The 121,896-nt window shown below is 46.4% G+C and overlaps 2 protein-coding genes, 1 long non-coding RNA gene and 1 pseudogene across 12 annotated transcripts; 2 read left to right on the top strand and 2 right to left on the bottom strand.

Annotated features, from left to right (window-relative positions):
* Nucleotides 1-2,940: 2,940 nt before the first annotated feature.
* PANK2 (pantothenate kinase 2) lies at nt 2,941-18,874 on the top strand. 4 transcript variants are annotated; one of them, XM_053402072.1, is made up of 7 exons: nt 2,941-3,048; nt 10,563-10,915; nt 12,745-12,998; nt 13,702-13,878; nt 14,790-14,913; nt 17,403-17,528; nt 18,241-18,874. In XM_053402072.1, exons 2-7 carry the CDS (start codon nt 10,637-10,639, stop codon nt 18,289-18,291), a joined length of 1,011 nt encoding a protein of 336 aa, XP_053258047.1. In that variant the 5' UTR covers nt 2,941-3,048; nt 10,563-10,636; the 3' UTR covers nt 18,292-18,874. The 4 variants fall into 4 exon arrangements, with proteins under 4 accessions (XP_053258047.1, XP_053258044.1, XP_053258046.1 ...); XM_053402069.1 differs by lacking the exon at nt 2,941-3,048 and adding an exon at nt 3,095-3,422; XM_053402071.1 differs by lacking the exon at nt 2,941-3,048 and having other exon boundaries at nt 10,660-10,766.
* Nucleotides 14,934-17,312, top strand: LOC128420509 (uncharacterized). Its single transcript, XR_008332058.1, has 2 exons — nt 14,934-16,196; nt 16,562-17,312. It is a non-coding gene; the product is annotated as an uncharacterized LOC128420509 (long non-coding RNA).
* An 8,680-nt stretch (nt 18,875-27,554) lies between the features above and the next one.
* Nucleotides 27,555-30,638, bottom strand: LOC128421098 (60S ribosomal protein L18-like; annotated as a pseudogene).
* Nucleotides 30,639-34,166: 3,528 nt separating this feature from the next.
* On the bottom strand, nt 34,167-115,476 carry RNF24 (ring finger protein 24). Of its 7 annotated transcripts, none has more exons than XM_053402063.1 (7): nt 115,333-115,476; nt 104,990-105,085; nt 49,521-49,670; nt 42,568-42,610; nt 40,088-40,129; nt 36,561-36,640; nt 34,167-35,108 (listed from the first exon to the last, which is right to left on the bottom strand). In XM_053402063.1, the coding sequence occupies exons 2-7, from the start codon at nt 105,064-105,066 to the stop codon at nt 34,967-34,969; spliced, it is 534 nt and encodes a 177-aa protein (XP_053258038.1). In that variant the 5' UTR covers nt 105,067-105,085; nt 115,333-115,476; the 3' UTR covers nt 34,167-34,966. The 7 variants fall into 7 exon arrangements, with proteins under 7 accessions (XP_053258038.1, XP_053258037.1, XP_053258042.1 ...); XM_053402062.1 differs by lacking the exon at nt 104,990-105,085 and adding an exon at nt 68,082-68,210; XM_053402067.1 differs by lacking the exon at nt 104,990-105,085 and having other exon boundaries at nt 115,333-115,475.
* Nucleotides 115,477-121,896: the final 6,420 nt, after the last annotated feature.

Here is a 121,896-nt window from a genome sequence, read left to right as displayed (position 1 = left end):
TCTTAATTCATGAAAAGATATTTAGTTCATAGGGTTGCCATATTCCCCAAAGTGAAAATCTGGACAAATCTGGAACACCCCCCCCCAAAAAATATTGTTTTTTGGGCTTTTCTTGGATTTTTAAAACATAAAAAACCCATAAAAAAACCACCCTACTTGCCACACACCCAGGTTTTCTCGGATATTTTGCCCATTCAGCAAAAATCCGCCCTGATGCCATTTTGCAGCCCAATTCGCGGATGCGTCTGGGAAGACTCAGACATATGGCAGCCCTAACTTAGGAAAGCTCTTTTCATGTCTATTTTCTCCTATTTCCCAATATAATATAATTAATATATAATCCCCAATATGAATCAATGGGATGTACTGCCATCTAAGCACGTGTAGGATTGCAGCATTAGGAGCACAGCAGTGAAAAAGCCCTGCTTAAACTCTGTGGGATTTCCTTCTGAGCAAACATGCATCGTCAGGCAATAAAAATGGCTGTGGTAAAGAAAACCAATGAAATAAATGAATGTTCTGCACCAATATAAGCTGAATAATGGAGACATATGTGTATAACAGTGCAGGTTGACATGCAGAAATTTAAGCCGCTAAAGGTTTTCCTTGAATGAAGACGAGCAGTGGGGAAAGATATAGGTCCCAGTTGCCTGTGGGTTGGACTACTATTAAGAGTGCAGGAGCAGAGCTAGTAATTAAAAAAATAAATGTGATAATCATATTACTATTTTCAGCTGGACGTTGCAAATTTACACAAGGTATTGCTTCCACCTTATCTTATTTTTAAATAGTTTTGTAAATCATTTTTCTAAAAGCTATATTACACAATTCTGCAAAGCGCACCCACAATTCATTTCCCCCTTCCATTGCACAATCCTTCAAGTCCTTTGGAGCGATTTATCCAAAAGCTAGCAGACCGGAAATGTTTGGGGAAATGGTTTCTTGCAAAATATTTGTACCAATCCCCTGAACAGAAGAATGCCACAAGGCCCTTCTTTCATGACCAACACACGTGGGAAGAAGCAAGTTGCAGGTCTGGGTAAGGGAAGCAGTCAGCCTTCACATTTTTATTTCTCCCTCTAAATAAGGAAAGAGGATTCGGATAAGCAAGAACATTCCTATAAGGGAATGGGATCACTCCTTTTAAATTTTGCTCAAAGGTCTGGTAACACAGGAACCTGCCCCACAAGTGCCCGTTTAGCTTCTTTGATCTGCATGTTGTTGTTTAGTTGTTTAGTCATGTCCAACTCTTTGTGACCCCATGGACCAGAGCATGCCAGGCACTTCTGTCTTCCACTGCCTCCCGCAGTTTGGTCAGACTCATGCTGGTAGCTTCGAGAACACTGTCCAACCATCTCGTCCTCTGCCGTCCCCTTCTCTTTGTGCCCTCCATCTTTCCCAACATCAGGGTCTTTTCCAGGGAGTCTTCTCTTCTCATGAGGTGGCCAAAGTCTTGGAGCCTCAGCTTCAGGATCTGTCCTTCCAATGAGCACTCAGGGCTGATTTCCTTCAGAATGGATAGGTTTGATCTTCTTGCAGTCCATGGGACTCTCAAGAGTCTCCTCCAGCACCAGAATTCAAAAGCATCAATTCTTCAGCAATCACCCATGGTCCAGCTCTCACTTCCATACATCACTACTGGGAAAACCATACCTTTTACTATACGGACCTTTGTTGGCAAGGTGATGTCTCTACTTTTTAAGATGCTGTCTAGGTTTGTCATTGCTTTTCTCCCAAGAAGCAGGCGTCTCTTAATTTCGTGGCTGCTGTCACCATCTGCCGTGATCATGGAGCCCAAGAAAGTAAAATCTCTCACTGCCTCCATTTCTTCCCCTTCTATTTGCCAGGAGGTGATGGGACCAGTGGCCATGATCTTCGTTTTTTTGATTTTGAGTTTCAGACCATATTTTGCGCTCTCCTCTTTCACCCTCATTAAAAGGTTCTTTAATTCCTCCTCACTTTCTGCCATCAAGGTTGTGACATCTGCATATCTGAGGTTGTTGATATTTCTTCCGGCAATCTTAATTCCGGCTTGGGATTCATCCAGCCCAGCCTTTCGCATGATGAATTTTGCATATAAGTTGAATAAGCAGGGAGACAATATACAGCCTTGTCCTACTCCTTTCCCAATTTTGAACCAATCAGTTGCTTCATATCCAGTTCTAACTATAGCTTCTTGTCCCACATAGAGATTTCTCAGGAGACAGATGAGGTGATCAGGCACTCCCATTTCTTTAAGAACTTGCCATAGTGTGTGCTTTTACAAGTGCTGCATAATGCACTCCCAGTGTAGCTGCACCTGCCCTTTGGAACTTGCTGCCTCTTGACATTAGGGCAGGTCCCCTAGAGGTACATATGGGTGGGGGGAAGTGTTTCATTAGGTACTGAGGTGGCAAGATAGCCTACCTCACAGGGCTGGTGTGAGGATGAAGTGGGAAGGAGGCAATGCTGCATGCCGCCCTTGAGCTCATTGGTGATGAAAGGCGCGATATAAATGTAACCATAATACACGTGAAACCACCACCTCATGTGCACGTCTGAATGCGCTAATTAGCGTTGCTGCGTGTTTTACTGGGATAACGTCGTCAAGTGCTTTTTCCTCACACTCTTTGATGTTTATTTTCTTTTTCATCAATTTCCTCACTTGAAATCTGAACATACCAACCCCCACCCCGCGCGCCCCAAATCTCTCCTTGCTGGGTAGCCATGGCTACCCGATGTGCCATTCGTCCGCTAGCTCCGCCCTTTTGTCGACAATCCTTCTTTCTCAGTGGAGGATAGGCCCGTCGCTCTCCCTTCCGGAGGAGCCGGTTGGCTACGACGATTCCGTTACACGTCCCGCCTCTTGAGGCCCTGTTGTACCTGTATTTGCGTGCGTGTGGGTTGGCTCCTTGAATCGGCGGCTTTTCATTGGCGTGATTCGTTCTCCCTTGCCATTCATTGGAGGGATTTGGATCTCTCTTTTTTTTGCGCCCACCCCTTGGAAGACTTCGCAAAGCCGCATTGGACATTTTCGCCCGTCGCTCCGCGCAAGGAAAGCTCTGATTGGTAGGCGGTTTGCTTCTTCCCCCACCCCTCAAGGTTTCGCGGAGGGGAGGAGGCGGCGGCGAAGGCGTTCGGCGCAAGCGCAGTGCCCGCCGTTTCCGCGGCGAATGGGGCCGCGTTGCGGATGGAGCCGCTGCAGAATGGAAGCGGCGAGGAGGGAGAGGAGGCGAGGCCGCCGCCCCCGGGCGCCATGGCGTCGGGGCGCGAGGCCGGACCCCCCGCGGAGCAACGGCTGAGGCGAAGCCCCGCCCCTGCGGCCCTGGCCGGGCGGCGGCGCAACGGCGCCTCTGGAAAGGCGGAGGCCGCGGAGCGTCGCGAGGAGCGCGCTGGCCCCGCCCCCCGGCCGCGCCTCGACTCCCTCCGCAAGAACCGCCCTCGTGAGTGGCTGCTAGGGGGCGCCGGAGGGGCGGGGCTTGTCCGGGAGGGCGGGGCCTGGAGAGGGGGAGGGGCCTCGCGGGGTTAGGGCGGGGCTCCCTATCAAATAACTAGGCATGGCTTGTCTTGAGCTTTCATTTATTATTATTAAAATTATATTAATGTTTGTTGATTAAATTTGCATTCGATTTAATTATTTCATGAAATTTATACACCGCTAGATTGTGTAAAAAACCCCAAAACCCTCAAAAAGATAAAATGAGGAACCATATTTTGCTCTTTTCAGGGTAGGATCGGATTTCACATTGTTACCTTATTGTTCTGACTTCCTTCCACCTCCATTTTATCTCTCTTACTGCATTTGCAGCCCACCTTTTTTCTCTCCCTCCCTCCCTTCCTCAGGTCCATTTTAGTGTCAGGACAACCCCATGAAATTGAAGCAAAATAAAAAAATTCCTTCCTGTAGCACCTTAGAGACCAACTAAGTTTGTTATTGGTATTTAAGGTGCTACTGGAAGGATTTTTTTTATTTTGTTCCAACTATGGCAGTCCAACCTGGCTACCTACCTGTAACTAGAACCCGATGAAGCTTAAACAATTTGAAAATGCAGAAAGCAAAAATAAAGTACAGTGTAGTAATTTAAAGTAGTATACTGGCTATGTACTGCTCCTGCTGCGGATTACATCTACAGTGGTACCTCGGGTTACATACGCTTCAGGTTACATACGCTTCAGGCTACAGACTCCGCTAACCCAGAAATATTACCTCGGGTTAAGAACTTTGCTTCAGGATGAGAACAGAAATCGTGCAGCGGCAGTGCGGCAGCAGCAGGAGGCCCCATTAGTTAAAGTGGTGCTTCAGGTTAAGAACAGTTTCAGGTTAAGAACAGACCTCCAAAACGAATTAAGTTCTTAACCCGAGGTACTACTGTAAACCTAACAAACCCAGTGCAGATAAACCAAATGGAATGGCATTAAAAGGCAGAGGGGAGGCCTTTTACAGTTGCAGGGGAGCCACTATTTAGAGAACTCTGTTGCTGGTAGCCACTTGTACCTCAGATGGTTGAGGAACCCAGAGATGAAAGCTTAGTGTAATGCAGAGGCAGGGAATCAGCTAAAATACTGTGAAACAGTGCTATGAGATTCTGTGTGAAGAATGCCCTGCGTATTTATATACTACACATTCATGGACTTTCATAAGTCTAACAGAGGAAATCTTGTTTCTAGATGAGATTTTTTAAAATACATAAACAATGGACTCATGTATGGCATCACCAACTTTAGTACGTGTGCATTTTTTAAAAATCTCATTTTGAAGACCAATTCTGTATCTGACATTACACCACTGCCATCTTGTTCATTCTGTGCATATAATGGATGCCACATGGCTTACGCCATAAGAAACTCATTTATCTTAAATGATGCCATGAGATCGTTTGCTGAAACAGGTTTATGTGGCTATTTTTCCTGAATGTACAAGATGTCAGCAAGCTGAAAAACTCTGGAATTCATTGTCTGAATAAACATGAGGCTTCTATCAGGATGGCAGGCATGAAAAAGCTGACTCTGAATCTTGAGCCTGTCCATAATTATTACAGAAGAATCTTGTGTTTGTAGCTCGAGAACTAGGGCTAGATGCTCTTCTGGTTTAATCAGTCTAGAGTTGAAAAGAGTGTGGCTTTTTTCAAAAAAGAATATGTTTATGAGCTAGCCCTGCCTTCTGCAACTTGGTGCCCTCAAAATGTTTTGGATTGCAAGTCCCATCAGCCCCAGTTGCCACATTCTGATTTAGAGGAAGTGGTGGTGTTCAGTGGGAAATGCCTAGATAAGGTTGGCAGATGTTTGCTGGAGGTCTTGAGTAGGGCAAAATCTCAGTGAAGGTGCAAAAGGAGAAAGTAAAAGGGGGAAGGAGCTGACGGGGTGTCATTGTTGCAAATGGGGTTCAAGAAACGATGCCATAAGACTGCCTTTCTTGTGCAGTTGCATGTTGCAATTAATTCGAGCTGAAAGGGATGTTGACACTTAGCTGCAGAAATCGTGCCTGGTTTGCTGTGTTCAAAGGGTTGCTTTGCATATTTTCAGCGGCTCCCTATATCCCCCTTCACCAACTATCTGAATGTTAGGTTGATGAAATAATTACATAATTGCAAATCCTCCTGCTGCAGCTGATAAACTGCAAAGAAAATGGAGGCCCTGGCACAGGGGCTGGGAAAATTTGTTTCTTTGGTTTAGCTGCAGTTTTCTGCATCTCAGGACTGTTGCTTGTTTGAATGCTGTTAGTCATGCAAAAAATTATGCCAGACACACAAATCTGCCTGAATTGTGCTTGATCATTATCCTTGCTGGGATACAGCTGTTAATCATGTTGCACATCTGTAAATACTATTCAGGCAGTTTCTGGGGTGATACTAGATGATGCAGTTCAATATGTTCTGAAGGTTTAGGTTTTTTAAAGTGTGATTTGAAGCCATTTTGGTAAATCTAGCCTTTTCCTCACTTGCACCTGAGCATTTGGTATATAAGGTTCTCGGGCATCTTTCCTACCTGAGAAGTAAAACATTTTGTTGGTAGGAATCATGTCTACATAAAGCTACATATGCATGGCAGTTGTGATGGTGTGGAAATGGCTTTTTGTGCATGCTTGATGACAGTCTAGGTACTCAGCACAGGTAGAAGCAAAACAAATGACTCCTTCCTTGGAGGTTTTTAAGCAGAGGTTGGATGGCCATCTGTCATGTATTAGTTGAGATTCCTTCATTGCAGGGGGTTGGACTAGATGACCCTTGGATACCTTCCAACGCTACAATTCTATGTTAATGCCTGATATGAGACACACATATGTATAAAATATATTTTAAAAAGATATGAGACACATGTTGTTCATATGGTCATGCTTTTCAGATTATTGTCTTCCAATGAACTACTCTATTCCCAACTTTTGAATGAAAAGTGTAATGTCGGTGGACAACAAAAGAGGTTTAAAGACACTCTCAAGGCAAATCTTTAAAAATGTAGTATAAACAACGACAATTGGGAAACTCTGGCCTGCGAGCGCTCCAGTTGGAGAACAGCCTTTACCAAAGGTGTCGTGGGCTTTGAAGACGCTCAAACTCAGGACGCAAGGGAGAAACGTGCTAAGAGGAAGGCACACTAGGCAAATCCACACCATGATCAACTCCCACCTGGAAACCTATGTCCCCACTGTGGAAGGATGTGTGGATCCAGAATTGGCCTCCATAGTCACATACGAATACACCGTTAAAACTGTATTCATGGAAGACAATCTTACTCGGCTACGAGTGATCGCCAAAGAAGAAGAATGAGACACAGTTCCTATAAAAATGCAGCTCCTATAAAAGAATTGGAGCCCCCTTCATAAAAGTCCCTCTCTCAAAGAAATGCAATGCAGCTGGGTCTGTTTTTCCTGCTATTAAAAAAAAAGAAAAAAGGTCTAGCCAATGGAATGTCACAAAGCAGATATATTGCAGGCCTTCAGTGGAGGCCAGCTTGTGGGATGAATTCATTTTATACGTGAGGCAGGATTGGAGTAACTGAGCCTGAAAGTACAATGGCTGCAAGTCATTATCCTTACCTTCTGCCAAGAAAATGTCTTGGTTGGAGATAGTATCCCTTTCCACCCCACCATCCTCATGCAGAATTGATTTGTGCGCCAGCACTGGCTAGGGGGAGATCACACGTCCTAAAACAGAGAGGCTGGAGGATCGTGGGGATCCTGACAGTGGAAGTTGCTAGTTCTTGCCAGTCGTCCCCCACCGCCAGACTTCAAAGGCACATGCAGCAGTAGTGTTCTTTGTGTGTAAAAGAATCAGGAAGACAAGTTGTTTTAAAAACAAGAGTATTTTGTATAAGTGTAAGTTGTGCAAGACCAAAATTGTGGTCTTTGGGAAACATAGCCCCAGATTCAAATGGAAAGTGGACCAGCAGGAATTTGGAGTAAGAGTGTTCCTTTAGGCACAGTCGTGGAAGGGACATTTGATTTGTAAGTCCCGTTGCCTCTCAGTGATGTCCTCCTCTGTCTCCCATGTTACTACAACTTGGAGTCGACCAACGAAGTTGACTGCTGGGGGACTCAAGGCAAACACAGTGAGGAACTTCTTTACACAGCACATAGTGAAACGATGGAATTGACTTCTGCAAAATGTGACGATGGCTGCCAGTTTGTGCGTGGCTTTAAAAAGGGGGTTAGATCAATCCATGGAGTCTAAAGCTATCAATGACTGCTAGTCATGATGGCTGTGTTCCTGTTTCCAGTCTCAGAGGCCTCGTGCAGGGGTCAGCAAACTTTTTCAGCAGGGGGCCAGTCCACCGTCCCTCAGACCTTGTGGGGGGCCGGACTAAATTTTTTTTGGGGGGGGGGAAATGAAGAAGAAGAGTTTGGATTTGATACCCCGCCTTTCACTCCCCTTCAGGAGTCTCCAAGCGGCTAACATTCTCCTTTCCCTTCCTCCCCCACAACAAACACTCTGTGAGGTGAGTGGGGCTGAGAGACTTCAGAGAAGTGTGACTGGCCCAAGGTCACCCAGCAGCTGCATGTGGAGGAGCGGGGACGCGAACCTGGTTCCCCAGATTACGAATCCACCGCTCTTAACCACTACACCACACTGGCTCTTCCTATGCCCCACCAATAACCCAGGGATGCATTTTAAACACTCTACTCATGTAAAAACACAATGATTCCTGGACTGTCTGCAGGATTTAGAAGGTGATTGGGCCGCATCCGGCTCCCGGGCCTTAGTTTGCCTACCCGTGTCTCATGCCTCTGAATGCCAGGTGCTGGGAATGACAGTGTGAGAGGGCTGCTGGTGTCTAGCCCTGCTTCAGCTAGACAGCTCAGTTGGTTAGAGCATGGTGCTGATAATGCCAAGGTTTCAGGTTCGATCCCCATAAGGGACAGCTGCATAGTCTTGCATTGCAGGGGGTTGAACTAGATTGGGGTTTCCCTGGTACATGACCCCAGTCAAGCTTGCAAAAATCTACCATTTGCCCGACAATAAATGTTGGAAATGTAAGGAAAATGAAGGTACATTCTTTCACCTTTGGTGGACGTGTCCCAGGATTAAGGCTTTCTGGGAAATGATATATAATGAATTGAAAAAGGTATTTAAATATACCTTCTTGAAGAAACCAGAGGCCTTTCTCTTGGGCATGGCCGGCCAAGTGGTGCCAAAGAAGGACAGAACTTTTTTCATGTATGCTACAACAGCAGCAAGAATACTTATTGCAAAGTATTGGAAGACGCAAGATCTACCCACTCTGGAAGAATGGCAGATGAAACTGATCGACTGTATGGGATTGGCAGAAATGACGAGCAGAATCCGTGACCAGGGAGAAGAGTCGGCAGAAGAAGACTGGAAAAAAATTAAGGACTATTTACAGAAATATTGTAAAATTAAGGAATGCTGAATGGTGTTGGATTGAAATTGAGTGGTTTCTAGCTGTAATGATATAAAGGAACATGGATGGGAAAAAAGGGTTTGGAAAATAAGGTAATATTATAAGCTGTAATGCTTTAAGTTAAGGATTTGCTGAACAAATAATCTTAAATGGAATACAAGAAGGGGAGGTATGAGGAGGTCAGAGAAATTTGTTATTGAAAAGTATGCTTTATGAACTATATGTGGTTTTTTAAAATCTCTTTGTTTGTTTGTTTTTGTTTGTATAAAAGGTTGGAAAATTTAATAAATATCTTTTAAAAAAAATAGATTGGGGTTTCCCAAACTTGGGTCTCCAGCTGTTTTCAGACTACAGTTCCCATCATCCCTGACCACTGGTCCTGCTAGCTAGGGATGATAGGAGTTGTAGTCCAGAAACAGCTGTGGCCCTGCCAACCACTGGTACGTGGCTCCACCAAGAAAATTACCGCAAGGCAACGTTGCCCTTGAAATGTTCTTCTCCCGTTTTAAACATTGGCTTCTTTTAGGAATCCTTGTGAATCTAGGAAGCAGCATTTAATACCTCTTCTGTACGTGGCCGCAGAGGAAGCGAGGGAGAATGCATTTCTCACTCTGGCAAATGTACTTAATGCTTCTAATTTCCGCTCTTCTTATGCTAGAACAGCAACAAATAGTTCTTAACACGGCCATTAATATGTGCTTGGGGTAGTTTCCTGAACTGTTGTTTTAGCTTTGATTTTGAGAAACAGGTGACCTGGTAACATCACTTGCAACCACCTTCATTCTGGTTTACTGACTGTCTCATTAATAGCATGGTTTTGGGGGGGGGGTAATCTGGAGCGGTAATTGTAGTTTACAGTCACTATCTGTAGTGCTATTTATTTCAATGGGTTAGTCAGGAACAGCTGGTTGGCATATATGGATTTATACACCATGTACGTTTAGCTAATGGGCAGGCCTTGCCAGGTCAGAAGTTTGGGTATAAATGTAAAAACAAAGAACTGTTCAAATTAGTTACTTATAGCAGGCATTTCCAGCCTTGAACATTGGAATGATCAGATCTTCCACACCTGGCTTTGGTAATAAAACTAGTCGTTTTGTCTGCAGAGGGTGTTAATAAATTCTGTTGATTTTGTACTTGATGTGTGTTTTGTGCACTTTTTCCTTTAGACTCTCTTTCCACTCAGCTTCCCAACGCTCAGCCTTCTTGCCCACCCCCAACTTCCTTTCTCTTATGCATTTGCAGTTCTTTTCCTAATGTGGCAGAAACCATGTAGCTTTGCCAAGTTTCTAATTCATGTGTTGATGCTAGAATGTATGTGAACATTCTGCGGTGTCATGACAGTTCAGCAAGTGGTTGGGGTGAGCCCTTGTCAACTGGGGGGCGGCAACTGGGTTTTATTTTTATTTATTAAATTTGTATACCGCCCTTCATCCGTAGATCTCGGGGCAGTTCGCAGCATAAAATTGCAAGATCAGTTTAGTCTCTTTAGAAATGTACAGTGGATGCTCGGGTTGCGAATGTGATCCGTGCGGGATGCACGTTCGCAATCTGCACATGCACGGGTTGTGATTCGGTGCTTCTGCGCATGCGCAAAGTGTGATTTAGTGACTGCTGAAACCCAGAAGTAACCCATTACACAACCTGAAGCGGCTGTAACCCGAGGTATGATTGTATAATAAAACACCACTCTTGTAATGATCCCTTTTCTCCCTTATTCCTTTCAGTCTTTCCTTGGTTTGGCTTGGATATTGGAGGGACCCTGGTGAAGCTAGTGTATTTTGAACCAAAAGACATCACCATGGAGGAGGAAGAAGAGGAAGTGGAGAATCTGAAGAGCATTCGGAAATACCTGACCTCCCACACTGCCTATGGCTCTACAGGCATTCGGGATGTTCACCTTGAGCTAAAGGACCTTATGCTGTGTGGACGTAAAGGCAATCTGCACTTTATACGCTTCCCTACTCATGACATGCCTGCTTTTATTCAAATGGGCAGCGAAAAGCACTTCTCAAGCCTCCACACTACCTTATGTGCCACAGGAGGTGGAGCATATAAATTTGAGCAGGACTTTCGCACAGTATGCAATTTTTGGCTTATATATTTTTAAGCTGCTATAGCACATGGTTAAAGCTTGCAAAACAGAGGTGCTGCATGTCTTCATAACCTCTGCAGCAGCTCTCTTTTGTAATGCTGTTCCCTGATTTGAGTGTAAGGGCAGTGTGAAGTTGGTCTCTGCCAGGTGTGAGAAGCTTTTGGCCCGATAAATGTTGCTGAACTACAACTCCCATCATTCCTGGCCATTGGCCATGCTGGTTGGGGCTGATGGGAGTTGTAGTTCAGCAGCATTTGAAGGGCTGGGCTTTATCTACACTGATATGAAAAATGCTATAAAAATGCTTTAAAATTTAGCTCTCAATGCAATTGGCCATTGGTGATGGATTGCTGCTCTACAGCGTCCTCTGGTATCACATTTCTGTAACGCCCTTATAATGTTATAATTAACCAGTGTAGCCGAGTCCCTGGTTTGCTAGATGCAAACTTTAACATTGTTCTTGCATTCCATGAAACAAAACTTCCATGAGAAAAACTCTGTGAGCAAGATGATTCTGCCAGCTATTGCTGCTCCATCATTGCCATCTCTTCAGGATCTTAACACTGCCTTCGTCAGCCTCTGTTACTCTCTAGGTATTTTGGACTACAACTCACATTGGCTCGTGCGGATAGCAGTTGTAGTCCAAAATATCTGGAGAGCACCAGGTTGGTGAAGGCTGGCTTAATGTAGGACAGCTGACTAAAGAGTTTGTATTGCACTGATTGTAGTGGTGACTGCGTTGGCTTCACCGTTGGGTTGCAGGTTTGGTGTGCGCACAGAATGCTGCTGATCAGAACCATGTTAGAAATGCTTTCTTAGGTAACCAAAGACAAGTGAGGGGGAAAGCAGTGAAAGGAGTTCCTTTGCATCCTCTCCATGTCTGCTTCAGCAGCTGTTCTTCATTCATTAGGCAGCGGTGCTGGTTTACGGCATGCCTATGATTTCACTGTGAATCATAGAATTTGGTGTATTCAACAGACCTTTGCTTCTCAGCTGCTTCCTCCCTCGTTCTAAACAAAAAAGAAAAAGAAAAAAAAGAGAGAATTGTATCTCATATTTGCTGGGAAGGATGAATGTTGATAGTTAAATGTGGGCTAATTTAACAATCAACTCTCATTCTTTCCAGCATCTTTGAACTATGTTTCTCTGTCTCTTTTGTTTTTGTTTACATCATTAGATGTTTCCTGTTTTGTGTGTGTGTTTCTTCTACTGTCCTGCCCATCCTGTTTTTCAGTTTCCAGAGATTAAACCTTCATGAAATCAGACTTCAGCGCTGTGGCTAAGCTACTGGTGTTTGGTTTCAGAGAGCCTAAATCATAATCCTCCGTGAGGGCTGCCGTTCCTTTGCCTCATGGCTGTTTGCCCCATTTCTCCATTTGCCTCAACTCCTCTGTTAGTTTGCAGTTACTGGACTCGGTTTATTTTATTAAGCTATTTTTACCCAGCAGTTGCCAGGGCCCTCAGAGATGCTTTAAAACACATACAGTTCATAAAAGCAATAGAATCAGCTTATAATAAGCATGCCCCCCCAATAACCCACCTTTCATCAAAGCAAATAATTGTTTGCCGGTTTAGCAAACTGGCATAGGTTTGAATAAGCCCATTTTGCTAGCATTGATGGTGGTGAACTTTCAGGCTTTGCCATTTCTAATACTGAAACTCAAAGGGTCCTCATTTGTGGTTGGCCAGTGTTCCTAGGTGCTGAGAGAGAATGGAAGGGGGGTGGGACCTGTAAGCTGCTTGATGAAACTCTCCAGGACTTCCTTGGAGTGTTTCAATATCTAGTTTTCTTCAAAGCTTGTTTCTCCAAACAGGTGAGTGACCTCCAGCTTCGCAAAATGGATGAACTGGACTGCCTTATTAGAGGAGTGCTGTACATTGATTCGGTTGGGTTCAACGGACACTCGGAGTGCTACTATTTTGAGAACCCAACCGATCCCGAGAAGTGCCAGAAGCTCCCCTTCAACTTGGAGAACCCCTACCCTCTTCTGCTGGTGAACATTGGCTCCGGGGTCAGCATCCTGGCCGTCTATTCTAAAGACGATTACAAGCGGGTGACTGGGACCAGGTGAGCTTTGAAAGCGTAATGCTTTCCCTTTCAGATCTGCTAAGCGAGTCGGGTCCACGAATCAAGAGACTTGCAGTCCACGTGCATGGCTAAGTGATACCTCTGGCGTCAGATGGGCACAGTGCAGCTGCGTCATGTACAGTGGTACCTTGGGTTAAGAACTTAATTCGTTCTGGAGGTCCGTTCTTAACCTGAAACTGTTCTTAACCTGAGGTACCACTTTAGCTAATGGGGCCTGCCGCTGCGCCGCCGCCACACGATTTCTGTTCTTATCCTGAAGCAAAGTTCTTAACCCGAGGTACTACTTCCATGTTAGCAGAGTCTGTAACCTGAAGCATCTGAACCCGAGGTACCACTGTAGCTGCTGAGGCTGCAGTTCTGTTCATCTGGCAGCAAGGCCTATTTACCACAATGGGACTTATTTTGGAGAAAACATGCCTCGGGTTGAGCTGCAAGAGTGTCATCTGCTCCCTTTTCTCTGTGAGGATGCAAAAAAATAAAGGATTTTGCCACATCCTCACATCCCTCATGAGGCTAGCATGGAGGCCTGTGCCGTGACGTTGTCTATTAACTAGTTAACTTCATTTTTGCTGGGTTAAATCACAGGCGTCTTGTCCTGCAAGTTGTTGGTCTTCTCCTCCCGCTCCACCCAGCGCTTTCACAGGATGGTAGAAGTGATTTGTGCGTCTTGTTTGTTTGCTAGCCTTGGAGGAGGAACCTTCTTTGGTCTCTGCTGCCTGCTGACTGGCTGCTCCACCTTTGAAGAGGCCCTCGAAATGGCAGCCAACGGGGACAGCACCAAAGTGGACAAACTAGTGCGGGACATTTACGGAGGAGACTATGAGAGATTTGGGCTGCCCGGTTGGACGGTAGCATCCAGGTAAGGCCGCACCTGGTGTTTCAGTAGGGGGCATGAGGCAGCTTGAATAACTTTTCCCCATCTCTTTGTTTTTGGCAACCTGGGAAAAGGTGGATTCTGAATGAGCCTCTGAATGTCAGTTTTGGGAATTGCAAATTGGGAGAGCACTGTTGAGCTCATGTCCTTGCAGGCTTCCAGTTGGCTACTGCAGACTAGATGGGTCTCTGGTCTGATTCTGCCGTGAGCCTTCCTTAAGTTTTTATGTTTTTAGCTATTGTAGTGCACTGCATTTAATTGTTTTGCTCGCCCAGATCCTTTTGACATGGGGTAAGCTAAGAATCAGACAAACGAAAACTTGTGTCAACCCTGAAACAGAGCAGCGGTTGTCTTTATTTTGCTTCAGATGAATGAGCATAGGAAGTACCAATAGGACCCAAGAGAAGAATTGTGTCTCTAAGGTTCTTATGCCCATATTCCCCAGTTTATAGACTGCTGGCTTCCTCAGGCTTGATGAGCCTGTCTTGTAGCCTGTGGAAGTGTGGGCTTGGAAGAGGGAAGTGAATCAGGCATGGGACTAGCCCAACTTTCACTCCAGTGCCACTTTTAACTGGCAAGGGGCTTCAGCTCAGCACCTGAATGCATGGAAATTCACACTTAATCCTGAGGGTGTTGGGTAGCAACTCTTGGAAAAGCTTCTGTGGACCCAGTAGAATAGACTCGCTCCCACGAAAGGTGGTGGACTATCCTTCCTTAGAGGTTTTTAAGCTGAGGCAAGATGGCCGTCTGTCAAGGATGATTCAGTGGGTTGGAGTAGATGATGCTTGGGTCCCTTCCAACTCTGATTCTAGGAACTGAAAGTTGGCAATCCCGTATGTTTCTCATGTAAATGGATTTTTAGGTGGGGGAAAAATTGTGCACAATTTTCTGTCCAGCTTTGGAAACATGATGAGCAAGGAGAAGCGAGAGGCAGCTAGCAAGGAAGACTTGGCAAGAGCGGCTTTGATCACCATCACGAATAACATCGGCTCCATAGCACGGATGTGTGCGCTTAATGAGGTATGGAAAGAGAGGAGCCGGGGAGCCAGTCGAGGGAAGTGTGTGCTTTTCAGTTCCTCACGGTCCTGTTGGTGGTAGCTGGGAATGCCTTCTGAAAGCACTATCTGTCTTGTTGTGGTCTGTCGTGAATGAGCAGCCAACTGTTTTGTGCTTCCCACTTTGCTCCTCTCCTGCCATGAGCTGGATAAATAAACCAGGAATCTTTGGTTTCCCATTACATCTGAACGAAAGATGGTGGTTGGCTGCTCATTTACAAACCACAGTCAGCAAACTGCCCCTTAAGCTGTGGTTTGTGGTTGGCTTGCTGGCTGTGGCTTCTTAGGGAGTAGCAAAAGCCAGGATCCCTGCTTTGAATGTTTCCCGCCTTCCTTTCACACGGGGGGGGGCATGTTTAGGGTTGGGGGGAGCAAAGTGAGAATGATCAGGCAGCATGCACAATAAACACTGATAAACCAGAGAGTCTGGCTTAGCGTTGTGTGTGAATGTGAACAATGAGTAAAGAGCTGTCTTTTTGCTCCGATGAGCAGTGAGAATTGCTGATTCTGAGGCCCTGCACTGCACAATGGTCCAGCAATGCCTCTGAGCCACTTCCTGTTGCTGTCGAGATGTGCTGGGCAGCATTGACTAGGGATATTGTAAACCTGTTCCAAGCCAAGCTAAATAATGTTTTCAGGTTTCCGATGAACCCCACTGTTAGATTGTAAACAGTACAGAGAGCTTCCTTTTCTGAGGGTAGTCAGGAGAGACAGACAGGAGGATCTTTGGAGTCACTGCTGCTTCTAAAAGGGATAAAACTCCCTCTCGAGGCTGAGGACTTCAGCCGAGGAAGAGGGAGCAGGCCAGGAAGTAAGCTGTCTTGCAGCAAGAGTTACTCCTCCTATCCCAGCTTCTTGCATGGCATTACCCGAGCTTGGTGCTTTCAGCTTCTTTACAGTGCTGCCTTGTTGCAATCATGTCAAGCAGCATTGTACAGGGCTATGAAAGAGCCAGGCCCTCTCATCTTTTGCCTTGGGGCATCCGTGGCGCAGCAAGGAAGGCTAGCATCCCTGCCGCTGTAACCCATCGCCTGATATAACAGCAGCTCCAAAGAGAAGCCTTTGGGGGACACTCAGAGGAGGTGTGAAGGATAATTGGAAAACCAGAGGCAAAGGTGACACTGTGGTAGGAAAGGGATAGAGGAGGAAAGTGGTAACAGCCAGGACTTCAGCTTTACCTGATCTCAATTGCCTGCCTTCACCCCAGGTCTTAAGGTGAGTCGCTGATGCAGAAGTTATTTCTGCAAGGTAAAGGTAAAGGGACCCCTGACCATTAGGTCCAGTCGTGGCCGACTCTGGGGTTGCGGCACTCATCTCGCTTTACTGGCCGAGGGAGCCGGCATACATCTTCCGGGTCATGTGGCCAGCATGACTAAGCCGCTTCTGGCAAACCAGAGCAGCGCACGGAAACGCCGTTTACCTTCCCGCCAGAGCGGTACCTATTTATCTACTTGCACTTTGACGTGCTTTTGAAATGCTAGGTTGGCAGGAGCAGGGACCGAGCAACGGGAGCTCACCCCATCGCGGGCATTCGAACCACCGACCTTCTGATCGGCAAGTCCTAAGCTCTGTGGTTTAAACCACAGCGCCACCCGCGTCCTACCTTCTGCAAGGTAGCTTGCACAATAGATATTGTGCTGACTTATTTCTCCTCTAGGATGTGAACTTCACAGCACCCTACCCACCGTTGACCACTCCAGTCCCCCTCTCTTACTGGGCACAGCTTCTCCTGTCCCTAGATCCCAGTTCTCTCTCCACTGATCCCTACTTGCCAAAGCAAACATGCCACCACCTTCACAGCAGGCGCCCTGACAGTTAATATTCTGTGACTGACACTTGCCCATCAGCAGTAGCTCAGCCAGGGAATAAGACAGGACCTTGAAGGCCACCAATCTTAAAACGTTTTCTGTCCACAGGATGAAAACCAGCAGAAACCCCCAGGAATCATCTGTTCAGTTATTTTGCTCAAACGTCTCTTCTGTGATGCCTGACCCCCACTTCATTATCTCGTTCTCTATCCTAGCTTGTCCCATTTTGCTGCAACTAATTTCCACACCGCAATCTGTTCTCTCCCATCTGGACCAGGCTTGCACCCTCTAATAATTGCTTAGCTCCTGAGCTTGGTGCTAACTTGGAAATGCAAAGCAGTGCAAAGTGGGGCTCGGGGGATATGATGCTCTTAACTAACTTAAACTACTGGGAAATGTTGGTCGTTGAGTGAGACACAAAGGCAAGAACTAAATCGGCCTTCGGCAGCCTGGTGCTCTCCATAGAATGGACTACAGCTCCAGCCAGCTGGGACTGATGGGAGTTGTAGCCCAACGACATTGGGGGCTGCACTAGGTTGGCAAAGGCTAAACTAAATCAAGGAAATGGCAGGGTGCATGTTTTAAGCGTGTTTGTTACTGTGAACAGAGATGTCAAGAGTCTTAACACTCCTTCCCCCTCTTGCAGAACATTAATCGGGTGGTTTTCGTGGGGAACTTCTTGCGTATCAACACAATCTCGATGAAGTTTCTGGCGTATGCTTTGGATTATTGGTCAAAGGGGCAGTTGAAGGCCCTGTTTCTGGAACACGAGGTAGAGTCACACTGAAATGCAAGCGCTCTTCCTCCCTCTCTCCCTCCCCCCCAACTATAGCCAAGGCGGGGTAGGGTGGGTGGTAACCACCCTGCAAATAGATTATCCACTGTTTCCATCTTTTGAATAAATGAAAGGGGGGGACCTGTTACCATCTTTTATTTCAGTGCTGTGGCTCTCATAATCTGACAGTTCAGTAATCCTGAAACTCTCTCTTTGTAATTATTATAATAATTAACTGGATTTAGAGCTTAACTATCCTGAGGATGCAGGGCGGTGAATAGCAATTTAGTAGGTCATATAAAAGGAGCAAAGAGGGGAGGAAGTGGGGTAATACTCAGATATGTGTGTGTGTGTGTGTGTGTGTGAGTGAGAGAGAGAGAGAGAGAGAGAGAGATGAACTTAATAAAAAGAAGCCCCCCCCCACACACACACTGAAAGCAAGGAGTTCATCTGAATATGAGGGGCTTGTGAGGAGGAACTCGGCCAATCTCAGAGGAAGTGTGTGACAGGGTCCTTGTTTGCCTTTCTGGCTTGGTGTGGTCACACATAGTGGTGTTTTTTTTCTTTTTTCTTTTAAAGGATATCTAAGCAAACTACCATCACTTTAAAATCAAAGTAATAAATAGGCCAATCTTGATCTTTGGGGCAAGTGTATTTTGACAAGCAATCTGATCCTTTGCGTTTGTGCTGGTTCCTTTTTTTTAAACAGGGCTACTTTGGAGCGGTTGGAGCTCTTTTGGAGCTTTTGAATACATCCTGATTCGAGGTGGAGCCTGGGCCCGGGTTTTGCTGCTGGCAACGTCTACACCAAAGGGAACATCTCTGTTCATTTAGCTTTATTTGTAAGTGGGGGGGGGGGGTCTTGTCTGTTTGACAAATAACAGGAAGAAATAGTGAGTGACCTCCGCGATCAGTGCCGAAAAGGACAAAGGTGTGTGTGCTTTTTAAATAGCATAATCTGAATATAAACTAGTTTGTAAGAAGCCTATATCTGTTTATGCGAACTGTATTTGTCTTGCCTCTGGTAAAATACACGTTCAATCAGTCTTGCTTTGAGCAGCTCGTGCCGTGAGGTGGCTGAGAGGGGGTCAGGGGCATGGGTGGTACAGGTTGTACTGTTCTGAAAACCAGCCTTTGCCAGCCTGGTGCCCCTGTAAGTTTTGGACAGCAGCTGCTGTTTTTGGAGGACACCAGGTTGGCGGAGGCGGCTCAAAACCTATTTTTAAGTTCTGTTTTTTTTAACTTTCTAATCTTGTATGGACTCTTATTAATTTTCATCATAGCGCTGAACTGTGTAGAATATGAAAACACACTTGAGATATTAAATCTATTTTTAAAAAGAACAGTGTGCAGCCTTATTGCTTTGAAGAAAATTGCTTTCCTGCTTGCGTTCATGTAAAGAAATTGGGGAGAAGGAAGGGGATCTGGGGAAGAGAAGGATTTAAGCCTGCATTCCCAGTTACGGCGACACAATCTGTCAATTTCCTTCTTCTGAAGAAGGGGAGGGTGGGGATCAGAAGCAATCTTTTCGGGCTGCAAGTGGGCATCAAGCTGAGCCCATCATGTAGCATAGAGTCACTCTGGTTCCCAGAATGTTAATGGACTACAACTCCCATCACCCTGACCATTGGCTAAGATGGGTGGGGCAGATGGAAGTTGTAGTCCAACAACATCTGGGGACCCAAGGTCAAAGAAGATGGCTCTAGATCAGGGTTTCTCAGACTTAGGTCTCCAGCTATTTTTGGACTACAGTTTCCATAATTCCTGACCACTGGTCCTGCTAGCTAGGAATGATGGGAATTGTAGTCCAAAAATAGCTGGAGATCCAAGTTTGGGGAACCTTGCTCCAGATTACACTTCAGAAGATATGCTTTCCCCTGTGCCTTAGAAGTACTCCCCCCCCCCCAGCAAGGCAGCAATGTGCCCAGCAGAAACAGACATGGGTGCATCTCTGATCCCATGCTGCAGCCTAGACTGCAGACCCTCCTCCTTGTACCATCACATACCAAACATCCATACTGCCACTGCTACCTGAGGCCCGCGAGCTGTAGATGGACCACCTGTGGGTTGCGTGACCCAGTTATTGGGCATCTGTTGTAGTTGTTACGAGTAGAATTTACATGCCAAGGCAGTTCACAAATAAATAAAAGCCGACAGCATCATAACAAGGATGAAACAAAAAATACAGCTGCCTGTAATTAAAACACATAGTAAAACAAGTACATAAAACACCTGTAATTAACATCTTTTGAAGCAGCAAGGCAAGAGATGAAGGAAACGTTTGTCTAAATAGGTGAGTCTTCAAGAGCCCGCGGAATGCCAATACTGATGGGGCCTTTTGACATTTCCATTGCAATTCTAGGTTGGGTGCATGTGCAGGCTGACTCACAGTTCTCAAATTCCCTACCAGTTGTAACTATTAAAAAGGCACAGAAAAGGATTGTGGGTTTTTGGTTTAACGGGCTGGAGATCTTTTTTTGAGCGAGATGGTAGGAGTTTTTAAGCACTGAATGCTTCCTCCAAGCATTGATTATAAAAATAATCTCCCGAATTGCTAGTTTTGTTGATGAACCATCTAGATGCTAACAGTAGGCAATTGAAACTCTTGGCTCCCACTGCAAGAACACTGAGTGATTCTTCCCTCTTGTGCTACCTTGATGAACATGGGGGCCACACACAATTTAACAGAGGGATGGACAACCTTTGAGCGACTGAGGGCCTCACTGACACATGGTAAACCCTCTTGAGTGTCCACATAGCTTGGTTTAGGTGAAGTGGAAAATCAATACTTCTTTATCTGTATACCTGAAGAAGTGTCTCCACCCCCATCATTCTGCATGGACTCTGAGGTCCTCCTCTGAGGGCCTTCTGGTGGTTCCCTCACTGGGAGAAGTGAGGTTACAGGGAACCAGGCAGAGGGCCTTCTCAGTAGTGGCGCCCGCCCTGTGGAACGCCCTCCCAGCAGATGTCAAGGAAATAAACAACTATCTGACTTTTAGAAGACATCTGAAGGCAGCCCTGTTCAGGAAACTTTTTAATGTTGGGCAGGGTATAAAATCATTATCATCATCATCATCATCATCATCATCATCATCTCAATCTGAAGTGGTTCTTTCCGTAAAGGTAAAGGTAAAGGTACCCCTGCCCGTACGGGCCAGTCTTGACAGACTCTAGGGTTGTGCGCTCATCTCACTTAAGAGGCCGGGAGCCAGCGCTGTCCACAGACACTTCCGGGTCACGTGGCCAGCGTGACGAAGCTGCTCCGGCGAACCGGCACCAGAGCAGCACACGGAAACGCCGTTTACCTTCCCGCTAGTAAGCGGTCCCTATTTATCTACTTGCACCCGGGGGTGCTTTCGAACTGCTAGGTTGGCAGACGCTGGGACCGAGCAACCGGAGTGCACCCCGCCGCGGGGATTCGAACTGCCGACCATGCGATCGGCAAGTCCTAGGCGCTGAGGTTTTACCCTCAGCACCACCTGCGTCCAGGTTCTTTCCTTAATCCCCTCTAAACACATTCTATTTCTATTTGACATTGCAATAAAATTTGATTCATTTGTACCTGATGATTTTCCCTCTCCTTGCTCCCAAATCCCTGCAAATCCATATACTTGTTCTCACCAATGTGATCGATAGGTTAATAGGTGAGGCTGACTTCATTACCTCTACTGCTTCTCTTCACTGCTGGCTACTGAAGGCATCCAGCGGGAGAAACAATGCAGCAGTGAATCAAAGTAAATAGGCCACCAACTGGAAGAAGGAACAGGAAAGAACTGTGGAATTGTAGAGTTGGAAGGGACCCAAGGGTCATCTAGTCCAACACTCTGCAATGCAGGAACCTCAACTAAAGCTTCCATGGCAGATGGCCATCCAACCTCTGCTTAAAAACTTACAATGATGGAGAGCCTGCCACCTTCCAAAGGGAGTCTGTTCCACTGTCAAACAGCTCTTACTGTCAGGAAGTTCTTCCTGATATTTAGTAGGAATTTCCTTCCTTGTAACTTGAAGCCATGGGTTCGAGTCCTGCCCTCCGGAGCAGAAGAAAACAAGCTTGCTCCATCTTCCATGTGGCAGCCCTTGAGATATTTGAAGATGGCTATCATAGCTTCTCTCAGCTACAAATCCACATTTTACCAGCTTCTCTTTTTATTATTATACATTTTTATTTATTTTTTAACATATCAGTTCCAACAGTCAAACAACATATCACCTTACACAGTGTTTTAGACTTCCATCAACACCTCTGATGATTTTCCGTTCTTTATCACTTCTTCTGCATTTCTTAATTTCTATATTGCATTTAATTGTCCTTAACTAATAATTCTTTTCATAGTCTTTCTTGTAATATTTCAGATAATCCACCTTACAAAACTTCTTGCAGTCCTACTAGCGCAATCTGTTCATCACATTTTACCAGCTTCTCAAGAATATCATGGAGGTACTTTGGCAGTATCGTACTGCTTTACAGACACAGCGTTCCCACATTAGAATCCTGGGAACTGCAAGGGTGCCCTGTTATGCTCATGGAGCTAAAATTCCCAGAGTTCCCTGGGTAGAGGGATTAATGATTAAACTGCTCTGAGAGAGGTGCAGGGGTCTCTTAACAACTCTCAGCAGTTTTCCTTTTTGTTTTGTTTTTTACATAATTTTGTGAATCTAGATTTTCAAGACAGCCTACAAAAGAGAACCATAAAACAAACATAAAACAGATCAGAAACAAAAGCAACAGTAAAAATACAAAAAGCAGTAGATATAAAATTGGTTAAAATCCTGGACAATCTTACTCTTTTTGAGAATGTCTTAAGACGTGGCTCTCCAGGCAACCCAGTCAGGTTGCAGCATATAAATAATAGTAATTATCATTAAGAAAATCTAGAGAGTGGCTGGGATATTTAGAGAAGGACATCTGGTGCCAGACTTAAGAAACAGGTAGGTTCTTTTTTTAAAAGAAAAGAAAATAATATTTTCAATGAATATATATCCCTTCCGCAGATACCTCTGTGATGGCATTAAAATATCCTGTTCTTCAATAAAAGCGAAACCAGATTGTATCATTTTGGGAGATGTCCTTGGTTAGTCTCCAATGGTACGTCAGAACTGTTAACAAACTATAGTTCCCAGGATTCTTCAGAGGGAAGCCATAACTGATAATAAAATGGTATAGATGAATAATAATAATAATAATAATTTATTATTTATACCCCACCCATCTGGTTGAGTTTCCCCAGCCACTCTGGGCGGCTCCCAATCAAGTATTAAAAACAATACAGCGTTAAATATTAAAAACTTCCCTGAACAGGGCTGCCTTCAGATGTCTTTAAAAGATAAGATAGCTGCTTATTTCCTTAACATCTGAAGGGAAGGCGTTCCACAGGGCGGGTGCCACTACCGAGAAGGCCCTCTGTCTGGTTCCCTGTAACCTCACTTCTCGCAATGAGGGAACCGCCAGAAGGCCCTCGGCGCTGGATCTCAGTGTCCGGGCTGAACGATGGGGGTGGAGACGCTCCTTCAGGTATACAGGACCGAGGCCGTTTAGGGCTTTCAAGGTCAGCACCAACACTTTGAATTGGCTCGGAAACGTACTGGGAGCCAATGCAGATCTCTCAGAACCGGTGTTATGTGGTCCCGGCGGCCACTCCCAGTCACTAGTCTAGCTGCCGCATTCTGGATTAATTGCAGTTTCTGGGCCACCTTCAAAGGTAGCCCCACGTAGAGCGCGTTGCAGTAGTCCAAGCAGAAGATAACCAGAGCATGCACCACTCTGGCCAGACAGTCCGCGGGCAGGTAGGGTCTTAGCCTGCGTACCAGGTGGAGCTGGTAGACAGCTGCCCTGGACACAGAAGTATTCCATTTCCCCAGGACAAAAAACACTAGAGCAGCTGGGCCTGAGGTGGTGACAGTCCTGGCAAATGCCCAGCTCAGTTCTCTTCCCCAATTCATTTGGCAAATGAAATAAAAATGAATTATCTCCGTACGGATGGTTAAAAACACCCTTTTTGAAAGAGCCGGGGTCTTGAGAGAAGTCAGCCGTCCTACCGCAGTGATATATTTCTGGCAAATGCGAAGTAGGTCAAGGGGAGCTTAAGCGCTTAAATGACTTTGTTCCCCATGTTTTGTCATTAGTAAATAGTGCATCCCATTTGAAGAGAGCAATTATTGAAGAAATACGGCAGTTGATTGGTGGGGGAGGGCTGGGTAGAGCATTAGAAAAATGTGGGAATGGGGGAAGAAAGAGTGTTGCATTTTGGCTGGAAACTCCCGGAAGGTTGGGGATATGGGGAGGGAAGTGATCTGGAACAAAGAAATGGTGGAATCATAGAACTGTAGAGCTGGAAGGGACGGGTCATCTAGTCCAGCCCCCTGCAAATCACAGCAAAATCTTTTATACTGAAGGACTGAAATACAGTGGTACCTTGGGTTAAGAACTTAATTCGTTCCGGAGGTCCGTTCTTAACCTGAAACTGTTCTTAACCTGAGGTACCACTTTAGCTAATGGGGCCTCCTGCTGCTGCCACGCCACTGGAACACGATTTCTGTTCTCATCCTGAAACAAAGTTCTTAACCTGAAGCACTATTTCTGGGTTAGTTGAGTCTGTAACCTGAAGTGTCTGTAACCTGAAGTGTATGTAACCCGAGGTACCACTGTATACTTGGAGTCGAGAGTGGATTTCATTATCTTTGTCCAGCTCATAGTTGTGAGGAGGAATGGAAGTTCCCCCAGAATGTCTGCTTTATATACCGGTACATTATTTACACATTGGGCCCCCACGTGATTGGCTAATTCTGGGAGTCTCCAGTAGGCCAATCTGGTTGCGGATTCACTTCCACCTGGAGCTGGATTGGGTGGCTCCTGTGGACCAATCAGACTGCTGCATTCTGAATCCTATTGTTCTAGGGTCAATTAGACTGCTGCATTCTGGATCCTATTGTTCTAGCACCAATCAGACCGCTGCATTCTGAATCCTATTGTTCTAGGGTCAATCAGACTGCTGCATTCTGGATCCTATTGTTCTAGGACCAATCAGACTGCTGCATTCTGAATCCTATTGTTCTAGGGTCAATCAGACTGCTGCATTCTGAATCCTATTGTTCTAGGGTCAATCAGACTGCTGCATTCTGGATCCTATTGTTCTAGGACCAATCAGACCGCTGCATTCTGGATCCTATTGTTCTAGGACCAATCAGACCGCTGCATTCTGGATCCTATTGTTCTAGGACCAATCAGACTGCTGCCTTTTGGATCCTATTCAACTCAGTATATAACAAGGACAATGGTGACTTTTTAAATATTTAACACACCAGCCCCATTGTAGCACCCTGCTTGTGGTTAACGCTTAGCTGGAATGAAATATTCAACACAGCAATAGAGAAATTAAAATAATAATTTGTCAGACAAATAAATGAGAGGCACAGTGGTATATGGTTACCAAGCTCTGGCCTCCCTCCTGCCATTATGGCCAGCACTTATATTTCCTCAATCCAGCCCCCTTTCTCCTCCCTTTGGCTGCCTCTGTCCAATCAGCCTGGTTGAAATTCCTATTGGCTGTTTGCTAGAACCAATCATAAAAGATACACCCATTTCCTATTACCTTTTATGGGAGACAGAGAGCTATATTTTCTTCTATTTATAAATGCCAAATAAGTAGTCATATATCTTACATTTACCTCGACCAGGCACCTTAATTACCAGATAACCTTTGGCCCCTCTTGCCCTATTCCCTGAAAAACAGATGGCTAATGGTTCTAATTTTATCTTAAACAGAGATCTTGGGTTCATCTCCTCACACACCATCTATGAAAGATCTCCTTCTTTGGAGGTCTTTAAGCAGAGACTGACAACCATATGTCAGGAGTGCTCTGATGGTGTTTCCTGCTCGGCAGGGGTTTGGACTCGATGGCCCTTGTGGTCTCTTCCAACTTTATGATTCTATGATTCTATGAAATAAGAATCTAACATTTCTTACTTTCTAAATCCTTTGCATAATTACATTTAAGCCAATATATTTCATAACATATATAGTTTTTTAGAAGAAGGGGAACTTAGTAAAAGCTAAGCTAAATTCTAAGTTCTCTAAAGATTCAAAGCAGTTTCAGAGAGCTGCTTTGCCTAGTCCAGCTGCTGCTTCTATTTGCCCTTTTAACCTTATGAAAATGTGGCTCAAGTCTCTAATGGGAGGCACAATAATTCTTACTATTTACCAACTCTTAATTGTGTTTTGCAACTTGATTATTCTGTAATTTGTCTGGTCAGTGTGACCTTTTGCTCCTAGCCTGTAATTTCCTTTTACAACCCTGAAACACTGCTATAGATCAGGGGGGCCCTTGATCAAGAAGATAAACAGCTGCCAGAGTATGGTTTCTGCCTGGCATGAGAGATACAAACATTTACAAATATATATTTTTTAAGCTCATTTTAAAATACAAATCTTGATCAGATGCCTCACCATACCTCATAATCTCTTAAGGTAGACCAGAGCTGAAAAGGCAGCATTCAGAAGCAGCCTACTGTGTCCAGTTCTGGGCATGCCAATTTAAGAAGGAAGTTGACAAGCTGGAAGGTGTGCTGAGGAGGGCAACCAAGATGATCAGGGGTCTGGAAACTAAGCCTTATGAGGAACGGTTGAAGGAGCTGGGTATGTATAGCCTGGGAAAGTGAAGACAGAGGAGATATGATCGCCATCTTTAAATATCTCGAGGCCTGTCACATGGAAGGTGGAGCAAGCTGGTTTTCTCTCACTCTTGGCGGGTAGAACCCAAACCAAAGCCTGCAAGGTACAAGGAAGGAGATTCCGACTTAACATCAGGAATAATTTTCTGGCAGTGGGAGCTGTTTGACTTTGGAATGGACTCTCTTGGGAGATGGTGAATTGTTCTTCCTTGGAGGTTTTTAAGCAGAGGATGGACGGCTGTCTGTCATGATCTAGTTGATATTCCCACATTATAGGGGGTTGGACTAGATGCCCCTGGGGATCACTTTGACCCTACAATTCTATGGTTCTTTTTTTTAAAAAAAATTAATTTTTATTAAGAATTTCAACATAACAATCAAAACATACCATCTTCATTTCCCTCCCCCATTTTTCCCTCCCCCTCCCCAAGAAGAACCCTCCCTCCCCCCTAAGACTTCCCTCAGCTCCTCTCTCTGATTTTTCAACACATGTTATTCTCTGCATATTGTAAAATTGTAAAGATCCTTATCTGTCTATTATGTTAACAATCAATAAATTTGTGTCTGTTTATTCAAAACCTGCCAAGGAGTCCAATTCATTTTGTTGTTTTTTTAAGTAGCTTGTAAAAAGTTCCCATTCTTCTTTAAAGTCACAGTTGTCCTTGTCTCACAGTTTGTATGTCAATTTCGCCAGTTCTGCATAATCCATCAATTTCTCTTGCCACAGAAAGAAAGAAAGAAAACCCCTACAATTCTATGATTCTAACAAAGGTATACCTTTTGGACCAATTTGCATCTGCCCCTGGTAGCATAGCCAGCAGTCAGGGATGGTGGGAAGTGTAGTTTTAAAAGTATTTGGGAGTGCAACCAGCTTAGGGAACACTCTTCAGAAACATGATTTAAAGAGAGAATGTTTTTAAAGCTGGGCTTTTGCTGACAAAGGCTCACTCTGCATGTTGTGCAGGGGATGTGGTCCTATCTTTTGAAACCTGTGCAACACCCCCCATGAGGCCTGTTTAAAAATTTGCCAGCTTGTGCTCACCTGTCACGGGGGTGGCAAGAGAAAGCCATTCCTTTCAAAGCTTTGCTTGTTACTCCTCGGAGTCACTGGAGGGCAGCAGAGATCCATCCAATAACACTTGCTGAGAAAAAAGGTCTTTGCTGTGGTTCTTTGCATGCTAAAGTGACGAATGCAGCCTTCAACGTGAACTGAGGACGATGCCTAGTAATGAAACATTGCCTGGCAATGGAACCACCTCGTTTATTTATATTTATTTTATTAAGGTTATCTATAGACTGCTGTTCTGGCGAGACGGTGGTCCAAAATGTGGTTGATTGTTTCAAAGTTTTAGCAAATTTAATCCAGCCCATCACAGCCTTCAAATATTTCAAGACCCAATCTACTTTTTGTAGCTTCGACTGGCACGGCGACCTCAAGCCCGCTCAAACTTGCGGCCCTTGGATCTGATGTATGGCTGTGTAGGGTTCCAGGGGGCTTGCCAAAATGCCTGTAAACTTCACAAGCCTTCCTGGGTCCAGTAAGCAGCACAGTTCATTGGCCCTTGGGGGCAGCCATGGCCAACAGGTCAAAAGTTATGATCTGGCCACCAGCTTTCGGGATGCGGGTACAGGCTCCTTGGGTCACTCTCAGGGCACAAACCTTCATTTTGGGGATTTCATGGATGCGAACATCATCGGTCACTGTACCCACCACGACAGCAGTTTTGTTCTCCTGGCCTGGGAGCGTCATCTTATGGGTCATGCGGGAAATGGACAGTGGAGGCCTGTTGGTATGGCTCATAAAGAGCCGTTTCAGAATCACCTTGTTGAATTTTGCATTGGTCCGTCGAGCAAGAAATCTGTAGAACTTGACCAGGAGGCAAAGGTAGATATCCTGACTCTTAGGCTCTTTGCATCGAAACTTCCGGTCCTTCTTGTGGTGTATGTCGAAAAAAAAGCGTTTCAAAGTTTTGTCACTGGGTGTGTGGCAGACTCACCGAATGGGATATCTGAGTGTCATGGACTGGTAGGATCGGAGGGAGGAACCAGCTGGGGAACCCCCAGGGAAGAAGGCTCAGAGCCCGGGGTGGAGGTGGGACAACAACGGGTCGTCAAAGGGAGAAGACTCAGAGGAGGTGTCAGAAGCTGAAGAGGCAACAGGGCTTAGTGAGCTGGGAGAGTCTGTGGCAGAGAGAAGTCCAGAATTGGAGGCAGAAGCTGAAGCAGGAGAGGAGGAATGCCCAGAGGCAGAGATGAGTCTGGCTGGTGAAGAAGTCCAGGGGTCTTCCCCTCCTGACAAGCTCTCCTTCCCTTGGTCTCCCAGAACCACCAGCAGAGGCCTAAAATGGGCAGAGGAGAGACTGCCTGTACACAAGCTCAGTCTTAGATTGCTTGGGGGAAAACCCTGGAGACAAGGGGCCTTGCGCAGCTGTGGGAAGGCAGGGACCTTCTGTCTTGGCCACTGATTCTAGCAGGGATGAGCTGTTGTGCTCAGGAGGCCTGACACTCAACCAAGTCTGTGCAGATAGTGATTTTGCTAATAAAGAGTTAACTCCAACTTGCATGGTGTGATTTACTGCTGGCTCGCTCTTGACACTGAGTTTGCACACCAGTCTTCTCACTTTTGGAAAACTAGAAGACCCAGGAGGACATCAGCTGATGTCTACCTACCCAGAAGTGCAACTGATCAGCTCTTTGAGGAGGCAAAGGCAGCCTTTGTGCTGGGAACCTTTTCATATAGGAACAGGTTTCGCTGATAAGACAAAATAAACGACTCTGGGTTTTTTTAAAAAACCAAACAAGCACCGATATGGCTGGGAACACCTGCTGAAAACATCAGGCCTCTCTCACCTGGTTCTGCTAACTCTGCCTCTGCCCGTCAAGGACCGCAAAGGCCGTCTATAGAAAACTGGTGCGGGTTAGGAGCAGAAGAAGAGCTTTTCAGGTCAGGTCAAATGCCATCTTGTTGAGCATCCTATCCTCACTGTGGCCACCCAGATGCTTGTGCAAGCAGGACCCGAGCACAAGAGCAGCGAGAGGCTGGTGCAGAGTCACACCCAGTGAGCATCATGGCCGAGCGGGGATTCGAACCCTGGTCTCCCAGGTCCTATTCCGACACTGCAGCAACTGTGCCACACTGGCTGTAAATACTGGAATAGTGATTCACATTGGAAAAGCAACTTTTAAAAGGCTGGTGTGTGGAAAAGCCAGAGAAGCACAGTATTCAGAGAAAACAAAGCACGTATCCCTTGGGCCTGCTAGTCTTCCCCAAAGTATTGCTGCAAGACATAAGAAATTGCCAAGGGGCCTTTTGTTTTTGAGTGTGGAAAACACAGGAGGTTTCCTGCAAGCAGAGAGAGAGAGAGAGAGAGAGAGAGAGAGAGAGAGGAGAGGCTGACATTACCTTCTAGGTGGTTCTGATCTTAGGGTGCATTCAGAAGAGGACTTACTCTTTTAAGGAGGTTGCTGAGATATATCACAAATGGGTCATGGGCAGTGTTTGTTTTTTAATTTGCTAAATTTCCCTCGGTAATGGTCAATCTGGATTTGATGGTGGAGGGGCAGGGAACAGGCGGGTACAGTCATACCTTGGGTAAAGGACACTTCAGGTTGCGTTTTTTCAGGTTACGGACCGCCAAAACCCGAAAGTACCGGAATGGGTTACTCCCGGTAACCACCTAATTTGCACTTTCTGAAACAATATGAGAACTGAAATGTAGCCATCCTTTGAAATTTGCACTTCTCTTAATTTTGGGAATGTAGCATCGCAAACAACTAACCAACCAACTGACTGACAAAAAATTACATATGATCGGGACAAGTATACTGTACATAAAAATGAAAACATTAGAGAAAACAGCACTTGTAATGCATTTGATTATAGATAATCACATGCAAAAAAAAAAGTGCTATTAGGAGAAAGTCACACCAAAATATTGGTGAGTTTTTATTAGGTTTTAAAAAAAATATTATTGTTGTTATTAACAAAAACCCTGCAAATTGCAGAAATGTTGCATTATTTTTAGACTGTTTAAATGGTTTCAGAATATTGTACCTTTGTTTTTTGTTTTAAAATTGTCCATCTGGTGCTCTGGGCTCCTTTGGGGAGGAAGGGCGGAGTATATATATTCAGTAAATAAATATTGCAAAATATACACGTTTTAATGCATACTTTCCCCCAGCAAGGCCAAACGCAGCAGATTTTCTTTAAAATATGCAGCACCACAAAAAGAGATACACTGTACTTTCCGGGGACAGATTTCCCATATCTGCGCCTCGCATGCTCCACATTTATTTGTTTTTAAAATCTCTGTTTGAGCACCTGCGGAGAACAGCTCTCGCTGCCAACCACATTTGGCACCCGTTGGATATTCTGGAAGGTGGCCAGGTACCTGGCAGACCCCCCCCTCCAGCTTGTTCATGATGTACCCAGCTAGCATCACGCTTGAGCTGCTGTCACCCACAGCCAAGAGCTGCTTTCTATCAATGCTCAGCTGACAGGCCCTGAACAGTGGGAGCGGTGCATTAGCAAAAGATCAAACACAGCTCAGGAAAGGGCAACCCAAATGCCCGAGCAATGAGGGAGAAGCAGCTGCCATTTGTCTCCCCCTTGCCACCTGGGGATGCTTTCTGCAGTTCTCAACCCAGTTCAAAAGAAGCATCGTGGACTTGGAAACGGTTCAGGGGAAAAAAGGCAAACGACATGATCAATGGGATGGAGCAACTCGCTTCTTAGGCAAGTTTGCAGGGGCTTTTGTGTTTAGGTGAGAGAGAGGAGATAAAGGGGTATAAAATTACCAAAAAGTGTACATGTGTGCACAGGGGAATTCTGTCTGTCTTGCGACAGTAGAAATTGAGAACGTCCAAGAAGCTGAATGATGGAAGATCTGGGAGCTGCAAAAGAATTGTATGAGCATCATTAAACTATGGACTTTACTATCACAAGGGGGAAGTGATGGCCACCAATTTGGGTGGCTTTGAAAGAGGATGAGATAAATTAATGGAAGAGGTGGCTATTAATGGCTCCTAGCTGCAATGTCTTTGTTCTCCCATTTACCGTGGGATGGATGCTGTTGCACTCAGGTTCTGCCAGGGACATCTGGTTGGCCTCTGCAAGAACAGGATGCTGGACCAGATGTGTTCAGCCTTATGGGGGTGTATGTGAGAATATCGATTGTTGCAGCACTTGTTTCAGAAGACACTTCACAGGGAGTAATAGATGCACAGCCCTACATAAATTCAAGGGTGTGTTTTGTGCACGGAGCTTTATGTTCCATCTGTTTCGCCTTCATAGTTTCTCTCTCTCTTTCACACACACAAATGTGCAATGGACTGGTTGGATGCAAAGTATTGGGGGGTGGAACCAGCTGGGGAACCCCAAAGAGAAGAAAGCTCAGAGCCCAGGGGTTGGTGGTGAGACGACAATGAGTGGTCAGAGGGAGAGGACTGGGAAGAGGAGGTGTCGGAAGCTGAAGAGGTAACAGGGCTTAGTGAGCGGGGAGAGTCTGTGGCAGAGAGCAGCCCAGAATCAGAGGCAGAAGCGGAAGGAGAGGAAGGCCCAGAGGCAGTGATGAGTCCGGCTGGTGCAGAGTCACAGGTGTCTCCCTCTCCTGCTGCGAACATCTCCCCCCACCCCATGTCTCACAGAACTAGAAGAGGCATGAAAAGAGCGGAGGAGAGGTTGGCTGCACACAGGCACAGTCTCTGATTGCTTGGGGAAAGCCCTGGAGAGGAGGAGACGTAGACGGCTGTGGGGAGGTGGGGATTTTCAGCCTCGGCAACTGACTCATGGGGCAAGACCTACCAGGGATGAAGTGCTCTGCTCATTAGGCCTGACAGTCATCCAAGTCTGTGCAGATCGTGCTCTTGAGAATGAAAAGTTAAGTCCCAACTTTCATGGTGTGATTTACTGCCTGCTCACTCCTGACAATGGGCAAACATTTATGGTAATGTTGCCTACTGCATCCCTTCCCACCAAAAGTATACAGTGGTACCTCGGGTTAAGTACTTAATTCGTTCCGGAGGTCGGTACTTAACCTGAAATTGTTCTTAACCTCAAGCACCACTTTAGCTAATGGGGCCTCCTGCTGCTGCCGCGCCGCTGGAGCACAATTTCTGTTCTCATCCTGAAGCAAAGTTCTTAACCTGAAGCACTATTTCTGGGTTAGCGGAGTCTGTAACCTGAAGCGTATGTAACCTGAAGCGTATGTAACATGAAGTACCACTGTACTCTGCTCCTGCAACAAGCTCTTTTTCAAAACTTCCAGGCAGCTAAGAATGTTCATAAACTTTCCACGGCTCCTTGTTAAACTCATTTCAGTATACTGAAACAAGAGTTCTTACAGAAAAGAGCTACGGAGGTTTGTGAAAACTGCAATCTGCATGTGTTCTTAGGTTTCCTCTATCCCACTTGCTGTTGCTGAGTTTGTTTTTCCCAAAATTAAACCGGCAAACACTTTCCCCCCTCAATGTCTTAGCATGCATTGTGCTCTGCCCCCTTAGTGGCTCTGCAACCACAGTTCAGATTATCCCTTAAGAGATTACCCAAAGCTGGCTTTGACTTTCCGAACGGATATATAGATAAGCAGCCACAGATTCCACCACTCCGCTGTTATTTCCAAAATCTGCCTTTATTTACAGTTCAAGTCAAATCACATGCAAACGTTCCCCTCCCCCCACCCTCCCCGCATTTAAGAATAGCGATTAGCAAAAAAGATGCATTAGAATTTTAAAATAGCAATTAAATATACAAAAATATAGTTTACAAAATAAAAACCCAGCATGTTTTCTTTGTGTCTTTTCTCTTAAAAAAAAAAATTCTGCTGCAGAATTTTATTTATTTATTTTAGTGTACAAATGTCTCCTCCAGGAGGACTTCTAAGGTTCATAAACTCTCTCTCGAGTCACACACTATTTACAAAAAGAAGACCGCGGCAGGTGGGACAGGAAGAGATCAGGCTGAACCCGGATGGACGAAAACAGTAAAAGGCTACTGAAAGTCATGCCATACTAAGAACCGGCTATTGGAAATTTGCCCCTATTATGGAAGGACCGGGAAGAACAGTCTGTGCCATTTTATTTTATTTTTAGCAAAAAGGGAACCTCGCGCTGTACAACGTAATACTGCAAAATCCCTTTCCTGTGTCTTTTGAACAAGTGCGGACACAGAAACAAAACACACTGCCCAAAAGGGGGTTTGGGGATAGCATCCTGCCTCCTTAAGAGACCCCGAAACAATCTGCGCAGGTAATCTTGGAAATGGACCTCTCCACCGTCAGAACTTTCTCTGGCCAGAAACTTGCTTAAAAAATATTATTTTCACAAATCGATAACGGAACATGAATTGGACTGCAACCTGCGCTGACAGGTTATCTAGTGGACAATTACTTTTGAACAAATCCAATGAATTTTCTATGTTCGGGTACGTTGAACTATATTTGCTTGGTGCCTTAGCGGCTGACAAAGTTTAGATTTGGGCTGATGGAATTGAAACACCCGTTGGAAAATGGAGACTAATCAATGGCTACTGGCCATGATGGGAGACCCTCTGGGTCGAGAGACAGGAGGCCCACTGAGGCTCCGCAGTTGCTCACGAACTGCAACGGGAGAGAGGCTTATCACCCTTACGGCTCCCCAGAAGCATCTGGCTGGCTGCTGTGGGACACCGGAAGCTGAACTAGAAGGGTCTTTGGTCTGATCTAGCAGGCCTCTTTTTCAGATGACTCCCCACCCCGCCAAAAGTCTGCGCTCAACTCTACGCAAAGCTGCTAAGAAGCTTGCAGAGTCCAGGGTTCGTAATAGTTGCCATTTTTATTTTGAATTCCAATCGGGTCTAGCTTCTACGCAGGCAAATGCCCTTCTGCACTCAAACCTGGTTAAAAAAGGGATTTGCCGCATTGTGGGATTTAAAAAGGGGACCCCCCCCGTTGCCGAATCCAAAAGGCTGCTAAGCTGCCTCCTCTGTGGCTTTTCCTTGCTTCAGAGTTGTCCATTAACATGACAGGAATCTGTGTGGTTTGCTTCCCCCCGCCTCCCTCCCGGGGCACTTAAGGAATTGTTTTCTGAGGCAGGAATCAAGCCAGTGTGGATCTCAAGCGCCTAGCAGGACCCTGGTGGACGTTGGCCTGACTGGTAACCAAATAATCTTCTGTGCGTCGCCGCTAGGCCTCTAAGCACCCACTCTTCCTTTGGAGAGCTGGGCTCTGCTCTCGCTCTCCGTCCCACAGCGTACGAGAGAGTCACACGGACTGCTGCTGCGGATTGTTCTGCAAACAGGCCAGGCCCTTGCCTTGTTCTGTTCCGGAAGCCACAGGCAATTCGGTATGAGGTAACCACTGAGCGGCAGAATCTCGGGGCACGGTTCCCATTCCACCCGCAGAAAAAGGACCACGCGGGGTCTCTTCGATCCTGAGGCGCAAAGGGTGCGCCTCACATCCCTCGCTCTGGCATGTGTGCAGCTCAATCCAAACGTAGGCGCCGGACCTGCGCGTGTCCTTCGTAAAGTGCTCTTACGGAAAGAAAAAGGGGGTCGGAAGGAAGAAAGGAAAAGGCCGAGCCCGGAATGGCCTCTTCTCGTCGCACCGGCGGTGGTCTCGGCGCTGGGGGTGTTTCTGCGGTCCAAGCACCTTCCCCCTCCTTCAAGTGTGTCCTGGGAGCTCCTCGCGAGATGGAAGAAGCCCCGGCGGAGGCCCCGAGGCCGTAAGCAGCAGGTTCAGAGAGCGGGACGTCTCTGGGCGGCAGGCTGCGCCCCAGAGAGGCTCGCGGGGAGCTATACGATGTTGGCCGCCCCAGGGAGGGGCTCTTGGGGGAGTCCGTGGGCATCCGGCTTGCTGTGGAGTTGCGCCAGCTGCAGGACGGCCATGTTGCAGAGCGGGCAGACTTTGCGCACCTCCAACCATTTGATGAGGCACCTGTGGCGGGGAAAGAAAGCAGCCCCTTCAGTATAGGCAGACTTCAAGCTAGGAATATAGCAGAATGGAATGGAATGGAATTTATTATTTATACTCCGCCCATCTGGCTGGGTTTCTCCAGCCACTCTGGGCGTCTTCCAACAGACTATTAAAATACAGTGGTCTGTTAAACATTAAAGCTTCCCTGAACAGGGCTGCCTTCAGATGTCTTCTAAAAATTTGGTAGTTGTTCTTCTCTTTGACATCTGGTGAGAGGGCGTTCCACAGGGCAGGTGCCACTACCAAGAAGGCCCTCTGCCTGGTTCCCTGTAGCTTTGCTTCTTGCAGTGAGGGAACCGCCAGAAGGACCTCAGTGTCCGGGCAGAACAATGGGGGTGGAGACGCTCCTTCAGGTCTACTGGACCGAGGCCATTTAGGGCTTTAAAGGTCAGCACCAACACTTTGAATTGTGCTCGGAAATGTGCTGGGAGCCAATGTAGTAACCCAAATAAAGCAGTGGTTTTCAACCAGTATGCTGCGGCAACTTGGGGTGCCTTGAATGATGGTCAGGGGTGCCCTCTTTCCTTGCCCTCTCGCATTTCTGCCTCCCAAAGGCTTGTGGGGCTGTTTGTTGCAGCAGCCCTGGCTGCAAGCTCCCCAGGCGAATGGTGCCTCTGGGGCTGGCCAGGGGGTGCTGGTTGCCAGGAGCTGAGGTGCCCTCAGAGTAGGCAAGCAAGCGGACATGGGAGTTGAGCCTGCCAGTCTGCCAGCCCTTGGTGTTGGGAATGGACAGACAAGTCCCAGGGCCCTGTGGGGCAGCGTGAGGAGGCTCTTCTCTTTGGGGGCAGCTCAGAGACCAGGGATGGTACCAGTGGTTGCCCAGAGGACTCCCAAGGAGCGGGGAGAGGAGAGGAGGCTGAGGAAACACTCCACAAGGGCAAAGATCTTTTTTGGTAAGTCACTTTGAGTTGCCTGTGGCAAAAAGAAAAACCCTAATAAATTTAATAATTGCAAACCCACCCTGCTTGGATTTGAAACTGCCTTATACTGCATCGGACTGCCAGCCTCTTGGCTTTGTTGTCTTTCTTTCTGAGCACTGGCACCCACAATCCTTCCAGCTGGCGTTGCCAGGGGAAGGAGCTTGGCACTTTCTGCAGGCAGCGCTGATGGGGCCTGGCTCTGTTTATCGTACATGACAAGGGATGCTCCTAATGGATGTCCCCATGGCCTGGAAACAAAGGGAAGGCTTTCTCCTCTGCCGCCACCACCATTACAGGACCTGGCTCTTAAGATTGTGGGTGCAACCCTCGAGGGAAACCAGGAGCCACAGTCCTCACGGCCGAAGGTCCATCTGCAGAGATGCTCCCTTCTGCTGCTCCTCCAAATTTACAGGCTGCCCGCAGCCCCAGGGGTTTCCAAGAGAGGCCGGAGGCCTTTGCAAACATTTCTCCCCGGACCATTTTGCACACTTACTTTCTGTGGAAGGCGTGTTTGCATGGGCAGATTCCCAGCTCATCTTTGGGCTTGAACTCCTCCAAACAAACAGCACAGATCTGAAAGGGGGGGGGGGAGAGGAGCAAGGGGAGGAAGAAGAAAGGTCAGTTAGACAGGGGAGGAAAAATATTTTGCATTCAGAACCATGGAGTTGGAAGGGACCTGAGGATCTGGTCCAAGCCCCTGCAATGGCAACCCAGCCAGATGGGTGGGGAATAATAATAATAATAATAATAATAATAATAATAATAATGCTGCAAATTCCTGGTTGGATTAGATGATCCTCAAAGTACCTTCCAGCTCTACAATTTGATGATTCTAACCTTGGCATTATCAGCAGCGCACTCTAGCCAACTGAGCTATCCAGGGATAATAATAACAAATTTTATTTATACCCCGCCCTCCCTGGCCAGAGCCGGGCTCAGGGTGGCTAACACCAATAAAATCACAGTAAAAACATAATGGTGGGGGGACAGGACACCAAAAAAAAAAACACACACAAAATTTAAAATACAGGTTAAAATGCAATTTAAAATGCAGCCTCATTTTAAAAGCAGCTGATAAATCAAGACCATAAGGGGAAGGAAACGTAAGGGTCAGACTGAGTCCAAACCAAAGGCCAGGCGGAACAGCTTTGTCTTGCAGGCCCTGCGGAAAGATGTCAAGCCCCGCAGGGCCCTAGTCTCTTGTGACAGAGCGTTCCACCAAGTCGGGGCCAGTACTGAAAAGGCCCTGGCCCTAGTTGAGACCAATCTAACCACCTTGCGATTTGGGACCTCCAAGGTGTTGTCATTTGTGGACCTTAAGGTCCCACGTGGGGCATACCAGGATGATGGACTCAGATAGATTTCAAAAGAAGAAATGATGTTATGTGCACAGGAACAGTCCTACTGGCTGCAGCTAATATATTTATATTTGCCAGTTGGAGGCAGCAATGCTTCGGAGTCCTAGTTGCTGGAAACTGCAGGAGGAGAGAGTTGGTCTTGTGTTCGAATCCCGATTTCTGGTTTCCCACAGACAACGTTGAGAACAGGGTGCTGGACAAGATGAGCCGCTGGCCTGATCCTGCAGGCTGTTCTTAAAAATATGTGTTTGAATTGCTATTGCTGCATTGGAAGAAGAGTTTTGACGCTACAAAGTGAAAATGTTTTCGACTGGATTAAAATGTCAGGATGCCAGGGACTGTGTGGGAGATAATTTTGGTAAAATAAAAATAAATGAAATTGTTTGAAGGCACCCATAACTGTGCTGGCTCCTGGACTGTCCTGATTTATTTAAGTTGAAATTTACCAGAAATGAGAACAATCCCAGTTCAGAAAAAAACACCTTTGTCTCCAATATCTGAGATTCCTGCATTGCAGGGGTTGGAATAGAGGACCTTTAGGGACCCCTAATTCTTTAGGGACTCTGCAATTCTACAAAAAGGACTGGAGGGAAATGTGCCCGAGTCAGAGACAATTCTTTTGAGAAAGGTACAGAACTTTCCAGCCTCCTCTAAGGCCTGCTGGGACTCTCCACCCAGCAGTAAGGATTTATAGCCTATAAAAATAACCTCTCCAGCTGTGTGGCAACTGGCAGTTGCATAACCAAACTTGCTTTTTTTTCTTTTTTGGCTTTTTTCCCCTCCGAGCAGAGCGATAACGGTGTCAGGTTTGTGCTGCTGAAAGTCCGGCCTTCTGAGCACGCATACCGGGGCTCCAGCACACTCCCCACTTCCCTCCAAAATTTAAATTTAGAGCCCCGTAACTCATTCCATCAGCGCCAATGGCGCCACAGTAATTGAGGAGGCTTTCGACTTCTCTTTCCCTCCTCGGCTCGATGTCTCTTCCCACCTTGCCAGATTTCAAGCGTTACAAGAGATTGAAAACATCCTTGCTGAGCTCAGGAAAAGGTCGAAAGGAAGGTCAATAGGAGTATAGCATCTAGATCAAGGGAAGTAATAGTGCCACTGTATTCTGCTCTGGTCAGACCTCACCTGGAGTACTGTGTCCAGTTCTGGGCACCACAGTTCAAGAAGGACACTGACAAACTGGAACGTGTCCAGAGGAGGGCAACCAAAATGGTCAAAGGCCTGGAAACGATGCATTATGAGGAACGGCTAAGAGAGCTGGGCATGTTTAGCCTGGAGAAGAGGAGGTTAAGGGGTGATATGATAGCCATGTTCAAATATATAAAAGGATGTCACATAGAGGAGGGAGAAAGGTTGTTTTCTGCTGCTCCAGAGAAGCGGACACGGAGCAATGGATCCAAACTACAAGAAAGAAGATTCCACTTAAACATTAGGAAGAACTTCCTGACAGTAAGAGCTGTTCGACAGTGGAATTTGCTGCCAAGGAGTGTGGTGGAGTCTCCTTCTTTGGAGGTCTTTAAGCAGAGGCTTGACAACCATATGTCAGGAGTGCTCTGATGGTGTTTCCTGCTTGGCAGGGGGTTGGACTCGATGGCCCTTGTGGTCTCTTCCAACTCTATGATTCTATGATTCTATTCTATGATTCTAAGGTGACCCAAGTGATGCCTAATTTCATCGGCAAAGGAAGGAGGCAAGATTCCAGACTTCACAAGGCTCTTCTTTGGATGGAAAAGAGAGCCCCTGACTTATTTTTGGAGAAGGCTCTGCATTATTCACAAGGGAAGAGCACAGCTTACGTGACAGAGCTCTGGAAATTAGATGGGTTTCATGTCTTTGTTGGCACTAAGTTGGTTCTGATTACAGTCGTACCTCGGAAGTTGAACGGAATCCGTTCCGAAATATTGTTTGACTTTCAAAATGTTCAGAAACCAAGGCGTGGCTTCCGACTGGTTTCTGGTTGTGCAGGCACACCGGAAACAATAGTGGAAGCCGCGCCAGACGTTCGGCTTCCAAAAATAGTTCGAAAACCGGAACACTCACTTCTGGTTTCTGATTGTTTGGGAGCTGAAACGTTCAACTCCCAAGGCATCTGGGTGCCGGTAAGACTGTATATTTAGCGTACTATATTATATATATATATTACTTTCTTTACATTTGCACTTTTCTGTCTTTTCACTTTAGTTTCTATAACTGAAATTATTTCTTTTCTTTTTTGTTTAATTTTTTCTTTATACTTTTCATTTTACAACCAACACAAAACAAAGATTAAAATCAGTATGATGCAACTGAAATGTTCTTAAACAAATATTATTAATGATAAAGTTAGTTCTGTATCTATTTAACTGCCATGACTCCTCTTCAACACCCCCCCCCAAATATATCCTGGAAGCTGGAAATTGGGGTGGGTGTTTAGAATTCTTTGATGGGAGACAGCCAATCTCTCACAGAACTACAGTTCCCAGAGCTTCTTGGAGGGGCGGAATCAAGATTAAGGCAAACTGGGGCTGTGCTATAGATCTGCCTGGTGGCTAGTGAAGGGCAAATCTGTCCATTTCATTTATCTCAATTTCTCATTCCCCCCCCCCCAACCTTAAATTCAGTTCTCCTTGTTTCCACATCAGTTTGATTTTCTTCGTGGGTGACAAAGCCAACTTACCTCATGTAGGTTGAGTTCTTTGACTTTTTCCTTTAGAATAACCTGCAAGGGGGGGAAAGAGAGAAAGAGAAAGAGAAAAAAGAGAGAGAGAGAGAGAGAGAGAGAGAGAGAGAGAGAGAGAGAGAGAGAGTTAGAAAACAGAGGTGCCTGTACTTGTGCAAAAAAACCCCCACACACAACGAAAACAAACATTGCAAAACAGGGGTTGAATTCTTGTAAGATGCACGCAAGCCGGACGACACAGCAGACCTTTGCTCCCAAAGCCTTGACTTGCAAAGGTTGAAAAGCAGTACCAGAATGAAATCTGCCCCACTGGGTATGCTAAAAAGGCCCCCACAAACGTATCATCAACTTATAGAAACAGAAAGGGAGGGGGGAAGAGTTGAATGCATCGAATGGGCTCCATGCAGTGCTTTTTTTCTGGGGATGACGACAGGCAGGCATACGCATACCCCTAAATATTTTTGTGCATCTTTGTACTTTTGTCCATTTACTGTATTTATTTTCCCTGATTTGAACTATAAAATGGCGATTTTCCTGAGTCAAAATGAGAATACCCCTAAACAGTTTTTTTAGGGGAAAAAAGCACTGCCCTCATGGTATCATGATTCAGGTAGGTAGCCGTGTTGGTCTAATGCAGTTGAAATATATATAAAAATAAAACAAATTGTCCAGTAGCACCCAGTTAGTTCTGGGTATAAGTTTTCGTGTGAAGTGTGCATGCACACGAAAGCTTATACTAAGAATAAACTTGGTTGGTCTCTAAGGTGTTACTGGACGATTCTTTAATTTTTTAAAAATATATTTCCATGGGATCATGAAAGAGAAGGTGAAGTGCAATTCTATGCATGTTTTGCTCAGGAGGAATTCCAAGGCCCTGTTTGCACATGGAGCTTATCTGGACTGCAGCTAGTACCACTGCTTCCCTCCCACAAACACACACACACACACACACACACACACACACACATATATATGGAGTCATACCTCATGTTACGTTTGCTACATGTTACGTTCTTTCAGGTTACGTCCTGCGGCGACCCGGAAGTACCGGAAAGGGTTACTTCTGGGTCTCGCTGCTCGCGCATGCGCAGAAGTGCAAAATGACGTCACGCACATACGCAGAAGTGCCAAATTGCAACCTGCGCGTGTGCAGACACGTCACGCTCTTTTCATGTTGCGAACAGGCCTCCGGAACGGATCCCGTTCGCAACCAGAGGTACCACTGTATAAGTTTCTGTTTTACTATTTCTAATACTCATTTTACATCCTTAAGATATCAATGACTTCCCTTCTTCTCTTTCCATGGTTCATTTAACATATCACAAATCCCTCCATATTTTACAAAAACCTCTCTCTCTCTTTCCAGAAAAACCTTCTCTTGAACGCTGAGTTGGAGCAAACATTAATTGGGCTTTCCGTGAACTAATGTTTGCTCCGATTCAGCGCTCAAGAGCGGGTTTTCCCAGGGAAAGCGGCAAGGCAAACGAAAAACCACTTGCCCCTATGCTTTCTAGGCACAGGATGAGTGGAAGTATGGAAGACCCCTACAGCAACCTTGGATGAATGTAAATGAGCTGAAGTGCAGAGCTTGTGTTCAGCAGAGTTATTCCGTTCACAGAAAGACTTCTCCTTCTTCTCTCCCTCCCTGACAGGGCTGGACATTATATGCTTTCCAACAACATAATGTATCGCCAGCTAAACCCCAACATATTACGATGTCAGAAAGGACACACACACACAGAGTGATTTGTGATGCATTGCCAGGCCAATTCTTTTGAAACGGTTATCACGATGTGGTCCAGAAACCGTTACCAGACGATGTATCAATATATCGCCCAGCCCTGCTCCCTGGAAGACACACTGTTCTGTTCTGGGGTTGTCCCAAACACTCCAGATGAAAATTGCATTGGCTGGGGAAAGGGAGGATGGGGAGAGGAGAGGGAAAGGAACTTCCACTGCGGAAATGGAAATTATTAAGTTAGCTGGACGTCTTCACTGGATACAACCCCAGGTTCCCAGAGACAAGATGGCGGCTCCTTGGCTGCTGGCAGCCAAACCATGGTTTGGCCTAAGTGTTGCGTCCAAACTCAGGCTTTTGCTTTATGTCAAACCACAGTTTACAGAACAAACCTCAGCTACAGTTTGTGGTTTGGGCAGGGAAGGATAAATCAGGTACGGGTGTGTCAGAGTCGCTCCTAGTTAGCCCTGCCTTCATCGTGGTTTTTATCCTTGGTGGTGAATTCTAATTTGGAAGCTCCCTGGGGCAGGGGTCAAATCTTATTGCTTGTTTGTCTGCAAAGGGCTGAGAGCACCTGAGATGTTTTGCTCACTTGCCTGCAGCCTGAAAACAATTTTGCCTTTTAGTTGCAAGTGAAAGCTCAGGGAAGCTTTTCAACTATGCCCTGATTTGAAATTTGTCAGGGCGACCGGGTGGTAGCGACATTGGCGGCAGGGGACAAAGAGAAAGAAAAGCTTACCTGTTTGTAGGCATAAAGCTCTTTGTGGGCTTGGTGTCGAAGCCTAGAAAACAAAGAAGAAGATGTTTGAATAGGAAGAAGGTACAGTAGATAAAAAACACAAAATGGAACAACAATTCTTGCATTGCAGAGGGTTGGACTCTACAATTCTATGACTCTAACAGCACATCAGAATCGCCACCCTTGGGAACAGATCACACCAGATAGTCTCTTTTAGGCCTGCTCTGTCCAAATGAAAACTGAGTAGTGAAAGGCTTACTGGACTCTGCCACTCGTACGCAGGAAACCGAACACTTTGCAAGTTGCCAACGCTATGCAAAAACGCAAAGGAAAAATGAATAACGTTTTTGTAGATTTGCCTCCATTAATAGCACACTCAACCCTTTCTGAGTTCAAAGGCAGAGATCTGTAAGCAAACAGGCAGCACATTTTGGAAGGAAAGGAAGCTCATAGGAACCTGACAGTTTGCAACAGGGGTAAAGGTGGTGAAAAGAAAAGTAAAGAAAAGAAATATCTGCCTGATATAATTATCCTCTCTGCTTTTTATTCCATGGGCTCTTGAATTCTTAAGAATACCGCAAACAAGTTTTAAGACCAGGAACTTGTTTTTCCTGCTATAAATACTCCTGGGTGGTTGTTTCAATTGTGGTTTTTTTTTAAATAACTAATGGGGAAAAAAGACCTATGCAGATTGGTGTTCAAATTGGTACTTCTGTTTTCTTTTTCTTTTTTTAAAAACGTTTCTGCTTCAGCCCTCGCTTTGACCTAAAAGAGGAACCCGCTGTCTTTCCACCCCACCAGATCCCAGTGGCGCTCATCACAGGAGCCTGAGATTCCCACACACAGATTCTGCCCCTCGGGATATTCTCCTTGGGACCAGTTGAAATAAGGTTGGGAGAACCCTTAGCCATCCCAGATGTGCCAGACTTCGAATCCCATCAGCCACAACCCAGTGTGGTCCATGGTCAGGGATGATGTGAGCTGGGCTTCTTTTTAAACAACATCTGGAAGGCTGGAAGTTCTCCATCCCTGAGTTAAACAAAAATGCTAAAGGACCGAAGCGGCCTCCTTTATCCCAAATTCTGCTGGCACTCATGGTTGTCAGCTCTGGCTTAGAGTCAAAATAGTTTAGGGCATGCACAGGTCGAGCTCATCATAGGAGGATAATAATAATAATAATAATAATAATAATAATAATAATAATAATCTCCTGCCCATTTGACTGGGTTTCCCCAGAGGATGGCATCTCTGCAGTAGACACAGAGGAATAATCCACGCTACTACAGTGGTACCTCGGGTTAAGTACTTAATTTGTTCCGGAGGTCCGTTCTTAACCTGAAACTGTTCTTAACCTGAAGCACCACTTTAGCTAATGGGGCCTCCTGCTGCCGCTGCGCCGTCGGAGCACAATTTCTGTTCTCATCCTGAAGCAAAGTTCTTAGTCTGAGGTAATATTTCTGGGTTAGCGGAGTCTGTAACCTGAAGCGTATGTAACTTGAAGCGTATGTACCACTGTACATATCAAAATCTTCCTTTGTGTGAAACAACCGGTCCAGCCTTCTTGCTGATGTGCTAGCTTTCTAATGCAGGGGGTTATTGACAAAAGGAAGCGAGCCTCCCGGTACATTATGTGGTGGAGCTATCTCACGAAGTCCATGCCATGCATTGCCCCTCAATGTCTCCAAAAAGCCCATTCACAACCCACGGTGGCAATCGACGGAGAAATATGCTGCCCAAAAGGAAGAATGGAGATCTGTGCAGTGCTTTCAGATACGATGCTCTTTTTCTATATGAACGAGCAGAATGCAATCTTTGTAGATGGGAGTCGCCCGAGCCTTGGTGCCGCGACAGCGCATAATTATGTATAAATAACTAGATTTAACAGGGAAATAGAAACGGCATCTATGTACATCGCGGGACGGAGAGATACTGCATCTTTGGCCTTGCAAGAGGAACAACAAACGACTTGTTGGATCTGAGCTGAAAACAAAGACACTCAACCAATAGTTTTGTGTTCTAAAATGCTGTTGATGGCTATGCTTTGGCCAAAAAGGCGTTAGCTGCAACATGCGAATGTCACAGAGCTGGAAGAGAGCATTGCCACTGGGGTGGTGGTGCAAATTCAAAATCAGCCCAAGACCCCCGAGTGGACCTCATAACAGTGCCCTTCTTCAAGGGAAAATTGGATGTTGAATGTCTCTACTTGACAACACTTACATCAATTAGTTGGTTCGCTTAATCGGTCTAAAAACTTTTTCATCAGCTAGAAAGGTGCTGCAATTAATTAAATTGCTTTTAAAAAAAAGAAATAGTAATAGAAAACTATACTTAGGTCTATTTTAAGAGGCATTTCCCCCAATCAACCTGCCCTCCAAATCAGAAGAAAACCCACGTCTAAGGTGATGACGACTGTGACAAACCGGTGCAAAATCTAAAAACCAAAGGAAGAATGACTTTTGTTTTAGAACTATCGTTTTCCCCCTCACGTGTACTTTTAAGTGACAAGAGCCAGTGTGGGGTCGCTGTTAAGAGTGTCACACTAGGGTGGCACTCTGTTCAATTCCTCCCTCGGCCATGAAATTTAGTGGGTGACCTTGGGCCAGATGCAAACAACCTCGGAAGGTTGTTGTGAGAATAAAAGGGCTGTGGGGAGGACTCAAGTACGCCACCATAAGCTTCCTGGAAGAATCGCTAACTAAATTAAAAACCCACACAACCAACTGGCTAAGATTTGTTTAAATCAGCCAACACAGCTACATGAAGGAACCTGCACCCAGGCAATACTGGGAAAATACAATTAAACCAGGTGGAGGGACTCTGGCTCTCCAGATGTTGCTAGACTACAACTCCCATCGCCCCCGGCCACTGGCCATGCTTGCTGGGGCTGATGGGAGTTGTAGTTCAGCTGGAGGGCTAAAGGCCCCGCATACACAGCTGTCTATGGAGACGCAGGTCAATTCTGTGTCCAGGGCAGCTGTTTATCAGCTCCATCTGGTACGCAGGCTGAGACTCTATCTGCCCACAGACTGTCTCTCCAGAGTGGTGCATGCTCTAGCTATCTCCCGCTTGGACTACTGCAATGCGCTCTACGTGGGGCTACCTTTGAAGGTGACCTGGAAACTACAACTAGTCCAGAATGCGACAGCTAGACTGGTGACTGGGAGCGGACGCTGAGACCATATAACACCGGTCTTGAAAGACCTACATTGGCTCCCAGTATGTTTCCAAGCACAATTCAAAGTGTTGGTGCTGACCTTTAAAGCCCTAAACGGCCTCAAAGGCCCAGTATACCTGAAGGAGCGTCTCCACGCCCATTTTTCTGCCTGGATACTGAGGTCCACTGTATAACTGAAGTAGCATCTCCACCCCCATTGTTCAGCCCAGACTCTGAGGTCCAGCGCCGAGGGCCTTCTGGTGGTTCCCTCGCTGCAAAAAGCCAAGTAACAGGGAACGAGGCAGAGGGCTTTCTCGGTAGTGGCACCTGCCCTGTGGAACGCCCTCCCACCAGAGAGGGCGTTCAAAGAGAAAAACAACTACCAGACTTTTAGAAGACATCTGAAGGAAGCCCTGTATAGGGAAGCTTTTAAAGTTTAATGGGTTATTGTATTTTAATATTCTGTTGGAAGCTGCCCAGAGTGGCTGGGGAAACCCAGCCAGATGGGTGGGGTATAAATAAAATAATAATAATAATAATAATAATAATAATAATAATAATAATAATATATTTGCATGCTCTTTTGGGTTTCTCAAGCCTACTCTCAATCCTGTATCAAGAGGTGCCAGAACCGAGTTCCGGTGAGTTCTGAAGCTTTCACTTCCATTTAGCCACAGATTAATCTTTGTTCCAACAACTCGGCTACAACAAATGCTAACTGTTGTTCCTTTAAACGACTCAGCTTTAAAGCCCATCGTTCCAAGTTAACTATGGTTTGTTTGAAACAAGCTAAGATCAACCAGTTTCTGGGCCATCTCTGGTAGCCCAGAGATGTAAAGAAGAGCAAGTCCCTACCAGAGAAGAATGGCAGATCAAGTTGATGGACTATGCCGAAATGGCTAAAATGACCAGAAGAATCAGAAATCAGGAAGTCCAAAATTTTAATAAGGAATGGGGGAAATTTATAACTTATCCTAAAGACCATTGTAAACAGCAGGATTGGAATATCACTTGTAGTTTAATAGTGAATTTTGTTTTTTTTTTTATAATATTTTTTATTACGTTTCTTTCCAAATTTTATACATTACAAACAAGGAGTTTACAAGAAACCATTTTTTTTTTTTTTTAACAAAAATCCCAAATTGGACTTCCCCACCCCTTCCGATTCTGCGTTCTTTATATTAACAATGTCAGCAATTTGTTACCTTATGTCATACCTTATTGTAACTTTTACATGTTATGTATCTATATTCAATGTATTATGTCAGAATTTTTATACCTTTAAAATAAACGTAACATGTTCAATTTCATATTATCTCCTTTTCTCTTTTATCACTTAGTTTACTATTTACTTAATCATAATTGCTAAAGCGTATCATTTTCAAATCATGCACCGTCTTAAGATTCATACAGTTTGTAATACTTTTGCAAGTAGTCTTTAAACTTTTTCCAGTCCACCTCAATTGTTTCTACATCCAAATCTCGGATTCTGCCGGTCAGTTCAGCTATCTCCATATAGTCCATCAACTGCGTCTGCCATTCCTCCAGCGTGGGTAAATCTTGTGTCTTCCAGTTCTTTGCGATGAGTATTCTTGCTGCTGTACTAGCATACATAAACAAAGTTCTGTCCTTCTTTAACACTTTCTGGTCTACCATGCCCAACAGGAAGGCCTCTGGTTTCTTGGGAAAGGTATACCTAAATACCTTTTTCAACTCATTGTAAATCATTTCCCAGAAAGCCTTAACCTTTGGGCATGTCCACCAGAGGTGAAAGAAAGTCCCCTCTGCTTCCTTACACTTCCAACATTTATTGTCAGACAGGTGATGTATCTTAGCTAACTTGACTGGGGTCATGTACCACCGGTATATCATTTTCATAATGTTTTCCTTCAAGGCCGTACTGGCCGTAAATTTCATTCCGGTGTTCCATAACCTTTCCCAGTCTTCAAACATAATGTTGTGTCCAACATCCTGTGCCCATTTAATCATAGCAGATTTAACTGTCTCATCCTGTAAATTCCACATAAGCAGCAAGTTATACATTCTAGATAACAGCTTTGTCTTTGGTTCTAACAATTCTGTCTCTAGTTTCGACTTTTCCACCTGGAAACCAACTTTTTTGTCCATTTTGAAAACCTCTTGAATTTGAGCATAATGTAGCCAGTCTCGCACCTTATTTTTTAGTTTGTCCTGGCTCTGCTAATAGTGAATTTTGGATACAATGGAGAGATAAAAAGTTTGGATTATTATAAAAGACGCAGGAGGAAATGATTAACAATAGGACCCACAAAGGGGTGGAGGGAAGTCCAAGAGATGTTATATGTTGGCCATGTGACTCTAAAATTTTAATTTGAAAAACCATATATATAATTTTATTTTTATATATAATTTTATTTTTATTTTTATTTTTTTAAAAAAAGGATCAACCACAGTTTACTGGTTTGTATCACAATAGTACGATTCAACAAGAATGGAAGTACAAACTCCTCTTTGTGGCCACGAAGGAGGGAGACAGACATGGTGGGGTGTGACGAAGTCATGTGTTAGTGTGACTCAGTCTCATCACACTAAACTATAGCTTGGAGTGGTGGCCAAATAGTGTCTTTCTCTCTGATGGGTGCAAAACATACAGTCCACCACTGCTGAGCTGATAGTTTAGAATATCAATCTTTGTGCAAGCTGTGTCACAATAGGAGCTAATCCCACACAATAAAATCCCTTTGTTCCTGACCGCCGCCAAGAGCCAGAATATTGCCTGTTGAATGAATACCCGCTGGACTTAGCCTGCTGTTTTGGTGGCCGGCATGCAGACTTTCTTAAAGCTAAACACACACCCTGCAAATATCCTACTCCAACCTGTTTAGTCTGCGCCACTGAATATTCAAACTTCCCAAGTGGCAATTGGTTTGGAAAGGGCTGCCTTTTCCCACTTTGTTCAGATTAACAAGTTGAGCCTGTTTCATCGACTAACCTCTGAACCGCGCCGCTTGGAGAGGTGGGCGGGGAAAAAAAATACAGACAATTTCTTAACCACAAGTATGCAAGTTATTTGCAGGAGAGGGAGAGAGAAAGGGAGAGAGAGATAGATGCCCTGAAGTGTTAGAAAGAGCAAATTCCTTAAAAAGCTCGCTTCCGCATCCCGACAGCTGTGAAAGGGAGACGGCAGGTTCATGCGCGAATCACCAAATGGAAACTATTTTCCCTGTGCACCAGGAAAAGACACATTCAAAAAAAATGAAGCTTCTCGAAAACCAGAAAATCGCTTTTCTGAACCAGGATCCTCAGGACTGCTTAGAACAGAGGTAGACAACGTGGTCCCCTCTGGATGTTCCTGGACTCCAGATCCCATCAGTCTCAGTCATCCTGGCCAACGGCCCAGGAGTGATGGGAACTGGAGTCTGTCAACATTAGGACGGCACACTGTGAGCTGCGCACGTCAAAGGAACACTTCCACTCTGCCGGTGGAAACCTCGGAGCAAAGTTCTCCTAAGCCAGGGAGTTGGGAGACAAAAATCGCCTGCTCTCTCTAAAGGCAGCAGGATTTGGGGAAGACTAAAAGGAACCCACTGGCAAGAAGCCAGCCTCACAGAGGGGGTGCCTTACACACAGGAATCTGAGACATTTCCTTGCATCTGCCAAGCGGAACACAACCTCCTTCTTTCCGAATGGCGAATGGCCGGCCTCTGCCACCAAGGTGGGTGTACTCTAGCCTTTGGCACCTCCCGCCACGCAGTCCCCAGGCAGCCTGTCTTCGGAATAGAGCGGCCTTTGCCCACCTGTTGCTCTTCTGTGTCCTTACCTGATCAAATAGCAGCAGAAGAGTAAGCTCAGGATGAAGACAAAGATGGCCGTGCCGAAGACCACAATGTATATGTTGAGAGGCAGGTTCTGAAATCCAATGTTTGGCATCCTGAAACTGTAATGCTGGAAATCTGAGCTCATGGATGGTCTGGCAAGAAAAACAAAACAAAAAACAAGGCGGTGAGAATTCTGAATTATTGTTTCCTGGAAACAATATACCTTTGATTTCAACGAATCCCAAAGTGGATTACAACATTGTTTTTTAAAGAGAAACGCAATGAAAAGTGTGGGATGGGCAATTAGCAAGAAGATGCCCTCTGTAGTATCACACCAAACAAGCAAATCATCATAAATGCTCATTGTCGTATAACTGTCTCATCACTGTATAACCTCCCTGCAAACAAATCAGAGCGAATGCTCAATAAAGACCAGCTATAGTCTAACCCAACGTTTCCCAAACTTGGGTCTTCAGCTGTTTCTTGGACTACAGTTCCCATCATCCCCATCCCAGACTGGGAGAGGCTGCTGAGACCATATAACACCAGTCTTAAAGTATCTACATTGGCACCCAGTACGTTTCTGAGCACAATTCAAAGTGCTGGTGCTGAGCTTTAAAGCCCTAAATGGCCTTGGCCCAGTATAACTGAAGGAGCATCTCCACCCCCATTGTTCAGCCCGGACACTGAGGTCCAGCGCCAAGGGCTTCTGGCGGTTCCCTCACTGCGAGGAGTGAGGTTACAGGGAACCGGGCAGAGGACCTTCTTGGTAGTGGCACCCGCCCTGTGGAACACCCTCCCTTCAGTTGTCAAGGAAATAAACAACTATATGACTTTTAGAAGACATCTGAGGGCAGCCCTGCTTAGGGAAGTTTTTAATGCTTTGTTGTGTTTTTAATATTCTGTTGGCAGCCGCCCACAGAGGCTGGCGCAACCCAGTTTAGATGAGTGGCATACAAATACAACAACAACAATTCAGGACCAGTAACAGTGTTCCGCTGTTGTTGTTCCTAGAGATAAGCTAGGTTTGAACACGTGGGGTATATAGCTGCATACAGTGCTTCTTTTTTGGGGGGGATTTCGCAGGGGTACGCATACCCCTAAACATTTTGTGAATCTAAGTTTGGCCTCATTGAGGGGCAGTATTTCAATATGAGTAGGAAAATGAGAGTACCCCTAAACATTCTTAAAGAAAAAAAGCACTGGCTGTATAACTGTCCCACAGTCATACTGGAACAAATGCTCAATAAAGTCCGTATGTAGTCTAACTGAGTAAGCAAAGCAAATCAGGACGAATGCTCAATAAACAGAGAATAAGCCTGGAGGAGCCCAGAGGGAGAAATAAGGCAGTTTCCAAGCTACCTTCGCCATAACTTTGCCACAAGGCGGAGTTAACCAAGTCCCTCCCTTCCTCAGCCTGCCCCCACTCCCAAAAAAGAGACAACATGGAGGTTTGTGTAGATTAGGGATCAGCAAACTTTTTCAGCAGGGGGCCAATCCACTGTCCCTCAGACCTTGGGGGGGGGCGGACTATATTTTGGGGGGGAAATGAACGAATTCCTATGCCCCACAAAGAACCCAGAGGTACATTTTAAATAAAAGCACACATTCCACTCATGTAAAAACACCAGGCAGGCCCCACAAATAATCCAGAGATGCATTTTAAACAAAAGGACACATTCTACTTATATAAAAACATGCTGATTCCCAGACTGTCTGCAGGGCGGATTTAGAAGGCTATTGGGCCGGATTTGGCCCCTGGGCCTTAAGTTCCCCTACCCATGGTGTAGTTGCTAAATGCAAAGCAAGTTTGTCCACCTTGAGAAAGGCTCACGACTCCAGTGCCAAGCCAAGCATCGCGGAGGCAACACTGACCAAAGAAAGCAGAGTGGCAAAACTTTTGCCACCTTCTTTTTTATTTGATCTTCTCGATTCTGCCTTTCCCTCCCCAGACATTCACCCAAGCAGCCCTCCTAAGAGGCTCTTCGGACAATTCCGGCACAATTAGGACTCACATGCTATGCGGCATCGGAGCGGTGGGTCGGACACGAAAGCAAAATGGTTAAAAAACGGACGGGGAGAAAGTTTCCTTCTAAGCGGCTGCTGGCTTAAGATGAATAATGCTTTTTGGCAGAAGCGAGAAACAGCCCTCTCATCCGGCAGAAATTCCCTCTTGGAAGACCCAGCCTCCGCAGCTCAACTTGGCAGATCTCCAAGGCTCTGAGCTGATCCCTGCCTTGGCTTGGTCCCGCAGAGTGATCCTATAGGCAGAGAGCAGTTTCCCCTTTTGGTTTCCAGGCGTGGCTTCCCTATCGTGGCTTTTATTATGTTTGGCTTTGAAGGGGAGGAGATTTCCATTGAGCATGTGGCAGAGAGAGAGGAAAATTACAAGCGTCACAAGAATGGGCTTTTTGCAATTTTCACACGGCGCTCTTCGCCCCCCCCCCCGGGACACCCCAGCGCGGAGGCTGCACAGCTGCTTGGCAGCTTTCAAGCTCTTTTATAAAAAAAAACTTGCAAAAGATGGGAGAGGTATCTTTTCAATACGAGCGCAAGAACATCAAGAGGTACTGAGGACAATCGTAGTTATGATGCAAAACAGAGATTTCCAACTCTGACAGATGTGAAAGATCAGAAAAGAGAAAGGCTTGTGCTGAAAATGAGAGGAGATTTAGTTTGTCTCAAATTAGACGTAACTTAGTTTGAGAACTATTGGATTTGAGCAGGCATAGGCAAACTTGGCCCTCCAGATGTTTTCAGCCTACAACTCCCATGCACCTTAACAGGACCAGTGGTCAGGGATGATGGGAATTGTAGTCCCAAAACATCTGGAGGGCTGAGTTTGCCTATGCCTGGGTTAGAGTGTCGGATGAGGACTGGGAGACCAGGGTTCAAATCCTCGTGCGACAGCAGAGCTGCTGGGCATGTCGCAAAGCTCAGAACTTGCGAGACCCCAGCCCCGCCCTGACTTAGCTTGTATCTTTGCAAAATCTGTGCCGTGGACGGCTTTGTGAATTTAAGAACTGTTCCTTGAGATGGAGGGTGGCTCAGTCTTGGGACACCTGTCCTGAATGCAGAAGAACCCGGGTTCAATCTCTGCAGGAGAACCTGGTTTCGATTCCTGGAGGGCTGCTACCAGGAATGAACAACATCCTGAGCTCCAGCAGCACATTCATTGGCTCCCAAACAGACCACTCTGCCCACAGGTCCATGTGGTGTAATGGATAGAGTGTTGGACTACGACCCTGGGGACGAGGGTTCGAATCCCCACTCAGCCATGAAGCTGACCTTCAGGCCATCTCTTGGCGTAACCTACTCCACAGGGCTGTTGTAGGGTGAGCAGCGAGAGGAGAGAATGATGTGCCCCGCCTTAAGGTCCTTGCAAGATAAAGGTGATGGTATATACAGTGATCCGTCTGGGATGCATGTTCGCAACCCATGTCTGCGCACGCGTGGGTTGCGATTCGGCGCTTCTGCGCATGCGCAAAGTGTGATTTAGCGCTTCTGCGCATGCGCAACTGCCGAAACTCAGAAGTAACCCATTCTGATCCGTAACCCGAAAAAACACAACCTGAAGCGTCTGTAACCCGAGGTATGGCTGTAAATGTAACTGACAACAAATAAAAAAAGGGGCGGCTCACCAAGTGATGTGCGCAGAGGCAGTGCGATGTAGTGGTTAGAGCGACAGCTCCAGGTGTGGTCATAGAATTACAGAACTGTAGAATTGGAAGGGACCCTGAAGGTCATCCATTCCAACCCCCTTGCAATGCAGGAATATGCAGCTGTCCCATACGGGGATCGAACCTGCAACCTTGGCGTTATCAGCACCACGCTCTAAGCAATGGAGCTACCCAGGTCTGACCAAGGCAGAATACAGCAGGAATATTACTTCTCTTGATGCAACTTAGAATAGGCTTATTGGTTGCTGACCTTTGGGAGCCTTTTCCGTCAAGGAGTGGGCTGAAAAGGCTTTCAACTGCACGGACCCGCATGCCCCCAGCAAAAAAGGAGGAAATGTTTCACCTGGCAGCCAACAGAACAGCCTGTATAATGGAATTCTATTTTTATTCCCGAAGCTTATTCACACACCCACTGCATTTGTACGAACGAGCCTTTCCTGAATTTCCTGAAATTCAGCACGCAAACATGCCCCTAGCCGTTCATGCCCAATTCCGGGACTTCACCTGCTAAGGTTTCTGCAAGTTCATGGTTGAAGGGACACTACCAGGGGAAAGCTGGCGACTTTATCTGTAGGCCAATTTGTGCAAAAGAGAAAGAAAGGAAAAGACGTAGATATTTCATGCGCCACTTTTGATTTTCAGGTAGGTAAAGGAGGAAATAAGACCCTAAGCATGTTTGGAATATTATTATTTTTTAATAGTATCTGATTGGCTGCGTGGGGTATTCCTGTGCAAGGAGGGTTCAAGCACCAAACAGGATGTTGCCAAGCTGCTACTCAGGCAATCATTTGACTGCGTGACGAACTCATGCGGAAAGGTTTGCTTATTCAAGCTGTGTTGAAAAAGCTGTCAACACGGGAAGCATTTTTCTACACTGCTGAAAGCTGGTTCATTGAGACAACTACTCAACATAAAGGGTTTTTAAAAAATGTTGCTGTACAATGCCCTGGTATTTTGCAAGGAGGCGGCATATAAATACTTTTTATTATAAATAGAACAAAGAATCCCCTGTTTATTTACTTATTGCATCTATATCACCTTTTCCTCCTTGCTCTCCCTGTGTTATTCTCACATCAACCCCTTGAGGTAGGTTGCCGGGGGGGGGGGAGACAGACAGCAATGGGCCCAAGGTTGCCTTCATGGCTGAGCGGTGTTTTGAACCCTGGTCTCTCACTGCCATAGCCCGACACTCTAACTGTTACACCACATTGCCTCTCCTGCTTAATGTCGGGGATTCAGATGCTATCTTAAGGGAGTGCTTCTGTTAGGCGAGTGTTACCTTTTCTGGAGAATCGAAACAGGGTCATTTGCTGCGGGGCAATTGAGATTTCTGCCATCCTGATAAAAACTCAGCATGGGCTATGGAGATAGGGCTACTGCAAGCACCTATTGGACAGTGCCAGTGACGCCATTAGTGGAATGCCATTAGTGGGTGTGGGTGGCGCTGTGGGTTAAACCACAGAGCCTAGGGCTTGCCAATCAGAAGGTCGGCGGTTCGAATCCCCACGACGGGGTGAGCTCCCGTTGCTCGGTCCCTGCTCCTGCCAACCTAGCAGTTTGAAAACATGTCAAAGTGCAAGTAGATAAATAGGTACCGCTCCAGCGGGAAGGTAAACGGTGTTTCCGTGCACTGCTCTGGTTCACCAGAAGCGGCTTAGTCCTGCTGGCCACATGACCTGGAAGCTGTACGCCGGCTCCTTCGGCCAATAAAGCGAGTTGAGCGCCGCAATCCCAGAGTCGGTCACGACGGACCTAATGGTCAGGGGTCCCTTTACCTTTACCTATTGGACAGCGCCAGTGACGCCATTAGTGGGAAAGGTATCGCCTGCCCCTCACACTGTTCTGTATCCAACAGGGATCCTGGCCCATTCCCCCTGCAACAAGGATAGTGTGTTGCTGCTGCTACTGGATGAGAATAAAGGTGCGGAATCGAGTTACGGGACTGCTTGGGTTAAGGCCACAGTGCTTCAGCGGACTTTTTTTTACATGTTTACTTCACTCGAGTTTTACCAAGAGAAAAACTAGGTCACTAGCACTGCTGCCTGAATTCCCTGCACTTTATAAACAGTAATGAAAAGGTTGTGGTGTGGGTTAACTGATAGGGATGATTAATTAATTGGGCAAACAAAGATACGGGCAAGCACAGCTCTCTCTCGCGCACACACCTCTTGCACAAAACAAACTCTGGCGAGTAATACTTCTCAGGGGAGAGCCTTTCCCTGCGCTGCGGGGGGTTGGACTAGATGACCCATGGGGTCCCTTCCAACTCTACGAAGCCGCCGGATGGTCACTCCCAAAGGTGTGCCACCAACTTTGTTATCTGTCTTACGTTTATTATGCAGGTATTCAGAATATCCCACGCTCCCCTCAACGCCCCCTCGCAGCAGCCTGCATGTCAAAGTATCTCCTCCCAACTTTGTATTTCAGATCATCATCATCATCATCATCATTATTATTATTATAATATCAGCCTCCTGTACTAGAGAGACAGTGGGGAGGGGGTTGTGGTTAGAGAGTCAGAATTCTTGAAAGACCAGGGCTGCTGCAACAAACAGCCCCACAAGCCTTTGGGAGGCAGAAATGCGAGAGGGCAAGGAAAGAGGGCACCCCTGACCATCATTCAAGGCACCCCAAGTTGCCGCAGCATACTGGTTGAAAACCACTGCTTTATTTGGGTTACTACATTGGCTCCCAGCACATTTCCGAGCACAATTCAAAGTGTTGGTGCTGACCTTTAAAGCCCTAAACAGCCTCGGCCCAGTAGACCTGAAGGAGCGTCTCCACCCCCATCGTTCAGCCCGGACACTGAGGTCCAGCGCCGAGGGCCTTCTGGCGGTTCCCTCACTGTGAGAAGCAAAGCTACGGGGAACCAGGCAGAGGGCCTTCTCGGTAGTGGCACCCGCCCTGTGGAACGCCCTCCCATCAGATGTCAAAGAGATAAACAACTACCTGACATTTAGAAGATATCTTAAGGCAGCCCTGTTCAGGGAAGTTTTTAATGTGTGACATTTTGATGTATTTTTAATCTTTGTTGGAAGCTGCCCAGAGTGGCTGGGGAAACCCAGCCAGATGGGCGGGGTACAAATAATAAAATTATTATTATTATTATTGTTGTTGTTGTTGTTCGGACATGGGAGACCAGGGACATGAAGCTCTCTGGGTAACCTGGAGCGGTGGCGGCAATCATTGCCCCTCAACCTAACCTCCCTCACAGGGTCATTGGCCAATTCCACAACTCTGATAATTTTTGACCACTGGCCACGCCGGGTATCGCTGATGGGAGTGAGAGCCTTCCTGACAGCAAAGTGTGCAAAACAAGTGTCACCTACACACAGAGGATTCCCCCTCACCTCGTTCTGGATCCATTTTCTGACTTAAGAAGACTTACAGATATAGTCAGGGGAGCTGCCACCATGAAGCCTGGGCAAACCTGCACAATTTCAGTTTCTCTCTGTTTTTCGTTTCTCCAATCTTTTAGGTTCATTTCCCCACATTTCTACATGAGTCTGCGATGGTCGCTTAAAAAATATATATACTCTTATCTTACTGAAAACGTACTGGGGTTTTAGCATGGCCGTATCCTATTGGACACACACGCTTGTGCAACCTTGCGTAATGTGCACATTCTTGCAAGCAATTCCCCTTCCCCCTTATTTAACAAATCCATTTGGGTAACCCGCAATGCAAGGTTTTTCCCAGCATTTGTGTCTTTGCGCATGTTACCCGGTGGGAGAACTGCATCGCAACTGTCAGACAAGTGCAAATTCTGAAGGACTGCTGCGGTTCGGGTCACAGATTGCTTCGGGAAATGTGAACTTGGTGGGTTCACCTGTAAACGTGAACCAAACAAAATCCCATTCCTGGTCAGCCTCCAGATCCCTTCCCTTTTCCAACTGAGGGGCTTCTGAAATGTATATTGCCTTGTATAGAGCATGTATAGAGTATAAATGTATAGAGCTGTAAGGGACCCCAGAAGGTATCTAGTCCAACCCTCTGAAAGACAGGGAACGGCAGAAACAATTCCGTGTCTTGTCTCATTGCCTAATTTTTATAAACAACCGTTTGACTTTTAGAAGACATCTGAAGGCAGCCCTATTTAGGGAAATTTTTAATGTCTGAAGTTTTATTCTGCTTTTAGTGTTCTGTTGGGAGCCACCCAGAGTAGCTGGGGAAACCCAGTCAGATGGGTGGGTTATAAATAATAAAATTTATTTATTTATTTATTTATTTATTTAGTATTATTATTATTAAAAATGCAAACTGGAGAGGTCCGCCTGAAAAGAAGTATATAAAGACTTTAAATCGATTTATCTATCTCAGGACAGGGAACTCCTACAGGGGTACAAGGGCAGAAGGTGTTTGGGAACAAGCGAGTCGCAGTATTAGGTCTGGACTTGGAGGAAATCCAATTTCAGAGCCTAGCTCCTTTGTCAGAATTGGGCAAGTTGCTGTGTCTTGACTTCACTTAAGTTCGTTAGGAGGATGAATGAGGTAAACATTATAAATGCAGCTTGGTTAACAAATAATTAGCTGCACGCCCCGTGCGAGGGAATGCGCACGTATGTGTATTTTTGGGTGGAACCAACAGGCAAATTTTAGGAGTCCCTGAGCAAAATATCTCTCACCAGAGCTGTTCTGCAGCTTCCCTAACCTCCTGGAATAAGGCTGACCAGTGAAAAAAAAGGGGGGGGGTTCTGTGTTTACTGACACAGGAATATGCACCCTACTTGGCATGCATTCAACTCACAGTAAGACAACATGTCCTTCCTCAACCTCGGCCCTCCAGATGTTTTGAGACTACAATTCCCATCATCCCTGACCACTGGTCCTGCCAGCTAGGGATCATGGGAGTTGAAGGCCAAAAACATCTGGAGGGCTGAGGTTGAGGAAGGCTGTCCTAGAATCTTGGAACTGGAGGGGACCCCAGGGTCATCTAGTCCAACCCCACTGCAATACAAAAAATTGAGCAGGAAGTGGGGGCCTCCCAAACAGACTTTACCCCTGTCATGTGGGAATCCCATGCAGACGGCCACAGTGCCTAGAGACAAGCAGTTAGGTCATGCATCCACAGCAGTGACCAGAGGAGCAATGACCGGTGGGAGGAGTGCAGAGAGAATGAACTCCCTGGTGCACCTGCAGCAGCACAACCGGACACCTTCCTCTGCCCCAGCTGCAACAAAACATGTCTCTTCTGTATCGGTCTCTGCAGCCACAGCAGGCGCTGCAAGTTCCAACAGCTTGACTTCACCCGCAAAGGCGCACTCCTCCGTTGTCTCACGAGACAGACGGATACAAACAAGAAATTGCCAGGTTCTGACTGCAGTGCCAAGTTAAAGAGAAGGGTGGGAAACCCGGGCGAGGTCTCCATGGCAGGTCATACCTTGGCACTTGGCTGTGTGTTGACTGAATGCCCGGTCTGGTGAGGTGCCCCCATGGGATGTCCACAAGCAGGTCAAGCGAGGGCCAAAACACTTTCCCTGCTTGCAAGACCCAGAAGTTAGTATTCAGAGGCAGGATGTAGAGGGGGGTGTTTAGGGGTGTGTAACTTGCCGATCAGAAGGTCGGCGGTTCGAATCCCCATGACGGGGTGAGCTCCCGTTGTTCGGTCCCTGCTCCTGTCAACCTAGCAGTTCGAAAGCACATCAAAGTGCAAGTAGATAAATAGGTACCGCTCTGGCATTTCCGTGCGCTGCTCATGTGGGTTAAACCACAGAGCCTAGGACTTGCCGATCAGAAGGTTGGCGGTTTGAATTCCCGTGACAGGGTGAGCTCCTGTTGCTCGGTCCCAGCTCCTGCCAACCTAGCAGTTCGAAAGCACATCAAAGTGCAAGTAGATAAATAGGTACCACTCTGGCGGGAAGGTAAACGGCATTTCCGTGCGCTGCTCTGGTTCGCCAGAAGCGGCTTAGTCATGCTGGCCACATGACCCGGAAGCTGTACGCCGGCTCCCTCGGCCAATAAAGCGAGATGAGCGCCACAACCCCAGAGTCGTCTGCAACTGGACCTAATGGTCAGGGGTCCCTTTACCTTTAACTGGTTCGGTTGACCTGGGCACAGAGCCTCAGGGATGTCGTTGGGGACGCCACAGGTATGATTTAGAATCGGGGTGGATTTGATTTAAACCAAATCAATTTAAATCACAATTTAAATCACTAGTCAATAAGACTGCTCTGCCTCCTTTCTTTTAGCAAATGTTTTGTACCACTGGGGAAGTGGTAATTCTGTATTGATTTGTTTTGGATGTTGTATGTGATGCCAATAAAGGTTTTATGATACGATTTAAATCTTTTTTTTTTTTTTTTACAGAAAGACTCATTCTTGCTTGTATAATCTTAATATTGACAATCAGATGAAGGCTTCATTTTTGGAATGATAAATTTTCAGAGTAGTTTTTACGATTATATCAAAAATTACTGATTTGGTTACGCTATTAGAAACACATAGACAGATAATTATGAAATCATTGTGAGGTTTAATAAGTTAACTATTTATATTCGGACAACTCTTCTGCTGTACTTTATCGGAAGGAGAAAAATAACCATTCACTTAATAACAATTTAAACAATTTATTTAACTAAAAAAATAACGTTATAGCATATGTGTCCATGTTTGTTAACTGATGTGGTTAAACTTTTTTTTAAAAACAACAACCTTAAGACTGAGTTTTAGCAACATGAAGAACTTAAAACAAAATCTTATTTCCTGATGAATAGCCTTTGCACTATAATGTAACTTAACTAGGAAACTATCTTTAGAAAGATTTTTCCTCCAAAAGCATTTTATTTTAAAAATCCGATTTAAATTAAAAAAAACCTGATTTAAATAAAAAAAAATCCAATTTAATTTTTTTTAAAAAAACTGGATTATTATTTTTTGTTAAAAAATAATAATTGATTTTTTTATCCACCCCCTTTAGAATGGTGCACGAGAGGGAGGGGGGTGCTGAACTTTGGCGTCGCACAAGGCGCCTGTGAAATTTGGAACCTCGGGGTCCCCTACTGTAGCACGGCTGCTCTGATCTTGGAAGGAGCACAAAGCCATTGCGATGACTAGTAGCCATGGACAGCTGAATCTGCCCCTGAATTGGGCTAATCCCCCTTTGAAGGCAGCCAGGAGGAGACAAAATGGGAGTCTCTTTTCTGCACTTTGCATCTGTTGGAAGTTGCAGGAGAACAAGGAAGAAACTGAAAGGAAGGGAAACTTGGCACGAAAACCGCAGACACGGCTTGAGAAGAATGGAAGATTGCCTGCTGTGGGTCGGTCTGAAGGGCCCTGCCCTTGCCTCTCTCCACCTGGCTTGGGGTGGGCTCCTCTTTTAAATTGTTTTTAATTTTTATCCGTGTTGTTTTAAATGAGACCATCTTGGATGTGAGCCCTGTGACCTGCCTGCCTGGCCCTTTCCCATCTGGCCTGGGAGAGTGGAGTGTGGACTGACTCCAGCTACAAAAGCGGAGGCTGTCGAACAGATTCTTGGGCTGGAACATTGTTTATGGGGGGTTGAGAGAGCTTGTTGCTGTTATTGATATTATTGACACCCAACTTTATCTGTTGATGGACGGCCGCCGTGACTCGGCCCCGGACACACTGACCAGATGCTTGGAAGCTGCGGCTGGATGGCTGCCTGGGAGCCGGTTGAAGTTAAATCCTTCAAAGACAGAGGCCCTCTGGCTGGGTTGGTACGACATGGGGTTGGGGGCCAACTCCCATCTCTTGCGGGGGCTCAGTTAGTGCCAGCGCCTTCTGTCAAGAGCTTGGGTGTAACCTTCGACGCCTCCCTTTCCATGGAGGCGCAGGTTGCAGCCACAGCAAAGGTGGCATTTTTCCATCTCTGCCGTATTAAGAAGTTGTTCCCTTACTTTTCTTGCCCTGATCTGGCCAAAGTGATCCATGTGACGGTCACCTCCAGGCTTGATTATTGTAACTCGCTCTATGCGGGGCTGCCCTTGAAGCTGACCCAGAAACTCCAGCGGGGTCCTTGCTGCGGGATCACACTCATCCAATGCTTTACCAACTGCACTAGCTCCCGGTGGAGTACAGGGTCAGGTTTAAGGTCTGCTTTTGACCTTTAAAGCCCTATGCGGCCTAGGATCCGCATACCTACGGGACTGCCTCTCCTGGTATGCCCCACGTGGGACCTTAAGGTCCACAAATGACAACACCTTGGAGGTCCCAAGTCGCAAAGGTGGTTAGATTGGTCTCAGCTAGGGCCAGGGCCTTTTCAGTACTGGCCCTGACTTGGTGGAGTGCTCTGTCACAAGAGACTAGGGCCCTGCGGGACTTGACATCTTTCTGCAGGGCCTGCAAGACGGAGCTGTTCCGCCTGGCCTTTGGTTTGGACTCAGTCTGACCCTTATGTTTCCCTCCCCTTATGGTTTTGATCTATGGGCTACTACTAAAATGAGGCTGCATTATAAGTTATATTTTAACCTGTATTTTAAATTGGGGATTTTTTAAATTGTAATTTTACTGGTGTTAGCTGCCCTGAGCCCGGCTCTTGCCGGGGCGGGCGGGGTATAAATAAAAATTTATTATTATTTATTATTTTTGTTGTTGTATCTTAAATCTTATGATTTACGTGGAAATTGTTTCCATTTGGTTGTGTACATTTTGATGTGCTTTATTTATTGTTTATGACTTCTGCTATGTTTGTAATTATGTAAATCTGGTCGTGTTTTAAGCCGCCTTGAGCATCGTTTCAACTATGGAAAGGCGGCAAACCAAACAATGATGATGGTGGTGATAATGAAGACTGAAACAGCTCCGTTTTAAAAACAAAAAGCCAAATCGAGACTGCAAATAACCCAGATTCGTGGCATGCTTCTGAGCGGCTCCTCAATAATTCTGAGGAATAAGCAGCTGTGGAGGATTGGGGCTGGGGCCGGGGATGTGAGAACACTTTGCTCAAGGTGGGGCAAAGGTGTGTTTTGTGTGCGCTCAGCCTGGTGTTTACTCGCCTCAGTTGCCTAATCTTCCACATAATACATCCCTGCAGCCTTATCACTCCTCTTTTATGTAGTGGGCTGTGCCGGATTTATGTATAAGCCAAACAAGCTATAGCTTAGGGCCCCACGCTCTTGGGGAGGCCCCAAAAAATGTAATGGGGAAAAACCTGGATGTACATTTCCAAAATATAAGATAAAAAACCAATAAAATAAAACCTACATACAGCAACAGTGTTTTGTGTTGTGCAGGCTCCTATATGATGTACATATTTCACTTCTCCTACCTAGGCAGTTATCTTTCCACAAGGCTCAACATTGATGCTTAATTGATGTGACGAAAAACAGCATAAAATACAGTATAAAACGTGAATAACAATAAATTCAGAATTCAAAAATCAATTTAGGGGGGAAATCCACCCAATAAACATTAGATGATCACCAGGGCTAGCTGGCTAAATGAGTCCTATTTGGGCCAGCGAGGAGACCAGGGGAGAATTAGCTGTGGGATCCCAGAGTTGGTAATCTTCATAAAAAGGGGAGGGGGAGGGAAGGAAGGGGAATAAAAGATCAGGCTAAGTTCAAATTGAAAGCCAGGCGGAATAGCATTGTCTTACAGGCCCTGTGGAAGGAAGTAAAATCCTGCAGGGCCCTGGTCTCATGGGACAGAGCATTCCACCAGGTCGGAGCCATCACCGAGAAGGCCCTGGCCCTGGTGGAGGATAATCTGACTTCCTTAGGATCCGGGGCCTCTAAACTATGATTATTCAAGGACCTTAAGGTCCTCTGTTCCGGGTTCCAGACAACCAGCACATCCCACTTTGCTGCCACAACCTTCATGTTCCAGCAAACAACCCCTGTTTCTTTCCCTCAGATCGAGAGACAAAGAGGTTTGTCCAACTGCTTTCCCTGGGGGGGACAGACACCCACTCTCTGCCACCAAATCCGAGCAAACGTCAGCCGGGTTTTCCGCAAGTGGACATTTGCTCCAATTCCGCACTAAAGAGCAGGTTTTCTTGGGGAGAGCACCAAGAGGCAAGTGGAAAAAAGGTCTCAAGACACAGTTCTCGGAGACACGCTTTCTAGGCACGGAACAAGCGGAAGTGCGGGGGAGCCCTTGGTGCCGGATGGGCCAAGTGTTTTCGTCGTCAGCCAAACACCACGCAAAGGAATACAGAGAAAGCAAGAAGCACAATTCTGTCTGCAATTATGCAAAGGCTCTATTTAAAGACACGGACACTTGGTGGAATGTAAATGTCTTATTTTGTCATTGGGAAACTCGATATATATATATATATATATATATATATATATATATATATATATATGACGCACCAGACCACAAGATGCACCTAGTTTTTGGTGGAGGAAAAGAAGAAAAAAATATTCTGAATCTCAGAAGCCAGAACACCAAGAGGGATCGCTGAGCAGTGAAAGCAGCAATCTCTCTTGCTGTTCTGGCTTCTGGGATAGCTGCGCAGCCTGCATTCGCTCCATAAGACGCACACACATTTCCCCTTACTTTTTAGGAGGGAAAAAGTGAGTCTTATAGAGCAAAAAATACGGTAATTGCCTCCAGAGTTGTGTGAGGTGCGTTTATGTTGCAGCACACAGCACTCAGGCAAGGCCCCCCACCCCCTACAAAACCTCTGGGTATAGGTCAGCATACAAATTCAATAAATAATAACAATAAAACGAAACAGGGAAGATAATACCACTACTAAACTACATTGCCGGCCTGTCGTGAGGATTACCTAAAAGTGATGTTATGTACGGCACTCTGGAGTGCTCCATAAACACTAAGAATTATGATGGAGAAGTCAGAAAAATTTAGGTTTTGCAAAATCTAAATGAAAATATACTTGCAACATGCCCAGACATTGTTCACGAGGCACAAATACTGCCTATACCCAGGAAATATCTAGGCATTAACTGCAAACAAAATAAAGCATCTTTAATAACCGAATCCATTCAGCTGTTCTATGAACAGCAGGGATTTCCAGAGTCTGAGCAGATGAAGGAGTGACTTGAACACAAAACAAGGCAGAATTCTCACTAGGACAAATTAACCCTTGGCAGTGTCCGTCCGCTCGCCTCAAAAAATAAACCTCCTGCCCGATTATCGTCTTCTAACACAGGCCGTCAAGAGTTCTTCCCAAGGGAGCCCCTGCCCCACCTTCTAAAACATGTTTTCTTTTCCCTTTAAAAAAATGCTTCTTAAAATATGCTTTAGAAAGCCGAGAATGAAAGAAACACTCGGAAATGTACTCCGTTGCGACCTGCGGGATCGTTCTCTTCTGAGTCACATTCTTCAATATGCTCTTTAGGAGATAACGTTTAAATAAAGAGTGCCAAAATGCCCCGGGAGAAAGACCAGCCAAATATTTCTGCGACCATTTCAGAGATAATTTTGCCTTTGGCCAGAGGCAAGAGATTAAGAGGCTTTTTTAAAAAAACAACAACCAGATACCGACAAGAAAGCATATTTCCACGCATTACTGGCTGAAGAGTCAAAACTTTTCCAAGTTTTTCCTCTGCAAGGCAGCTGTGGAGAAAGGAGAAATTTAAAGTGGAAGAGGCTATATTCTTGATGGTTAATAGTTTAGAAGAAAACGAATGACTGGAGGGTGGAATTTTGCCCTCTCTTATGCTGGCTGAGGCTGATCCAAAATATTTGGGAAGCAGCAGGCCAGGCAATAGCCCAGCCCACTTTTGCCATAAGCACCGCCTACACCGCCTGATGTCATCACCACCACCCACGCTCTGATGTCATGCTCTGATGTCATTATCACCACCGTACAGGGAAAGGCGGCTTCTGTTTATTACGAAGTTGTAAATCATCTTAACAAGTCCTCCGACATCTCAACAACAAACCGATAATTGAAGATTGAGCAACAGGAAAATAAATGTAATCTGTTTGTCAGAAGGTCGGTGTTTCAATCCATCAATAGTTCAAATTAATAGTTCAATACTTGAGACCAGCGCAAGCACAGCTCCCCTTCGCACTTTTCACAGAATGAACATGTTGGAAATACGTCGACTGTATAAAGAGGCTCAAAGTTAAACCCTGATTTGAGGACCGAACTCACATTGTGTCAAGATGCTGATTCGAACCCCAATAACTGCTTTTCTGGATCAGATCAAGACCCATAGGAGACCAGTATCCTGCCTCCAACAGTGGTCAGCCGCTGACATACTCAAAATGTCTCTTTTTTCCTTTCCTTGCCTCCGGTCCTGTCATCTGTCCCCCCACCCTGCAAACTGCCTCCATTCTTTTTCCTTGTCTCCCCTCAGCTTTGTATGTCGGCAAAGTCTTCAGCAAATGACTATTGGGGTGGGTGGGGCGAAAGTCAGCAGTCACAGAATCGCAGAGTTGGAAGGGTCATCTATTCCAACCCCCTGCAGTGCAGAAATCTCAACTAAAGCATTCATGACAGGTGGCCGTCTAAACTCTGCTGAAAAACCCCCACGTTTGTTTCAGGGGAAGTTGACACACCTCTGCAGGAAAGACAGGACTGCTGGCCCATGAGGAAGATCAAAAGGAGAGGGAGAAAGAAACCAAAACAGCTCCGCAGCGGCAGAGAGGAAAATTACAGGAGGGTGCAAGACTGGAAGAAGTAAGAAATACTGAAAGCCATATTGCTTGAACCACAACACAGAGAGACAACAACAGAGTTGGGGATGCCCGAGGCGAATGTTTGGGATATACACAGCCCTAACATTGATTTCCTGCAGTTGCTTTCAAAAACCTTGAGGTTCCATTGTGGTCAGCGTCGAACTCTGGAAACTTAGATTATTACACTAAAAAGACACCTGACAACTGAGTGTCAGCCTCCTTCTGATTGGCATCCGTCTGTCTTGGGAGACAACAGAGGAGTGCGCCTTTGGGGGTGAAGTCAAACTGTTGGAACTTTCAGCGCCTGCTGTGGCTGCAGAGAACAATACAGGAGAGACATGTTTTGTTGCAGCTGGGGCAGACGAAGGGGACCGGTTGTGTTGCTGCAGATGCACCAGGGAGTTCATTCTCTCTGCACTCCTCCCTGCAGTCATTCCTCCTCCGGACACTGCTGTGGGTGCCCGACTTGATTCTCTGCCTCCAGGCACTGCGCAAAGGATTCTCACATGGCTGATGTTGCCAGCCATGTTGTCATGTTTGCAGACATCTTTGAAATGCAGAGTTGGTCTGCCAACGGACCTGGAGCCTGAAGCCAGCTCCCCATAAGAGCCCATTTTTGGGGATCCTGCCATCTTCCATTCTGCAGACATGACCAAGCCAGCGTAGACGTCGTTGAGACAGAAGTGTGAACATGCTGGGCTTGGGAGAGAACATCTTTGCTGGGGACTCTGTCCTGCCATGCGTTGCTCCTGGCGGTTCTAATTTGCCCACAACTCACTTCCATAAAGCTGCGTGCTCAACATGTAAACCTGGTAGACCTTCATCTTGGAATTGGACGTTAGCATCGCATTCTCCCATGTCCTACTGGAGATGCGAGCCGTCGCTGCCTTGCCAATCTGTTTGCCCAGTTCAGCATCCATGGAGAGGAAGAGGAAATCATTGACCACCTCAAGCGTGTGGTCAACAATGCTAGTGCGTGGAAGGCTGGAGATGTCCTGAGGTAGGTCTTTGTCAGGCTGATGGTGGGGCCAAACTCTCTGCAGGCTTGGGCAAAACACCTTCTGTATTCACATGCATCTGCTTAGCCCAAACCAGAGGAACTGGTACCTTCCCGGGAAAGGAGTCAACAACAACCTCAGAACCTAGCGGTTTGATCAAAACACTTGAAAACACCCGTTAATGTCCGCATGCCTGCTTCTCTGCCATTTAGTATCCCATGTGAGATCTACATTAGGGGTGGACAACCTGACGCTCATCAATATCTAGCTGTTCTACAACTCCCATCATCCCCAACCATCAGCCACACTGGATGATGGGAGTTGGGAGCCCAGCATTGGTCTGGCTCTGGCTAGGACCACCAGAGAGCCAGTGTGGTGTAGTGGTTAAGAGCGGTAGACTCGTAATCTGGGGAACCGGGTTCGATTCCCCGCTCCCCCACATGCAGCTGCTGGGTGACCTTCGGCTAGTCATACTTCTCTCTGAAGTCTTTCAGCCTCACTCACCTCACAGAGTGTTTGTTGTGGGAAAGGAAGGGAAAGGAGATTGTTAGCCGCTTTGAGACTCCTTAGGGTGGTGATAAAGCGGGATATCAAATCCAAACTCTCCTTCTTCTCCTCCAGAAGAAAAAGCACAAGTGAATTAAATACATGCAAAAGCAAGCCTGTCCACCTGAAGGAAAGCAAATCACAGACACAAAGGAAAGAAAAGCACTTTGCCACAAAAGAATCCCTAGCCAAATTCCAACCACATTTGCCATTCTCAGCCCTGGGGGAGAGTAAAGATAGACCCCACCTTAGGCTAAAACATTAAAAATAACATTCTTCGATGAATATAGAAACCTGCGAATGAAGGAGGGACGTTCCATTGAGGAGGCAAGACTCTACTCCAGAAAAGCTGAAGGCGTAACAAATTAATCTTTAAAAGTGCTACAGGACTCTGGGTTTGTTTCGCTGTCACAGATTAACATGGCTATCCCTTTGGAAAACAAAATGACGATGCAGGATCGGTGCAGTGACCCATCTTCAGCAAAGTGCCCTCCCTAGCTGCCTAAACAGTTTGGGTGGTACTTGACTACGTTTTTAGAATTCAGAATAGGCCCATTGAAATGAATGAACAAGTTAGGTCCATTGATTTCAATGGGTCTTCTCGGAATACAAGTTAGCTGAATACCCCCCCTTTGTTTTTAAAGATTTGCAGAAAACTGGAAAGGAGCAGCTGTTTTTAGCACTGGACAGAGAGAGTGTCTCAAAACCCAAAAGAATTACGGGAGAAGGAAAAGATAAGAAACAAACTAAGGAAAGTCTAAGGAAAATCAGAGATGAAATGTACCTCGTTTGAACCGGCTTGAGACTTGTAATGTGAGGGTCATGGGTTCGAGTCTCACCTAGGTCAAAAGATTCTTGCATTGCAGGGGGGTTGGACTCGATGACCCTTGCGGTCCCTTCCAACTCTACAATTCTGTGAAAAGGAAATAATTGTGCATGTGTTGTGTGTCAGTGTGCGACAGAGAGAGAGGGGGAGAGAGAGAGAGAGAGAGAGAGAGAGAGAGAGAGAGAGAGAGAGAGAGAGATTTGTTGGTTCCAAGAAATGTCAAAACGCTGGCCAAGAATACACCACAAATGTTATTTAAAGAAGAAGGGGAAAGTTCAGAGAGGCTTAGCTCCAGCTGGTAGCAATTTCTAAGTAACTATTTTTTAACTTGAGCAAAAGGGGCGTATGGGAGGAGAGGCAGCAGAGAGGCTTTAAGTCGGCTCACGTCCTAGGATATAATTTTTAGGTTTTCAATGGGGGGTTTGGGAGACTCCCCGGTTAAAAAGGCAACACGGCAACAACATGAGGTTTCAACATGGGGTTCATGTATGGGATTTCTGCCAGGGCGAAACGGCTGCCCAGAACAGAGCTAATAATATCTAATCCTTGATCATCCCAAGATGCTACGTTATGTTCCCACTGGTCGATGCCAAGACCCAGATCCTATTCTCTCCCCCAGAGGGAAGCAAGATGAGAGATTCTCAGCGTGGTTTCGCAAAACGCAGTGCCGGCAAGAACCGAGGGAAATGGTGGAAGACAGACAAAGGGAGAGCTTCTTCACTCAGTGTCCAGTTAAACGAATTTCCGGAAGCCAAAAGCCACGCAGAATGAAAAATACAACTTGAGATCTGCCTGGCCCCAAACGGCGACTAGGCGTTCCGTTTTGGTGACTGTAAGCCTGGTTTAAAGAGCTGTTTGGCACCTAGCTTATACAGCTGAATTAATAATACTAATATTAATACTACTACTACTACTACTACTACTACTACTACTACTACTAATATTTTATTTATATCCCGCCCTCCCCAGCCGAAGCCGTACTCAGAGAGGCTAACAACAATAAAAGTAACACAGCATTCTAAAATTAGTTCATTCTAAAATCAATTCAGAATCAAATTAATGGCAACCATTGGGCTAGAGTTCTGTGAGGATTACCAAAAGAGGGGGTCAGACTGTGCCTTGGCCAAAGGCCTGGTGGAACAGCTCTGTCTTGCAGGCTCTGCAAGTCCCGCAGGGCCCTAGTCTCTTGTGACAGAGCGTTCCACCAGATCGGGGCCACAGCCGAAAAAGCCCTGGCTCTCGTTGAGGCCAGCCTAACCTCCATCTTGGCCTCCAAGATGCTTTTGTTTGAAGACCGTAAGGTCCTCCGTGGGACATCCCAGGAGAGGCAGTCCCGTAGGTACGAGGGTCCTAGGCCGTACAGTGGTACCTCGGGTTAAGAACTTAATTCATTCCGGAGGTCTGTTCTTAACCTGAAACTGTTCTTAACCTGAGGCACCACTTTAGCTAATGGGGCCTCCTGCTGCCGCCGCACGATTTCTGTTCTCTTGCTGAAGCAAAGTTCTTAACCTGAGGTGCTATTTCTGGGTTAGCGGAGGCTGTAACCAGAAGCGTCTGCAACCTGAAGCATCTGTAACCCGAGGTACCACTGTATAGGGCTTTAAAGGTTAAAACCAGCACCTTGAACCGGATCCTGTACTCCTCCGGGAGCCAGTGCAGCTGGTATAGCATCGGGTGAATGTGATCCCGCGGCGAGGACCCCGTAAGGAGTCTCGCTGCAGCATTCTGCACCCAGGGTCAGTCTCAAGGGCAGCCCCATGTAGAGCGAGTTACAATAATCAAGTCTGGAGGTGACTGTCACGTGGATCACAGTGGCCAGATCAGGGCGAGAGAGGTAAGGATCCAACTGCGTAGCTTGCTTACAAACACACTTGGCCTGTGTGTGGTCCTTCTTTGCCCCCCTCCCGCCCCCCTTCTTGCCTTGACCACTCATGATCAGGAGGAGAGACTATGCAACCAGGACAGAAAAGTTACCCATTTATCAGCTGGCCGATTTGGAAACGGCGCTGTAAAAGTTGCAACACCGTCCGGCCGCACTGATGAAATGCAAATAGCGAGGGAGAGAGAGGAGGAGGGAGGGAGGGGATGCATTGACCAATGTCCTGCGCAGGCAGGGCACGACCGTCTCCACCCCAAACCTCCAAATGACAAGCTCACCATAAGGCTATCTCCAGGGCAACTTTGGCCCTGTTGGAAGCAGGGTTTGCATCACGCTGTGTGTTCGTCCACCTCCAACACCCCCCAAAATGCACGCACAGCAAACCCAACAGCTGATCAATTTAAGGCCACAGTCACGCGGTGCATTTAAAGCACTATGATGTCACTATAATAATAACAACAATAATAATTTATTAGTTATACCCCGCCGACCTGGCTGGGTTTCCCCAGCCACTCTGGGTGGCTTCCAACAAAATATTAAAATACAATAGCCCGTCAAACATTAAAATCTTCCCTAAACAGGGCTGCCTTCAGATGTCTTCTAAAAGTCAGATAGTTATTTATTGCCTTGACATCTGCTGGGAGGGCATTCCACAGGGCAGGCGCCACCACCAAGAAGGCTCTCTGCCTGGTTCCCTGCAACCTCGCTTCTCGCAGGGAGGGAACCGCCAGAAGACCTTTGGCGCTGGACTGAACGATGGGGAAGGAGATGCTCCTTCAGGTATACTGGATCGAGGCCGTTTAGGGCTTTCAAGGTCAGCACCAGCACTTTGAATTGTGCTCGGAAACGTACTGGGAGCCAATGTAGGTCTTTCAGGACTGTTATATGGTCTCAGCGGCAGAGAAACAAAGTTACAGGAGCATATAGGAGTCACCAAAATAAAGGAAATGTTTATGCTTTGCAGGATATGTGTGTCATGAATTTTGTTGGAAAGTCACAAACAGCACTTAATAAATAAATTAAAAATACTGAGTAAGAAATGGAATAGAGCCAGGCTTCAGGCTTCACTGTCTTTTTTTTTGGCACATTATTAGACATTTTGGAAAGCTATTTCCATGCTGAGAGGTGTAATCCCAGACCCACTTCTATGGGAGTAAGCCCCACTGAATTCAGTAAGACTTAACTTCTGAGCAGACAAAGTTAGGGTTGCGTTGCTTATCTCTGTGCAACGAGCCTTAATGGTTCAAAAGTTTCAATATTTCAGACATTACAAAAAGACCCTTCTGAAACAGAGACTACACACTTGAATCTCCCCTTTCCCCCAAGGATACCACACATTTCCCCTTTTATTCTTACAACAACCCCTCTGAGGTAGGTTAGAATGAGAGGTAGTCTTTGGCCCACGATCGCCCAGTGAGATCACGGCAGAGTAAGGATTTGAACCTGAGTCTCCCTAGTCTGATACTCTAACCACTGCAGCACACTGCTTCACTTCCATGGGACAGAAATGCTGAAACATCTGGGCCAGGAATATCCACACTGTTTCCACATGCTTCGTGATTGAAAACGACACACCCATTGCAACAAATATTCACATTGTTAGGGGTATTTTTACTGCTCCTCTTTGTTCTTAAAACTGCATTTTATCGTATTACAATCTGAATTCTGTGGAAGTTGAACAGTAATGCAATATATAATAAAAGCAACAGAAATACAATTAAAAACCCCACAGCACCTAGCACAGCAGTGCATTACAAAAAAATCCCTGAGAGATACCCTTAGCAATTTTCAAGTGGTCCGTGGAGGAAAAAAGTTTGGGTACTAGTGATGGAAGACCTCTTCCTTGAACAGCTATTGATACATGCTTTATCTACGAATAAATTCCTACTTGATTTATTTGCTCAGGAAATGCAAGCTGAAGAGCCGGTGATGAAAATAAAACTGACCATTCAAGGACAACTGACCGCATGCAAGCGGTCAGCTTCACCGTGGCAGTGAAAAAACTTAGAGATGCCCTTTCCAGGAAGAAAATAAGAGTGAATTTGAATATGTTTGTCTGTTTAAACAGCCTGTGACCCAAGTCCGATTGCAATGGCCATTATTTACACAATAAACTAATATTGATCTTGAAAATCAAAGAGGTGTAACGCTTAACGGTGGTTTGTTTTCCATAACAGTTGAGAGCTGTGCCTGAATACCTAAACCGGGGATGAAGAGTCCTTTTCAGTTAGAATCATAGAATTGTAGGGACCCCAAGAGGCATCTAGTCCAACCCCCCGCAATGTCCATATTCCCTTTCTGGGCAATTCTCTGGGGGCAGCATGCCAAGAGTGGGAGGGGCCAGAGGAAATGTGGGTGGAGCAACAGGTGTTAATTCTACCTTTGTACAGCAGGCTACTGTACAGAGGGGAATAAAGGGTGTTAGAGGAGGGGTAGCAACTCTCGTGACGAGCACATCATGCACCTACTGGGGTACTTTGTCTAACTTTGATGCCCACCCTGCACTCAGCTCTCACCTGTGGCTCCTGGAAGCTGCCAGCATGAGACAGCAGCCATACCTAGGGAACAGCTTCAACTGGCCGGCTAAACCAGGTGAGGGTAGCCGATGGGTCTCAAACCCTCAGCGAGGTAGGGAATTCACCTGCATGCAAAGACAGGGTCCTGGCGGATTGACCAGATGAGACCAAGAATGGGTCCGATGGCCAAGAAGGCGGTTTCGGTGTGTCCCATAGAAGGAGGTGAGGGGCAGATGGGGAACTAGCGACCTGGTGAGGTAGCCTTTCTAGGTGAAGGAAAACTCTCACCCTAAACCTCCACAGGACATCTTCAGGAGAAGAAAAGGCTGAGGAGTAAACTCTACACGAATCTGGAGTCCCTAAGGCGGTTGGATGGCACCTTGTACGTCTCCTTCCAGCAACTCTTGGTGTCCAATGCATTGCTCTGCTTTCCTTTGGAGCCCATCAGTGAGGCTGAGAGGGGGGGGCTTGTCTTCTGGACAGCCCAGGACTTCCAGGCTTGCACCCCGGGGAAGTCACTTCGGTGCCGTTAATGCAGTACAGTCATACCTCGGGTTGAATATGCTTCAGGAGGAGCGCTTTTGGGTTGCGCTCCACAGCAACCCGGAAGTAACGGAGCGTGTTACTTCTGGGTTTTGCCGCTCGCGCATGTGCAGACGGTCAAAATGATGTCATGCGCATGTGTGGAAGCGGTGAATCGCGACCCGAGCACACACTGATGTGGGTTGCGTTCGCTTCAGGATGCGAACGGGGCTCGGGAACGGATCCTGTTCACATCCTAAGGTACCACTGTACAGTGGACGCTTGGGTTGCGAACGTGATCCGTGCGGGATGCATGTTTGCAACCCACAGTGGCACGTCTGCGCATGCACGGGTAGTGATTCGGCGCTTCTGCGCATGTGCAAAGTGCGATTTAGTGTATCTGCTCATGTGCGAGCGCCGAAACCCAGAAGTAACCTGTCCCGGTACTTCCAGGTTTCGGTGGGTCCGTAACCCGAAAAAACGCAACCTGAAGCGTCTGTAACCCGAGGTATGGCTGTAGTTTGATTTCACCCCTGGAAGCTCACTCCATTGTCTCTTGAGATGGATGGATACCAACAACAGCAGCAGGCTAGTTCCTATAAACACCTCTCTCCACACAAGGAATCACAGAATTGTAAAGTTGGAAGGGGCTACAAGGGTCATCTAGTCCAACCCCCCTGCAAACCAGGAATCTTTCACCCAATGTGGGTCTCGAATCCACGACCCTCAGGATAAGAGCCTTGTACTCTACAGAAGAGGTATTAGTAAGAGATTGAAGGCATGTTCCAGACAGGAAAAAGAAACTCAAGAGTGAGAGGCAGGGCTGGTGAGGGGTGTGGCCTGCAGAGAGCCCTGGGGGCCAGATAGGAATACCTGGAGGGCCACAGTTGGCCCACAAACCACCCAGAACCTGAACCATAGTTCAGAATTGGTCAGAAAGCAGGATTTGAAGCCATGGTCTGCCATTACCAAGGGTAAACGTTCCATCTACCCAGGAAAGGGTATTTAATCATGCATTCTAGCTTTGCAATGTGGAGCGGAATCAACAGACTCAGACACCATTCCTCTGCCACTCTGTCCCTTCAAGGTTTCACTTTTCCCTTTCTTTGTTTTCTGGCGATTGGTGGGAAAGGAAAAGATCAAAGAGTCATATCCAGTGTTTTGCTTTCATTTATCGCAGGCCTGCCGGGGAACGGCACCGCTTGTGCCATTCAGAAGAAGTCAGGATTGACAGGAATACTGAATACCGGGCAATGAAAACTTCCCGCTTGCTCTGTGTGATCAGCAGAAGGTCACCACTCTTGCAAGCTGGGGGCTTACGTAACTTGCAATTTCCTTGGTATACCCTCTTCAGTGTGGGAGGAACCGAACAAATTAATTTGGGTCTCTTCATACAAAGGGATGGGAGTATTGATTTTAAACTGCTAGAATCACTTCTGCTCATCCTTGGAACTGACAGGAGATTATATAACATACAGGAAGACGAATGAAACCAAGAAGACTTATTGTTCTTTCTACAGGGTCAGCAGTGTATGGAGGAACGGTATGCGGTAACCTCATCCGAGAGAGAGGGACTGGTCTCTGTCCTCAAAAGACTCTGCAGTCTAAAAACGGCCTGGTTTATTAAATAATGGCTTGGTGTTATGCGAAAACCCTCCCAAGTGGCTGAACTGGGAACCTTGGCTAGTTTTAACTATGGCTTGGCGTCATGTGCACACACAGCTTCCTTCCTTAACTATGGTTTGTTTGGCTAACCCAGCTTGGATGCTTTCCTGACTACAAAGGCACAAGCAGCTACAAAACAAAACTTTGGAGAAGGTGAGCCATGGTTTATTTGATCATCTGTAGGACAATTGGTGGTTTACGTGATGGTCTGTTAAACAAACCATGGTTTAGTGTTACACTCAAACCTCGGCTCCCAAACACCTCTGTTTTGGAACGTTTCGGCTCCTGAATGCTGAAAACCCGGAAGTAAATGCTCCGGTTTTCGGAAGCCGAATGTCCGACGCGGCTTCCGCTTGAGCGCAGGAAGCTCCTGCAGCCAATCGGAAGCCACGTCTCAGTTGCCGAATATTTAGGAAGCCGAATGGGCTTCTGTAACGGATTACATCTGACAACCGAGGTTTGACTGTAGGTGTTAAGCAGGCCAACATGCTACATGGGTGTCTCAAACTTGGGTCTGTTTTGGGACTACAACTCCCATCATCCCTGACCATCTAGCTAGGGATGATGGGAGTTGTAGTCCAAAAACAGCTGGAGACCCAATTTTGGGAAACCCTGGGTGAGACAACAAGGAGAGGGGGAAATAAATGCCGCAAGGATTGAATGTACACAAATGCATGCTTTTTATTCTGATTATAGTTGGGAGAAAGGACGAAATGGCTGTGCCAGGGATGGGGAGGTAGTGACCTTCCACAAAATCTTGGACTCCGACACCCATCAGGGGTGTTGGGAATTGTAGCATAATAATAATAATAATAATTTATTATTTATACCTCGCCCATCTGGCTGGGTTTCCCCAGCCACTCTGGGCGGCTTCCAACTGAATATTAAAAACAATACAGCATTAGACATTAAAAACTTCCCTAAAGAGGGCTGCCTTCTGTTGTCTTTTAAAAGTAAAATAGTTGTTTATTGCCTTGACATCTGCTGGGAGGGCGTTCCACAGGGTAGGTGCCACTACCAAGAAGGCCCTCTGCCTGGTTCCCTGTAACCTTACTTCTCGCAATGAGGGAACCGCCAGAAGGCCCTCGGCGCTGGATCTCAGTGTCCGGGCTGAAAGATGGGGGTGGAGACGCTCCTTCAGGTATACAGGACCGAGGCCGAGATGTTTCCAGATGGCAACATCTGGAAAACCTCTGGGTTATGCCACTGATTACACAGGAAAGGTGGATACTGTTGAGGGAACTAAAATAAGAGAGAGAGATGGTCCCTCAAGCAAGCAAAACTGACCCACAGTCCAAACATTAACTCCTCTTTTCAAGTAACTAGATTATGTTTCACGTCAATGTTTTTCCTCCTTGTCCCACCTCATTTTAGACACTATGAATGTTGACCCAAGGAGAAAAATATTAACTTACACAGGAAACAAACTGGCGGCCTTTCCAGCTTAGATATGCACGTAGGAAGATGTTTGGATTTGCTTCTACAACAAACACACATTAAAAACAACTGGCTTACCTTCCCATTCGCCCCCCTTTTAAATATTCACCTGTATTTTAAAGAGCACAAAAAACCAGAGAAGTAGAAGCCGCTGCAGCTGACAGGGCAGATACAGAAGGCAAGTTGGAGCCGCATGAAAAAATCAATTGCTGCAGCTGACTGGGAAAATAGAAGTACCGGTACTTTTCCCCGCAATGAAGATGGATGTAGTCTGCAACACTGCAACTTGTGGGCATACAAGGTTCGGGAGGTTCCGGATGGAGAAAAGAAAATACTTCACATGGTATATGGTTAAACTAATAATAATAATAATAATAATAATAATAATAATAATAATAATAATAAATAATTTTATTTATACCCCGCCCTTCGCGGTTCAGAAAACCAGGCTCCAGGCGTCTAACAACAAATTTAAAACACTTAATTAATGCAACAAAAAAAACAGCATAAAATACAGTATAAAACGTGAATAACAATAAATTCAGAATTCAAAAATCAATTTAGGGAGCAAATCCATGCAATAAACATTAGATGATCACCAGGGCTAGCTGGCTAAATTAGTCCTATTTGGGCCAGCGAGGAGACCAGGGGGGAATTAGCTGTGGGATCCCAGAGCAGGTAATCTTCATAAAAAGGGGAGAGGGAGGGAAGGAAGGGGAATAAAAGATCAGGCTAAGTTCAAATTGAAAGCCAGGCAGAATAGCTCTGTCTTACAGGCCCTGTGGAAGGAAGTAAAATCCTGCAGGGCCCTGGTCTCATGGGACAGAGCATTCCACCAGGTCGGAGCCATCACTGAGAAGGCCCTGGCCCTGGTGGAGGATAGTCTGATTTCCTTAGGGCCCAGGACCTCTAAACTATGATTATTCATGGACCTTAAGGTCCTCTGCAGGGCATACCAGGAGAGGTGGTCCCGTAAATACTAAGAAACTCCCTGCTGCAGGAGGCAGCGACGGCCAACAACTGGGATACCTTTAAATGAGGATTGGACAATTTAATGGAGATGGGGACGGCTACCAATGGCTCCTAGCCAAGTGGCTACGCTCTGCCATCGCGGTCGGAGGCAGAAATGCTTCTGAATATCACTTTCTGGGAACCACAGGGAGAGAGAGCCACAGGCCTGATCCAGTGGGCTCTTCTTATGTCCCTACGTTTAAGGGCTTGTGGAACCAGCCCTCCCTTTCCTGAGACTGTATCTGAGCAGCTGTTCCCTCTAATGTAGAATGCAAAAAGAAGAAGAAGAGGAAAGCGAAAGAGGAAACCTGCCCCAACCACTAAGCGCTGTGCCCATTACAGCGAAGGAAGCCCAGATGTGTCCCCAGAGGTGTGTTGCAATTCCGAGGAACTGCAGAAAGAACACCGAAGGCTTTGTGACGCACAAAAAGACGGCTTCCTGGCAACCCTGCTTTGTTTCAAATAGGAAGTCCCTAACTCTTACGGTAGCGCAGATAACGCGTGAAGAATGCGTGGGGAACGTCTGGTGCAATTTAAGAAGCAGCTGGTGACTTTCAGAGGTCGGGGGGCGATATGCCAGCACCTTCCAGAGCATTTTGCCGTGACTAAACAAAGCCATCAAAAAAATGAAGATCATGGCCACTGGTCTCTTCACCTCCTGGCAAATAGAAGGGGAAGACATGGAGGCAGTGAGAGATTTTACTTTCTTGGGCTCCATGATCACTTCAGATGGTGACAGCAGCCACGAAATTAAAAGACACCTGCTCCTTGGGAGAAAAGCAATGACAAACCTAGACAGCATCTTAAAAAGCAGAGACATCACCTTGCCAACAAAGGTCCGTATAGTTAAAGCTATGGTTTTCCCAGTAGTGATGTACGGAAGTGAGAGCTGGACCATAAAGAAGGCTGATCGCCGAAGAATGGATGCTTTTGAATTATGGTGCTGGAGGAGACTCTTGAGAGTCCCATGGACTGCAAGAAGATCAAACCTCTCCATTCTGAAGGAAATCAGCCCTGAGTGCTCACTGGAAGGACAGATCCTGAAGCTGAGGCTCCAAGACTTTGGCCACCTCATGAGAAGAGAAGACTCCCTGGAAAAGACCCTGATGTTGGGAAAGATGGAGGGCACAAGGAGAAGGGGATGACGGAGGACAAGATGGACAGTGTTCTCGAAGCTACCAGCATGAGTTTGACTAAACTGCAGGAGGCAGTCCATGGGGTCACAAAGAGTCGGACACGACTAAACAACAACAACAACAAACAAAGCCAAAGAGAATTATGCAGATGACAATAATACACAATGGCAAACACAGTGCAGCACAGATGACGAAGAATCGACACAAGACGCAGAATCTTTCCTGGGTGCAGAACTTGACCAGGGATGGCTAATCGATGTCCCTTGAGGTGTTTGAAACCAGCTCTGCATTCACTTCAGGAGCTATCATTACTTCTGTAACGAGTCATTAGCAGCACAGAGCGCTTTGATGTTTTTACCACCATCCTAGCCTCCCAACAAGCTTGCAAATTAGGTATGAATGACAAAAGGACAACTCGGCCCAGGTCATCCACAGGCCTTGCACCCAAGCAAAGGAGCTTAGCACCAGGCAAGGTGCTCAACATCGAACAATCCCTACCAGGGTATGTGAAAGCACCGAGCTTCTAGCGCAAGTGGGAAATGAACATTGAATAGAGTTGCATTCAGCTAAGTTTTACTCAGAGCAATACCGACAGGAAGTAACGCACCTAACTAAGCCACGTCAATGGATTTCAGTGGGTTCACCCTGAGCAAAACTTAAGGTGAACACCACCCTGTGTTTGAAATTAGCCAGGAGCAAGGCGCGTTTTGCAACCGGTGTGAGTGCAACTGCGACCACGTGGCGACTTGGGAAAGCAAAATATCACTCAGAAAAGGATCTGAAACATTTTCATTGAAGCTTCAATTAGTTTTATTTTGGATTGATTTATTTGATGTTTTAATGCTTTGTAAACTGTTTTGAGGTATCTTCATTTAAAATATAAAGTGGTATAGAAACGCTTTGATTTGAAGGGAATAATGAGAAGACGACGGACAGAAATCAACGCCACTGGAAAAAAAACGCCTTGCCGCAAGTCTTGGCGCCCCCCACTTTCCAGGCTGACAACACTCAATGAGGACAGAAATGGGGGGCTGCCCTCAGAGTCAATTAGTGATCGCTCTCAGGTGACAAGCCCACCCCTGGTCCTCGCGCTGCTGTGTGTATTTCGGAAAACGAAGCAGCATCAAAAAAATGAATAAACACGAGTTCTAAGAGGGAGAGAGCGCCGACTGAATTATTACTCTCTGGCGCTGAAGGTCTCGAGTTACATGCAAGGTTCTGGGACACAGCCAGCCTTTATATTTTCAGAAACGGGGATCAGCCATTGCTTCTTGATCCAAGAATTCTAGGTGCAACCTGATACTTGCAGCATTGGCCAGAGGTCTAATTCTGTCTGCAGTCTCCAACTTGGAGAAGAATCTACATGGAGACTTCACGCCTGCAGTGACCAGTCTAATTTTTGCACTTTTCTTTTTTCTTTTTAACGTTGTGCTTAATATTTTATTTTCTCATATAACCGCCAATGAAGGTCCATCTACTGTGGAACAGTTCTTTACTGAAACGGTCAAACTTTAGAATGGAACCATGTTATAGTTGAGATTCCTGCATTGCAGGGGCCTGGAATAGATGACTCTAGGAGTCCCTTTCCAACTACACAATTCTATGATTCTGCGATTCTATTCTGTGACTTTTTGCTTGGACAGGTGTTGCCCAACCATAATAATAATAATATTATTATAATTTATTATTTGTACCCTGCCTATCTGTCTGGGTTTCCCCAGCCACTCTGGGCGGCTTCCAACAGAGATTAAAAATACATTAAAATGTCACACATTATAAACTTCCCTAAACAGGGCTGCCTTCAGATGTCTATTAAATGTCAGGTAGTTGTTTATCTCTTTGACATCTGATGGGAGGGCGTTCCACAGGGCGGGCGCCACTACCGAGAAGGCCCTCTGCCTGGTTCCCTGTAGCTTTGCTTCTTGCAGGGAGGGAACCGCCTGAAGGCCCTCGGCGCTGGACCTCAGCGTCCGGGCTGAACAATGGGGGCGGAGATGCTCTTTCAGGTATCCTGGGCCGAGGCCGTTTAGGGCTTTAAAGGTCAGCACCAACACTTTGAATTGTGCTCAGAAACATACTGGGAGCCAACGTAGGTCTTTCAGGATTTGGGAGTTTCCTTTTTTTTTTATGAACAAGCTTAGCTACTTTTATTATAAGTTAAAGATAAAGGACCCCTGACAATTAAGTCCAGTCGCAAACAACTCTGGGGTTGAGGTGCTCATCTCGCTTTACTGGCCGAGGAAGCAGACGTTTGTCCGCAGACAGTTTTCCTGGGTTATGTGGCCAGCATGACTAAGCCGCTTCTGGCGAAACCAGAGCAGTGCACGGAAACACCGTTTACCTTCCCGCCGGAGCAGTACCTATTTTTCTACTTGCACTTTGACGTGCTTTCGAACTGCTAGGTTGGCAGGAGCAGGGACCAAGCAACAGGAGCTCACCCCTTCGCGGGGATTCGAACTGCCGACCTTCCGATCAGCAAGCCCTAGGTTCTGTGGTTTAGAACACAGCGCCACCCGCACCCCCACTTTTATTATAGATATATAAATAACAAAAGAGTTGCCTTGAATCAGAGAGGCATCTCAGCTTCAGCAAGACTGACATATTTGACATTGTAAACTGAACTCGTGGAACAAGCTTGCTAAAAATACTGTCACGGTAGCTATTGTTGGCAGGGTTACAGATGACTTTGCACAAGCCTGTCTACAAAAGGGAACACTGCATGTTTGAAAACGTGACTCCTTCATTGTTACGTATCATTTCGAAAACCCCACACGCCACATGCCTAGAAAATCCTGGGCAGCAGGAATGGTTTTCCTTCCTCTGCCAATGAGAAACACCTAGCTGTGGAGTCGGAGCCAAGATTACGACACTCAGAATAAAAATCAAACAAGACAGGCAGGTTTGATTCCCGCCCTCCCCTCCTTCGCTAGCCAGCAAGATTCTGCATTTTGATGGGGAAGTTTAGGAGAGTACACACAATCTCCATGATAATCTTTGCTTTTACACGTTCACGCCCTAGGCAGCTGAGGGCACCAGAGCAGCTTTTGCCATCCTGGAGATGTTTCTGGCTACAACTCCTGCTGGCTGGTGGGAATTACAGCGCAAAACATCTCAAGGGCGCCAGGTGAGACTGCCACCAGAGATCAGTGGTAAACACAGGAAGTTGTCTTATTCCACAGCAGACCAATGGCCCAACTAGTTCTGCACTGGGTACACCAAGGATGGTCCAACATGGCACCCTTCAGATCTTGTGGGGCTACAACTTCCTTCATCTGTGACTGCTTGTCATGCTGGCTAGGGGGCGATGGGATGTAATGGACTGGTTGGAGGCAGAGGAGTGGTGTCCCCCTGTCCTGCTGCAACTAGCTCCCTTCCCCACTTCTCTCCCAGAACCAGAAGAGGCATGAAAAGGGCGGAAGAGAGGTTGTCTGCATGAAGGCGTAGTCTCCGATTGCTTGGGGAAAGCTCTGGAGAGGACGGGACAGCTGTGAGCAGGTGTCTGGAATTTCAGTCTCGGCAACTGATTTTCATGGAGTAAGACCACTGCGAAGGAGCCGCTCTGCTCCTTAGGCCTGACGCTCAACCAAATCCGTGGAGATAATGTTTTTGCTAATAGCTCCAAAAGCAGAGGCAGAAGTCGAAGCAGGAGAGGGGCATGGGGGAGGCCAAAGGTGGTGAGGAGGCACAGCTGTCTCCCCATCCTGGCGTGACAAGGTCTCCTCTTCCCCTGGTTTCCAAGAACCTGAAGAGACATGAAATGGGAGCAGCAAAAGCTCTACCTCTTTTTTAAATCAGAACCAGTGAGGACAGTGAAGGTCCTGTGTGAGTGTCTGGAGGCAGTTGGAGGATGGATGGCAGCTAGCAGATTAAGGTTGAATCCTGACAAAACAGAAAGACTGTTCTTAGGGGACAGGGGGAGGGCTGGTATGGAGGACTCCCTGGTCCTGAATGGGGTAACTGTGCCCCTGAAGGACCAGGTGCGCTGCCTGGGAGTCATTTTGGACTCACAGCTGTCCATGGAGGCGCAGGTCCATTCTGTGTCCAGGGCAGCTGTCTACCAGCTCCATCTGGTACGCAGGCTGAGATCCTACCTGCCCGCAGACTGTCTGGCCAGAGTGGTGCATGCTCTGGTTATCTCCTGCTTGGACTACTGCAATGCGCTCTACATGGGGCTACCTTTGAAGGTGACCTGGAAACTACAATTAATCCAGAATGCGGCAGCTAGACTGGTGACTGGGAGCAGCCGCCGAGACCATATAACACCGGTCCTGAAAGACCTACATTGGCTCCCAGTACGTTTCCAAGCACAATTCAAAGTGTTGGTGTTGACCTTGAAAGCCCTAAATGGCCTCGGCCCAGTATACCTGAAAGAGCATCTCCACCCCCATAGTTCAGCCTGGACACTGAGGTCCAGCGCCGAGGGCCTTCTGGCGGTTCCTTCCCTGCGAGAAGCGAGGTTACAGGGAACCAGGCAGAGGGCCTTCTAAGTGGTGGTGCCTGCCCTGTCAGATGTCAAGGAAATAAGCAACTATCTTACTTTCAAAAGACATCTGAAGGCAGCCTTGTTTAGGGAAGTTTTTAATGTTGAATGCTGTATTGTGTTTTTATTATTCAGTTGGGAGCCGCCCAGAGTGGCTGGGGAAACCCAGCCAGATGGGCGGGGTATAAATAAATAAATTAGTAGTAGTAGTAGTAGTAGTAGTAGTAGTAGTAGTAGTAGTAGTAGTAGTATTAACAAGCAGACGCAGTCTCAGATTGCTTGGGAAAGAGCCAGAAGAGGAGGACGCATAGCCAGCTCTGGGGAGGTGGGGAGCGTCAGGCAAACCTACTGAAAAAGAGTTTTGCAACGGTTAGTATCCTCGTGTGCGGTCACTGAACACACACATGAACTTTCCCTTTTACTCTCTACCTGCTCAGGATGCCCTTTGTAGTAAACCGCAAGAGATCTCCATTCTGGGCGCAATGCAGTCCAGCTTCTGCCTTTTGAGACATGCATACAAGTCATGCTTCTCAAAGAGGAACACAGAATCTTGATTGAGAAATCCTTTTCCAGCAGTGAAAAATTCAGACAAAAAGGAAGAAGGGGGCAGAACCCTTACAGATTCAATAAGATCATAGAACTGTAGAGTTGGAAGGGACCACATGGGTTATCTAGTCCAACCCCCTGCAATGTAGGAATATTTTGCCGAATGTGGGGCTTGAACCCACAACCCTGAAATTAAGAGTCTCAGTTCAGACATTTCCTCCCCCAAGAAAGAGCTAACTGATGCTTTCACAGTTTTTTTTTAAAAAAATATATTTAAAAGATGTCATGCAACTTCTGTCCTTTTTCTTTTAAAAGGAAGAATAATTTGATTTGATGTGTACATTAAAGCTGGGGGGGACTGTTATCATGATTAATTTTATTATTATGTTTTTATTTTTTTGCTCCATAAAATGTGTTCTTAATGCACACTGCCTTTGGACCCTTTGATAAAGGGTGGCACAATAATAATAATAATAATAATAATAATAATAATAATAATAATAATTTATCCCCTTTAACTGCTGTTAACTATTGCTTCTTAGGGTTCTTCCAAGTGCTCCCGCATAGCTGTTTTGATGGCCTATAACAGAATACAATAAACTTTAGCCTGCTATCTGGATTATGCTTTGATATTTCATTAACTACCTTTGATGACCTGTGCCACAAAAGAGATTTAATGAACACTCATATCAAAGAGCTCTGTGAACTGATAGCCATAGCCTTTTATATACTAACCTTTTATGCTCTTCCACATCCTCTGTTTAATGCTCCTAACCTTTCTTTTAGATTCTTTTATATATACCTTCTGTTTTAATAATTTTAGCTTTCCAAAACGTTTTACAGATTTTAAATGATTGCACCACACTCTACTTATGCTGGTCTATGACCGTAATAAAGATTTGATTGATTGATCGTTAACTACCTTAAGAGACCGGTACTGTCAGAAAAGTGACATATAAACTTTACAGGAGAACAAAAGCCACGCCCCCCCCTTAAAGGCTTGCAACTCTCTATGCCTCCCTTAAAGAGCCTGGGCTCCGTTTACACAATTCAGTGACAACATATGTTTGCTTCCTGTGCAGTTGCAACAGAGAAGAGTTTGCAGTTTGCAGTCCATGATGCACCCAGGAAGAATGGAGGAGACTGCACAGCCTGGCTTCCAAACCCTTTCCAAAGCAAAGCCCTGGGCAGTGTTGGAGGATGGATGGCAGCTAATGGATTGAGGTTGAATCCTGACAAGACAGAAGGACTGTTCTTGGGGAACGGGGGCGGGCGTGTGTGGAGGACTCCCTGGTCCTGAATGGGATAACTGTGCCCTTGAAGGTGCGCAGCCTGGGAGTCATTTTGGACTCGCAGCTGTCCATGGAGGTGCAGGTCAATTCTGTGTCCAGGGCAGCTGTCTACCAGCTCCACCTGGTACGCAGGATGAGACCCTATCTGCCTGCAGACTGTCTCACCAGAGTGCTGCATGCTCTAGTTATCTCCCACTTGGACTACTGCAATGCGCTCTACGTGGGGCTACCTTTGAAGGTGACCCGGAAACTACAATTAATCCAGAATGCGGCAGCTAGACTGGTGACTGGAAGCGGCCGCCGAGGCCACATAAAACCAGTCTTGAAAGACCTACATTGGCTCCCAGTACGTTTCCGAGAACAATTCAAAGTGTTGGTGCTGACCTTTAAAGCCCTAAATGGCCTCAGCCCAGTAGACCTGAAGGAGCGTCTCCACCCCCATCATTCTGCCCGGACGCTGAGGTCCAGCTCCGAGGGCCTTCTGGCAGTTCCCTCATTGTGAAAAGCAAAGCTACAGCAGGGAACCAGGCAGAGGGCCTTCTCGGTGGTGGTGCCCGCCCTGTGGAACGCCCTCCCATCAGATGTCAAAGACATAAACAACTACCTGACATTTAGAAGACATCTGAAGGCAGCCCTGTTCAGGGAAGTTTTTAATGTGTGACATTTTAATGTATTTTTAATCTTTGTTGGAAGCCGCCCAGAGTGGCTGGGGAAACCCAGCCAGATGGGCGGGGTACAAATAAAGAAATAATAATAATAATAATAATAATAATAATAATAATAATAATAATTATTATTCACAGCACCGGAGGCCTTTGCATCCTTCTGCCGCGTATAACTGAGTGGGTAGAGGGTACCATTACAATTTGCTATTTTCCGCTCACTGGTTGAGGGTGGGGGTACCGCCTCACCACCAGTGAGCAGAATTTGCAAGACGGGATTTTTGTCTGCATGGACACCCCTGCTCTGTCATATTTGACAAGGGAGGGGGCGAGGGGACTAAGATAATCTAAGCATTTTAAGCCATTAAGCCCTTGATCTCATTATAAGGAATTAGAGGCCTTCATTCTTCTGCCAGAATTTTTTTTTTTTAAAAGAGGACTTTGCAGCCAAAAAGCAAAACAACACACACACCCTGCTAGCCTGCCACACACAAACATTCCCATGATCAACGGCGCCAAAAGGATCCTACTGCGTAACAATCCACAGCTAAAGAATTATCCTTTCGTCACCCTGCAGGGCTCCTTCTATGGGACGTTGAACTCCAAAGTCCATCAACAGGAACATACAAAGTGGTCTTAATACTAACTTGGTGCATTGTATGTACTGACTCGCAAGGGATTTCAGACAGGCTTCTCTCTTAACTTTGCACCTGGGAGATCTCTACCTCGTACTTACGGGACCGCCTCTCCTGGTCTGCCCCGCAGAGGACCTTCAGGTCCATGAATAACCATAGTTTAGAGGTCCCGGGCCCTAAGGAAGTCAGACTATCCTCCATCAGGGCCAGGGCCTTTTCAGTGATGGCTCCGACCTGGTGGAATGCTCTGTCCCAGGAGACCAGGGCCCTTCAGGATTTAACCTCCTTCTGTCAGGCCTGTAAGACAGAGCTATTCCGCCTGGCCTTTAATTTGAATTCAGCCTGATCTTTTATTTCCCTTCTCTTCCCTCCCCTCCCCTTTTATGAAGATCACCCGCTCTGAGACCCCACAGCTAATTCTCCCCTGGCCTCCTCGCTGGCCCAAGTAGGACAAATTCAGCCAGCTAGCCTTGGGGATTATCTAATGCTTATTAGATGGATTTCCCCTAAATTGATTTCTGAACTTTGAATTTTATTGTTATTCATGTTTTTATACTGTATTTTATGCTGCTTTTACAATTGTGTTTTAAATTTGTTGTTAGCTGTCCTGAGCCTGGTTTTTGTACCGGGAAGGGCGGGGTATAAATAAATATTTATTATTATTTATTATTATCTGGATGTTTATACAGTGGTACCTTGGTTCTTGAACTTAATCAATTCTGGGAGTCTGTTCAACTCCCGGAACCGTTTGAAAACCAAGACGCGGCTTCCAATTGGTTGCAGGAGCTTCTTGCACTCAATTGGAAGCCGCAGCAGCCGCGTTGGACGTTTGGCTTCCAAAAAATGTTCGCAAAACCGGAACACTCACTTCCAGGTTTGTGCTGTTCAGGAGCCAATTTGTTTGGGAGCCAAGCCGTTCGACAACCAAGGTACCACTGTATACGGAACAGGAGATGTTGTGGACATTGTGAAATGTGTGTGTAGACCTCAGGCAATGCACAGACACCACGACTGCTTATTTTGAGGAAATCAGATGTGACCCAAGACATATAGCAGCAGTTAGGGGAGTGAATGATCTATTGCACTGCTTTGAAATTACTGGCACACAACAAACACACACCGCAGTATAGCTTCTGGGATCCCCACGCAGCTGCCTGGCTTAAATAAATGAGGAAGGCAGGGGAAGAAGGGGAGATGTGCAAGCATGCGCCCAAGGTGAATTCCTGCCATAGTATGGGGTAGCTTGAGAACCTCACCAGCGTCATAGAGGCGAGTGCTTAGGAGAAAACATGCCAGGAGAACGTTCTGGGCGCCTGGCAACACAGCAGGGACTTGGCATTCCATGACGATCCGGTTGCAAGTCTACAGCCCGAAGGCACCCAGACCTGGGATCTTGCTCAGCGCCTGTGTGGGAGGCCACCCAATATCTTCCATGCATGCTGTCTTGAGAGGTATGGGAGAAGAGGCAGGAGAGAGTCGCGTAAATGATTCAGAGTTTTCAGCCCCAACGAAAAAGGGGTGTTGCTTCACTCGCAGATCTGCAAGCTCGGCAGGGCATAAGAAGGGCCCTGCTGCCTCAGACCCAAGGTCTGATCCTGCTTTGCACCGTGGGCAAAGAGATGTTGTTGGGAAGCCCCCGAGTGAGGCATGAAGGCAATAGATCTCTGCCACAGGTGTTCTCCAGCGGCTGGCATTCTTTCTGACGATGGAGATCCCAGGTAGCTGTCGTGCCCTCAGATCCAGGCAATTCAGAAACCATTCAAAGGTGGCAGCAATGCGCACACCCCGGGAAGCTCTGCTGGGCTGTCTTCCCCAAGCATCTGTTATTCTGAGAAGGGACTTTTAATGATGCGGCTAGAAGGCTGATCGCCGAAGAATTGATGCTTTTATATTATGGTGCTGGAGGAGACTCTTGAGAGTCCCATAGACTGCAAGAAGATCAAACCTATCCATTCTGAAGGAAATCAGCCCTGAGTGCTCACTGGAAGGACAGATCCTGAAGCTGAGGCTCCAAGACTTTGGCCACCTCATGAGAAGAGAAGACTCCCTAGAAAAGACCCTGATGCTGGGAAAGATGGAGGGCACAAGGAGAAGGGGACGACGGAGTACGAGATGGTGGGACAGTGTTCTCAAAGCTACCAGCATGAGTTTGACCAAACTGCGGGAGGCCATGAAAGACAGGAGTGCCTGGTGTACTCTGGTCCATGGGGTCACGAAGAGTCGGACACGACTAAGCGACTGAACAACAGCCTAGGTTTTACAAACTCTGCCCGCTGCATGGGGAATTTCTCCCACAGCTCCATTCTGCCACTTCCTAGCTTGATCTACAACTCGCCTTAATGCTTTTTACAGGTACCAAGGACACACACACTGAACTGAATGCACACAGAGGAGACTGGTTGTTGCATCTCTGCATGAGTTCCTGCCCTGGGTTTGCCTTGTTCTAAGCAGCAGGGATATCCACATCAGTGATTCGTGCAGAAATTTGGAGACGCCACAGTTCTGTGGAACAGCATGGAAGTGGCACGCTGAGAGTTCCAGGTTCATTCTCCGACACCCCAGTTAAAAGAGACCTGGTGGCCGATGTTGGAAAGAGTTCTCTGCCTGAGGCTGTGGACAGCCGCTGCCATTCATCGGAGACTAGTTATGAGCAGCTGCATACAGTGGTACGTCAGGTTACATATGCTTCAGATTACATATGCTTCAGGTTACAGACTCCGCTAACCCAGAAATAACACCTTGGGTTAAGAACTTTGCTTCAGGATGAGAACAGAAATCGTGCGCGGCAGCAGCAGGAGGCCCCATTAGCTAAAGTGGTGCTTCAGGTTAAGAACAGTTTCAGTTAAGTACGGACCTCCGGAACGAATTAAGTACTTAACCCGAGGTACCACTGTACTCCTTTCCTAAGACAGAGGATACTCCAAGGGGATGGGCCAAGTGTTACACACTTTAAAAATAAAACAACTTTTGGCTGCAAGGAGTGATGTTTTCATGCAGCGGTGGCAGAGGATTGTGCTTCAGCTCTCAGACGTTTTGGAAGCAGCTGCTTTATAAGCCATCAAGACATAAACCACAAGAGGATAGATAAAAGACTTAGGCCGTTCACGGAAAACAGCTCATAGCAAGCGCTTTTTCACTTCCAAGTTATCTCTCTCAGCAGTTATTTCCAAAAAGAGCCTTGAAAGTTGTCTGCGTGCTTCAAGATTTCTCTCTTGGTACCGCTACACACGAGTGGAGCAGGAGTACCGAAACAAATTGCAACCTTGCTTTGCAGGTGCAACACTGCGGCTCGGAGGAGCTGCCATCATCAAAGCACCAAGTTCTGCCGTGCGATTTAGCTACCACTGCACTTGGATAGATTTAAAGAATTTTGCTCCCACCTTCACTTGAATTCATCCCCAAGTTTGCAAGTCTCGATAGGAGCTTCTAGGCCAGCCACAAAGATTCAATATGGAAGTATTCATTCAGTTCCAGCTCAGAAGGACCTCAGCCAAAAACAGTTTTGGCTTCAAAAATCAGGAGAGTTTAGTGTGGCTCTGGATGACTGGGAGGGAAAAAACTCAAAAAGTCAAAGTGACTTTTCTCATGCATTCCCCCCCCCCCCAAAGTGCTACAATAAAGTTAGCAATAGTTGTATGTCCCTTATCAACCCACACTTCCAGTGTTTGAAGTTACCTGGGCACCAGGATACACCTGGCTTTCAACCACTTTCAACAAAGTGAAGAAGATGGCTGGGTACCAGGAGGGTGCCTGAAATCTCCAGCATTGGGCGACCCTTGGATTTGGACTGTTTTCACACACTAACACCCCATGCTGTAAAATTCCATCCATTATATTTTATCTGCACAATTGGAATGAATTTCTGGAGCCAAATTGCTTTTTCTGTGCAGCCTGAGCAGGAGAAGTGAACAATGGTATACAGTGGTACCTCGGGTTAAGTACTTAATTTGTTCCGGAGGTCCGTTCTTAACCTGAAACTGTTCTTAACCTGAAGCACCACTTTAGCTAATGGGGCCTCCTGCTGCTGCCACGCCACCGGAGCACGATTTCTGTTCTCATCCTGAAGCAAAGTTCTTAACCTGAAGCACTGTTTCTGGGTTAGCGGAGTCCGTAACCTGAAGCGTATGTAACCTGAAGCGTATGTAACCCAAGGTACCTCTGTAGTTAGTTGTTGTAGCTCGTCTACAACAATTGCCCCACTGCCCTGCTCACAGTTGTGAGGAATATTCTTACGTTATGAATGATCCATGTCACCGTTAAGAAAAAGAGGTCGGAACAGGCCAATATATACGTAGACTGTCCCTGGTTCAAGTGACTTTTCTTCAAGTTCTCAAAGCTCTTAACCCAGTTCAAGGTTGTCATTTGAACTAGCCAGTCTTGACAGACTCTAGGGTTGTGCGCTCATCTCACTCTAGAGGCCGGGAGCCAGCGCTGTCCGCAGACACTTCCGGGTCACGTGGCCAGCGTGATGAAGCTGCTCTGGCGAGCCAGCACCAGCGCAGCACACGGAAATGCCGTTTACCTTCCCGCTATAAAGCGGTACCTATTTATCTACTTGCACTTTTAAGGGTGCTTTCGAACTGCTAGGTGGGCAGGAGCTGGGACCGAAAGACGGGAGCTCACCCCGCCGCGGGGATTCGAACCGCCGACCATACGATCGGCAAGTCCTAGGCACTGAGGTTTTACCCACAGCGCCACCCGCGTCCCCTATTCATAATAATAATTTAATAATATTTTTTAAATTACTTATTCCCCACCTTTCTGGCTGGATTTCCCCAGCCACTCTGGGCGGCTCCCAACAGAATATTAAAAACACGGTAAAACATCAAACATTAAAAACTTCCCTAAACAGGGCTGCTTTCAAATGTTTTCTAAAAGTCAGATAGTTGTCTATTTCCTTGGCATCTGATGGCACCAAATAAATAAGAAGGGTGAAGCAGAAAGGCATAGAAGAGTGAGTGTCCAAAATGCACACAGGTTAATGCTGTTGCAAAAAAAAGTATTCGCTGTTGACTTTTCCCCCCAAGACAAGCATCAATTAAATTCCATTTGCACACAGTAGTTCTGCCAAACCCGCCACCCTCCCCATGGAAAGAAACACAGTAATAATAATGAGATGTGTGACCAAATCAAACATAAACAAAGACGCCATTGCAACACAACAACATCCACTTACTTTCTCGTTGCATCGTACCGAATTACATAACCGACCTGAGCACGTGCAGACGACAAGTCAAAACGTTTATACGCAAGAATCCCAGCTAGAACAATCGGTTTCGCTTCCCAAACACTTACAGACTTGCACCCTGTCGAACTTCCAACTGTAGGTGGATGGGGCAATTTCAGAAGCAGCCTTTCATGAGCCGAAAAGCACCCACACAAACCAGGTGGCATGGGAGCAATAGTCACAGCTGGCCAGGTTACACACCGACGCAAGAACAGAGGCTCCAAAATAAACATACATTTATTCGTACGTTAGCACAAAACCTAAACACTCGCGAGCCAAGGCCACAAGGTCTGGGATAAGGGTGGATAAATCTGTTTCAGGTTCTTCCGCTTTGCAATCATAGTCAGTCATCACATTCCTGCCATTTCTTTAAGGTTTTTATTTTATTCTTTAAAAAGTCACGAGTTTGGTGTGCTTTCCCTCAAATTTATATGCTTTTGTATGCAATTTTGCCTACTACACGCATTTCCCCCAAGCAATCTCTCCTGGCATAATGAATTCCATGTTGTTATTTTTTTTACTAACTTATACATTTATATGTAGGCTTTCTCCTTATACAAAGGTTTTCCAGCTGAATAAATTATGATATTTTTTTTTTGCAAAATTCAGAGAAGCGTGATATTTTGGAAGATTGCTTCACTTTGATTTGCATATTATGTATGGAAGTGTGAATCAGGGAGGTTCTCATGAAAATGAGAATTAAGCTCTCCCATCGATAGTCGGGGATACCCTGGCCAAAATTCCACCATCAACGGGGGCGGACGGTGGTCTTTTGCAAGAGTTCGCCAAAAAATCATTGCCAGATCCAGCAAACATGAAAACCCTGAAATTTTTATAACCCCGATACCCTCCACTTGCAAGAGGATAGTGCCAGATGAAAACAGATACACCAGCTTTCTGTTACGCAACCTAGGGCGTCATGATGTGCAGAGCGAGCCAAGCCAACACATCTCTTGTTGCAGATTTGGCAACAGAACCCTCCTGGAGATAAATGGGGGGAAATCAACCTAGAATTCAGAATTACCTATAAAATGCAAAGCACTCCATTAAGAGGGTTAGCAGACTAGTTTTCTCTTCCTTTTTAAAAAATCTAAGAGTTTAAATTCAATCTGTCTGACATACCTTAAGAAGTTATAAGTGTAGACTTTTAATGTGTTTGCATATTTGGCTGTATCCAAATAACTCATACTCTGAGTAGATCCTTTAAGTCAGTCAACTACACTGATTTCAAGAGCTCAGTTCTTAGTATGACTTAGCTAAATAAATCCAGATTTCATTTTAAACCTGCTTTTTTTTTTACCCACACCTAGTTCAATTTTTTAAATATTTCGGCTCACAGTTATGACAGGCGATCCCGCTCTCAAGATACGCAATACTGAGCCAGCCAAATTAAATACAAGTAGCAGGAAAAGGCTAGCATTGGATATGGTACAAAAAAGCACTGGAAACATATATTATATCTACATATCTATATAAGAAGACAGGCACTGCGCTTTCTAAATGAATAGGTACACATGGAAATGCAGTTATAAAGAGAACAACATTTCAAGAATTCACCACTCTGTGATAAAGTCAGTAGCACCACCAAGTTAAACCTGACCCACAACATGCACCCCCCTTTTTTGCACAAAAAACCAAATGTGTTTTGCAGTTATAATAAACCTGGCAGAGCCTGCATTTTTAAAGTTGACCACTTCAAATCCAGACAGCCAACCAAGCCTCGATTCTATCAGAATTAGGAACCTTCCTGACCCCCAAACACAATTCCTTCAATCTCTTCCGTTGGCCCTCCCTGCCTTTGGTTAAAGATCCGACTTACAGAAAGCTGGACATCTGAATGGAGGAGGACATTGAGACAGCGTTTCGAAAACAAAATAAAAACAGAGCGGCGGCTCAAAGATAAAGCGCAAAACAACAGAAGCGGCGAAAGAGAGAGAGAGCTCCACTAACCCCGAATCCCACTGGCCGCGAAAGGACGGGCAGCTGCAGCGAGGGTGGAAATTAATACAGAGCGCAAGAGCCCTGACGAAGCAAGAAGGGGCTGTTGACTGACAAGAACATCTGCTCCAAACCAGGGTCATCGCTGTCTAAGTGGACACAGGATGCACCAGCCTCTGATCAATCAGGAAAGATATACAGAGAGCCAGTGTGGTGTAGTGGTTAAGAGCGGTAGTCTCGTAATCTGGGGAACTGGGTTCGAGTCTCCGCTCCTCCACATGCAGCTGCTGCGTGACCTTGGGCCAGTCACACTTCTCTGAAGTCTCTCAGCCCCACTCACCTCACAGAGTGTTTGTTGTGGGGGAGGAAGGGAAAGGAGAATGTTAGCCGCTTTGAGACTCCTTAAAGGGAGTGAAAGGCGGGATATCAAATCCAAACTCTTCTTCTTCTTCTTCTTCTTCTTCTTCTTCTTCTTCTTCTTCTTCTTCTTCTTCTTCTTCCTTGAGTTACAAACGCTTCAGGTTACAAACTCTGCTAACCTGGAAGAGTTATCTCGAGTTGAGAACTTTGCCTCAGGATGAGAATGGAAATTGTGTGCCGGTGGCGCAGTGGCAGCAAGAGGCCCCACTAGCGAAAGCCTCTAGTTAAGAACAGTTTCAGGTTAAGAACGGACCTCCGGAACGAATTAAGTTCGTAACTAGAGGTACCACTGTACCAAGCTGGGTACAGAGCCAGGCTTGAGGCCTTTAGGTCCAGCTGCTTTAGGGACCATCTAACCTTTCTATAAGGACGCAGGTGGAGCTGTTGTCTAAACCACTGAGCCTCTTGGGCTTGCCAATCAGAAGGTCAGCGGTTCGCCAGAAGCGGCTTAGTCATGCTGACCACATGACCTGGAAAAACTGTCTGCGGACAAACGCTGGCTTCCTCAGCCTGTAAAGTGAGATGAGCGCCGCAACCCCTGAGTTGTCTGCAACTGGACTTAACTGTCAGGGGTCCTTTACCTTTACCATTTCTATCCTAGCTTAATCCCCAAGACCTCCTGTAGGATCATCGCTGGTTGTCCGTGCTCCCTAAGCCGGTGAGGCTCATTTGACAGTGACATGAAGCACTCTTGCCCAGTGCAATGATCCCCCAACAAAGATTTCAGCAGGAGCCTTCTAAAATATAGGAAGAGACTCGCAGGATCAGACAAGCGGTCCACCTGCTCCAGCATCCTGCAGTGGCCAACCAGCACTCTCCCTTCCTGCAGTTTCCAGAAACTGGGATTCAGCAGCATAATATACAGCAGGACATTCTATTATTAACCTGTGCACATTTGCTGAAAACTTTTCGGGCTTACGCAGACAACCAATAAAAACTTCACCTAGCTGGTGATCTGCAATATTAAACTGGTGTGTGTGCGTGTGTGTATTTGTGCAATTATACCTGTTGTAAACTGATTTGATTTTTTAAAATGAAATTGCAGTACAGTTGTACCTTGGAAGTCGAACGGAATCCATTCTGGGAAATGATATACAATGAATTGAAAAAGATGTTGAAATATACGTTCGTTAAAAAACCAGAAGCCTTTCTATTAGGAATGGTAGGAAATGAAATCAATAAGAGAGACTGTAAACTGTTTCAATATGCAGTGACTGCCGCAAGGTTACTTCTGGCCCAAAGATGGAAACAGGAAGAAATTCCAACAGTGGAAGAATGGAGAAGGAAATTGACCGAATATGCAGAATTGGACAAGTTGACTGGGAAGATATGATATCAGAAAGACCAAAAGTTTATTGAGGACTGGGGAAAATTTACAGAATATCTGAAAAATATATGTGATACACAGACAACGCTTGTTGGTTTTGAAGAGACTCTGTGAAATAGTAAGAAATACTGCAAAAAAGAGAGTAAGAGGAAAAGGAGTTGGGAAAGGCAATATCATGTTTAGAAATGCGTCAATAAATAGAAATTTTTCGAAAGATTGACAGAGAAACTGAGGGAAGTCAAAAATTGAAGCATGAGTGTAGAATAATTTGTTGACTGTATAAAACTTGTTTGGAAAATGAATAAAAATTATTTTTTTTAAAAAAGTTCACATATAAATAAAGCAAATACCACCGTCCGAACAAAGGTCGCTTGCAAGCAATGAAAATATTGGCAATTGCTTTCTCCTCATCTCCGTAACCTGCCCAGGGTAGGTAGCAAATGGGTCAGCAAGGACTGAGTTTGACACCCAATCCTTGCTGTTCTTGTTTTGTCATTTTTATGGGAGAAATAACGTCCACAGCTTCAAGTCCAGCATCCTGTTCTTACAGTGGCCAACCACATGTCTGTGGGGGCAGTCAGGTACACTTGCCCTGGGCCTCGGAGAGCTAAGCTGGCCTGGGTCTGCTGGACTTACGATGTTGTGCTGACCAGGGTCTTAATGGGCGAAATGCCCTGTCTATCCGTACGCACTGCAAGGCTCTGATGGTAAAATCTGCAGCTGCGTTACTGCATACTAGTCTGTTGTGTCAGATCAGGCAAAGGCTTTTCCCACTCGCCCTCCAGCCTGAGGAACCTTCAGAATGGAGCTGCCGCCACAAGCATTTAGGCGCATGTGTCTTTTAATGAACTGGTGTGTAAGATTATGAGTCATGGGGGTGGGAAGGCTGAGTGTACGATTTCGGCAACGCTTGGTTTATTTTTGGTTGCTGGCTTCCTCAAGTTGCTAATATTGCTGTGCAGATTATGAATGATGCAGTACTTTGTGAATTTAGAAATACGAACTGTGCTCTTCAGCTTGTGATCTTAGTAGTTTTGTGAATAGTGGTTTTGTTTTCAAAATCAGAATTGTAGAGGTGGAAGGAACCCTGTGGATCATCGGGGCCGACCCCTTGCAATGCAACTGCCCCATATGGGGATCGAACCTGCAACCTTGGCATTATCAGCCCCACGCTCTAACCAACTGAACTACTGATGGCTTGTTTATTATTCTACGTGATTTAAGTTGCATTTGTGATGCTCTATTATGTGATTGCCATTCGTGAGCTGCTCTGCGATTTGTGAGAACGAGAAGCTAACTAATAATAATAATAATAAATGATGATATTGATAGATAATAAATGAAATTAAACCAGATTAGGAACTGCTGCTGAGGTGGCATGTCTCAAGGACTGCGAGTTGGTCGGAGCAGGTCGCCAGGTACAGTTGACTGCTAACTTTTGAGCTTCTTGTGTATAAACAGCTATATAAAGGATATTGCGGTGGAGATGTTGCAAAATAAACTGGTTTATCCAAGCTCCCTTGCCCTCTTATGTAACCCGAACGGCTGCTTTTCTGTTTGAGTTTACTATTTTATTGCAACAAGACTCCCATCTCTGGCCTCAGACAAGTTCTGCACGGGCCTGCCTGGGGGAAACTCTTAAACAGGACCCAAGCACAACTCTTCTGCAAAACTGTGTGTCTGGGGGCAAAATAAACAACAACACTTTGTCCATCTGACTGGGTTGCCCCAGCCACTCTGGGCGACTTCCAGCATATACAAAAACATAATAAAACATTAAACATTAAAACCTTCTCTATACAGGGCTGCCTTCGGGTGTCCTCTAAAAATTGTATAGTTATTTATCTCCTTGACATCTGATGGGAGGGCGTTCCACAGGGCAGGTGCCACCACCGAGAAGGCCCTCTGCCTGGTTCCCTGTAACTTCACTTTGCACAGTGAGGCAACCACCAGAAGATCGTCGGAGGAGGACCTCAGTGTCTGGGCTGAACGATGGGGATGGAGACGCTCCTTTAGAGGCTGTTTAGGGAACACCCAAATGCCTTAGGACCGCAGGAAGCTGACAAGCCAAGCCATTGTCCCATCGTTCTAATCCAATGCAACCAGAAATAGCAAAAATGGCGCCCTCCCCCAAGATGCTAATGAACTATAATTTCCATCAGCCTCAGGCAGCATGACCAGCGGCCGGGGGTGATGGGAGCCAGAGTCGGCAACATCTAGAGCAGTGGTCCCAATTGGAGGACATAACCCACCCAGGGGGTCCCTCTACCATAGATATCAACATTTTCCAAAGTAGGGGGCCCATGGCTTGGCTTTTGAAAAGTGGGTGGTCTGCAGTACTTAGTTGGGAACCACTGACCTAGAGGATACTGGCCTAGTCTGACTGTCAGCCAATCCCCACAGCCTTGGGACACAGATGTTTGGCATTGCCTGCCAGAAGGATCAGGTAGCAGGAGATGCCAGGAACTGAACCCGGGACATGCCACCTGCAGAACGTGGAATGCACATTCCGCATGTACATTCCGCTAAGCCACAGTCCATCCTATTTTTAACAAAGGAAGCTGCTGTGCATGATATTTTAGAGGCCGTAATGACCATTAGACATGACTGACCCAGTTTCCAACGCCACATTTAAGCATTAAGATACATGACTAGAGGCAAGCAGCCAAACATTACGCTGCCTGTTTCCAAATCGATGAAATATTTCCTCGCCTCCGCCAGTTCCCTTCCCCATATTTCCTTCTCCCCCAGGTTTGTTAACCTCCATCTAAATAGTACTATTCAGAAGTGCAGTATAGGCTCACACAGTTGGCTGCTTCTTCATACCCTGTCAGGGCTCTTTCTCCATGATGTGCTACTTGTCTGCATGCAATGTTTTTGCTTATATGGCAGAGAAGTCCAACATGCAAGCTCCTAAGTGCAGCCTGAGCGGGTACAGCCCAAGCACAGGCTGGCCACCTCAGTGGCAACTAGGCTAAAGCCTCCTCTCATCGGCCCTTCTCTTCCTCAGAAGCTGATGCCTTGTCTCTCTTTGCTCTGCCCTCTTCATTCCTCTCCATGTCCTGGGACACCGGAGGGAGGGAAGCTGGTCGCAGCGGGAGGGTGGGGGGGGGAGAGTCCCTGGCTTCATCTTCAGCAGCCTGACTCATCTCTGCCTCTTGACTCCCTGCCTCTCCAGCCTCTGCTTCTGTCTCTGGACTGCTGTCTGGCACAGCCTCTTCCTGCTCACTAAACCCTGTTGCCTCTTCCAACACCTTCTCTTCCCAGTCTGCTCCCTCTTCTCCCTCTGACCACTCATCGTCATCCCACCACCAATCCCCGGGCTCTGGCCTTTTTCTGTTGGGGATTCCCCACCACCACCATTCTTCTGCATCCAGCCAGTCCATAATAGCAGACCAGCCTCGTGCAACCTGCTGCCCTCCAGGTATTTTGGGACTGGAATTCTCACCAGCCCAAGCCAACAAAACTGTGCCTGCTATGGCTAGTGAGAGTTGCAGTCCCAAACATCAGGAAGGCACCAGGTTGGCCACAAGGCTGAAGCTAAGGAAGCTTCTCTATACAGTCATACCTTGGAAGTCAAATGGAATACTACTACTACTAATAATAATACTAATAATAATTTATTATTTATATCCCGCCCATCTGGCTGGGTTTCCCCAGCCACTCTGGGCGGCTTCCAAATGAATATTAAAATACAATAATCTATTAAACATTAAAAGCTTCCCTAAACAGGGCTGCCAAATCGTGGCTTCTGATTGGCTGCAGGAAGCTCCTGCAGCCAATCAGAAGCTGCGGAAGCCTGTTGGACGCTCGGCTTCCAAAATAACGTTCACAAACAGGAACAATCACTTCCGAGTTTGTGGCAGTCGGGAGCCAAAACGTCCGAGTTCCAGGACGTTCAGGATCCACGGTACAAATGTATCATGAACTGGATCTGCTGAACCATGCAACCACATCCAAGGGAGGCCCAGGCTTGCAGTTCTTTGAAAAGGAGGTGCCCGTGCCAGATGGCAAGTGGCATTTGAAATTGGAAGGAGTCCCATAAGCGGTTTGTGATAAGGGTTGGGCGTCTACCGCTCCAGAAAGGGGGAAATTGAGAGCCAAGACGTCCACTGGGCACACCTGGAAGAAACTCCTTTGGAGGCTGGCCAATAAGCACAGGCACGGCTCGGCCATAAATAGAACAATGAATGGTTTTTATTATTATTATTATTATCATCATGGCTTAGAGTGGAAAGAATGGGAGGCAAGACAAAATGGAATTTACCTACGTCGGAGAGCAAGCTGCAAAATCTTGGAACCGGAAAAGGGTTTGTTGACACACTAGGCCTCAATGAAATGCGCGGCAGTTTCTAAAAGCTCCGCCAACAGATAATGCGGTCTTTATCACCCGCATAACTTATTATGTACATAAGAGCAGAAAAGAGAATTCAGTGCACTAGTTATGTGGAGAAGGCAGCTAGAGAATAGTGCCTTCCCCTTCTTCCATAAAACTGGAACTCATGGAAGTCCAATGAAGCTGAACGTCGGAAGATTCAGGAGAGGCGAAAGAGAAAGCACTTCCTCCAAAAGTGTGCAGAGGCTCTCCAAAAACTTCCCTCCATATCTCATAACACTAGGACTGGTATAGTCCCATGAAGCTGAATGTTGGAAGATCTGGCACATAAAAAAGAAATGACTTATTCATACAGCTAAACTATGCTCACCAACCTAAAAAAGGTAAAGGGACCCCTGACCATTAGGTCCAGTCGTGGCCGACTCTGGTGTTGCGGCGCTCATCTCACTTTATGGGCCGAGGGAGCCGGTGTACAGCTTCCAGGTCATGTGGCTAGCATGACTAAGCCGCTACTGGCGAACCAGAGCAGCACACGGAAACACTGTTTACCTTCCTGCCGGAGCGGTACCTATTTATCTACTTGCACTTTGACGTGCTTTCGAACTGCTAGGTTGGCAGGAGCAGGGACCGAGCAATGGGAGCTCACCCTGTCTTGGGGATTCGAACCGCCGACCTTCTGATCGGCAAGCCCTAGGCTCAGTGGTTTAACCCACAGCGTCACCCGCGTCCCACTCACCAACCTAGATGGCTTTAAAAGAGGATTAGACATTCTGGGAAATGGCTTAGACTTTGGCCCATCAAACGAGTCCTATCTACTCAGGTAAGGGCATCCCAAAGTTTCAGAAAGCGGGCTCTTTACCCAAGATCTCAAGGGCTGAATGTGTGGCATTGTGCCCAAGGTGTGCACCAAGCCGCCAACGACATCCCTCCGAGATGCTTCTGTTGTTAGCAGAGAGAGGCTAGGCAATTTCACGGCAGTTGGGCCATCTGCTTCCACAACTTACCTGGCAAAAAAACAGACGGATCATGTATCCCAGATCCCAGCTGCGTGTTCTGAGCAGCAATCGCACCTGCTCCGTTGATATTTAATCTCTACTTGCAGGGATAATTAGAGGTGGATTTGCTCATGGTATTGAAAACCAAGATAGCCACCCTCCTCGCCTTTGCAACCAAAGGGACCGTAGCTGGATAGAGGGCGAGTTCCCAGATTGGAGCCATCAAGCTTTCACTCACTCACTCACAGTTTTGCAAACTCTTTTGAGTGAAGACGTCTGCCATAACCCCACATCCACCCTGGTGACACGACACCTATCTCAGTCCCCGGAGAGCACTGATGCAAGCCTGACTCTTGAACGCTGTTTGAGGAAGCTTACCGTATTTTTTGCTCTATAAGACTCACTTTTTCCCTCCTAAAAAGTAAGGGGAAATGTGTGTGCGTCTTATGGAGCGAATGCAGGCTGCGCAGCTATCCCAGAAGCCAGAACAGCAAGAGGGATTGCTGCTTTCACTGTGCAGTGATCCCTCTTGCTGTTCTGGCTTCTGAGATTCAGAATATTTTTTTTCTTGTTTTCCTCCTCCCAATACTAGGTGCGTTTTGTGGTGCGGTGTGTCTTATAGAGCAAAAAAATACGGTAGGTGGTTTTCCTTGGATTTATTTCAGCTGATTCTGGCCAGGCGCAGAGATCCATTCTGTTGGATTCCTTGTCCCAAGGTGAACTGCCAAGGCTGATGCACGTGTTATATAAGCAGCAACCCACAGCCAAAGGCACTTCGAAGAATTGTTATTAATATAAACAAGAGAGCCTTGTTGCATCTTAAAGACTAACCACTCTATTGTGGCGTAAGCTTTCACAGATATTATATTAATATGTGAAACGTAATTCGCTCTGCTTCTTTAAACCCAGGGCTCTTCAGTCCAAAAGACCTCTGCCTCCCACCCAAAAGCATCTTTGTTGCTCTACACATCACAGAGATGCCTTCTTGTTCCCAGGCACTGTTTCAGCGAAATCTCTCTCACACACACACCCGGGGTCCCTTAGCATCTACTTGATCCTCTTCCTACTTGATTCCCTGACCACCAGTACCTCTGCCACTGTCCTCACTTTACTGCCACCAGCCCATCTTCCATATCCATTTCATTTGCGTCTGCTTTTAAGATTTCTGTGGCTGACGCTGTTCCCTTTCATCTGGGATATTGGTGAACATTCCATGACATCACAGAAGCTCAAGCCAACACAGCAGCGCTTGGAGCCTAGGAAGCTGCCTTATACAAAGTCAGAACAATGGTCCGTGTAGCTCAGAGCAGGATCTCTCCCAGCCCTGCCTAGAGATGCTGGGATTTGAACCCGGGACTCTCTGCATGCGTAGCTGAGTCACAAGAGGCCAGAGTTTGAGTCTACTCTTTATAAGACAGGGATGGGGAACCTGTGACTCTCTAGGTCAGCGTTTCCCAAACTTGGCTCTCCAGCTGTTTCGGACTACAATTCCCATCATCCCTGACCACTGGTCCTGCTAGCTAGGGATGATGGGAGTCGTAGTCCAAAAATAGCTTGGGTACCCAAATTTGGCCCTGCTACAGTTGTTGGATTACCAACTCCCATCAGCCCTAGCCAGACAACTCAGCCAATGGGCAGGGATGATGGTAGCTGCAGTCCCAAAAACATTTGTATGGCCACGGGATCCCTTTGCTGTAATCCAGTGGTTCTCCAAGGGTGTGGCACGCCACACTGGTGGCTCAGGAGAGGATGGCAAGTGTGGCAGGAAGATTCAAGGACAATCAAAGAGACATTTAAACATTTCAGTGTAGCATCAAAATAATATTGTTTTTATTGGCAGAATATGGGTAGATACCTTTTCAAAACGAGAGCAAGAGCACCTAAGGATACGAAGGACAATACTGTTGAGAACAGGGATTTTCAACTCTGACAAACCTGAAAGATCAGAAATGAGCAGGTCTCAAAATAGACCTAGCCTAAGTCTAATTTGTCCTATATTGATCTAATTAGACCCAGTACAGAGGTTACCTGGCAAAAGCAAGCTCACACCGCTCACTGTGTTTTCTATACATACTTAAGGTATGTATATAAGAGGCTTATTTATAATTATATTTTGGGAATGATTCATGTTCTTTTTTTAGCTGTGTTGTTTTGTACTTTCTGGGTGTCCCATAATAAGTAATAATAATAATAATTTATTATTTATAGCCTGCCCATCCGGCTGGGTTTCCCCAGCCACTCTGGGTGGCTTCCAAGAAAAGATTAAAAATACATTAAGACATCAGTCATTAAAAACTTCCCTAAACAGGACTGCCTTCAGGGCTGTCCCATGATCATATCATAAAGCAGTTGTGTTCCATGTTAGAAATCAGGCACAGCTAGGAGTTGCTCCTTTTTGTTTTCCGACGTATTTCTTATCCATAAAAACTTTGATGTGGTGCAAGCACATTTTGATTCTGAAAGTGTGGCCAAGGCTAAAGGCCAAGACTGAAAAGTCTGAGAACCACTGCCTTAAGGCATTATGTAATTAGAAAAACGAACCTTTCAGATTAGCCAACGGCCAGGCTAAACCTGATACACTTTTAACTGCATGGTTTCTATTTATCAGTGCCTCATCTGTAGCTTGCAAACCCCCAGCCTCACATGCAGGCAGATTTGATGAACTAATCTGAGTCCATCTTTGTTTCCGCTCCTTGTTTCTGTCTTCTCGGTGCGTGTCTTAGTTTACGGAACAAATTGTAAGAGATCTGCAATTGCTTTGCTGACACTGTTACTCTTTATTGTACCGTTTAGATTGTTCAAAACTCAATAAAATACCTTTTTTTTTAATTAAAAAAAGCCTCTCCCCTGAGGTTTATGCCATCATTGTCTTCCAACTTCTCTTTCAAGATTTTTGTGCACGATCCGCCAAGTAGCCGATTTTCTATAAACCGCGCTCTCCTTCCTCTGCGCCGTTGAAGGGAAAGGGTTAACTTTTATTTACAACAGTATAGCTTTTATAATAACAGCACCTGCCACAGAATCTTTTGGTCAACAAAGAAGAGAGATAAAGTTGAGCTGGTTCATTTGTGTGAATTTTATGATCTGCCTGCATTTAATATATCCCCAACAGGATACAATTTCCATTTACTGCTGTCAATACTTTGCCGACAGTGGAAAGCAGATCAATGGACTGCATGAATCAATGCGCCACTTCCCTTCCAACATGTACCTTTCGCACGGGATCCGCAGATGCTGAGGACAAGGAACAGCTGGAAGCACACCTGGAAAACTCCTCCAGCAAAAGGATTTCCATTCGAAAGGACCGGCAATGAGGCGGTTTTTGATCCCTGCATTTCACACTGCTCCGATCACGAGGAAGTTGCAAGGACAGCTTTGTACGTAAGCTGAGTCCATTTCCCACTGAGGACAGAATACTGGAGAGAAATGGCGTTTTCAGGATGCAGTCAAACTGGGGTTGTCAAATGTAATCCTGAAGCCTGTTTGGCGTCCGAAATGTTCAACAACCGAGGCGCGGCTTCCGATTGGCTGCAGGAGCTTCCTGTCCTCAAATGGAAGCCGCGTTGGACGTTCGGCTTCTGAAAAACGTCCGAAAACAGGAACACTTGCTTCCGGGTTTTTGGCATTCAAAACGTTCCAAAACGGAAGCGTTTGGGAAACAAGGTTTGACTGTATGTGTTTATTTCCACTTGCACATGGCAGGACAGAGTCTCAAACTGAGTCATGCTCTCCCAAACTCGCATTCCCAGCACGTCTGCATTGCCATCTCAGTGACATCTACGCTGGCTTGGTAATGCACACAGAATGGAAAATGTCAGGATTCCCAAGGATATGTTTTATGGGGAGCTGGTTTCAGGCACCAACTCTGCATTACAAAGATGCCTGCAAACGTGACATGAAGTCTGGCAACGTCAACCCCTTGCAGACGACTGCAGTGCCTGGAGGCAGATCGTCAGGTCATCCATGCACAGCAGTGACCAGAGGAGGAACGAGCACTCGGAGGAGCATCAAGAGAAGAAACGTCACGGCGCATCTGCAGCAGCACAACCGGACGCCTTCTTCTACCCCAGCTGCAACAAAACATGTCTCTCAGTCTCCACAGCCACAGCAGGCGCTGCAAGTTCCAACCGTTTGACTTCACCCCCAAAGGCAAAAACATATAATAATAATAATAATAATAATAATAATAATAATAATAATAATAATAATAATATATTTATTGCCATTGCCCCCTCTCGGGGACAACAAAATTACTTGACTGCTCCATAAAAACACTAATTAAAACAATACAGTATAGTACAGCAAGGAAGATTAGATGACTTTCAAAGTCCAGGCTTCCCATTCAGGGCCGAGATCGCTCTGGAGAAGAAGCTGTTCTTAAGACGGCTCGTTCTTGTCTTCATCGTCCTGTATCTCCGTCCCGACGGCAGAAGCTCGAAGAGACAGTGACCAGGATGCGATGGATCTTTTACTATGTCCAGTGCCTTCCTATGGCACCTTGTGGCATAAATCTGCTCTAAGGTGGAGAGTGGGCAGCCAACAATGCTCTCTGCTGCCTTAACAACTCTGCACAACCCCATCCTGTCCTGGGTAGTACAGCTTCCGTACCACACACATAAGCCATAAGTGAGCACGCTCTCAATGGCACAGTGATAGAAGGCAAGCAGCAGTTTCTGCGGAAGATGGTTGTGCGCAGACCAAAGATTTGAAGAAATTGTGGGAAATGATTGTTGTTTTTAAAAAACTAAAGTTATAATACTGAGATGTATAGGACTTGATGTATTGTTTGAACAAAAGACTTTGTATACAGTGTATCGTACAGTGTAAACGTACAGTGCTTACCTACAAAGGCGACACCATTTGCACAAATGCAACAGGAAACATCCACCTCCTTCCATCGCGGACCCTAATTTCCACATGGGCAGCCCTGCTACTCCGCTACAGGAAAAACAACAGAGATTCCCATAACACCCTTAAACATTGTTGGTCTCCAAACTCCCATCGGCCCCAGCCAGCATGGCCAGTGGTCAAGGATGGTGGGAGCTGCAGTCTGAATGATCTGAAAGGCACCACCCTTAAGCTGCGAGACAATAGTTTGTTGCCAGTGCTCACAAACTTTACCTCCAGTCTGCGCACAAGCAGGTGGGGTCTTTATGACTCCTAGCACCCACAAGTCACCAACGTCTAACAATACAGTGGTGCCTTGGTTCTCAAACACCTTGGTACTCAAACAACTTGGAACCCAAACACTGCAGACCCGGAAGTAAGTGTTCCGGTTTGCAAACTTTTTTCGGAAGCCGAACGTGCTCCATTTTGAGTGCCACACTTCCGTTTTGAGTGTTACGCTGAGGTCTGTCTGTTTTTGCTATTTATTTTGCATTTTTGTTTTTGCAGCTCTCTCTATTTATGTTTTTACGACTGTGTGGAAGAACCCAGTTCAGCTACTGACTGATTGATTGTGTGACTGCAGTACACTCTTTATAGCTTTCATTTTATGGATCAATGGTCTCGTTAGAGAGTAAAATTAGTGTTAAATTGCTGTTTTAAGGGTTGTTTTTAGAAGTCTGGAACGGATTAATCCATTTTGCATTACTTGCTATGGGAAGGCGTGTTTTGGTTTTGGAACACTTTGGTTTTGGAACAGACTTCCAGAACGGGTTAAGTTTGAGAACCAAGGTACCACTGTACAAGAAACCTATCTAGCTATCAGACACTGGGAGATTGTAGGAATGTAGAGGGCTAAGGTCCTGCTTGCAAGAACAGGATGTTGGATTATATGGGGCACTGCCCCATCTATGACCTCACTGCTGAAAAGCTGGGAAATATCACAGGGCCTTGCGTTACACCAGCGCACAGCAAATGTTAACCCAATCCACTGATTTGCGCCCGAGCCACCAACATAATTTAAAACACACCAATAATGTGGACAGAGCAAGGTGTCAAATGCGAGGCAAACCTCAGGCAACTTCACCCCGCCGCTAAACCAAAGCATGACCTCTGCCGGTGTGAAATCAGACATGTATTATGACATCTCTTCGTAAGGGTTGTGACTGCGTGAGCATGCAGAGGATGCGGCAAAAGAAGCCGTCTAAGCGCCAGTTCCGAAATTGATTCCAAAGTCCTGCAAGCAATCTGAGGTACAAGGGAATGGATGGATGTGATGCATCAATGGAACAGTACTTGAAAGAGTTACAGAAGCCACGTGGAGGAGCATTTTAAGAAAGCACTGCAGATAAATCAACACACAATGGCCATGTGTCAACTCTCCTGCCAGAACAGGTTTGGCAAAAGGAAGTAAAAACCAGGGAACCATCTGCTCCTCAGAGCTCCCTCTCCCATCATGTTTACAATTATATTACCTTATTAGTATCAATATGTTAATATTAGGCAGCTGCCTTCTCTGTTCTGTTCGATGCCTGCCAAAAACTTCTTGTTGTTGTTGTTTAAGCAACCTAATCATTATTTATGGACCTTTAAAAAAAATCTAATCATCTTATCTTCGTTTTGAAATTTTACTTTTACAATTTTATTTGTTTTTAAAGTCCACCTTTGCCGCTGTTTTAAATATTCGTTTCACAGCATTTTATGCAAACTGCTTGGAGATATTTTGTCGGTTGAGCAGCAGGTGCATTTTGCCAAAAATAAAATTAATAATGCACATGGGGAAGCTGCCATATAGGGAATCAAATGAGAGATCTGTGTAGTCCAGGACTGCCTGGGAAGGGCCGTAGCTCAGTGGAAGAGCTTCTGCCTCGCAAGCAGAAGGTCTCAGGTTCAATCCCCGTCATCTCTGGGAAGGGCTGGGAGAGAGACCACTTCCTGAAATCCTGCAGAGATGCGATGACAAACCGCAAGTGCAACTGCTTCCAATTGGAAAACTGTGCTTTCTTTAAGTACAGTGGTACTTTGGTTTTAGAACAGCTCAGTTTATGAACAACTTGGATGAAGAACACTGCAAACCCAGAAGTAGGTGTTTTGGTTGAGTGATAGATAGATGGTCCTGTTGAGTGATAGATAGATAGATAGATAGATGATAGATAGATAGATAGATAATTTATTACGGCCGGAGACCAGCTTATCCTGTTGAGTGTGTTCCATTTGGAAATTGAGTCCCCCGCTGCTATGGGAAAACACTCCTTGGTTTAAGAACGCTTTGGTTTAAGAATGGACTTCCGGAACTGATTAAGTTTGTAAACCAAGGTACCACTGTAGAAATCTCCGTGGCACCATATCCGTTAAAGGCCATATCTGCTAAAAAACAAAACCATGGTTACTTGCATGCTGGCGTGTGTGCCAATTCCACTGCAATACTAGAAAGAAGAAATTTCTTTGGCACTTTTGAGAAGGTTAAAGCAGTGCCAGGAGAGATGACCAGAGGAGTTTACGCCAACTCCAGCAAAGGATTGATGCCTTATGCAGAATCAGACCACTGGAGCCATCCAAGTTAGTTTTGTCTTCACTAACAGCTCTAGGGTTTCACGTGAGATTGAACATTGGAATTTCCGCATGTTTCCTAGCACTGAGTTACAGTTCTTCCCCAGCACATTTCCTTGAAAGCAGGCCACGGAGAGGCCCATGAAAATTACCACGTTCGTGGGCTAAGGGGCACAGCCTAAGATTTCCATAATCCAGGTGTCCGAACACGCTATATATGAGCTGGTGTCCCAACACGCGCTATATATATATATATATATATATATATATGTGTGTGTGTGTGTGTGTGTGTATATATATGTGTGTGTGTGTGTGTGTATATGTGTATATATATATATGTATATATATGTGTGTGTATGTATGTATATATGTGTGTGTGTGTGTATATATATATATGTGTGTGTGTATATATGTGTATATATATATATGTATATATGTGTGTGTGTGTGTGTGTGTATATATATATATATATATATATATATATATATATATATATATATACACACATCTATCTCACAGCAAAGGGGTAGCAAATTCTTGTATACACAAAGGAAACGAGACACCAAACACCTCTTGCATTCCAAAACAAGGTCTCAGAGCACGTTTTATAACTTTGTTTTCAATGGTGCAAGGATGCTTGCAGCCTTAGTTAATCTTTAATACACGTTCGAACCAGTGATGCAAGTTGTCAAGGAATCCACTTGTACAACGGCAGGGCAGCCTTTGTTTGCTTCAATCATGTCGCAGAAAAAGAACAGGTCGTGATGGTATTCACATCAAGCCTAAAGCAGCAATGGCATGGTCCATGATAGGGTTGAGTGGAATGCTCTCAGCTCGAACTGGAATTAATTCCCAAGTGGCACAGGGGGAAGATGCCAGTGTCCATGTTCCAGGGAACCCTAATGAAGCATCAAAGCAATCTACAGTGGAACCTCTACTTACAACCATAATCTGTTCCAGAGGTCCGGTCATAACTAGAAACGCACACAGAGACGCACTTTTCCATAGAAAATAATGGAAAAGTGAATTGACGATGAAAAACACCCCCTAAAACAGCAGTTTAACATGGATTTTACTGTCTAACAAGACCATAGACCCATAAAATGAAGGCAATAATCAATGTAAAGGTAAAGGGACTCCTGACTATTAGGTCCAGTCACAGACAACTCTGGGGCTGCGGTGCTCATCTCGCTTTATTGGCCGAGGGAGCCGGCGTACAGCTTCCGGGTCATGTGGCCAGCATGACTAAGCTGCTTCCTGCGAACCAGAGCAGCACACGGAAACGCCATTTACCTTCCTGCCGGAGCGGTACCTATTTATCAACTTGCGTTTTGACATGCTTTTGAATTGCTAGGTTGGCAGGAGCAGGGACCAAGCAATGGGAGCTCACCCCATCGTGGGGATTTGAACCACTGACCTTCTGATCGGCAAGCCCTAGGCTCTGTGGTTTAACCCACAGCGCCACCTGCGTCCCTATAATCAATGTACTGTACTATAAAATAAATAAGACAGTATTATAGATGAAAAAAAGTAACTTTCCCCCCCTTACGTGCACTGAGGGTGGGTGGGCTTACCTGGCTTCAAGCTTGGGATGGGGCAAGGGTCAGTAAAGAGCTGATTCACTTCGGCCAGGGTCACTTTTTTTCTTGCCAGGCCAAGTTCTTCTCTGGACTTCCTCAGGTTAGTTCCTCGGCGTGTTTGGGGCTGCAGTGCGCCCTGCTGTGCCTCTTGCAGGCGGCACCTCTTACACAGCTTTGGGGGTGGGATGGGGGCCCTCTCCCTGGCAGCAGAGGCCCCAGCGCTGCCCTGCAGCCGGCTGGGCGAGCTCCAGGCTGTTGGCAAGGCCTCTGTTCATATCTAGAGGAAAGTTCATAAGTCGAAGCACCTACTGAAGGTCGTAACTGGAACTGTACGTAAGTAGAGCTGTACGTAAGTCGAGGTTCTACTGAATCCTGCTCCGCGTCTCCTTACGTTACTTCTGGAGGGCTCTACTTGCAGCCTGGACTGCCTCAGCAGCATAGCATTCAGATATACATTGCATCCTGCAAAACTGGGATCCATGGGAACGGAAATCTCCCATGACTCCCTGAAGGTCCAAAGGGCCAAGACGCTGTACTGCATCCTTTAGGACATTGGGTGGGGAACCTGCAGCATTCCAGATGTTGTTGCACTACAGCTCCCATTATCCCTTATCACCAACCATGCTGATGGGAGCTACAATCCAGCAACATCTGGAGGACCACAGGCTCCCTTCCCCACCACTCCTTAGGGGACAGAATGGAGGCTACCTATTTCTTCTATATGCTAGTACAAAGTATACTAATGTAAAGCGTATTGAGGGTATAGTGTTAGAAACTCAGATATATAAGCTAGGTGCCCAATGGCTCCTTAAACCTGGGTTACAGTCGCCAAAACAGAATGTCCACTTGCCATTCTTGGGCCAGGCAGCTCAGAAGTCGTGTTTTTCAATATGATTTTTTTGGTCCCTGAAATTCATTCTGATTGTGCAGATAAAATATCACGGACAGAATTCTCCTGGGTGTGTTGCTAGTGTGTGAAAATGGTCAAGATCCAAGGATCCCCAGGCATGCGGCTCCAGATGGTGGACCAGGCATCTTCACTTGATCACAAATGGGCAATAGTCTGGTGCAAAATGCGCCTGGCTCCTGGCGAATTTCGAACGCTGGTTGGGGAGAGGGAATAGTTGTAGCCCCTTGCAAGTCATGGCCCAATTCATGCAGCAGAACAGAGTCATTTCCATATATCCTCTAAAAGCACCCAAGCTAGATCCATTTCTAATCACCTCTGGACCTCAAACGATCTGGAATCTAACCCACCTTTGCACTCCAGGCTTCAGGTCGGGGGGAAATGTATTTATGTCTGAATGGCTCCCCTAGTCTCATTCACAGCATGTCAGGCAGAAGGCTAGGCTAGAACGCTTCTCCCTGACACTTAAGTTTTCTATGTGCAGGGAGTATATATGTATTTTAATGGAGCAGAATGCTTCCACACTCCCGCAGCTTGAAGTTGTACAGTCCAGGAACACTTCTGCCATGTGATCTTCTGTTTGTGTCACTATAGCAGCTGAAATTAAACTCATGTCCAGTAATCAGACGGCTAAAAGGGAAGGCAAGCTCAGCTTTCCTAGCCTTCAACTCCAAGGGAGGATTCCCTGCAACCAAACATTCCTAATTTATTAGCCATCGTCATGCAGATTGCAGCGTGCCAAGAGAAGAGGACCAGGACAGAGCATGTCAGCTGTTCTGTCTGGCAGGGAAATAAATGCAAGCTGGAGAGACATTGGACGTGCAACCACTGCCGTAGGGACAGAGCTGCACAAATGTGACCTGGAAGAATATCCCTTTGCAAGGCCAGATATGGACACCAAGCATCGCCTGAACAGCAGCTGGGCTTCCAAATCTTAGGCAAATAACCAAAGTGGTACCTGCAGTGAAAAGCCACGCACAACTCCAGACAGGGGTTTTGTACACAATCACTGCTGCATTCCCCCAACCCACATGCTTTGCCACCTGCCATGTGGATGGCACATTGGCGCAAAGAAAGTCATTTGGATGTTCTTACAAAGCGCACAGGTGGAAAAGGCAACCCAACGGAGCAATTAATGTTCCAATTACACAGAAAAGGTCTCACTCCTGGTTCTGTCGTGTCGTGGGAGAATGAGCCCCATGTGGAAGGCTGTCAGATCTTCCACCCTGGTTCTTCTATGCCAAGGGTCAGAGTGAATCGTAGAATTGGAAGGGACCCTGAGGGTCATCTAGTCCAACCCCCTTGCGACGCAGGAATAAGCAGCTGTCCCATACGGGGATCGAACCTGCAACCTTGGCATTATCAGCAGCACGCTCTAACCAACCTATCCAGGCTCTCTAATCTGACAAAATTTAAATGCAAGCTGTTCCTCCCATTTGTCTTGAGACATTCCAGTATTTTGCTGCACTGATGTGGTCTTCTGGTTCCCAATGAAATTATTAAGCAAATAAAAAGGTAAAGGACCCCTGACAGTAAAGTCCAGTCGCAGACGACTCTGGGGTTGCGGAGCTCATCTCGCTTTACTGGCCAAGGGAGCTGGCGTTTGTCCGCAGACAGTTTTTCCGGGTCATGTGGCCAGCATGACTAAGCCGCTTCTGGCGGAACCAGAGCAGTGCATGGAAACACCATTTACCTTCCTGCTGGAGTGGTACCTATTTATCTACTTGCACTTTTTGGGGGGTGCTTTCGAACTGCTAGGTGGGCAGGAGTTGGGACAGAGCAACGGGAGTTCATCTGTTGTGGGGATTCGAACCGTCGACCTTCTGATAGGCAAGACCAAGAAGCTCAGTGGTTTAGACCACAGCGCCAGCCGCGTCGGTTTAAATTCATTTGTAGATCTGAGCACAAAGAACTCTTTGCTTCTCTACCTTTTTCAATAACCCAAGTTTCTTTTAGATCAGAACAACCATGTTGGCGATAATGTCTAACACCTGTAGAGTGTTTTCAAGGTGTTCAATGGGTTTCACATGCATCATCTAGTTGTGATGCTACATCATCCCTGTCAGGTAAGCTAGCATTATTTATTTATATGACTATTTGTAAACCACCTTCCACCTTTGAGTCACAAAAATTTTGAGTGTACAAAAATATTGTCTCCCATTTTCCAGATGGGGGGACTGAGGCAGAGAGAGCACAGTTTGCTTAAGACCACCAAGTGAGTTCATTCACGGCAGAGAAGAGAGAAGTATCAGCTCAACCTCTTAACCTCTAGGCCACACCAGCTCTCCAGAACCTCTCAGTTCCACAGAAGTCTACCACAAAAACATCCAGCGATTCACGCCGACCCTTATAAAAACAAAAAACCGCCCCAGAGAGTGGCTGGTGTTTGAAAATTAACTCGCCACTCTGTTAAAACAGCTACACATCTACTCCACATACTATGTATTAATGTTTAATTTCACCAAAACATCTAGTCTCAAATTAACACCATGTGGCTACATGCAGAGAAGACAGCTATCATCAAAGAGGAAAGGAAAGAGGTCTCAGACTGAGCGTTTTTGCACAACTCCGCCAGAGAAAACCACAAGCCTGTTTTGTTGTTGTTGTTAGAATGACGTTATTTCTTTAAAAGCTGGAAATTTCCAGCAATGTACACCTACTGGACCTCGAGAGAGCGGAACAGAACTTGCAGAAGAAGTGCAAAGGCACACAGGCAACTTAGCAAAAAGGAGGAATCTGTGGGAATCGAAGACACCCAAAACAAGGATAATAAGACAGCAGGAAGCGCACTCTGCATTTTGAAGGAGTTCTGCAAGCAAGCAGAGCCACTAAGCCAGCTTTCCGTGTTGCTAAGCACGTTGCAGGCGCGATCAGGAACTACAGATGAAAAAGGGAAGGCCGGAGAGACGCAATATGCAATCGAAATGCATTGCCAAAGTTTCTTTAGAAATGCACACACACACACAGGAAATCTTTGGCATCTCCTGTGATATTTGCAAAAGGGCGTGGCGGAGGCCAGCATCAGGGGGCCAGAGAACTACATTGGCTCCTCAAGCGATCAAAACCAGCTGCTCTGCAAACACCCCGGGGTAAATTTCCACACTCTTACGCTTTGCCTATGGCAGCAGTCTCTAAGGTTGGCTGAGCCCTGCAGATGTTGATGGGGGAGGGCTCCGATTCCCCGCCACCCTTGGCGTTTAACCATGCAAACATCTGGAGAGCACCACTTTGGCAATCTCTGCATTCTGGTGCTTAACCCCCCCCCCCCGCTACTCCCCACAACCTAAAGCTCTGTGCTTTCAGACTCTGTCCTACTCAGCGTTAGGAATTTCCTGTGCTTTTCTGGCTCACTCTATAATCAAAGGCTATTTTGCAAAGGAGGGGAGTCGCTGAGAACTGCTGCAACTTCCTCTCCAGACATATAAAAGACACTCTTATAATCTTGTCTGATCTGCCTTTAAACAAGCCAGGGAACTTGCCCTCCTGTCAACTTTTGAAAGACAGGAGGCTGGATGGTTCGCATTTAAAAGAGGAGCTGGACCAGCTTAAAGTGGACGCACATCCACAGATATCTGGGCCTGCGCTCAGCACAGAGAAAGAGTCATTCCAGACCCAGAAGGGGAAATCCATGCAGCCACTCAGTGGTGCCCATGCTGTTTGGCATAACCCAGTTCAATACAGACTAGCAGAGAGACTGGGCATTGCAACCTGGCGAGGCCAGCCAAACAAAACAGAAACAACTGAATTAGAAACTGGGGCAGTGCCTTGGGGACCTGGCCTTTCCCCCACAGCCAAGGTGGGTAGAACGGATCCAGCCCTTTCGGGACGCACATTAATATATATATATCCACCACCACGACGCTGCCAAAATGTGTTGGCATCTCCCCTAAGGGATACCACATTATTTCCAAACGCACCTGCCCACGCTTTCTCGGCTCCACAGAACAACACCCCACAGCAGCCTCGAACTGTGGTACACGTGTCAAATAACCCTTTAGGGAACGACACACCCCACACACCCCACACCCCGACAGGAAAGGAACCCACAACACGGCCACCTCCCAGTTCCCAGGAACAAGCCAGACATCATCCGGAGAACGCCAGCATCACGTGCTTCCGCAGAAGGGATGGCAATACAGGTGTGCTGTGCAGAACGGCTGTCCCGTTTCTGGACGGCCCCATAGAAAACACCTTCTTGGCTCCAAGGGGATGGCAAGCCCCACAGCTGCTCTGGGGGAGATATGCCTCCTCAGCCCCACAGAAGCCCCATACAGACTCCAAGTCTAGCTATGTTTCCCCCATCTTAGCCCCATACAGAGAATGAAAAGGGCACAGTTTCAGGGAGCATATGAGGTCAGGACCCCCTATCCCACCCCCTAAGTTCCAGATACCCCCCAATGTCTTCCCTACAGCTCCCAGCCCTACAAATGAGACAAGATTCCTTCCCCAGGGTTCTACAGCGCCCCCTGGCAAGAGCCGTATGCACTACCCTACAGACTGCCCCGTCACATCTTCTCACAGCCCTATAGATGGGACCCCCAACCATACCCCAAGACCCAGCTACCCCCCTCCTCATCGCCCCCAGGGAAGGCCATCTTCACAGAGACCTCCGGCCCATCTCAGCCCCCATAAGAAGACAGAGAGCAGGGAGCGCGCAGACAGGACAACCCAGCATCTCTGGAGAAAGGCCGCCCCACTCGGACGCCCCACAGAGACCCACAAGGACAGACCACCCGTCTCTCTCCCAACCAGTGGCTGGAGCCAAAGGCATCCCAGACGGACGCTCTTGTCCTTGGGGAACTGGGGGTAAAGAGGGAAGAGAGAAAGGACAGGCGGGTGCCCCCCACCTCCTCCCTCCCTAGTCTCTCCCCACACCCCAAATCCCCCATAGATGCTGCCACTGGGAAGGGGAAAGACAGCGCAGACAGCAACCCCTCTCGCAACGCGCATCCCTCCTCTTTGTTGTAAGTCACAGACAGGACTGCCCTCTCTCCGTGCAGCCAAGCAGGCAGCCAGAGGCAAAGAGAAACACCTCAGGGCACCCCCCCAAAATTTAATTTTTTAATTGCACGAGATACTGAAAGCTGCAAAACCCCATTTTTTTTGCACGGAAGGCTGGAGATCTTAAGGAAAAATACCCAGACACCTCAATTTTGCATGGCAGGCTGGAAACGACCCCGACCCACACACCCCACCCCAGCCTGAACGGAGAAGAGGGGTGAGTTTTTTGGGGGGTCAATGCACACGCAGGACTAGCTACTCACCCAGAGGAGATGCTGCTGCCTGCGCGCCGGCGGAAGAGTCTGCTCTGCTCCGAACGTTGGCAGCCGCTTCACAGGCACAGGCGCCGCTCAATGCCAGGCGGGATGGAACGCAGGCACACAACAGCGGGAAGGGGACCCGGATGCTGGAACACTCCGCCCCGCGCGCGTCTCCCTTCACCCTCCGCCCCGCCCCGTTTCTCAGGCCCCGCCCACAGGCTTTGCCCGTCGAAGGGCAAGGGAAAAGCGCCCCGTGGCGCGGCTTCACGCTCCGTAGTGCGCAGGCGCGATTCTGCTGCCATTTTTAGCTGGCTTCGCACAGGGAGACAGTGGGAACTCACATTATGATATGATATGATATGATATGATATGATATGATATGATATGATAATGTTGTGCTATTCTTTTGTTTTTATGTTGTGCTATTCTTAATCACAGCCAGTATAATACAATTGTAATAAATGATCATCAAGAACATAATAAATGCAGTGATTAAGAATAGCATAAAACAATGCAAACAGCAAATTATTAGTCTCACAGTGTCATCAATAAAACTGCTAGCACATTTTCAAAGATAACTCAGGGTCTGGAAGAGTTTCAAATCGGGTGGGTGACCCCCACACCCTCCAACAATTCTCTGATGAAACTAGGGACTTTCTACTCCCGGATAATAATTTTATTATTTATACCCCGCCCATCTTGAGTGGGTTGCTCCAGCCCCACTAGGCAGATTCCAACATATATAAAAACATAATAAAACATTAAGGTAAAGGTAAAGGTACCCCTGCCCGTGTGGGCCAGTCTTGACAGACTCTAGGGTTGCGCGCTCATCTCACTCTAGAGGCCGGGAGCCAGCGCTGTCCGCAGACACTTCCGGGTCACGTGGCCAGCGTGACGAAGCTGCTCCGGCGAACCAGCACCAGAGCAGCACATGGAAACGCCGTTTACCTTCCTGCTATAAAGCGGTACCTATTTATCTACTCGCACTTAGGGGTGCTTTCGAACTGCTAGGTGGGCAGGCGCTGGGACCGAACGACGGGAGCTCACCCCGCCGCGGGGATTCGAACTGCTGACCATGCGATCGGCAAGTCCTAGGCGCTGAGGGTTTACCCACAGCGCCACCCACGTCCCAATAATAAAACATTAAACATTCTATAAAAACTTCCCTCTACAGGGCTGCCTTCAGATGTCTTCTAATGGTTGTAGAGTTATTTATCTACTTGGCTCGAAGGTGGCATAACTCCATACCCTCCAACATTCCTCTGATGAAAATAGGGACGTCCTAGTGAACAGCAGACATTCTGGGATCAAATCAGAAACCAGGATGGCTTCTGTATATCTGGGACTGTCCCTGGGAAGTAGGGATACTTAGAGGGTCTAGCACCCACATGTTGAGGTTAATAATAATAATAATAATTTCTGCAGCTTTGGGCAAGCATCTTTCCATCCAAGCCCTGTGATCTGAGATCCTTCCCTTTTAAACTAGTTTGAATCCAGGGTCTTTCCACATGCAAAATACGGGATCTGCTTTTGAGCACTTTCAGCGAGGAGATCAGTGGGAGCAAAACTGGGCTGCTAAGCCCAGTGTCTTCCTCTCTTTTTTGGGGTAGGGTGAACAGTGGGCATCCGAAACTGGCGTGTCTTCCTAACACTGGCCAGATGATGGCCCAGAATGGACTTTGTCAAAGAGTGTGGCTGGAACAGGAAAGAAAGCATTTTATAATCCAGTTGGTCTCCAAGCTTGGAACAGCATAAAAAGGTAAAGGGACCCCTGACCATTTGGTCCAGTCATGGATGACTCTGGGGTTGCGGCGCTCATCTCGCTTTATTGGCCTAGGGAGCCAGCGTACAGGTTCCGAGTCATGTGGCCAGCATGACTAAGCCACTTCTGGTGAACCAGAGCAGTGCACGGAAACGCCGTTTACCTTCCTGCCAGAGTGGTACTTATTTATCTACTTGCACTTGACGTGCTTTTGAACGGCTAGGTGGGCAGGAGCTGGGACTGAGCAACAGAAGCTCACCCCGTCACAGGGATTTGAACCACCAACCTTCTGATCACCAAGCCCTAGGCTCAGTGGTGTAACTCACAGCACCTCCCGTGTCCCTTGAACAGCATACTTTACTGCTATTGCGTGTCTAGGGGGGGAGGGTGCCAGGGGGCAGTGGGAAGAGCAGCCTTTCCAAGACAGAGATAGTGGAAACAGCTGGAGGCAGCGAGGTCTATGGAATTGCTTCACGCAGTTTAAATGTCCCCAGCAGGATCGTGAAAATGAAATAAATCAAAGTCAGTTTCACCATCTTTTCCTGGTGCCACACAGTGGTGTTGAATGTTGCAGTGGGGCAGTCCCCCTGGGCTCAGTTTTATTGGGGGGCGACAGACCCTCCAAGTGTTCCTAATTTCCAGGGACAGTCCCTGATTTAGAGAAGCCATCCCAGTTTCTGATTTGATCCCAGAATGTCCTGTGTTTCCTTAGGATGTCTCTATTTTCATCAGAGAGATGTCGGAGGGTATGGAGTTAGTGTTGGTGCTGACCTTTAAAGCCCTAAACAGCCTCAGTCCAGTTTATCTGAAGGAGCATCTCCACCCCCATAGTTCTGCCTGGACACTGAGGTCCAGCGCCGAGGGTCTTCTGGCGGTTCCCTCACTGTGAGAAGCCAAGTTACAGGGAACCAGGCAGAGGGCCTTCTCGGTAGTGGCACCCGCCCTGTGGAACCCCCTCCCACCAGATGTCAAAGAGAAAAACAACTACCAGACTTTTTGATGACATCTGAAGGCAGCCCTCTTTAGGGAAGTTTTTAATGTTTGATGCATTACTGTATTTTAATATTGTGTTGGAAGCCGCCCAGAGTGGCTGGGGGAACCTCTCTGCAAATGACAGGTGCCCGTCATTTTCCTTGCCCCAGATATCTCAGGATGATGATGCAGCACAGCGTCAGGAGCAGGAGTCAGAAACAGGTCAGCAATAAATCAACCGGTGTCAGTGAAACTAACTATTCAAGGAAACATGATTGACTCAGGAGGTGCAGGAACTTGTCCCGGTAGATCTTGCAGTTGTGGGGACTGAAGGTCCCCAGCTTCCTACAGTTGGCTACGTAAGTCTCCTCATCCCCCGGGTCCTTCCCAAGGAGGGTTGCCACCTTTGTTTTGGCAAAATGTGGGGCGGGGTGGTTGGGGGGCATTCAAAGCAATCCATTGCAATCTATTGCAGCCTAACAGGATGGCCCCTCTGGAATCTGTCGCACACACAAATTTGTAAATCTGTCTGTGCTTGGCTACTTTCATGTGCCCTTTCAAACACATGCATAGGGAATCCCTAACTTGGCAGAGAGAGAGAGAGAGAAGACCTGAAATACAGGACCAAACTCTATATGACGAAGCATTTTACATTGAAATATGGGACAATCCTGTATTATACAGGTGGCAACCCTATTCCCAAGCAACCTGAGACTTTGCCGACGTGCCTTGCCTTTGCTCTGCCCTCTTCATGCCTCTTCTGGTCCTGGGAGGCCAGTGGGGAGGGGAGTGGGTTGCAGCAGGAGGGGGGGACTCCCTGGCCTCTTCAGAAGCCTGACGCATCTCTGCCTCTTGACCAACCTTCTCTCCAGCCTCTGATTCTGAACTGCTCCCTGCTGCAGCCTCTTCCTGCTCACCAAACCCTGTTCCCTCCTCAGCTTCTGATGCCTCTTCTCCCTCTTCTCCCTCTGACCACACATTGTTGTCCCACCACCAATCCCTGGGCTCAGAACCTTCTTCCCCTGGGGGTTCCCCAGCTGCTGCCTCCCACCACGCCTCTGCATCCAGCCAGACCATGGCACAGAGTGAGGTTTTGGAAGGCAAGGGGGGTTGTGTCTGCCAGGAGACGGCCTCCTGTGGAGGGGACTTCCCCTGAATTTCCCCCAAAAAACTTGGTGAGGAATTTTGCTGCTGCTTTCATGCATCCAAGCCGAAAGTTCTGCAGCAAATGTCACTTCAAGATATTTGCTCTCTGGACTCCTGGCTTTACGCATCGTGACGTGTGTTGGCTTCCAGAGGTAGTTCAAGGTAGCCTGGCTTGTGTGAGCGAATAGCGTTGCATCACAGGCTTGAACTCCATGCCTGCCAACTCCCATGATTGATGCAAGCCATTGCATAATGGAGGAAGCCCATGTCTGCTCTTCAAAACAAACCTTTCTAGTCAACTTCTGCAACACCCGGGGGCTGGATCCAGGGTTCTGGAGGTCAAAGGCAGTGATTCATTGGGTAGAGCTTTTGGGAATGAAGAACTAAATGAAGAACATCTCTGGAAACATGCAAAAGGTAAGCCCAGTTCCAAAATCGGTGGAAATGTTTCCTTTTTTTTAAAAAAAAAGTTTTTATTTATACTTTTCAAGTTTATACATTTCATTAGTTTTACAATCAATTTAACATTTCAAAATTTGACTTGCATCCTCCTCTTTCTGCGGTTCCTTAAATTTGTTTTTAATATCTTCTGCGTATCCAAATTGAATTATTTTGCTCATTTATTTATCTTCTTTAAATATATACTCTTATAGAACTGCAGATTATTACAATAATCCTGCCAATGTTTCTATCTGTTTATAATTCATCTGTAAATATCCAATAAACCATTTCCATTCTTCTATAAAAAGTTTGTTACAGTATCTTGATTTCTTATTCTTCCAGTAAGTTTTGCCATTTCTGCATATTCCATAAGTTTTTGTATCCATTCTTCCTTTGCTGGGATGTCTTCTTCTTTCCACTTTGGGGCAAGTAGCATTCTTGCTGCCGTAGCAGCGTACATAAATAAATTTCTATACAATTTGGGTAGTTCTGTCCCTATAATTCCAATCTCCCTTTAGCGAAGAGGTGGGGAAGATTATTTTTTGTTGAGGGTTACATGTCTTAAGGGATGACCTGCAGTGGGTGGGGCCACAGCCAGCAGTGGGTGGGGCTAGAGCCAAGAATGGGCGGGGCAAGCTGCTGGATGAGGAAGCGATTGCAGAGGGCTTCCCCTCATCTTCCATTGCTCTATATTTTCCAGCATTCCTTCCTTCTCTCTTGTTTGCTCCCAGTTCTGCATGAAACTCACTTGAGGGCCACAGGGAGTCCACATCTGCTTTAGGACATGTGAGCAGGTGCTCTTGGTGACATAAGGAGTGAGACAAGCTATGTACTTTTTTTTGAGAATAATTTTTTATTAACCGACCAATCACATCAAATCAAACCAAATTACATAAATTCCAAATTACACAGCCGAATTTTAAATTTTTGTTGGGGGTACCCATATTTCAAATTCCGAAGGGATCCAATCAACTTCTTGCTTCTTACTGCTGTTTTAATGTCCACAAATCTAACCTTATGACCTTTCCACATCTCTTGTTGTTATTTTCATATATTTTTCCTTTCTCTTTGTGACCTCTGATAGTCTCCGCAAGCTGGTTAGAACAGTTTGTAATCCTGCGTGGATATTATTTTTTTTTATCCAGTAGCCATATCCAGACAAGCTATGTACAATACTCAAATACATAAAATACATGTGCAACACTGGATTAATAGAACTGAGTGGATATTGGCCCTCTGCCAATCCAGAAAACCCACTACAGCCATACCTTGGAAGTCGAACGGAATCCGTTCCGGAAGTCCGTTCGACTTCCAAAGTGTTCAAAAACCAAACTGCGGCTTCTGATTGGCTGCAGGAAGCTCCTGCAGCCAATCAGAAACCATAAAAAACCCACCAGACATTCGGCTTCCAAAAGGATGTTCGAAAACCGGAACAGTCACTTCCTGGTTTCAATCATTCGGAAGCCAAAACGTTCAAGAAATAGGCTGTTTGAAAACCAAGGTACAACTGTACTACAGTGGTACCTCGGGTTATATACGCTTCAGGTTACATTCGCTTCGGGTTACAGACCCCGCTAACCCAGAAATAGTACCTCGGGTTAAGAAATTTGCTTCAGGATGAGAACAGAAATTGTGCTGCGGCGGCACGGCGGCAGCAGGAGGCCCCATTAGCTAAAGTGGTGCTTCAGGTTAAGAACAGTTTCAGGTTAAGAACCAACCTCCAGAACGAATTAAGTTCTTAACCCAAAATACCACTGTATAGTATCCCTGTTAGGAATATTGAGAGCTGTTCAGCAGTGGAACAGATTCCCTCAGGAAGCAGTGGACTCTCCTTCCTTGGAGGTTTTTAAGCAGAGGTTGGAGGACCAACTGTCATGGATGCTTCAGTTGAGATCTCTGCATTGCAGGGGGTTGGAATAGATGACCTTTGGGGGTCCCTTCCAACTCTGCAATTCTATGATTCTACGAGGGGCAACAGCAAGTGAGTTTAAAAACAAACACATCCCCAGCTCTAGCCTGGGACTTTCTTCACGCAAAGCAATTGCTGTACCTCTGAGTTATGGCCCTAGCTGCCACTGCAAGGAACGCAGAAAAAATATGGCCCATCCCTGTTCTCAGACATCATTTGACAGGGATACGGGCAGCAGTTCCCACCGCTGTCACAGATCCAGGGTAGCGTTCTGCTGCCAAAAGTTTTGCAAGCCCTTCTTAGAGGTGTGCAAAATCAGCACCTGGGCTTGCTGTGT

This window comes from Podarcis raffonei, chromosome 9, assembly GCF_027172205.1.
Source record: "Podarcis raffonei isolate rPodRaf1 chromosome 9, rPodRaf1.pri, whole genome shotgun sequence".
In the NCBI taxonomy this organism is placed as follows: domain Eukaryota; kingdom Metazoa; phylum Chordata; class Lepidosauria; order Squamata; family Lacertidae; genus Podarcis; species Podarcis raffonei.
The sequence above is the reverse complement of the archived record's forward strand: the minus strand, read 5'-3'. Positions and strand labels throughout refer to the sequence as shown.

What these genes read in the sequence shown, in the direction of transcription:
- PANK2 (XM_053402069.1), top strand. Translation starts at nt 3,170, where the DNA reads ATGGAGCCGCTGCAGAATGGAAGCGGCGAGGAGGGAGAGGAGGCGAGG. An exon ending in AAGCGGGTGACTGGGACCAG is followed by an intron (nt 12,999 to 13,701) that starts GTGAGCTTTGAA and finishes TTTGTTTGCTAG; the next exon opens with CCTTGGAGGAGGAACCTTCT. An exon ending in CCCTGTTTCTGGAACACGAG is followed by an intron (nt 17,529 to 18,240) that starts GTAGAGTCACAC and finishes TTTTTTAAACAG; the next exon opens with GGCTACTTTGGAGCGGTTGG.
- RNF24 (XM_053402063.1), bottom strand. Translation starts at nt 105,066, where the DNA reads ATGTGGAAATTAGGGTCCGCGATGGAAGGAGGTGGATGTTTCCTGTTG. An exon ending in AAATGGTGTCGCCTTTGTAG is followed by an intron (nt 49,671 to 104,989) that starts GTAAGCACTGTA and finishes TTTTCTTGCCAG; the next exon opens with ACCATCCATGAGCTCAGATT. An exon ending in AAACACGCCTTCCACAGAAA is followed by an intron (nt 35,109 to 36,560) that starts GTAAGTGTGCAA and finishes TCCCCGCCACAG; the next exon opens with GTGCCTCATCAAATGGTTGG.